The sequence below is a fragment of the Pleuronectes platessa genome, chromosome 7, assembly GCF_947347685.1.
Source record: "Pleuronectes platessa chromosome 7, fPlePla1.1, whole genome shotgun sequence".
Lineage (NCBI taxonomy): Eukaryota > Metazoa > Chordata > Actinopteri > Pleuronectiformes > Pleuronectidae > Pleuronectes > Pleuronectes platessa.
In genome coordinates, this window is record NC_070632.1 from 27,031,858 (window position 1) to 27,151,362 (window position 119,505).

A 119,505-nucleotide genomic window follows, 5' to 3' on the forward strand; every position below is an offset into this window, starting at 1 on the left:
GTTTAGTATTTGCTCTTATTCATATGCAAATGCTTACTTATCATGTACAGCTTCCTCCTCGTGTTCAGCCTCCACTTACCTGGGTGCTCCTGCTCTCTGTATATGTGAGTGCTCGAGGCAGAAAGAAAAACATCATCACATCCCAGGTCAATTATGTTGAGTGGTCTCTCCACATTGATTAGCAGATAAGAGGCTGAGCACAATGCTTTGTTCTAATGCTTTGTTGTGGGCAGATGAGTTGGTGTGTGTCTGTGAAAAGGCTTTGAGGGACTCTCAATGTTTGTACAGGACAGAACTCTGTGAACAGTTTGTCCTGAGGGCACAGGTCCTCTGTGTTTGGCTGTTTTTGTAAATGTGGACAAATACTCAAATCAATAAAAAACAATCATTATGACCTTCTGTCCAGCACCACATTATCTGCAGCCTCTTGTTTCTGTTGGAGATATGTCCAGTGTCTGTTAAAAGGATCAAACATCACTGGACAGTCAGACTCCATTTGAGATTAAATTACCTTTGTTTATCTAAAGTACAAAATGGAAATTGATCAACAAGGTTCTTGCTTAAACCAATGTTGGATTTCCTCTCCTGTTCTTAAGTTGAATGAAGGAAAAGCCAATTTTCAGACGTTACTTTGTTTTCTTCACACCAGACTCCTCTACAGGCACATGCACATATAGACCCCTAGTGGTGCTCAAGTAAGTGGGCTGAGTAAGTATGTCTCTGAATTCAGATCCATTAGCACCGGTTCCCCTCAAGGCTGTGTTCTTTCACCTCTTCTCTTCTCCCTGTATACCAACAGCTGCACCTCCAGTCACCAGTCCGTCAAACTCCTTAAGTTCGCGGATGACACCACCCTCATTGGGCTCATCTCTTGTGGGATGAGTCTGCCTACAGGTTGGAGATTGACCATCTGCTGACCTAGTGTGATCAGAACAACCTGGAGCTCAATGCTCTGAAATCAGTGGAGATGGTTGTGGACTTCAGAAGGAACCCAGCCCCACCCACCCCCATCACCCTGAGAGACGCCCCAGTCGTCACTGCGAAGTCGTTCCGCTTCCTGTGCACCATCATCTCCCAGGACCTCAAATGGGAGCTGAACATCAGCTCCATCACCAAAAGAGGTCAGCAGAGGATGTACTTCCTGCGGCAGATGAATAAATTCAACCTGCCAAAGACAATGATGGTGCACTTCTACATCTGCATCATCGAGTCCATCCTCACCTCCTCCATCACCATCTGGTTCGCTGCTGCCACCGCAAACGACAAAAGGAGAATCATCCGTTCTGCTGAGAAGGTGATTGGCTGCAATCTGACATCTCTACAGGACCTGTTTGCCTCTAGGACCCGGAGGCGTGCAAGTAAGATTGTGGCTGATCCTTCCCACCTGGGTCAAAAACTCTTTGAGGTTCTTCCCTCGGGCAGGAGGCTGCGGGCCATCACGACCAAAACCGCCCGCCACAAGACCAACGTCTTCCCGGCTGCAGTTGACCTTATCAACAAGGCCCGGGACCCCCACCTGACTCTGACTTTTATTCCGCCCCCACACCTTGAGGATGTGTTAAATTAACACATTACATTATATCATATTATATTACACTGCATTACATTGCATATTGCAATCGGACACTGTTTACTGTTTTGTATTTTGCATATCACTTTTTACATCTTTTATCTTTTATATATTTTTATTCAAAAAATTTTATGTCAAAATAAATGTTACTTTGTATAGATATTGGAAAAAAGTGAGTAAATAAGAAGTAAACAGTGAGTAAATATATACTGGTTTTCTATTTTTTATTGCTTTTCCTATGTATGTTGTATTTATTGCATTTTTATGTTATTGCGTTTTTATGTTTCTATGTTAATTGTAAGCACCAATTACCAGAGCAAATTCCTAGTAGATGTAAACCTACTTGGCAATAAAATACTTCTGATTCTGATTCTGATTCTAGTGGTGCTCAAGCACTGGCCCTTTTGCCCTGGATGAGGAAAGTGCCCCTTCTGCTGGAGCCCAATTTTTTCTTCATTCATCAATATTTAAGAATAGCAATGACTCTCTCTGTCATCAATTCCCCCCAAATGTGTTTTGATATCTGACAGGGCATTTATTTGAGTTCTTGTGAGAATTCGCGCCTACATGCTCCGCGGTGCTCACAAGCCCCCCCCCCCCCCAAGCCTGCGTCCGTGCAACACGAGTATAAAGGCCGAATTATACTCGTGTTGCACGGACGCACGCATGCACGCAAGACACGCAACACGCCCCTTTCGTGCCCTCTGAGGGCTTGCGTGCGTCCGCCAATTTTTCTAACTACACGACAAAACGACGCGAGCCTCACGCAGCCCGCAAGGCTTGTGATTGGTCTGCTTACTACATCCCGTCCGGAGTCTAGTTTCCGGTTTCATGCCCCACAATACGCGGAAATCACGGAAGATTTAGAAGAACGAATATGGAACAAATAGAAGAGCACTTGGCAGAAGAGATCCGAAAGTATGACCACTTGTATAACCCGTCACTGACTGGCCGATTTGTCCGCCAGAAATAGGCTATTAGGAGCCGGAGTGGCGATGTAAATAAAGATTCGACGAAGAAGAAGACGTCTCTTCTTTGTGTGTTTTGTTTTCGAAACAAAACGTTACTCCGCCTAGTGTTCTGGCGGTGAATTGCGTTGCAACATGCGCAACACGTGAGTGAAGCATAAACCAAAACGAGTCCGTCGATGCAGCTGCGTGGCCTTCCACGGTTGCAGTCGCAGGAGTATAATTAGGCCTTAATTCGGCCTTTAGGTGTGGTGTTTACAGTAGATGGCGTTGTATGAGTTCATGTGGTCAGAGCAGAGGTTGAAAGGGTTCAGCTGTTAGATTCAGGTATGGGGTTAGTGCTTGCTTTATCTTCATTTATTTTGTTCATTTCAGTGGAATTAAATGCAAGTTACCAAAAAAGGATAAAAAACACTTATACTTACATAGATTCAATAAACAGAATAGAAGCAGACAGACAAATCTGCCAGCAGAGGGCCCTGAGAGTGAGAAGTCGAAAATCTAAATAAATACAGCGTCATTACGAACAGGCTAGTTGTTATTAATTGTTAATGGAACCTAAATCAGCAGCTGCCTTGGACGCTGGACATGTCAGGTTTACTGTCACTACTCTGGACTTCACACATCACAGGTGCAGGTCAAATGACACTCTAACTTTAGGAACATGATAAAATAAATTACTTTTACAAATAACTTTAGTTTGTATAGTTATTATTATGTATAAGCACCCAGCTTTTGGTGGGGAGGAGCTGGAGCCCAGGACTGCTTACTTGCTACCGAATATCCAAGGTCACGTAGGCGGAGAGTGAAGGCCTGTACGCAGCTAACATGTAGACTGTGTATAGGGGATCCATAACCTGGACAGGATCCACAACCTGGACAACTGACCAGTTCATCACAGGCCTACAGTAAGTACAGTATTATAACAGCGCAGTATTCTTTAAGTTAATGATCTGATCAAATTAATTTGTCTAATTCATCTCTATTATTATCATTTTATCCATCAAACATTATGAAGATGTTTGTTATAAAGCATTTGACAGAAGAATAAAACACATTAAAGCAGAAATATTTCCAGTCCGGTGTCTGCACTGAAGCGCTAACTAACACCATTAATAGCTTTTCATCTACTTTACAGGAGCAGTATTAAAGTATATGGTTGAAGAAGAGTCACAAGTGCTAGTAAACAGCTTCTACTGATGGTTGTGAAACTACATTTATTATTTATTTGATTAAAGTGAAAGATCTGTGTCCCTTTTCCACCACCGCACACAGGTACGTCTTACTGTGGAGCCACAGTGTTAAGAACAAGACTGTTATTCCAGTGCAATAATGAATTGAGACTTGAAGGGCAATATTTTAAATTATGCATTTGAATCTGTTGTTTGTAGTTTGTTTTGATTTTGTGTTTGGTTTTCCTATTGGATTATACTGAGTCTATCCTCATTAGTTTGAATTTAGTCATTAGCTAACAAACATTAATTAGGGCAGTGAAATTACCCTTTTCATTATCACTATTATCACTTTGGGTGCCCTGGCGGTCACATCTTCCCAGCTCATATCCGGCTTGGGACATTTAGTTTGCTGAATGTTTTGGTTGTCTTGTTTTCTGTCGAATCTCAACTGTTGACAATGCTCATCCCCAAACAACAATTACCAAACTCTGAAAAACAATTTGCATGCATGACTAGTAAATCTTGATCCGGATGTTTGAGAGGCAAAGTAATGCATCAAAATCCCTGCATTACAATTATTTGAGGATCCGATCAAAAATTGTCGTAGATCAATTCATAGATTAATCTCTCTTCTGCATATCAAGAGGACCTCAGGGTCCTTACCCTGAAGGTAAGAGACTGGTGTGGTGTTGGCTAAAACTGTTAAGTATCTGTTTTCAGTGAGGTGTTAGATTCATCACTGAATAATTTATTTCATTTCAGAAAATGTGACTCCGGGATTGAGCAGAGAGGGATTTCTGTCCGGTACTTCAGGTGCAGAGGAGAGTGTCACGTCACGCCCATGCTGCCACCTTTCATCTGGTTTCACCGGGTTAAAATGTGAGTAGCAGTTCACTGAATATTTAGTCACACTGTGAACTCTTGCAGTCCCTCAAATTATAGGTCATGAAATATTCAGACCTCCCGTCTGTGGGGATGGAGCAGAAGCGAGGCATCTGACAGGTGATAGGATGACAGAATTTCCCTTCAGCATTGCATTCTGCATTCACCTTTTATACTGGCGAGGCTGACATTAATGGCCACCCTTCACGCCTTTCAAGCATGTAATTATGGTGCAGGCAGATAGAAAAATGGTAATTGGCAGTTTGGAGAGTGGAACAATGTAAATTAATGAACTGATATTCATCATCTGTGATAAAAATACCAGTGAAATAAGTGGGACCGTGAAAGTATAAGTCTCTATTTGACCTTTTAATCAAATTGGAGTTATCTGATGCTTCCGTCCATGCTTATCTGGTGTTACGAGTTATATATATTTGTATATAAAAGCAACTGTCAAGTACACAAAATAGCAGCTCTGCCAGCTGGCGAGTAAATCTTGGGCGATCAAAATCTCATAGCTGCATCCAATGCATAAAAATATCATTACACCGAACCTGCTGCTGAGGCAATAAAAGCTTTACTGATGTATAGCATCTCCGCCAAGGAGGATACGTTTTCAACTTTATTTGTTTCTTATATAAACTTATTGCCAAAAACTTGGTCAGTGATGGATGGTTGGCTTTGTTAATGGTAGCTTGTGGTTTGGGTAAGGGAAGAACCCATTAAATGTTGGTCCGGATCGGGAGTAGGGGTGGGGGTGGGGGGGTCCAGGAAATTATTTTTCACTTTATTTAACATTGTTAGGATGTTTGGCAACAATATAGTTGATCTTTCAGAAAACAATGTCGATGAATAAACCAGGTACATTAAGGAAACTGATATCTATGAGCATGTGCAATTTAGTGCAGCTTGATTGAATTTGAGGGGACTGTTGGGACTTGGCAGAGGTATTCGCGCTGAGCTGAGTGCTATTCTAGTTTGTTGGTTGGTTTGTATGATTGTTTACAATCATACAAACCAACTGATTTCCATACATTTTGTGGATAGGTGGGGTAAGACACAAAGTAGAACCCATTCATTTTAGGTGCAGATCCAGGAATCACTTTCTTTAACATGGCGAGGCATTTTTCAATATTTTTTATGATTTCTCTGAGAATAAATCATACATCTTAATGATACCTATAAGTGTGTGAAATTATTTAGCTTGATTGAATTTAAGCAGACTGTTGGGCCTTTGCGTAGGTATGAGCTCTACTATTTAAACCTGAAAATCGCAGTTTAAACAAAATCAAATGTGTAAATACTAAATAAGGTATTTTTTTCTAATATCAACACGTAGAAATATTCAAAAACCTTCAAACAGGTTTTATATTCTCACATCCATCCAGACGTACAAATCCCTGTGTTTGTAACCCACTGTCCCACTGTTCTATATTTAACTTACAATGATGATAGAAATTAGGCCTGTTAAATGTCTTCTTAGTCCCACATGTCAACAGTGGGTGGTTAATGGCAGCATCAAATCTGTTGTGTGTATTTTAGAGTGGGAAACATGCCCGCTAAAAATAGAGGATTTTACTGGCCTGTTCTCACAACCTTTTATGACTAATTTTGACTTACCTCCCAAAAGTTAGCTTCATCTGAATTTTTCAGACTCCCAACAGTGTTTGAGGGAATTTTTTTTATTCTGTGACTGCAGAGATTTTTTTTAAGTGGATCTAAAAATGTAGCCTTTGTAACAGTTATCAAGATTTCAGGCTGTCAATACAGCCTTTGCACTTGCATTGGAAAGAGAAGGCAAATGTTGAAGCGTCAGCAATTAAATTAACCTCCCTGTATGGTTCCTGGATTCCAAAGCACCTCTTAGATGATTCACATATTCTTTATTGCATTAATTTACCCATCCATTCATTCAGTCAGAGACTCTAGGTTAGTCTGTTAGGATGCAGATAAGTTAGGGTACCTGCAGTGGCATTGTCTGTGGAGTGAACATTCCCTCTTCCTCCTTTTCTGTCGTGCTGCTGTCAGTGTCGGCCGCTTCACCTTCATTACACCCCTTATTACATGTTTATAAAAAGCACATGTTGCCTTTGAAAACTGTTTGCTGGTACTGCTACAAAGACAAATAACAAAAAATCAAATAACTTCTAGTACATGGGGAAGTTTGCGACGAGATGAAAACCAGACACAGTGCACCACTGACGTAAATGCATTTTAAATGGGTGACTATGCTCCAGCTGTTCTAGACAAATCTGTATCCATTGTTTCAAGAGCAATTCATACCTTCATCTCAATTTAAAATTCTGCACCCCAAAAACATCTTAACACTCAAGACAAAGGACCAACAAGATTGTCAGAACAATAAATAATAAAGACAGATGAATAATTTCTGCTAGGTGAATCAATTCCAATTCAAAGTTTCTGACAAGCTAATGGATCGAGCTGAGGTCGTGGTGTTGATGTAAAGCGCTGCCAGCCTGGCAGAGGTGAGGAGAAAAATCTCAGCGCTGCTGCTATGATCCACTATGTTCTCTCTGTGATTGGAAATCTTTTGATGTATGGAGGAGATGAGGTGAAGTATTGACTTTTTTACCTCGCACAATCAGCGCTCTTATTGCAGTACCAATATTAATCATTCATTGCTTTCGGGTTTTGAATTAATTATTATTAATTAATTTTAGGTAGATAAAATAATCAGATCCTTAACTCCAAACCAATATTGCACTGTAAAAATCCTCAATTGCAAATCAAAATCCTGGAATCAATGGGGGTCCTCTCTATGGAGCTTGCCATGTTTGTTGTAGTAGCCAGACTGGACAAACAAAACACCCTTTAAGTTTTTATGAAAACTGAGGGTTACCAAAGGTTCTCTTTCTTGTTTGGAAAGGAGAGGAGGATGTGTTCAGCTGCCACATGAAACTTCACCACTTTATGTCACTAAAGTCTCCACACTGAACCTTTAAGGGAGGGGGGGGGGATAGAGCAAGCCTGTGGTTTGCAGTTGTGGTACCACCAATAACAAAGCACCTGGTTAAATAGTCTGGTAATAATCATCAACAGCGTCAGGGGAGAGCTACAACTATAAATAGTGTCCCTGTACTAGTGATTGGCTGATAAAGCCGAGTAATCAACAGCACAAAACACTATGTTGCCACACATAAAATGGAAAAACTCAACTTAAAAAAGGCAAACAGATTGCATTCCTGCACCAAGGCCCAACAGTCCCCTTCTCAAATCACATTTAAATTCACTAGATCCAGATTTGTATCAGTGCCCTTAACATGGCTGTTTTCATCAAGCTCCATGAATTATACTCTGAGAAATCAACGGAAAAAATTGAACAAACCCTATCTAGCAATGTTAAAGACATGAAAAGACAATATGTGGATCCACCCGCTGATCTGGATCGACACCAACATTTGATGTGTTCCTCCTTGCATCTCGCCTAGCCAATATTATGGAAAGTAGGTCAGTTGTTTTTGCACAATCCTGCCAAATAATAAACTAACATCCAAAGCAACAAACTAGAATGACACGCTACAAAAAGTGTCCTGGTTCTGCACCCACATTTAATGGGTTCTTCTCTGAACCATATCACATCCTTTCTACTAAAAATGCATCTAATCTTTCACTTGCTTTTGTGTAATCTCGATCACAAACAAACACTTGGGGTGAAAATAGAACCTCCTTGGCCGAGGTTCTTAAGAGCACTTCAGAAATGTTCTGCAGTACAGAACTTAAATGATTGTGCTTAGTTCCTTGTCTTTACTGATTATATATGAAAGAAAGAGCCCACAGTGCGAACACAGTGCAACAGAAAAGAGGTTTAAAACTTTACATTAGACTTCTTTTTTTTTTTTTAACTGTGGCTGTTACTATTTCTCTGGCTGCAAAGCTAACCATGCACCAAGTTGTCATCAGAGTTCTAACTTCGTTTGGCAGCTTAATATAATAAGATCTTCTTTCTAATATTAGAGGAAATGGCAATTTGCAGCAGCAAACTGCTTGAGAGAATTCCGTCTTTCCTTTTTTTCACCCTCCTGTACCTGCACTATTCTTAAGTGTCATCTGTCACCACCCCCAAAACGCTAACAGTGCTACTTTTAACTTTTGAAAGAATCAATTAAAACTAATTCTGACACATTCAGAGCTGCTTTTTCAGGAAGGAAAATCCATATTCATATTTCAGAGAGAAGAGGTCATGCAGCACAATGCCAGGAGACCACTCAGCCGTGAATGTCTTTCAGCGGGACTTTACTGTCTCATACATTTTTAATTGATTTATTCATCCATTCATAAGTTAGCTTTACGTGTCTCCAAAGCACACATGAATATCTAAAGTACACACCACGCCCCTGATGTATAATACATTCCCTTGTTGTATCAGTAGTCAGCTGACTATTGCTCATCATTATGGCTGCCAGAGGTTTCAGGTTGCTTCTCAGAGAAGCCGACAGGGAACTTTGGCTTTAATGAAGTCACTCCGGCTTGTTAACATTTGCTAATCGAGAGACATTTCTGTAGCATTGGTAAAAATGTAATTTTCATTTCTTAAAACCGGTCCCTTTGAAGCCTCTTTGGAATATCAGACCACAATGAAACACTTTTTGTATCACATTTGAGCCCATTAACTACAGACTGTATTCTCTTTACAGTCCACTTGATCATTTCTTCAAACCATACCTGCTCACTGATCATTAACTACATTCAGGTAGACACTGGTTTCAGCTCTTTTCACACTAGGAAAATCATCAATTTTTCATCAATCTTAAAACTGAGATGAAATATTTTAAATAGAACACACGGGCAACAGAGAACAGCTAATCCTGAAGTGTATTGATCAAAATCGTATGGTTTTATAAGTAGAACATTAACATTAACGGTACAGAGCTCAGATCTAGTTGTGGATCGGAGCAAAGGAAATCTGACCAAAATATTGCATCCAAGTTAAGTTGTTTAATGCTGAGGCCAATGAACAGACAGCAGACATAGTGTAACACCTAACAAGACAATAAGATGACTCTTGGTTAGAGCAGACTCACTAGTTCCCAGTAGGATAGAATTTCCACTACTCCTCTTTAATTTCCGCTTCATATCGAAGCTGCTGCACTTGAATTGGGCTAATGCTTCCAGGAGTATTGTAGCAGCAGGGACTCGGTGTAGGCTTGTGGTGTTACATGGTGTGATCTGAATGATTTAGGACTCTTACATTTTAAAACAGCTGCAGCACAGTTTCAGATACCCAAACACGACAACACCGAGAGCACTTCACGCCTTCAGCACGAGCGTCTCTGGTTCTGCCATTAATCTGTTTTTTCATGCCAAATTAGACCGAATCTCGCATGAGGACTTGGAAGCATGGAGAATATATGTAATCTACATTTTAAGGAGCCTGAAGGCTAATTATAATTGCAAATTTGAAGCTTGACTCCTGGCCCTCTTTCGGCACAGACCTAGTTTGAACTGATCATTAAAGGCTGCATCCAGTCAAAATTCACAATCCTCAGATCTTCTTAGTGAGAGCAGCTTGGTGTTGTGTTGCTATTTGGATTTCTGCATCTTACGTAGTGCAGTATACTTTTACATTTGCTGTCTTCATAGAATTTTTTTTTACTGATAGTGAGGAGAAGAAGTAAATATGAATTAGCCCCACTGAATGATAGGACTCCAACTGGTTATGAATTTAGGTTTTGTGGGGGGGCTTTGCATGTATGTTGAATGCTCCATCGAATAAAGTCTCAAGACTTTTGGATACATGTATAATATGAGATATATGTATAATTAAACACAAATATCAGCAGCCGATAGCTTGCCCCTCCAAGTGAAGCCAAAGCATCTCGATCACCACCTGGTGGCTGGCATTAGTATAGGTTATCAACCCCGCCTCCTCCATGTTTATGGATGGGACATGGAAACTGAAAAGTTAAAGTACACATTCAATTTTCTGTAATAATGGCTTCTGTCATTTTTAGTAGTTCTTAATACACTGATGTATGTTTGAGTGCTAATTTTCCCAATTAGTAAAATTTGTATTGGTTATTTGATCCTATAGAAATGTGGAGAATATAATATTGTCGGTACATTGCAAGCGTGAAGACTCCAAATGCGCAAGATGGCAGCGCTCGTATATGAGATATTTTGGCTTCATTTCTGGATAGTGGGAAGAAGTGGAGAACTGCGTCCATCTAGTCTATTATCAGTGCCAAATCTATAAAATACTATTTTCAAAAGTGGTTATACTTGAAAAAAAGCCTTCCATCAATAACTGTTCTGTCACACTTTTGGACAAACTGTCGTCAAATGCATTCATGTTTTAACTGTAGACATGAAATGTCATTTTCTGAAACTGTTTCTTACCATTGAATTAAAAAAATGATTGAAACAATGATTACTCTGCATGTGCTGCTAAATTCTTCCATTCTCATGCACTGGTCACATTATGACATGGAATTAGTTTAGTGAAACTTAAAATAATCACGAAGAAATTCCCAGCTCTGATTCAGGGGTCTGACAAAAGAGATACAAAATACAAATGAGGACATCTTAACTCTGAATTCAGCTTTTTATCAAGTCCAGTATAAGCGATGAAGACGAGTTGGGGGGGGGGGCAGAACGCTGGTTAATCAGCTGAGACTCAACGAAATAACTATTGCTGTGTGTGTCCCTCTTTTATCCAGATGTTGGCTGTGATCTTTATGTGTCAACTTAGATTGGAGGAGGAAGAAAAGATTTGTTTTCCCACTGTGGACTGAGATCCTTAAGAAAAAAGGACCTTGAAAATGCTTGAAGACACTGTTGGGTTGTGCTTCACAGATAAGCACCTTTAAATTCAGCCTGCTGCTGTGTCGTGCATCTGCCTCTTTAAGGCAGACAATTCAAATTAAGAGGCAGTGGGTGCAGACATGCTGTTTGTGACACCTTGTGGTGGAGAATGAGGGGGGTAGCGGAGATGGAGAGGGAGAGAGAGAGAGAGAGAGAGAGAGAGAGAGAGAGAGAGAGAGAGAGAGAGAGAGAGAGAGAGAGAGAGAGAGAGATCAAAGCAGAGGAAGAGACAGAGGAGGAGAAAGGAGGATGAGAGATAGCGGCTCTGCAGCGAGAGCAAGCTCCCTGCCTCCCTTTGCAGCGACTATTTACTCCACTTTCTCTGAGAGCCGGTTTTCTTCCCTCTGCGTGAGTCATGGAAGTGATTTAGGTGAGTGGAGCAGTGCGGAGCAGCAGGAGGAAGCAACAGATCTGCCTGAGTGTCCGCGCTGTGGCCAGGTAAGCTCACTCTGCATCTCTCTGGGTGTCGTTTTCACTGACCCGCTTGTCTCCTCTGAAGAGGAGCAAACAACTTCTTCAGAGTTTGGCTCTTGCTCCCTTCACCTCTTGTCCTTCTCACCATACGAACACCCCTCTAGTAGACTTCATCCTCCTCATTTGTGCGATCGGTGGATGGTTGGTTTGCTCAGGCGGGCTGTACAGTAGGACTGTGCAAAGTGTGGAAGCCGTGCTGGCAGTCTGAGCAGCGTTTACTGTCTCTGTATTGACAGGCGGCTCAGAGTGGCTGTGGGTTGGAAGAGGATGAGAGGGAGATGAGGCAAATCTCTGCTTGAGGGACCAGGAGGGTACCAGCGTCAGCGATAATGATCCCGATCTGCATGAGAAAAGATAATCATGCACAAGTAAGCCCTGGCTGCTTGTTGGATTTAATACTGCATATTTGTTGTTTGTTTGTTTCATTTTTTTGGGGGGGGGGGGGTGGGGGGGGGGGGGTTACCCTGTGTATCAGGATGAACAGGGAGCTGGATCTTACCCTGGCCATCCCTCCGTGCCCATGCTGACTGATGCGTGCAGGTCCGGGATTTACAGAAGTGTAAGAAGGCAGGTGATGAGAGAATTGTGGCTCAGCCCTCTCTGAGTGACAGCTGAGCTCTATCACAGCTTTTATCATGACTCAGCTGGTGACACATATCCCCGTCCCCTCAGCGATGTGGGAATAACCTGCCTGGATTAGAGTGATTTACTGTTGCTCCCCAGCAGCCTCAATGTGTTTGTGTAGGATTTGACCTATAATGGCACTTAATGGCATCATATGTTATTTTCCAAGAGGACACTGTCAAACGGGACACTGTCAGCTGACACATCCACTAGTAATATGGCAGTTGTTAATAATGTTAGCTCTCCTCATGACCCCCTCAAAACTACTACTGGCAGGGGTTGTGGACAAGAATTAATGGACCCTTTAAAATTAGAAATTACATTTATTGCCAACTGGATTTACCATCAGCAAGGACCTCTATCACTCTCTATAAAGGACAACTGCTGAGATTTGTTCATCTTTGTTGGACCACGATATTACCCTCAACAAAGCCCTTGATTGAACGTACAAAACATTAGGGCCATCTGCTTGGTATTGATCTCCAGCCCCTTTCTCCACATCTGTTGTCTCACAGCTTAGAAATCCTTCTCATTGATTTGTCTGCTTCTCTTTACCTGCATCTTCTCTGTTGTGATTGGTATAGATTTAACGAGGGGGAGTCGGTAAAGGATAATGGCTTTTACCTGGATTGACCTTAACCATGTTCCTCTTGGAGAGAGATAGTGCCGTGTTTTTAGCTTCAACATAACGATGTTCTCTTTCCCTGTGTGACTCTTCACATCTCTGAACCAACTTTTTTTAAGAGCTCATATTAAAGTTTCAGTGTTGCAGCTGGGCGAAACAGCTCACTGATCAATAAACAAGCAGCAACAATTCAGGGGGGGGAAGCAGTGCAGCCAGTTAACAAATGTAAAAGCTTCAGTTGAGTCAGGTTCACTTGAAAATCATTGTCTTTTTGTCAATGTCAAAACCATTGCATGAACACAGGGCTAAATTGGGGGTCAGTGACTTTAGACTTTCTCAAGGTGAAACAAATTTTGACCAAATAGTCCAAATTTCACGTGCACCTGGAGCACTTTAAGATCTGCTCATGCTCTTTCCAGATCACACAGATATGATGATTGCAAGAAAAAGACGCCACACCACCAACTTTAAATCTCTCCGGGTGAAAAGTCTGCATTGTGAATTCTGGCTTCACATGTTTGTTCTGTGCTTCTAAAATCTATCACTTTTTTTTTTTTGACATCTTGAAATCCTGCACATTTCTGATTTGCTCATCGTTATTAGCACCAATACTGATCTTGTTAAATGGGATCAGGAATCAGCCGAAATGTGACCACTGGACATTAAATATATTTTTTTGTCATTGTTACAAAGTAAGTCATTGTGTCCGTTTTCAGTCCAATCACGGTTGGTCACCAACTTGTTTTTAGCTTCACAGATCGATCGAAATTCTAATTAATAAAATTACCTATGCATTAAGATTTACAGATTTATTGAGCAAAAAGACAGCACTGGTTTTAGATCGATCATCATTGGAAGCAAATAACTGAAGTTGAGATATTAAAATCTGTATCAGGCCAGAAATAGTTGGAGCTTCACAGATGCGTATGAGTGATTGGTTGTGGTTAGAAGTTTGCACACTTTTAACAACACTCAACAGTGATATCACAGTATATTGACATACACTCAAAGGCACCTCTACATCCCTGCAGCAAGACAAGAGGTGACCTTGCACACAAAAACGTTGCCAGTGATCACAGACCACACACACACATCACATTTCCTTCCAAACATATTCAAAACGAAATACACATTCATAATGAGACAGGGAGGGAGGTTGAATTATAATCAAATTTGCTGTTAGTCAGCTTTAGGCAAAACAATGTTTATAGGGTTTCTCAAGTTAAAAGGTGCAGGACTGAGTAATTTAATATCAGCAAATCTACAACTATTATTTTCCTCCTGTTTATTTAAAAAAGAATAGAAAAAATTGTCGTAAAGAACCCATTGACATCAACACCATAACAATGGATTGTTTTATTTTTTTATTCTCTAGCCTTCAGATGTCTCGTCTGTCACCTTTTCAGTTTTCCTTACGACAAAGTAAAGTGATTAAGTGCGAAAAATATGGAAGGTGGGTGGACTGCCTACTTTTAAACAAGCAAAAAAAGTCTGCATGGCCATCTGCTCACAGAAGATTTTTATTTTAATCAGGGCTGTAGCCTCCCTCCTGCAATTTAGCATCTTGTGTTAAGAGCGAGCAGAACGCTCAGCACAACATGTTAATAACAGCAGATCCAAGCTGAAATCCGAGTGTGGCTTTGGGGCCATAAACAGATGCTGCATTCTACAAACTCGTCTGAGGATTGTTGCCGGTTAATCTGATTCACACTTGTTACACAAAGATTTTTTTCTTATTCTCTTTCATAGCTGTATGAATGACAGTGTGTTGTGCAACTTTTTCCAGTGAATAACAATAGAGTATACATATATTGGTTGTAAGTAACTCTATAGCATATGGTACTTAATTGAAAATGTACAAATATGCTGTAAGAAATCTGCCTACATATGGACTTCAGAGATCAGTGTCGATAATGAGCCGTTTTTTTCTGTGTAATCTCAGATGTAGGGAAAGAACATTTTCACTGGAGGGGGACCTGTTTGTGGGAATCTGAAGCTGGAGTCTGCTGAACATGCAGTCCTCCGTACTCTCTAATGGCCGTGCAGTTCATTAGGAGATGTGTGGGTGAAAATGCATTACAGTCTTTTGAGTTCTAAAAACTAAATGCATCATTTCCTCAGGCTTTCTCACTTCACGATTAGGAGTCCATGCCAATCTCCAGAGCCAACACAAGAATCCCCACCCACAACATTCAAACTGATCGCGTCAGCAGGTAAGAGTTTTAGATTGATAAGAAGAAATTATCAATTGTCAGATTATGAGGCATTTTCTCACATTTGGGTCAAATTTATTGCGATTTCACATTTTAATTATTGCCACCAGCAGCAACATGTCTCATCTCATAAATATATGCAAACTCCATAAACACACTTTGTGCTAAAACAATGATTTATGCGTCACAATGATTATAGAGGAAGAGAATCGTCATCAGGTGTTTCGGCTTTATAATCGCAAAAACACTAAAAGCCGAGCCTGAGGGTAAGCTGAGACTGAAGGTAAATCTGAGTGGATACTGTATTGTATGGCAGTACTATGAAAGACATGTAGATCAAACATCATTACCTCTATGCCTTTTTAAACTAAACCAAATACCTACTTTCATAGGCAGCAGAGTCAAAAGCTGTCAAATTGACGAAACATAAAATGTGGTTGCAATAAAAGTACGATAAAAAAGAATAAAAGAGTGAAAAAAACACTGAAGTACCAGAGTTACAAATCGCATGTTAAAAATGCTTTCCTATAAAATAGGTTATGAGTAGTGATTTAAAGACAGACATTTTGAACAACCTGCAAACGAGTTACTAAGGTTTAACTAAGGTATGTATAAAGTGCAATGCAATAGTCCAGATGTGAAAAGACAAAGGCAAGTATTAGCTTTTCTAAGTCTGGGCGAAAAAGAAATTATTAAATTTTTTGAAATATTTCGTATAAGGATATCATCAATCAATCAATCAAATTTTATTTGTATAGCCCGTATTCACAAATTACAATTCATCTCATAGGGCTTTAACAGGGTGTGGCATCCTCTGTCCTTAACCCTCAGCAAGAGTAAGGAAAAACTACTAAAAACCCTTTTAACAGGGTAAAAATACGTAGAAACCTCAGAGAGAGCCACATGTGAGGGATCCCTCTCCCAGGACGGACAGAAGTGCAATAGATGCCACGTGCAGGAAAACATCATCAAGATTAAAGTCTTCAAGATTAAAGATTAAAGTCTCTAGCAGCATTTGATGAGGGTAGACATCCCGAAGGACAACCCCAACATGACATGCCAAGCAGTCCCACTGCAATCACAGTCCATGGTCAGCAACCAGCAGGACCACGATCCACCATCCAGACCAGAATTGACATGTCTTTTGAAGTTCAGTTGAGAATCAAATTTGCCATCAGATTTTTTTAGCTGTTGTTTTAATATTGGTGTCCAGGGGACCGAGAAATGGTAGGAGTTTGTCTTCTAGCTGATCGGAATTGAAGATTATTATTTCTGTTTTATTTTAACTGAAGCAAGTTAAGTGACATCCACTCCTTAATGGCAGTGAGGCACTCTATTAGAACACTTGCACGGCTGACGTTGTCTGGCTTAAAATACAGGTAGATTTGGGTTTCATCGGCATAGGAATGATAGTATATCCCATTAAAATGGCTGATGATCTCTCCTCATGGGAGCTTGTACAGCGAAAATAGGATGGGACTAAGAATAGAGTCTTGTGGCACCACGGACATCAGTGGAGCCGAGGATGAGATGTTATTTCCAATGGAAATATTTACACTGTTACAGTGTGTGATGTTTTAGTTCTCCCCCTATTTTCATTCCTACCTACTTTAACCTACCTCCCTTCCTCTACTTCTTCTCTGGTAGCAACAGCGAGCAAACATGTGGCAGGTTTTCAAGTTAAAAGTCAAGATGTGAGTAAATGGAGAGCACTATAGCTTGGTTGTACGCATGACATAAGGCAATAGGTGTTGTTAGTGTCACAAGGGTAAACTCAATTTGTATCAAACACAACAAAATATGTGGTCACCCTGATGAAGATCATTGTTATAAGCACTGCAACATCACAAGAAATAACAGCAGCTTTTTGACCAGGAAAACCGGTCCTGTAGTTATTGAGTTCAGGTCCAAAGTAAGACACTAATACCTGTGCTCAAATGGATAACAGTAGCAGAGAATAAAACAAACGTATTTCCTGGTTGTGCTATTTATTACCAAAACATTTATCAGTTAAACACTTAAAATGAGGAAAAATATGAATGTGTTGTGATGTATGTCGTTTTAAGTGCACCAAAAGATTTTCTGCTGGTGCTCCTAATATTTTCAGTAAGGAGCACCACTGCTGGGGAAAAAGTTGGTCTGGAGCCCTGGAAAGATATCAGGGGTTCAGTGCATGACTGACAGCTGCTCAAAAGTCCAATGATATCAAACTATGAACAAAGTCTGAACTTGTATTTTGAAGTTCAGGATGAGGGTTAAAGGAAGACAAGATGTTTGTGGTCTCTTGTTGATCAGCTTTTTAATTTCCGATGTGTTTCAAAACTTTGTTCTGAACTTTGTTTGATCAGCCTCCCTCTAACGTTTGAAGAGGAAGGCATGCAGCAGTCCCACAAGGCTCAATTATCCCTCAGACTGATAACAACCTGGTAAGATTGGAGGCCGGGAAGGGAACAGGAACTAAAAGGGAGACTGAAATGGTAGGATTATCGTAGATTGCTTAATATTACCTGGCCTCTGATCAAAATACTGTGTTGGCAGGCGGAGCACATGATCCTCTTGATTTCTCTTGTTGATGCCAAAAACTGCTGGTTCTGTCTAGATGGCTGGGCGTGGAGAGACTGCTCCCAATGGAAACACTCGTACTACTGTAAATAGAAATGTGACCGCATGAATCACATTACAAGTAAAAGGGTCTTACAGTTTGTTATTTATATATTCATTGTATATATTGACTCCAGATCTCAGAGCTTTGTATTTCATTTCAATAACCAAATCCATCCTTACATTTTTGTCAATTGTCAAATGGTGGATATTCTCTTCTATAGAGACATATTCTGGACAAATGTTCTTCTTTCATCTTTTTCTCTTCTGAATGCAGGGGTCTGCAATGAACCTGCTCATAGTTCTCAGGAATGTAATTCGAATTTTAGATAAGACATTTTAACAAATTATGTCAACGTAAAAGACAAATTGGAAAGAAGTGCTTAAAAGAAATTTTGATAATTTAGTTATATTAAGATTTGTACTAAATTATTGAGTCACAAATGTGCTACATTTAGGTATCAATGTTTTCTGATCGATTTAAACTGTATATGTTTTTTTTGTTTGCAATTTTTTTAAACATATTTTTATCATTTTTAGATTTGTGTTTGTTACCGGAAAAGATTAATAGAACAGTAACAGTGGGTACTTGAATCTGAAAATAGCAGATGCATGTCTGCACCGTGGAGCATACACATGATGATCAGTGTTGCCATTTTATGTTTAGAGGACACTCAAACCTTGTTGAGGCAAGAGACAAATAATCACTCTGCTGTAGCTTCTCTTTCAGATAAAAGCAGTCTGTTGGGCCAGTCAAACAGCCTTGAGAACACACAATAAATATATTCTGTCTCCAAAATCAGGAGCTCACTCTCTTTATGTCCCCCACTTAAAATCGCCATCAGCTCATATTGAATGCTTTTTTGCTGCTGGATGTATCCAATAGTATGACAGTCACTAAAACCTGACAGAAGATATTGTTTGCAACCCTCTCAGCTGCCTGGGTTTTAAAACACTGCATAAACAACACCGACATTTGACTGTTTTGACAACAGTCTAAAACAGGTACGAACTAGAAGTGTGGTCGTTGAGCACATACGTCTGCCAAGGCGGAACAACATATTACATATATTTAGGAAGTGGAAAAGGAAATGCTGTATCTGCTCATTCATCTGTATCTGCTGCAAAATGCAGTTGGCTCTTCCTTGGGTCATGTTCTACCCCTCTACAAAATTCACAATAAAAAAACATAACATTCCTGGGAGGTGGCTTTACTTTCACAAGTTAATTGACGAGTTCAGATATTTCAGAAATTCCATGCACCTAACTTATTTCTTTCTGGCCCAGTCTACTGACATTTTATATCCCATTCAGCACCTCCACCTACCACACACAATAATTGTCTGTAAATGGATATTAACATTTTTATTATACACAAACAGGGACTTGGGTTTGCCACTAATGGCAATAATTGTGTCCCAAAACAAATCTACTTATACTTCTGTGATATAATCAAAACTATATATCGCATTCAGTTATTTTATCAGTGTTTATCATACCACAGGAAATTGTGGCTGCTGCACTTAGATGCTTCTCCTGACTGAGGGTGAACTTTTAGAGAGATATCAAATGGTGATATATGATGAGATCAGATATGGGTTGAGGTGAACCGAGTGTCTTTGTCTAATGACTCAAATATCCGCTTTCACCTCTGTTGGCAGAAGTAATTATGACTAAGTCACATGAGGCGATAAGAGGGCGAGTGAAGGAAACATCAGAGAAACACACTGAGGAGGAGATAAAAAAATGCTGCTCAAACTCAAGTCATTGTTGTGTTTTAAATTAAACAATTGTTATGCCTCCGCACTTGTGCCAGCAACTAATGACCTGCTTAAATGTTGGTGGTTAAAGATCAATGTCCTCGTGACCTCACTAATTGTTTATGTTCCGTGATTTCTTAAGATCAGTCTTCAAATTTCGTAGAAAAGCTGAAGTGGACATAAATATGAACTAATTATATTTTGGTGGTCAATGGTCAGCGTGATTTTACATAAATGTGGGAAAATTATGTATGTAAATAGAAACTGCAATGGTTGGCAGAGGCATACAGCAGCGCCGCGGTATTTCTAGTTTATGTTTAAATTTAGAACAAAATTAGGTATCAGAGCATCCAGCCTACTGACAGTGATACTGTTGAAACTGGATGTTGGGGAAGGGCAATGCACAGGGAGCAGCCACTCTACAGCGTAAGCTAATGGGACATTGTTTAGATTTGGAAAACCTTTTTTCCAATGGACGAGTAGAGACTATTGTTTTGTAACATGTAATCTATTTATCATAACTGTCAGTTTATGATCTTTACTGTCCAAGCAGTAGCAGTCCTAGCAGTCGCCTTAAATTTTATTAAATTTCTCACAATCTAAAATATCATTCCAAGAAATATCAGCAAAAATTATTCTGTCTTCTGGTGGATATGGGTTGCACTTTACTCATTATGTAATAAACAGAAACTAACTAAGTAATTACTGCCAGAAAGATAGATGTAATGTAACTATGACAGTTTACCAACATAAATACATATAAATAAATGATAAGCAGTAATAATACTTTTCAAAATGAGCAATAACCAAATTGGTTACTTAAAAAGTGGATGTGTGGACTTGTCACAGGAGGGACAATCAGATGGGAGCTTATCAAACCATCGTTTGATGAGTGAACCGTGAAGAGCACACCCGTCAAGATGCTGATTCAGATCAGGGATTATTTGACTAATTTGCAGGGATATTCTCCTCTTTTTGACACTAACCGAAGCCCCTCAGTGATTGAATCAGATAGGCGTTTGACATTCAGGGCTTGGTTGCACCCCTCCTTTTCGTATATCCCTGAGAGGATTTCATCACAGTGCCTGCAACTCAGCTCTCACATTCTGATTTCTTCCTTTTCCATTTCTACCCTGCAGTTGTACCCTGCTGTAGCAGCCCTACTCTGGCCCAACTATTGTTATGCTACAGTGTCGTCATCCTTTTGTCTTCAGTTGGTCTACTGAGCAGTATCACATGGGCGTGATTTCCATGCATGTTTCATTTGGGATGCAGGTGGAGTGCAGCAGATGCTGGTAGCGGAGTGATACGTTTCCAGCAGTGGGGAATGTTTCAGAGAGGCAGGCAGAGCAAATTACTTCATGCTGCCTGTCTCTCCTGTGCTGAAAGTCTCTTCCTGCTTCTTGCTGCTCTCTGTCAGGACGTCTCCACCTCTCTGCACTCCTCCATGATTTAAGAAGTATTCGGATTATTCCTTTAAACTGACAGTAAATATACAATACTTCTATATTTATCTATGTTTGATATTGCGCAGTGTCATAATCTAACAAACCACTATGTCTGCTCGACCGTCTTTATTATATTTTGAAGGTGGAAAAATTGGAGTTAATCCAGCTCTACTTTGTAATTCACACTAAAGGGAGAGCTGGGGATTGAGGATTTTTTCTGCATTTTGTCCTGTGTAGTTCTAATCTGGTGAAGACGTTCATGCCAGCAGCGTTTAAATTTGGCCTAAATTTGCTGACATCTCCTACCATTGAAACATAAAGAACAACTTCAAAAATACTTATTACAGCAGCAGACAGGTTTCCTCTGTCAGCTTCAGCAGACATGCATAATATGAAGCATATTCTACTGAAACTGACAGTGACTGGTTTGTTAGCTTCATTCAATCTTTTTGGGATTTATCTTGTGTAAAATGAAAGTTTGAGCCTTCTCAATTTCAAAATATCCCAGCAGACAGCTACATTGTACACAGCTCCCCAAGTCTTAATAAACTAAGCCAGTCTGCTCTGAAGGTGACAGGATTGTGAGACGCGCCCCCCCCCCCCCCCCCCCCCACACCTTCTGGCGGATCCTGTTTTACAGTTTCCTGACAGAGCCCTTTGATAGCAGTGGATGTTAGAACTTCAAAATGCGAAAAAAGTATCCAAGAGCTTTTTCCTGAATAAGGACAGTTTCTGGCTGTTTCTTGGAAATGTTTGAATGTGGAGGTAAAGAAACAGCCGAGAGATTGTAAAAAAACAAACATATTTGGAATTGTTCTAAAATGATTGTTCTTGCGCCAGTTGTGTTGTTAGGCATCCAGTAATATTAGAGCAGTTCTCAGCAAAACAAAGATGAGTGAGGAAAAGTTGACATATTACTACATAAACAATATTTTAAGATGAGAAAAATATCAATATAAATATGATCAGTGTTTAGTACAGTTGCCTCAAAGCAAGAAGGTTGTTGGTTTGAACCTGCCGGCCAGTCAGAGCCTTTCTGTGTAAGGTGTGTCTACATTTGTGCTCTCCAGGTACTCCAGCCTCCTCCCACAGTCAAGACGTGAGGGTAGGTTAACTGGGGACTCTAAACTGACCGTAGGTGTGAATGTGGGTGTGAATGGATGTTTTGTCTCTGTATGTTGGCCCTGTGGTACACTGCCGACCTGTCCAGGGTCTACCCCGCCTCTCGTCCAATGTCAACTGGGATTGATCTTTGCCCCCCCGCAGCCCTTAAAAGTTAGACAGTATAAATAAGGAGTGATTGAATGTTTTGCTTTGACTAACCGAACCAAATACAGATCTCCATGTTATGACAAAGTCTGGGTGCAGTGTGACTCAGGGGCTGGTCGTGGAGGTGAGTAGGTGGTCCTGAGTAGACAGAACAAAAGGCTAAAGGTACAAACACACAGACACACAAACACAAAAAAACAAAACGTAAAAATTCACAAGCAAAGATAGAGCAGAGATGGTGGGTGAAGGATAAAGCAAAAAGGACTAAACAGATTTTCATGGAAAAATGGGGTTGGGCGTTTCCCACAGAAAAATCCTTTGGATAAGGGGATGGATCCAGGATCCAAGATAAAGCATTTTGCCATGTTTTGGTGAGAAAACGTAATGGGTTTTGATGAAAAAAATCTGGCATATTAAGATGACTGATATCTATGAGTGTTGTCTAATTTGGTGCAGAACAAAATATAAATCCATCTCAAGTGAATTTTTTTTTAATGTGGTTTCATAAGGAGAGTATTGGAAGTCTCATTTTAGTTGCTGTCATTGCCTTCAGTTAAACAATATATAGGTCATTTCTGCTCGTGGCTCAGCATTGTGTTTTAAATGTTTCCCCCAGTTAAAGATTACTACTCCTGTCTTATTCAGTGACTCTTCAAAATTCAATGTTATTTTATTCTGACAATGTACACATGCTCCTGTGGATGTTTGCAATGGGTGGAGAGGTCAGCTCAAAACAAATTTTTTTTTTTAAATGTTGTTGAGCAGCACAGACACAAAATAATGATCCACGAAGCTGATGTCCAGGGTTCACTGTCTGGCATGGCCACCTGGGCGGGTTTCTGTGTGGGAAGCCAGTGAGGAATTGTTCCATTGTTGCTGTGTAAGCTTCTTCCACAGGTCTGTTGGGTGTCTGCGTTGAGGTGGAAGTTGTCTTGGGAGGAATCTCTCTGATACCACGCGTCTCATTGTACACTATGTCCTTTCAGTGAAGATATGGTTTCACAGGTCCTCTCCGACATCCAACCTGGGTCCAGTGTTTGGCTTTTGCAAATTATTTAGTCAAAGAAGGGTCTGTTCGTTCATGATCTTTTTTAAATATGTCTGATATCCAGGTGTCTTTTAGTTAGCAAGATTATGCAAAAAGTGCTTGGTGGATCTCAAGGAAACATGGTGGAAGGATGTGGTTATCAGTCAGGAAAGAGACCATAAACTTGGGGTATGGATCCAGCTCAGGGATGGGGATTTTTTTTTTATCACTTTCTTTAACATTACATGATAGGGCTTTTTGCAACATTTCTGTTGATTTCTCAGAGAATAATTAATTGATCTTGAACCAAAAATTCTGACATGTTCAGGAGACTGATATTCATGTGGTCTCATGAGAGGACTGTTGGACCTTGGCGGAGGTATGCCCTCTCTGAATGATTTAGATTAAACATGTGTGTTGGTTCTGTTCAGTTCGACCACATTTTGTGATGAAGACTCATTGGGTTGGGGTAGATTTCAAAGCTGTTTCAGATCAGGCCTGTATTTTTTGCTAATCAGTGGAATCACATGTCTCCTGCTTTCCCAGACCCAAAGTTGGGGCTTAGCCTTAAAAGCAGCACAGGCAGAAGCGTCTGTGAAACAAGACAGATGTCGGTTCAAATTGTAGAATCAAAGTGAAACACATCATACGTTAAGATTTCAGTAAGAAAATTAGATTTGATCACCTTCTACATAGAGGCAAAAGTCTGATAAACATGGTAGGTGAATAAAAAGAGCGACATGAGAGTGGTATTGACTTCAGGAACAAATTAGAATTGATCTGTTCAGCAGTGGGAAGATGGTTTACACTTCCTGCAGTGAATTGTTATGCTGGTAGACAGAGTGAACCTCTGGCAGAGTCAGCCTCTCATTATTCGTGCAGGCATGCAGTCCTCAGATTGGAAATGAGCATGACTTCAGATGGCCCAAAGAAATCTCAATTGATGAGGATGAGGTTGGCGTGGACGTCCTTCTCCAGTGTCACACTTCTCATCAAAACAGCTCCTCAGTAAAGAAAAACAGTCACAGAGCGAGCTGCTGCTAGTGCTGCCGCCGCAGCTCTTAGCAATGAAAGACATTCACCAAAAAAAATGAAGAATGTTATTTTTCTCCAGCACATCCATATCTCTACTTTAAAGGCTGATAAATAAAAGTGTTAGTCTGAGCACTGTCCTTGGCTCCTCATTTTAAGAACAAACCTGCCTAAGAAATTCTTCAACAGCATAACTTTTGTTTTCTCGAGCAGAGCGGCTTGCAGGAGCTAATAATGTTCTCGCTGACAGATAATGTAATAAGTTGCACAAATTAAAATGTTCCACTAAATTGGCTGGTGCCATGGCACTGTGCAGTAATATATTCCAGATAATTAAATACCACTTCTACAGTGCTGCCTTATCAATTAATTGCTCATGTTTTACATTATCTTCAATTGATTTTAAATATTGAGCTAAGTTTTGAATATTGGAACAATTTATCCAGTGCTCTAGTTTATCTCGTGCTCCTTTCACTGTCTGTGTATTTTGTGAAGCATGGCCTGTTGTTTTTATCTTTGGAGATCATTGTGCAAAGGATGAAAGTTTATAATTTTTACTTCTTGAATAAATTAAGACTTTCCCTTTTTGTCCCTAAGTCTTATTTTTCTTTGTTGAATCCCATTAAATCTGATTTGTCTCGTCCAAAACAATTTAATAACATCCACATCAATTCAATCTCATCTTATCCAATCCATTTCAATTTACCCAATTTCTATCAAAACAGATAAGTCTTAATGTGACATTTTCTCAATGTAAATGTGCATTTTCTGAAAGTGAGGGTTATAATAATTTAGACAATGAAACTCTCTTTTGGATCAACTCTGACATGTTTTTCAAGTCAAGATCTTGATAATGGAAAATTGTACCTTAAAGTCTAGTCTAAAGGCTGAGCTTTTCTTTGCATCCCACTGACTAAGTGCCCCTGAGCAACGCACCTTACTCCCTCTAACATCTGCTCCCCAGGCACTCTCCAATAGCTGCCCACTGCTCCGTGTGGCCACTACCCTGGTGTGGGTTGTGTGCCATGTTCTGTGTTCACATACAGATGGGTTAAAAGCAGAGGGTGAATTCTACATTGCATGTAGCATGATTGTGTGTGCATGATTGATGCAGGACCTATAAAGGAATCTTAATCTCAATCTTTTGTCCATCTGCTGAGGAAGACATTTGATATGTCTCTCTTCAGAAAACTTCAGAAAAAGCTGTCCCTGGGTTGATGTAAGGTCGTATAGATGCCTGTAGTTTCTTACCAACTCGCAAAGTCTGTTCTCGTGGCTGAAATAGTCTGAACCAGTGGCTGCACTGCCCCCCAAGATTTCTAGCAGTACTGCTCTTTTTTGTCCATATATGCAAGCTTTCACAGGAGAAGTAAGAGTATGGACAGAGGGCTGTGTCCATCGCCGTATTCGCAAATGAGCTTAAATATGTCAAACAAGAGTTGAATGTCCTTATGCACCTGAAAGCCCTTTTCTAGGCCTTCCCGCTTGTAACAGTATGAGCTTTAAAAGTGAATATATCACCATACATTCTTATAAAATCCTCATAAGTATAAAATATTAAAATATAATATTCTATATGTTAAAGTGGTCTATTGAAGATGAATGAGGATAACACAGTACAAACTTCAAGCACAACAAGACATAACCAGACATTGACCAGAAGGTTAGAATCTTCCCCATTCCTAATGCAGAAGTGTCCTTGGGCAAGATACTGAACCCTTTATAGAGAAAGGTGCTATGAAAAGATGCACTCTATGCATGTGTGGGTGACTTGGTGAATGTAGAACTGTACTGTAAAGAGCTTATAGAGGTCATCAAGACTATACAGACCATTTACCATTTACAGGAGAAAACAGGACAGTCTGAACAGACCATAGCAAGTCAGAGGCTAGAAGTGCTGCCAGCTTGTGTAACAGTGAAGTGGTAAAAGATTGTAGCATTACTCATCAAGTGACGGTTATTTACATCATAGTGAGATATTACAGAAAAACACAAGTGTGGGTTGTACTCCATACAAAGCGAAGCGGTGCAGAAACAGGACGCCATCCAAGAGCAACTCAGCCTCTTGCGTTCCTGATTGATGAGCTTTCTGGGAAGCATCATTTAATGTCCCGGTGATCTCCAGAGGATTTATTAGCATCCTATTATGTTCATCTTATAGTAGCAGCTTCACTTGTACACTGTTGGCAGGCAGCGGAGGAATTTTGGTTTAGCTACCCTGCACTGTCGGGCTACATTCACAACATGGGCTTTCAGGCTTGGTTCCAAATTACCTGATTTTTTTTCCCCTCTGGAGCACTGATCAAGTCTCTGCTTGGGTGTTATAATTATCTGCTAGTGTAGAGGGTAAGAAAAGCCGCCATGCTTTAACTGCTGACAAATTTACACCCAAGTTGGTGATAACCAAAGTTATGACCACATCTCATTTGCAAGATGTATGAGGAACCATGAAATGCGGACATACACATATGCATACATATCGTGCACAAATTGTATGAAAACTATGAAAGATGTAATCATGAATTGGACAACGTTTAGCACTGCCTTCAAAATGTGAGAAGCTGCATTGGTGTGGGTATGTTGACCCCAGAAGATGAAAGACAAAGCAGGACTGTTACGCTTATAAATTGTATCAGATGTTTGAAAACTGCACAACAGAGAAGGATATAGAAACACGGGAAAGTGAACACAGCATAATATCTGCCCCATTTATAGCATTTGTGAAAGTAAATGATAGAATTAAAGCATTCAAGTTATAAAGTTATCCACCACCAATGTGTGTTTACTTGTATTTGTCCAATACGGGATGTTACCCTATTAAGTCTGTTTGCTTTTGTTCTATCTGCTGGGCCAATGCTATGGTCTTAATGACGTAAAGGGACGGCATTTTTCTTCACCACACCATTTTCACTATTCTGTGTTTATTTTGCTAACAGTTTCTCTGATTTTGTCAGGGTTTGGTAAATCAAGTGGACCCAGGATGCAGAGTTTTAAACTAAATGTGTCCTTTTAATAGGAAAATCTCCAACAGAAAAAAACAACTAACAGAGGAATCTCAAAAAAGTCTAAACTGAAAAACAACTCAGAGCACGCCGGGGAAAACACTAGGAACTTACTACAAGGTAGAGGACGGGAGCACAGGAGACAAGGGATTGATGACCAGTGTTGCCATAGTTACTTTGAAAAAGTAACTTAGTTACTTTACAAGTTACTTGATTTTAAAAGTAACTAAATTAGATTACAAGTTACTTGATTTTAAAAGTAACTAAGTTAGATTACAAGTTACTTTATTAGTTACATTCAGCAGCTGCCGACAACACCCCCGCCGCCTCAACATAAAAATGACAACCGGTTTGGCCAACACTAACTTTATTAGACACCGCCGGAGGCCCCCCCCCCCCGCGCGAACGGAGGGTTCCCCCAACGGGCGCTGTAGCTGAGGTGATCTGACGGGACCGACACGCGTCCAGAGTCGCTGCCGCCGACCGTCGTACCCGGTCCCCTCCAACCGGTCCCCGCCTTCCGCAGCGCCGACGGACACCGCCCCGCGGTATACTATAAGGAAAGCCCCCGCACCGCGGACGAGCACCTCCCCCCCTAAAAAAACGTCGAGGCGTGCCGCACACCGAGCCTCCGGCGGCGTGGTGAGGAGGGCGACGGGGCGACTGCTCCCCCAGCCGCAGGACGTGCCCAGCGGGTTAACCACAAATACCGAAATAGTAACGCAAGGTGACTTGGACAAGTAACTTTAATCTGATTACTGGTTTGGAAATAGTAACGCGTTAGATTACTCGTTACTGAAAAAAGCGGTCAGATTAGAGTAACGCGTTACTAAGTAGCGCGTTACCGGCATCACTGTTGATGACAGGCATTACGACAACGAACCGACAAGGACAAAGGGAAGCACAGAGACTTATATACACACACAGGGAGGGCAGGGTGCAATTGAACACAGGTGGAACACATGAGGACAGGTGCAGATAATCACAAAGACAGGAAGTGAATAAAGAAAACACGCTAGGAGCAGAAACTAACAGAACACAGGGAGTGGGAAGACATGAGACATAGAAACAACTCATATACTAACATAAACACAGGGATAACCATGAAACACAAGGAGGAAATAATTAAACTGAAAACACTCTTCATAAAGAGGCGGAAAACACACTTAGAAGACAAAACCATGACAGATTTCTATGTATACAGTCTGCCCCCACATATGCTGCTCATGGGTATAGTAACTTAACTCAACCTGCATGTGCATCACATTTTTTCACAGTTTTGAACATGACAAGGATGAGGCTTTGACAGGAAGACACTTACATCAAACATTAACCGTGACCATTTCAACATGCAATATTGATGACTAAAGTGTAGTTTAAGGATAATGATAATACTTAGATAATTGAAATCCAGTAAGTTTGGACGATTGTTCCAGGTGAGATCTGTGTTGGGTGCACAACTGAGGGCAGTGACTCTTTCGTTTTGACATAACAGAATTCTGAGAGTCCTGCACTTATTTCATTAGAATCAAAGCAGACATGGAAATGTCACTCTTCAGTCATGACCATGATCTTTCTTCATCTTTAACCAGTGCTTTTTGTGCTCATGCCCACTTGTGCCGCTCCAACTAAAAGTGGCCATTTGCGTTCAAAGTCCTTTTTCCTTTAAATGTAGCGTTTGTCAAAAGTATTTCTTACATTGGCGGCTGTGGATGAGGGGTAGAGTGGTCGTCCTCCATCCTGAAGGTCGTCAGTTCGATCCCCAGTATTCCCTACCTGCATGCCGATGTGTCCTTGGGCAAGATGCTGAACCCTGAATTGCCCCTCATACAACATCAAAGTGCTGCTAATAGATTCACTGTGTGAATGGGTGAATGTAAAACTGTACTGTAAAGAGCTTAGAGTGGTCATCAAGAGCTTGGTGGAGCTTGGTTTCCCTCAATTATGGTATCTCTGAATCATCATTTCTTGGAAAAAAAGGATGTAAGTGACGGAGTTAGCTTCAGAGCAGAGCTTTGTGCGCTCTGACACCTCTCCCACCTCCTCTTCTCTGTGGAGCTGTGGGATGATTTTACAGCGAGCTCTGTCGTTTCAGAGTGACAGAGATAGAGGCCATCTGAGCGTCACTATGCTTCTGAGTTTGCGCTGATGCTTCCACGACACACGTCGCCATGGAGACCAACATCTTCTCCCCCATATTCCCCTGGCTCTCTAAATCTTCTTATTTCCCATATATGTAAATTTTAAACTAGGGGCAATGAGACTGTGCCCTTCTTACTGCTGCCTGCCTCCGTGTGGATTTCCCCTTTTCCTGCAGAGCTCTGAGAAAGTGATGGGCTTCGAGAATGCTTTCCCGTATTTCTCTCACAGGCAGTTTCATTTCACATGTGAAATCATAGCTTCCCCTGCGCATATTTTGCATTGATGCAACACATGCTTTCATGCATCCAAAGTGACAAGTAGATGGGGCCTCACCTTGGGGCATTGTTAACTTCTCACAGGAGCGTTGTTTTGTTATTGGAAATGTGTTTCAGACTAGCCTGACACTTCCCAGTACCCCTGTGGTGCTTCTGGCTGATATGAATTTATTATTGGCAATTCCTGGGTGATATCATATCCCTTCACCCTATTGCCCCACAGCAAGTGAAACGTAATAACAGGAGAATTGATTATATTTGGACAGAGCAGCAGAGCAGCACTCAGAGAATGTGTTTACTGTAGTCTTCCTCTCGTCTAAATGCCAAGAATCAGCTCTCAGCAGGCGCTCCTCTGCCCGATGAATGATTAATGAGTGAGAGTGCTTCCATAACTGGCCACACAAACAAATTTCCACCCAGGTCAGTCCTTTTCAAAAGGAAAATCCAGGACTTATTTTGTAAAGGCAGAGGTTAAGTTTAAATCCCTGGTATAACTATTGAACATATGTACTAGGAATACACTCAGTTGCCAGTTTATTTATTAGTCTAACAGTGATGTCACAATTCCCAAATGTTGTAATCAATACTGATTGAATTTCCATGTTGTCAGTATTGAAAACTATTAACAGAACAGTCGCATTTAGTAAAATATTGAGATTTCAGTTATCAGTTAATAGCTCAATGACTGTCAGGAACTGAGATGCAGAGATCGGCTCTATGAATCAGCAGGTATGCTAGACTTATCCAACGGAAATAATTATTTTCTCAAATTTAGAGACCCACACCAGCATCAACATTCCACTCCAGCTCTACTCATTGCCGGCACGACCGTATAAGTGAAGTAGGCAGTTCTTTTGCATCTTTTGCAATGGCGGCGAAATGTGATTTGCTGAGAAACGTGTCAATCACACTGCACCTGCAGCCGCCTCTTTCACCGCCCCCAGCTCTCAAAAGCCTGTGGTCGATTCAGCTTAACTTTAGAGCATACTGCAGCATGTCTAAACGACCAAAATGATCAGGTTGCGAATCTTGAAGTTCGTTGTTAAAATATATTGCAGTGTTGTGCATGTTCCTAATTTTTGTAAACGCTAAACTGAACAAATCAGTTAACAAATGATGAACATGAGTGCCGTTCACTCGCTGCTCACGTTTTTTAAGTCATCATCATAAAGGCAACAATGTGAAATACCACAACCCAGTCTCATCAGAAAACGTTCAGTGGCAACGTTGGTCCACTTGGAACGACGTTACCATCTCACAATCTGGCCTCTCAGATTGTGAGATGGTAACATTTTGTCAGCCCATTGTTTTGCATTGGCGTGTTCTCACGTCACGTGACTCTCAAGCTCCCGTCTGCGGAGAGGAAAACATGGCGGATATTCCTTGTTTTTTCAGATAAAAATATAATTTTGTAACTTAGTTTGGGCATAAAAATACATTCTGACACCATTTCTAGCGAGAAATGTGCTCTTTGCTTCCACAGTCTTCAGCCAGTTCGTGCTTATGATCAATATTTTAATAGTTATCACAAATGTTTTTATCGTTGCTATGAGGGTTGCTATGACGCTGCCATGCGGAAGACCAGGCCACAGCGTGCTGTTAAAATCACCGTCCCCGCGTGGCGTCGTTCAGTGATCGTGAATGTTATTCACGGTATATAATATTAATATTTGAGGCTAGATTACACCTCTATTGCTAAGGACCCATCGAGACCGGTCATCCCGAAGGGCGACCGACTGCGCCACGGACGGACTGGGCGAGCGGAACTGACGTGTGGCTTTTAGTAAACATCCGGTCCTTTAACTCGGGGCTGCGTAATAACCACCGAGCGCTTGGAAGACAAACGATGTCATCTTCCTTCTGTCAGGTGAGTAGTTTGTTGTTTTTAAAGATCGTTACGATCTAGGTTTACAGTCCGAGTGCTGAGACAGCGGATGCGAAGTCCGTTGATACACACAATGGCCTGTGCCATTGTGTGTAACCCCTGCCTCATTCATTGTAGTATTAATGTGTTTGTAGTATTAATGTGTTTGAATAAGTCAGGCTGCTGATTACCAGCTAGTGATTTGAGTCAAACATCTATTGCTATCCTCTGTGTTCATTTCTTTAATGTTAAGAATGTTTCTCATAAGACCTTATCAGATGCATTGTGAAACATCTGGGTCACCTAAATTTAGTGTAAACAAGAGAGTGAACTCTTGACTAATGACGGTATGTATTTTGCACTGATACACAAACTTGATGTTACACATCTTAAACAATATGATATGGGTGTCCCTAGACAACCAGACCTGTGTGCTTTGCTGTGACTATAAATGACTGGAACCTCAGATAAAGAAAGTTATTTTCTGACTTCCATAACTGAGGCATTCTCTACAGAATGTAATGTGCCCATTCTACTTCAGATCCATTGGATCATTGTTTGTTTATGTTGCTTAAAGCAGAGCATTCACTGCTTTAATGTAATCAGCATCTTATCTGACAATATCATGGTGTAGAAGTGCAAGGAAATACCATTATGTTATGATCAATGTAATTTATTGTGCACAAACATTACATTAAGGCATCTGCTGGAAATGATATGATCAACAATTCTCATGCAAAAAATACTTTAAAAACACCACAAATAGTGTTTTGGAGAGGGGGGTTTCAGAGGGAGGGGGCAGCTCTGGAGAAAGGTCTGTCAATCCAGGTCTGCTGCTTGGTGTGATGGAGACATGAGGTTAGCATCAGGAGCGGAGGCTGCAGGAGGGACCGTGGAGCTGAGGCACACCTGTACTGCTTCTCTTGAGAAGAACTGAAGGACACACAAACAAACCATAGTGTTAAATTATGAAGATGGTTCCCTCTGATTTTTTTGTTTTAAACATAAACGTCAGACAGGCCGCTAAAAACTAAAAATGCTGAAGCTAACAGCTACCCAACAGCAAGCTAATGCCTTCCTAAGGCTGCCAGGGAGTAGCATGAGTAGCCTTGTAGCAAGAGAGTGTAGCTAATCACAGCCCTCACAGTTCTTCATCAGTGGAGAAGTACCTCGCCATGTTTTCATCTTCAGAGGAGTCATCCAAAGACTGTGCTGCTGTTCCAGAATATGTCAGGCCCGCTGCAGCCTGCTGGGCTTGAACTCTGAGCACGCAGAGTAGGCCCTCACGTCCCGTCTCAGTAAATGCATCAGTACTGCCTGAGAATATATGATAAAAAACAAAACGTCTCAATAGTGCGTTTGTACGTGTGTATGTATACATACGTACACACGTACAGGGCTTTCTTTTCTACAGAAATATTTTTCCTGAGTTGATGTCTCTGCTTATGCCATCTAGAATGTGAAACCAAATATATTTTGGCATAACTGTATGTTTTCGGATTGTCTAACTGTGTATTTGTGTTAAAGTCAAAAGGTCAAGGCCACACTGACCTCATCTTATGGTTTCAGTTGTCAAGAGGCACAGTGTCATTTATACGAGAGAAAATATGTAGAAATATGTAGACGGACACTGCACTGGTTAGCGGAGTCATACAACGCAGTGCGGTAATTCTAGTGTAGTTTTTTTTTAATAAATGGGTTATCTTTTTTTACAATCTACAAAAAGTTATCTATACATTTGGTCACAGAATGTTACACAAATAAATTGGCATTAAAGTTGGCATCTTGCTGTCTGGCCAGTCTGACAATGCTCCTGAAGCGTCCATCAAGGGCTTTCTGCAGGTAATTTGGATTGTTTGTTTCTTTTGAAGAGGAGAATAACATGAATTCATACCAATATCAGTTTACAATCAAACCTTTTTGTGTTAACCTTGTGTAAACAGAGTCAAAGGACATTGTACAACAATGACACACATTTTTCCACAGTACCTGTCGTTCACTACTGAACTTCTGACACCCATTACTGGACTGTGTCTTCCTGTAGAGTGGTGATGTTCTCAACGTTCTTTTCGCAGTCTGTCAAAACAAAATTAGAGTTACAAATGTTAATGCCCCACAACCCATTGCCGATACGGTTTTATTTGCACACCACATCGGATCAAAACAAAACTGCAGTCTGTGAAACAAGCAGTTTTGGTAGATATAAGGGAAATGCTAATATTTCTACATGAAACATATTCAGTCCCTTAAGCAAAATAACAATGATGGCAGGCCGCAACCTCGATGCCTTCGTCTGCTTTGCTTACAGACTAGTTTGCGGAGTCTCGTGCAGCCGCCCACTGACCGATACATCATCGCTCTTTTCTGAAACTAATGAATGCAAATTCACACATGTAGACAGAAATAATCAGTATAAATTAAAAGGTGTAAAGATTGCTAACATTATGTTTGATGGGGGTCATCATTATACATAACAGAGGAAAACTTTGCAAATGCCTTCCTGTGGAAAAAGTTGTTTTCCCAGTTAAACAATCACAGCAGGGAAGCATGATTGATAAAAATTCTTTCAGTGTGATATTAACTTGTATGTCAGCAAGCGTACTTTGGGGATTTAATAAAAATGTATATTTGGCACATTATATAAAATGGTGTTTCTGGTATGTAACTTAAAAGTACCTCTTTAATGGTAGGATCATTTCTCTCCCTCATCTTCCTCGTGGTACGTGGATGATGGTAGTGGGCTCAACCCGGCTTCTCTTTCTCTCCAGTCTGCCCTTCCTGCTCTTCATCAAGCAAAACAAACTGTTCGGTCCAAGTTGGTGACGTTAATGAAACTCCTGTAGCTTCACTGGGATCCTCCTTGATTAAAAAACAGAACATAGCAATTGTTTTATAAAATGAATCGCAACTCCATAACATGAAAACATTATTGTCATAGTGCATACTATACATTAAACCAAATTGACCTGATATTGTGGAGTAATGGTAGAGAAATACACTCCTTATTAATCTAAAGCATTCATAAATCAAATTCATGTTTATATTTATATTGTAGCGTCCCTCAATGATGAGCTAAGCATCTTGAACTGGTTTCAACAACCATGTATTCACCTCCCAGGTAGCACAGGCTAATGTGGGCTGTAGCATGTGGCTATCAATGGCGTATTAGCTGAAGAACAGCATCCATTGTGTGTATCAACGGACTTCGCATCCGCTGTCTCAGCACTCGGACTGTAAACCTAGATTGTAACGATCTTTAAAAACAATAAACTACTCACCTGACAGAAGGAAGATGACATCGTTTGTCTTCCAAGCGCTCGGTGGTTATTACGCAGCCCCGAGTTAAAGGCGCAGTCGGTCCCCCTTCGGGATGACCGGTCTCGATGGGTCCTTAGCATTAGAGGTGTAATCTAGCCTCAAATATTAATATTATATACCGTGAATAACATTCACGATCACTGAACGACGCCACGCAGGGACGGTGATTTTAACAGCACGCTGTGGCCTGGTCTTCCGCATGGCAGCGTCATAGCAACCCTCATAGCAACGATAAAAACATTCGTGATAATTATTAAAATATTGATCATAAGCACGAACTGGCTGAAGACTGTGGAAGCAAAGAGCACATTTCTCGCTAGAAATGGTGTCAGAATGTATTTTTATGCCCAAACTAAGTTACAAAATTATATTTTTATCTGAAAAAACAAGGAATATCCGCCATGTTTTCCTCTCCGCAGACGGGAGCTTGAGAGTCACGTGACGTGAGAACACGCCAATGCAAAACAATGGGAGGACTAAATGTTACCATCTCACAATCTGAGAGGCCAGATTGTGAGATGGTAACGTCGTTCCAAGTGGACCAACGTTGCCACTGAACGTTTTCTGATGAGACTGGGTTGAATACCAGGACCAAGAGAACATGTGTGTGTGTGTTGTTGTGATTATTATACCTTGAGCATGACGTGAGAGATGTGTCCTTTGGGCAGTTAAACAGCAAGGTGTGAAGTTGAAGCACCCTGGGAGACTGAGTTCTGGAGGCTTTCCTTAGTCTCCAGAAAAAAGAAACATGTGGTTGCAGGCTTTGGCTACACATGTAGGCCCAACTATTGTTCACAAATTCTGAGTCCCAACAGTGTCCTCGACATACACACGCCCAGAGCTGTGCCAGGTCACACTTAAAATAAAGTAGTTCTAAGTTCAGTTCATGCAGATGAAAATGAAATAGTTCGTGTTCATAGAAAATTTGTAAAAATCTCAAACTAAAAAAAAAGTTTTAGGTGACAAACTTACAATCATGTGTTTAGTTATTAATCGATGGTGTCGGATCACATCTGCCTGATAATCTCTGGAGTGATTGCATGTATTGATCAGGTCCTGATGACTGGTGATGAGTGCTTTTTGTAAGGGAAGATTTCAACCACTACTCCTTGTGACTCCGTTTCAAGAGGCAAGATAACCCTCGAAAACGAGGGGTAGGGGTAAAGGGTCGGGTTAGGGAGAAGGGGTGAAATGTGGTTTTCTTGGCAGCAAAGTTTCCTGATTTACTCCCTGAATGGACTTGTTTCCAGAAGTGGACAGGTCAGCATCTCTGCTATGACAACACCCGGGCCAACTGTTTCATCGCCACTGATTAAATTCACAGATTTGAATCCTCTTGTTTTTATGCTTACAGAACCTGTCGTATATTGTTATGTTCCCTGGAAGATCCGGTTCTTTTGAAAACAACTTTGGTCGAAACAAAGGGAACTACTCATCACTGCCTACCCTAAATCATGTCCCTTACATGCAGGGTCAGAAGGAGAAAGAAAGTTCATTACTGATAGTCACAGTACTGGGTGTTCTTCAAAACTGAGAGTCTTGAGACATCATGCTATTTTTAATAATAGTCTCCACAGAATTGTCGAGTGGCACAACTTACACCTGCTACTCTTTTTAAATTAAGAAAATCCTGCTGTCACTATATTTTTCTTGCTGCAAGTTGTTTAAGATTTAAGAGGGTCACGTAGCCAGTCTTTACATTGCAACGCTCTGACTACATATTTGTGTCATAATTACAAGCATGACAAGCATACTTGTGACACTAGATGGTGAGGTACTGTACATAAAGGAGTAGTAATCTCTTACATGGTTTGCAGTTTTCGCTTCTATGGAATTGTATATATCAGTGTTTTATATCATGACAAAGGTAATATTGCATAACCACTAAATTTATTTTTGATATCTGTAATATTATATGATCACTATTTTTATGTATATTAACTTTTGATATCTATAATGTAACATATATTTATAATGTAACATATGTTTTAAATGTTTGATTTTGGTATTTAATGTTTGTTTTAAAATGTTTGATATCTGTATGTATGTCTTAAATGTGGACCCCACTAAAAGTAGCTCTGTCTTAGGGTAGATCTAATGGGGATCCTTCTAAATAAACAAAATAAACAAATGAGTATTTAAAGACGAAAAATGTGTTGCTTTTCCTCCCAATGCAAAAAAATTAAGCCAAAATATCCCTGATTTTGGTGCAGCCCTGCTGTGTGTTTGATAAATCACTTGGAGGGAGCCTGTCAAGTCATGGAGTGGAGCCGTGAAATCGAGATCCTGCAAATAAACCCACTTGATCAATTGTGAGTCAGCCTCAGCAGTCAATCACGACGTTTCACTCTAATTAGAACTAGTTAAAACCGAAGTTATCAAAAGCATGAACAATTAGACATACATCAGTGTGATAAGAACTAAACCTATACATTATTTAACATGTATTTTTACTTTTAAGTTTGGTCCATATCAAATCCATTGATATGGAGGAGCCGGGGTTTACAAACTAAACTGCAGCCAACCACCAGGGGTGGATCATGATGATTTTGCTTCACATTTGTGTAATTGTCATGTTATCCATCTTTGTGTGTAAAGCGGGTAAAAATAAGTATTGAACATGTCATCATTTTTCTCAGTAAATATATTTCTAAAAGGTGCTATTAACATGACATTTTCACCAGATGTCGGTAACAACCCAAGTAATCCATACATACAAAGAAAAACAAACAAATAAGTTCAGAAATTAAGTTATGTGTAATAAAATGGAATCACACAGGGGGAAAGTATTGAACACGCTTACTGAAATTTATTTAATACTTCGTACAAAAGCCTTTGTTGGTAATGACAGCTCCAAGACGCCTCCTGTGTGGAGAAACCAGTCGCATGTATTGCTCAGGTGTGATTTTGGCCCATTCGTTCACACAAACAGTTTTCAAATCCTGAAGGTTTTCGTGGGCCTCTTCTATGAAATCTGATCTTTAGTTCTTTCCATAGATTTTCTATTGGATTCAAGTCAGGTGATTGGCTGGGCCATTCTAACAGCTTTATTTTCTTTCTCTGAAACCAATTGAGAGTTTCCTTGGCTGTGTGTTTGGGATCATTGTCTGGCTGGAATGTCCACCCTCGTTTCATCGTCATCATCCTGGTAGATGGCAGCAGATTTTTCCATTCATCCTTCCTTCAATTAAATGAAGTTTGCCAGTGCCGTATGCTGCAAAACAGCCCCACACCATGATGTTCCCACCTTCACTGTTGCTATGGTGTTTTTGGGGTGATTGGGGCCATTTGACCTCCAAACATGGTGTGTATTATGGCATCCAAAGAGTTCAATTTTGGTCTCATCTGACCAGACTATATTCTCCCAGTGTTTCACAGGCTTGTCTAAATGTTGTGCAGCAAACTTTAAACGAGCTTCAACATGCTTTTTCTTCAGCAATGGAGTCTTGCGTGGTGAGCGTGCATACAGGCCACGGCGGTTGAAAGCATTACTTATTGTTTTCTTTGAAACAAGTGTACCTGCTAATTTCTGAAGTTCTCAAAATTGCTCCTTGGCTCTTGGACAACTCTTTTGATAATTATTTTTGCTCCTTTGTCCGAACTCTTGCGAGGAGCCCCTGGTCGTGGCCAGTTTATGGTGAAATGATGTTTTTTCCACTTCCGGATTATGGCCCCAACAGTGCTCACTGGAACATTCAGAAGTTTAGAAATCCTTCCAATGCCATCAGTATGTTTTGCAACAATAAGGTTGAGGCGATCTTGAGAGAGCTCTTTGCTGTGACCCATCATGAGACGTTTCTTGTGTGCCACCTTGGGAATGAGACACCTTTTTAGAGGCCATCAGTTGGGACTAAACCAGTTGATATTCATTTACACTGACAAGGGGCAGGATTGCTTTCTAATTATTGATAGATTCCAGCTGGTGTCTTGGCTGCGCTTGCCTTTTTGCCCCTCCCTTTCTTCATGTGGTCAATACTTTCCCCCTGTGTCATTCCATGTTATTACACATAACTTAATATCAGAACTTATTTGTTTGGTTTTCTCTGTATTTCTGGATTACTTGGGTTGTTACCGACATCTGGTGAGAATGTCATGTCAGTAGCACATTTACAAATATATTTACTGAGAAAAATGGTGACGTGTTCAATACTTATTTTACCCGCTGTATTTGTCTGTGTCAACAAATATCAGTATTGGCAACAATCTTTCCACTCCACAAGTTCACAAGACTTTTTCACGATTTTTATTTGAACCTCATAAAACAACATCATGGTAATAGTTAAGCTTGGTCGTGGTTTATTAACATGTTGATATTGTTCTAAATCTTCCAGTTAACTACTTCATTAGACCACAGTAACTGGTAAATGTTTTTAGATCAAAACATAAACAAATAACTAGCTAAATTTCATTATCAATTACTGGCCTTAACCCGGAAATGTTTTAAAATGTTATATAGATCTATTAAATCTGCAGCAGACATGATCTCAGGGTTCCATCTGTGGACTGAGGGTGAAATGTGTTCCATGTCATCGCTGTGGTGTGAACTCCAGTCACAAGCATAATGAATTTGTGACCTCACCAACAGCTGTTGGGGACATGGTAAACCATTTTTCTCTGCCAGAATAACCGTCCTTAGTCCTCAGATTTACACGTAAGTCGATCTCATGGAGAATATAAAAAAATCTGTGACGGGGCTGACTCAAGGTTCATCATGTTTCTTCCCTGCTCACTTTACCTGAAAAATACAAACTCTGTGTTTTAGGAAGCCAACCTGATAAACCCTTCAGCTTCAGTGATTAATGCTAAAGTGCCCTAGAACCTGGCACCTGCCCAGCTAAGCTCATTGAAATTGAACATGAAACTGTGAAATATTATTTAAGCTCCAGCACTCTGAAGCTCCAGTTCTCAAATACTGTTCCTCAGTGCAGTTCTGAAGGACTTAGACTTTCACTTTGTATCGTTTTAAAAAATACAGAGCTTTTTTTGCTCTTCCTTTTTTAATCAAAATTTTGAGTTACGAATTTTTTTTAAGATTAAGTCAAAAGGTTTATTGTAAGGAATAATTTTTACTTAATTATGTTTCGCCCTCCTTCTTTTCACACTTTCTTCCTTCCTTTCCTTCCCTCATTAATTTCTTCCATTCTTCCTTCCTTTTGTCGTTCCTTCCCTTCTTCCTTCCCTGCTTCCGTTCTTCTTCTTAAACATTTCTGAAAAAATTTTAACCATAAGAACTTAATTTACAACATTTATCATCCGCTTGCCTCCAATATATATCATATCGTATTCATTGCAGTTAATGTAACAATATTGTTACGAGTTTTACACTGGAATTTATTGTAGCACATGTATCTCACTAGATATCACTAGGTATCTCACTATTGTATCACACTAGAACGGGAAAAGAAAAACTTTAAGGCCTTTAATATTGGAAATGACTAAGGTACCCGTTCCCTGACGGACACTGCCGAACACTCACATGCCTGTGTCTCAAACATATAAACAACCTTTCACTCTCTGTCACAGCACGTTGAGTGAAAGCAGCAACAGTAAAACTAAATGGAGCTAGAATCATTACAATAGACAGCGGAATGAATCTGGACTGAATAGAACATAAAAGTGCTAATTTCTGATGTTCTTATGTGCCTCTGAGCAAGGATTACTCTAGTCACTGGTCAACCTTGGCCACTCCCACAATATGTCTGCAGTCAGCTGTTGTGTACGCGGCGCGTCAGCCAACTTTTCATTGATAGATCAGAAGAAAATAATGTGTTATCAAAGGCTATTAATGTTTCCAAGGCGAACACTTTTCTCAAAATGACCCCACTCACCATTACACCACCCACCTCCTGTCCTCAGCCTCTCACCCATTCCAGTCATTTTCAACCACTCAGCCCATGATGTCACACAGGCCTGGTAAAAATAAGACTGAGTCACCATGCAACACCACTGATGATGAACGCTACATAATTATCTGACAAGCTGTTTGAATCATAAATTAATACTGAGACAATCACACTATGTAATGAATCACTCAAAATATAAAGTTTTTCCTACTCTTCCATAACAGAGCAGTTAAAGACTATTGTATAAAATATATTATATAAAAAACATTTTACATTGCAACTGACATATTTCTACTGAAACTTTAACGGTAGGGAACATTTCCTTCACTCACCTCTCTCAATCTGCATCCCTCAGATTTAAAACACTTTCAGCGGCTCTATGCTCACTGACAAGCAATCAAAGCAAATATATCATAAAGCGCCTGTGAGACACCAACAACAACAATGTTGCAATCAGTGTAATGTTTTGCAGGAGATTGATTTATATTGAAATGCTGCTCGAAAATCCGCTTGTTTCCCTGTTTAGCTGCAAGCTTAGAGACAGCTGTTTGCAGTTTGATAGGAATGAATAAAACAAGTCAAAGATTTATTTTAGAGAATTGTACTGAAACGCTAAATGCTGGTGGCAGTGGCTCTGGAGGTAGAATGGGTCGTCAACTTAAAGAGGGTCGGCCATATCGTCTCCCCAAATCTGGGTGCTGAGTTGTCCTTGGACAAGACACTGAACCCAAAACTGTAGAAGTGTTGTGTGACAAAGAGCTACACATGGATGCAATGTATGAATGGCGAAACTGTAGTGTAAAGAGCCAGTAAGTTCACATCACTGCTGCAAACGTTCTCCAGACAAATAGAATACCTTTATACTTAATTTTATACTTAAGCCTCACTTGTTAATGCAACTTTACACAGTCTGATTTTGTGCGCTCTGAGGCATACTACGTGAAATGATGCACAACTTACTGGGTAACAGCATTAGGGGATGTAACAAAGTACATTAAATTCGTTACTGTACATTTTTAATGTATGTTTACTTTACTTAAGTAACTTTGTTTTCACTAAATGTAATAAGCAAATAACTGTACTTTCTGCTGCATAATGCGAGTGTGCGCTAGCCTCATGCAGCAAAGCCCTGCAAGAATCGCCGCTCAAACCAAGTGAGAGATGCCAGCTGAAATTGTACCGGTTTTATATTGTTCTTTGAATTTCCATGTTGCTAAAACCCCTGGTTTCTTTCTGTTGTGACTTTGAATCCAATTGCTTATGTCTGTGCAAATATTCATGCGAACATTTTATTAAAAAAAAGAGCTACACTTTTTGTAGTAAATTGGCTTAAGTGTGCATATCTACACTGCATCACAGACTTGGATCTGCTGGCTGCTAAGATAGTCACGTCAGCTCTTCATTCTGACAACCTTACATGCGTGAATGTGTGGTGCAGGTCGTGCGGCCGTGCCTGTTCTCATGAATTTTTAATCTGGTCTGCCCCCGTTGTCCAACAGCAGGAGGAGGGTAACTGCCGGAGCCTGGAGTCTGTGCAAACTCACTGGCCCCCTCCACCTTGATGAATAAGTAAACACATTGAACCAAGCAGAGATGCAGTCGGTGAAACTCTCAGCTGGAAGCAAGAAGATTTGCTTTCTTCCGAAATGAATGCTGTTTACTTGCTGATGATTCCTCAGCTCGCTCCCTCTGAACTCTATTAACATTTCCCTTTGGACTCTGGATTCATGCGTCAACTCTAATTCTGACCAGGAGATTGCATTTCTGTGCCTCAATCAAACTCGCAGCAACTCTTGTTTAAAAAGCCTTGCCTCAGGTGTAACTCAAGAAATTATTTTGTTTGTTAGTTTTGTAAAGATGGTGAGCCGTTTTTTGTCTGCATTTGTGGTTTTACATGGCACTTTGTTGGTGGCTGTGCTGGAAAAAGGTGACATGAGGTGTTTCCGTGCACCAGTCAGAAGGAGACAAGGTGTGTTAACTCAGAACAGGGAGAGAATTTTAGATGCAGCCCGATTGCAAAGTCAGTAGAAAGATGTGTTCACGAATATGCTTCGGGCAAAGTGAACAAATGCAAATGTCTGACCAAACAAGACGAATATGTAAGGGGAAATGGCTTACCTGGTTCGGTCCAAAAATAAATTCACCATAAGCTCTAACCCTCTCTCATTAACACGATATGTATTGTTTGTTTAGTCTGTAAAGTTGATGGTTATAAAAGGGGTTATAAACTGTAACTTTATATATATTATGCTTATGTACTCTTGGCATTAGTTCACTACTTAAAACGTAAATATTGTATAAATGCTTTCAGATTTGCACTAAACTCCGTATTATCTCCTAACATAATGAAATATCTCAGGATGAAAAAAATTGTGTCAGACACGCTGCAGACGCTGACAAAGATGTCAAAATAGAAGTGACAACCAGATTTGAGAGTTTTTGGCGATTTGGAGATATCCACGGTTGAATTTATGTCACATCCTGCCTCCTGCCTGCTGCGCTACCCCTCACCTGAACGATCTGTGTTGTTGTGTGATGCATCTGAGCAAGAGAATTACCTGTTGCTTTCTTCATGTGTGAAAGGCAAACTCAAATGTTAGCCTTATTCCAAGTTATAGACTACATTAGTATTAGATAGGAGATTGACTTTAAAAAACATCCATCCTTCAATTATCTATACTGCCAATGCTTTCAGGGTCACAGACAGAGTTCACACCCACATTCAAAATCTCCAATTAACTGTTTTTTACAGTTACACAATGAAGAACACATGTAGCTAATCCAGATATAGAAACGAAACCAATAAAATAAGAGTGAAAGGGGTGGAGGGTATAAAATGTACAGTTATACACAAATATTCATGTTTAGTTCATTATTCAAATTATAAATAGATGCAACTTCCTAATATTTCACTGGGTAATTACAAGTGCTTACAAGAGATGTCCATTAATTTTTATATTCTATTAACGTGACTGCAGTGGAGAGGAAACAAACAGCCAGTGCACGTCTAAATGTTTATTTACCTGGTTGGAAGAGAGACGTGTCTCTTAATGAACACAGCTGAGCAGGGCCTGGCTGCAGTTCATACAACCACCCTTCAACACTTTTCACTACTTCTTTCCAAAAAAGGAGGAAGAACAACAACAAATATCCCTGATTAAACCAAGAAAGGCCTGCTTCCTTTCAACCCTCTGATAGTAACTGTCATCCTGTCATTCTCTAGTGTTGCTAACCACCTAGCACCAGCCTCTATCTTTCTCCATGTACTATACTATGATCGATTGAAGATCTTTTCCAGACTTTAAACACCTAAATGTTATCACATTTAGCATTAGGACTGTTTGCCATAATGTTAATTTAAATAACAGTGAGGGACTGATTATGTGCACTCTTCAAATTAAAACAGAATAATAGTTTGTTCTCCTTTTCATCTCCTTGTCTCCTGCCTCACATACGCAGATACACACCAGCTCAGCCTGGTCTCTGTTGGCTCATAAACTGCCTGGATGTCAACAGACAAATGAACAATAGTGTTTACCAGATGGCTTTGTTGTTCTACACAGAGGACTATTAAAGGGGCATCTCATTAAAGGCACTCAGTAGCCATTTTATGAAATTAATAGCATTTTTTAAAAGCACTTTCTGTTCATTATTATTCTGCATTGCATATGGATTCGCTGTGACCGCAAGAGCCCCACATATTCATATTACAGGACGCTCAGAGACAGTTGGGAAATGAGCCAGTGTGGGAGCAGTGTTACTGTACACAATGTCAAATTCTGTTTTCTGCTAAGTAATGTCCATGAGAGTATCTTCCTCTTCTACCTCCGCCTGTCCTTTTGTACAGTAACACTGTGTGAATATGCTGAGGGTCAAAGTTCACTCTTCACTTTGCAAACTATCTCAACCACATGGTCTTTTCAATCACATCACATAATCCTCATCAGCTGTTGAAATAGGTTCACTTTTATTCTGATTATTTAAATGACCAAACAGCTGTTGCCAAGGGGGGATCCGGAGGCATTCCCAGGCCAGGTGGCGTATGTAGTCCCTCCAGCTGGTTCTGGGTATACCCAAAGTTTTCCTCCCGGTTGGGCGTGCCCAGTACCAGCTCAACAGTCCCCTTTCTACGTAAAGGAGCTGTGCTTCTACCATACAAGCTCTGTCTGGATGTCTGGATTCCTCAACACTAAGGCCGAGCCCATCCACCCGACGGAGAAAACTCTTTTCGATCACTTGCATTTACGACCTTGTTCTTTCATTCCCGACCCGACGCTTGTTAACATAGTTAAATCAGAAGCTTTGCTTTGCGACTTAGCTCTTTCTTCAGCACAACTTTCCACTACAACATCTGCAATTTTGAACAAGACCCTTCACTTGGGGCGGTGAATCATCCCCAACCCTCATATCACATGAGCTTTAGATAAAGGTAACAAAGAAATAAGAACGACAGCAGTTTGGAAAGGTTGTAGGAATTCATCAAACACCTTGCTACAAATCAAAGTAATCAGCAAATAAAACATATTATATAAGTACAATATATATTATATTTCAAATCTGTGGCTGTGTGAAGCACTTATTTTTCTTTTAGTCATTGGTTGATACTAAGAGGCCACTATTGGGTTATTTTTACTGATACTTCGTTGCCATAAATGTATAACAAAAACATGCATCTTGACAAGGATTCCTTATATGCAATCTTCGTGCTTAGATGTCTTTTGGAGCCAGGGTAAATATAATTCAAACAAATACTTTAACAAACATCAGTGCGATAAGAACTATCTAAGATCGCAAAAACCTTATTTAGAAAAAAATCATGTTTCATTGGCTAACACAGTTAGTTTATGACCAATACTGCAGCCAATCAACAGGGAGCGATCAAGATCTTTTTGGCTTTAATTACAGGAGCTGTAATTGTATCCATCATGTCGTCCATCTTACAGTAATATACAGTAAGGGATTTAAAGGGATGGTCACAGTAAACTAATTTCGGTGTTTTTTTGTTGCCCGCTATTTTTTTTATTTTATTTATTTATTTTTTAAAGTATCCCTACTTCACTTTTACTTTTCGGTACTGAATTTGACCATTCCTGTACTTTCCAGAACTATCCTGTGACAAGTTAAAAAGTAGTCAGGTAATAACGGCCTACATTTTATAGATTATCATGGTTTAAAGTAATCATCTCTCTGTGATCAGTGATCATGATCATGTAATTAATGATAAGTATAGCTGCACAGTCCTCATGATTAAAGCAGGCTTTAGCTCACAGTATGCAAACATAATACTATACTTCTAAAGATTGTACAGCAGGCCTGCAGTGCATGTAAATTATAGCTGGAGTGTATTTACCTTTCAGGTCAAAAAGGAACATGAAAGTCTTCTTGGGTCCCAGTGGTGGCGATTGTAATGAGGATAGACTCTCGACGGCAGTCAGTGCTTTGACCCACATTAGTGCTTTGCCAGAAGCAGGATGGAGATAGAGAATAATAACTGGATATAGTGTCTGAGACGCGCATCGTATATTAAATTACATTCACAGAGTTCCACAAGACTGTGTGAAGTTTATAATGTAGAGAGGATTAAAAGAAAGCTATAAACAGCCCTTGGCTCAGATTCCTGTTTTGATCTCTTGATTTAAAAGGATCTTAAACAATCTGATTACAGACAAACTCACCATTACTGTTCTTGTTGCAGTGGAGAGATGTTCCTTCAAGTTTCTTGAAAGTTAAGTATTTTTTTTTGTTTGTTCTTCAAAGTGACACATCTGGAGAAGACCATTACTTTAAGGCTGTTTAAAATATATATCTGAAAGATCTGCCAAAAAACTGCAGCAACTTTACTTTTGAGGATCAGATTTACAGAGATGGTGAAAACAGACAAAGCACCAGCTGGCTGTGATCTGTATTTTACTTGTTGTCACCAAATTCCAGGAAAAAACAAAACCAACAGTGATCTACTGTCTGTATATCCTCATCATAATGCACAGTATTCACTATAGTCAGCGTAGAGCTCTACTGCGTCTCATTGTCTCACAAAAACTCAGCAGTGAGTCACATTGTTCCTTTACAACCATGAACATACACTGTAGTTCATTTTAAACCAGTCATACGTACATCGGCCTGCTGCTGTCAATACTTACTGGAGCAGTGAAATATATATTATTCCTCAGCTGATGAGAATTAAGTCATAAACTTATGAGAATGAAGACATGATATTAATATCAGTGTAAAGTTGAAATATTACATCAATACCATTTTAATTATACAAATATTACAAGACAGGTCTATAAGATATTCAGGTCTTCTGTCCAGTCCATTCTTGTGACTGCGATATCTCCAGAAAGCCTTGAGGGTATTCTTCCAGATATGGCACAAACAATCACTTGAACTCAAGGATTAACTGATTTGCTTTTGGTTACCAAATGTCATGCTCTTTAAATCTCCAGATTTGTTTTTCTATCATATATGCCTTAATACTCTGTACTTGTAACTTATAAATGATTGTGGTGAGGTATAGAGATTCTTACTTGAATTACTTCTCATGAATTTGCAGAATTGTATTAATTTATCAACCTTCTCAACACTATTGCATCATCTACAGGCTAATGCTTATTTGTATTACACTCTCCAAATTAACAGCTGCTTGACACCATACTCCTGCACATGATTCTTGTATTTTTACAGAAAGACTCTTGATTGAATGTCTTTTCTGGAATCATGTGGGATATGGAGACTGGACTATTGTAATTCATTATTATCTGGCTCCAGCAGTAAGTCGTTAAAGACTCTACAGCTTGTCCAAAATGCCGCAGCACGTGTCCTGACGAGAACAAAGAGAAGAGAGCACATTTCTCCAGTATTAGCGTCGCTACACTGGCTTCCAGTTAAATCTAGAATAGAATTTAAAATTCTCCTCCTCACCTTCAAGGCCCTTAATAATATAGCGCCTTTTTACCTTAAAGAGCTGTTAGTACCTTATAAACCCACTAGAGCACTCCGCTCCCAGAATTCAAGCCTACTTGTCGTCCCTAAATTCTCTAAAAGTAGAGTAGGAGCCAGAGCTTTTAGCCATCAAGCTCCTCTGCTGTGGAATAAACTACCACTTTCAGTTCGGGAGGCAGATACCATCTTTTCGTTTAAAAGTAGGCTCAAAACCTTCCTTTTTGATAAAGCTTATAGTTAGAGCTAATTAGTGCGCCAGTACGTAACTTGTTCTATTTTATGACACATGACACACGGAGCTTCTCTTTCCAGCTTCTCCTTCCTCTTCTCCATCCCTATCCCCCTTCCCCGGAATCCCTTTGCTTTATCACCCGCAGATCCAGGGCCTCTGTGGCCGCACCATGGATTGCGGTTTGTGGATCGTGCCCCGGGGGTCGCGGTGTTGGATCCAGTGTGGCGGATTCTGAGTCATGTGGGCTGATCGTGGTGCTGGTGGCGGACCCTGTGTCGCGTTGGCATTGGGCACGGGCGGTGGACCAGGACCGCGGTGGTGGCTTGTGATGGGTCCTGGTGGGCGGCGGTGGACGGTGACTGAGGACTGGAGTGGCGTCTGGTCTGGATGGTGGATCGTGGTCTGGATGGTGGATCGTGGTCTAGATGGTTGCTGAGCATGGACTGTGCTTGCAGCGGGACTGCTTGGCATGTCATGTTGGGGTTGTCCTTCGGGATGTCTACCCTCATCAAATGCTGCTAGAGACTTTGATTATTGATGATGTTTTCCTGCACGTGGCATCTATTGCACTTCTGTCCGTCCTGGGAGAGGGATCCCTCACATGTGGCTCTCTCTGAGGTTTCTACGTATTTTTACCCTGTTAAAAGGGTTTTTAGTAGTTTTTCCTTACTCTTGCTGAGGGTTAAGGACAGAGGATGCCACACCCTGTTAAAGCCCTATGAGATGAATTGTAATCTGTGAATATGGGCTATACAAATAAAATTTGATTTGATTGATTGATATGAAGGCATCAGATTCAGTCAGTCAGAACCAAAATGTGGATTCTTGGCCATAGCTAAGTCATGAAATCCTTCCTCAATGAGGAGTGTCTCTCTTGCTGAGCTGTTGACAGGGCTGTCAGTTCACAGCCTGTCACAGCACTGCTCTTGCACTGCTTTGTGTAAAAAAGTGTTGTGAGTCACCTCAAAAGTTGACTTATCGAGACCTATATCGTCCAATTTCTCTCAAATCTGTCCCTCGTACAGACTAAATTATACAAACACAGACTATAACATTTATTGTTGACAGTGTCATCGTTAACCAATGACCTAAACTAGATCTAGAATTTAAAATGCATCCCAAATGTTTCTCTGTTCATCCCTTGTTCTCCAATTTATCTACGACTTGAATTAGCTTTTTAGCCTTTTGAGTATGAGGTGAAACTGCACAACGAGAACAAACAATAAGAGAGCTTCAGAGTTGAAAAGACCACACTTAAACACAGTGATGTGTTTTATTCTACTCTGCACTTGAATATACAAAAAAGATCAGTGAAAGATATCTCCATGACCAATTCCTAAGATGGCATGATGAGGAAGTGCATCCCCACCTCCATTCAAATTTCAAACTGTTTGATTAGAGCAGTGATTTTCAACCTTTTTTGAGCCCCGGCACATTTTTTACATTTACAAAATCCTGGGGCACACCACCAACCAAAATGACACAAAATGACACTCTATGGCCTAACAAAGTACATATAATACATATAGTTAGTTATATAGTTTCTAAATGTATTACAAAGCACTATTTTAAATTATTTCAGCCCTTTATTACTCTAATCTTTTAATGAGCACAAATTGAATCAGATTTATGAAACAATCTTTGATTTAACTAAACTTTATTTAACGGAGACATATTATACCCATTTTATCACAGTTTATATGGTTCCTTGGGGTCTTAATGAAATGTCTGGACCTTTTAACCCTGTCTAAAACAGATTGACCTGTTTTGAGTGCCAATAGTTACTCCTGCAGTTTACCCGCGCTTCATTGAATTTCTTACTTTGACATTCAGAGCACTGGGCAGAAATCACATCGCGTAAACACCCACAGTGGGCCTTCGCGATGCTTTGTTTTTAATTTAAACAGTCGGATTCCTCTGGTTCACACCAGTTCTAACGCCGGGTTCACACCGGACGCGAATGAAGGGTTCCCCCAGCGGGCGCCGTAGCTGAGGTGATTCGCGAGAAGGGACCGACACGCGTCCAGAGTCGCTGCCGACGACCGCCGTACCCGGTCCCCTCCAACCGGTCCCCGCCTTCCGCACCGCCGACGGACACCGCCCCGCGGTCCAAGAGAAAGAAAACCCCCCGCACCACTGTCACCGTGGCGCCGCAGAAGAGGACCTCCCCCCCAAAAAAAACGTTGAAGCCTGAAACATGCTTCTGCGTTTTCACGGGCCCGTAAGCGCAAGAGCCCTTCCGGGTCCCTTACGTGCTTATGTATCCCTCCTTACGTGCTGACGGGTGTCGACCCCCTTTTCTAAAATTTACGGCAAAGCTCCGCAAGCTCACTCAGCCCGCAAGGCTGTGATTGGTCTGCTCTACATCCCTTCTGGAGCTGCATTTCCGGTTTCATGCCCCATAATACAGGCAGAAACAACGGGAGATTTAGAAGAATGAATATGGACCAAATAGAAGAGCGTTTGGCAGAAGAGATCCGAAAGTATGTCCACTTGTATAACCCGTCACTGACTGGCGTATTTATCTGCCTGAAAAAGGCTACAAGGAGCCGCAGTAGCTATGTAAATAAACAATCGATGAAGAAGAAAGAAGGCGTCTCTCAGGTCGTCTTCGACAAAAAGCGTTACTCCGCCTAGTGTTCTGGCGCGGAATTGCTTTGTAAGACGCGCAACGGTTGGGGAAGCATGAATGACAATGAGTCTTGCGCCACAGCGGCGTGAAACCCTCCCCCAGCCGCGGCACGTGACCAGCGGTTTAACCACAAATACCAATGATATCGGTGAAAGTCAAGTTTATTACCGATGTGCAGATGTCGGTAAACGAGGCGAATATGTTCGGCCGATACTTCGGTGCAGCACTAGATATTAGATAATTTCCCACGGCACACCTGACGATCTCTCACGGCACACTAGTGTGCCGCGGCACACTGGTTGAAAATCACTGGATTAGAGAACCTAAGATTCAAACAAAATAGAAAGTGTCAACTGTGTGATCTTCGAGAGTTCTGAAAATGAAATACACTTTTTGTTTTATAGTCCCTTATATTATTGTCTTATTCATAGTCTTTTGTGTAAACGTGTCTGCAGAAGGTCTAGTGCTCTATGTGTAAATGTTGGCTTCAGCTCTTGTTTATGAACAGTGTTTGAAGTAGCTAATTTTGTGTTCAATACTTACCTACAGCTTGAAGTGTTTACGTTTCATGCGTTTTGGGCACAGTCATTCATTTACTTATGTTTCATATGTTTAATGTCCAGGGAGAAGGATTGTGTTTTAATGTGGTGCTTGTGACAGTCTGTCACACATGAAGGTGTATCTGTTCTTCAGCTGTGATTCTGCTACTGCACTTGTTCTTTATCTGTTTTTCGAGTCTTGTACGTCCATGCGGGTCGGGAACATTTTGGTGCATGACGCATGAAAAATTAAGTACCAGTACAGCTTCATGTTTTTATCCCGGACTAAAATGTGCTTAGGGAAAGTGAAAATATGGCTAAATGTCTTGTGTGATGGATTTTCCTTTCAGAGCTCACAGCAGCGGCCACATGAAGAAAACATCACACGGTCAACACAAAGTAAATCCATTCACAATTTCAAATCATCCGTGTTCATGGAGTCAATAATGTGAGCCAGCTGGTGTGTACATTCATCACAGTCGAGTCTCACAGCGCTTTCTCTATGCAGCAACAAGTATGCCATCCATCTTTCTCTGTCTTCATTTATTCAGGGATGGCTGCTTTGCTGAGGCAGCATTTTCTGCCTCAGCATTTCATACACACATTCCCACTTGCAAGCCTCCCAGTACAACCACAGTCTCTTTTTTTTCAAGCCGACTTTCCCATTGGTCCATTTATTGACTGCAGCCTCTTTTGCAGAATTTTCTAAATTATTGCTTCAATCATACTTTAAGGAGGCTTCATTTTATGACCTGTTACCGTCTCACAAGAATTTTGAAGGTGCAGACCAAGTCAGCAAGAGGTGTTTTTTATTATTATTCATCAGTGTTGTCCGGGTCATTATTTAAACCTTATTTTTCAGCGGTGGTTTCTCTGTTTGATGCACTAAGACAACATCTCAGATCTGAGGTTTATGTTATAATGGGCCGGACATGTTGATATTCGTGATCCTGGAAAAACTGTGGATTATGTCCACATGTCAAAGCTTTAAAGCGCAACTCCATCAATTTCAACTCTAAAAATCTGTTATTTCATCATTGGGAGTACTACACAATTTTTGAAAGAATTGACATCATAATAATATTTTGCTCCTGAGGTGCCTTTTAAGGTCCTAGAAAAGATTAAATTGGAGTGGTTTATAACAAACGGATATACTATAGAAAGCCTGTGTTCCAAACCGCAGCACAGTCTTTCTGTGAGACCATTGCCCCATTTACTTGAATGGGACGGATATATATATTTGCTTGTTTTTTAGCAGGATTATGCAAAACTACTGGAAAAATTAACACAAAACTTGGTGGAAGGATGCAGTTTGCGTCAGTGAAGAACCCATTACATTAAGCTGTGGATTCACGTTTTTCCCCCCCTTTCTTACTCTGACAGAGGGAATCTTTCTGAATTTTGATTGACTTCTCAGCAAATTATGTGTGAATCTTGTCATATTTATAGGGTTGTTATCGATGATTGTGTGCATTTTAGTCTAGTTGATTTTAATATGGTTTCATATAGGTGTAGGCTTTTTTTTATCTGCGATTTGGTAACAAATTGGGCTTGAAATTGAGGCCCTAGATATAAGACTTGATTTTATTTAAGGGGACGGTTGGGGGTTGGTGGAATTATATGCGATCTACTGAGTGTTGTATTTTACACAGTTATCTAAGTGAATTGACAGAGGCATTTGTGTCAGCTATTCCTCCATTTTTTCATCGCTCAACCACTTCTCAGTCTTTGAATTGTCATAGGTGATTGTTGAGATTCACTCCACAGTGAAAAGCAACTATGTGTAGCTGCACTGCTTTAATCTATATTGGATGTAAAAGTCAGTACTTGGACTAAACACGTTTTCTCATAACTGTTTTCAAGTCCCCCAACCTTTAAAGGGAAACTCATCAAACCACTTGGGGCTGCCTAAGGATGGGCCACAAGCTTGGAATCATTACAATCATGACCGGATTCAAATCCTAGACATTTGTTGTGTTCTTCAGCTGTTGCTGAGTGCCTGTTTTCCTGCTCATTTTAAACATATTAAAAAGTTAAATGTGTGAGATTGCAACTAACTGAGTGCTCCTTATTACACCCCTTCTTTCCTGAGGGAAAGGGGCGGTAAGGTGGCTTTCCTGCGTCAAAACGGCGGTGTTGTAACTGGCCGCCGAGAATTGCATGCACCTTGCGGGAGCACGGACAGCTACAGCGGAAAGACGCTACCAGTCGTAACTATTGGCAGCGTACTATTTTAAAACTACCTTCTTGCTTGTTGGTGTGAATTTATAATGATAAATGATCCAATGCCTATTGTTCATGAATGATTGGAGTCACCAATGATTTCATAAACTCAGTTGAAAAAGCTTTTTCACGCGATTGGTCAGATCAGTTAATATTTTTGGGGACAAGTTTGTTGAAGTTAAAATGTGAAAAACTCCCAACCGCCCAATTCAATTGAATAAAACCTGCGCTTTAAATTGTATGGCTAAAACCCTGTATCCTATCAGACTTTGATTTGAGTGTTTTTATTTAGTGTTGAAGTTCTGAATGCATGCCCAGCTATTTCAGCATTATTTACATATTTACCGTTGAGTCAAACGTCTAAAAAAAGCTATTTGCTTTATAGTTCTCTAAAAATCTGTTGCCAAGTCCTGTTTAATTTTCCCTCATCGTTCTTTGCTTCTTTGATGACGTCTGTGTCCCTTGCTTTTTCTGATGTTAATAAATAATTATCCTCCATTCAACGTCATAACTGTTCTTCAGTACGCAAACTTGAGACGCCAACTCTGACTGGCTCTTCTGCTCCGGGTGTAGCAATATGATGATCTAACATGGCGAAAGGGGAACGGTGGTCATGGACATATTTACATATATAAAGGGCTCATTCTATCGAAATTATAGCAACACATACGGTTTATTTTAGGCCCACCACTCAGTTAATATAACTTAACATACATCCCGTTTTTCAACCGACAGCCTAAAAAAAATTCACACTGCCACTTTAAATCCTGTAGATACACCCCTCCTCCTTTTTAATCTAATAATTGACCCATTTGAAAATCCTTTTTGCACAGTTTTTCCAGGGCTAAGGTTAGGGTAATGCCAAATAAGCTATTTTGATATGATTAGGGTTAGCCAACTAAAACACAATTCTAATCTGATTGTTCGGTTGCATTAGTGCATATCAGAAATGTGCCTGTGGAGCTTTTTGCTCTTAAGACAAACAGACAGACTGAGTGAGGAGAAAAAACACATTAAAGAGAGTGTTTGACTGCTGGTAGCCTTAATGTGCAATTTAAGAGAGTAATTCACTAACATTCGCTGCAGTAACATCCTCAGACAATTTACCTGTTATATAATGTGTCCACAAGCTATTGTTGAGTCTGATCAGATGTAGTTCCTGGAAATATTAATGGGAGGAGAAATTGCTTATTTAAATCATCCATTTTATCTTAATTTTACCTCCTTTTGCATTGATGCAGAAGATTTACCTGCAAACAAGGAGAGCCAGGTTTCTACTAATATTAAGTACTGTTGTAATTCTCGTCATCTGTGGAGTTAACATTTATAAAACAAAAGATTAGTGGACAGGATAAATCTCCCAGAGACTGTTTTAATGTTCCCCAGTAAAGATAAACTCTCCCATAGGACCTATAACAATGTTTAATCTTGAAACTCATTAGTATTCCTCTGTACCTGTTATTACTTTACAAGCTCTAATCTAAAATGACTTCAGTCATAGAAATGAGCTCGCCGCTCGTACACACTGATAATTTTCTGAGGGAAAATCAAAACAAAAACAACTTGGCAGCAGAGGAGCATTTTATACTAAAGCAAACAGGTCCAACAACTGGTGCTTATTTATTCATAGATGTAGCTTCATTTCCATATAAATGCGCGTGGGCTCTCCTTGCTTTGTTTGCTGTTTAGATTTACTCAGAGAAGGCAAACAAAAATCTAATTTCTTAGCAGTATTTCCTTTCCGGAGAAAGCATGTGGCCATTATGTCGCCTTGTTAGATATTCCTCCATCATCTCGATATCGGATTTTGCAGGCTGCCATCTCAAATAATGGCGTGTGTGTTTGTGGAGGTGCTTTTGTGAGGTGGGGGTTTCATAAAACTGACTCACAGCTGTCATTGTGTTTCCACTTATTCTTGCCGCTACGTCTCTCAGGTGCACTTTTGTGACAGAAACACAAAATGGCCTAGCTACTATCTTCTCTTGCAGATGGTTTTCCTTTTCTAAAATGGAACTTAAGCAGTGAATACCACAGTAAATAACAAGTTGTTTATTGAGTTATTGTGCCCAGCGGCAGGGGCGAGGGTCTGCGCTAAAATTGTCCCTGCCACTGGGGAGCTCATGGTTACTCACATAGTAGGCTTTGTCTTGTTGTTACCCAGCATCTGAATTAGGGAGGACGTCATGAGATCAGTTGGGTTTTCTCAGATGTGATGCCAAATAGGACAGATACTGAGCAGGATAATTCTTTTTAGTTAAATGACTGTCTACTCTGTGAGGAAAAATCACACTGAACAAGAGTGAGATTAGTTCTTTCCTAAATGTCACTGTTGTTTAGTCATTTCTGAAAATCCTATGACGGCTGCACACAGCCTGAGCCGATGACTGATGCCTCCCCTTATGAGCAGTTAAATTACCGACCAAAGTGACTCATTATTAGCAATAATTTTTGTTTATTCCAATGATAAACCTTGAAATCAGCCTTCTGTATCTCTGTGGAAGTGGTGTTGGTGCCTCATCATAACCCAATTAGGGATGAGTGTTCATCAAGCTTTAAGATTGATACTTCTTGAGACCATTGCTGTTATTTTCACTAAATCTGCAGCAATCAATATATTTTATATTGACAACAGATCAAAAGACCATTAGCAATTGGTCATTTTGATGACGAACACATAGATTTATCATTGGACTCTGCAGTTCCCCTCAGCTCCATCTCATGGGGCGACTGGTTCGGGACACTGAACTCTAAAAAAATTGCATCTGACTTCTGTGCCGGCAGTGTGTGTTGTGTGACAGAGACAGTGCTGCACATAGAAGCACTGTATGAATATGTTTGTTAATGAGTGAATGGCAAAGCTTTAACATAAAGCACTTTGAAAGGTCATCAAGACTAGAAAAGGTCTATATAAAAATATATACCATTTACCAAACATTTTAGCATCTTTCAGCTCATTGTTTTGGTCCAGTTCATCAACCCTGTGTTCATCAGATTATGCAGAAACTACTGAACGGATTACCATGAAACTTGGTGAAAGGATGTGGTAGGGGTCAGCGAAGAACCGGATCCTGGTGGATCCAGGAATTTCGTTTCAGATTCTTTCACATTGTGTGATAGAGCACTTTTGATTTTGACAGATTTCCCAAGGGATAATTCATTGATTTCATATAAAGCCCACTGATATTTATGAGTTTGTGAATTTGTGCGGCTTGATTGAATTTAAGGGGATTGTTGGGCCATAGCAGAAGTATACGCTCTGAGTGCTTTTCTTTTTACAGCTGTTTTAGCGGAAAAGCTTAAGAAACCCACTGTGCACTACCTGCTTAACACCAAACAGCAGAAAGACGCAGTTCGATACAATCTGGTGAATGTAAGCCTTCTTCACACATGATTTTAGTCTTTTTTTATACTCACTGACTCATATTCACATTCAAATGTGTGCATCACTTTAACTAAAATAGCCTGTGGAATATATATGTTAATCTATATAAACACCTCTTTAATTTATTTGTTATCTATGTTTTTTGAATAATCTGATTTCACAAAAACAAAGGTTACATCTGCAAAGTACAGATGAGTATAGAAAGTCAAGCAGTTCTGAATTTTAACCTGACGGCTGACTACTGGGGGTTCTCTCTGGGTAGGGGAGAGCGGGGTAATGTGAGACATTTTTTACATTTGCTCCCCTCTAGGCAAGCTAAAATGATATATCAGTAAAATGTACACATTTCCCATTAATCCAGGATGTTTCCTAGCAATGAAAATGATCAGAATGTCTTCAGGACAAAGGGCAGTGAAAATATGATTGTTTTTTAAAAAGTGGTCTTGTGTCTCACGTTACCCCATCTTAGGGGTAAAGTGAGACAGACCAGAGAAATCAAGGGGGTAAAGTGATCCACTAACCTTTTCCACTTTAAAACTACCATAACAACACATGTTGTAATAGTTAAAATCCTGTGAGCTAGATTGACAACCACACATTCCAAAACTAATATCGGACTAGTAACAGAATCATGGGGATTGGTCAATTAAGCACATTTATGATTATTATTATGAGTCATGTGATTTCTAGCTTACCTGCACATTATTTCTCTGTCCAATTGGCAGGGACAGGGATATTGTTTTTCTTTGCATATTCAAATGCCAGTTCACAGCACTTAACTGGAGCAAGGCCATGGAACTGGTCAGCTAGTTGTTTCAAGTGTTTGGCAAGCTCCTCCTCCATCTCATCTGTGAATATTCTCTTTACCTCAGCTACTGCACCCCAGGCTACTGATTTTACTTTGCCTTTCTCTTTTTTCTTTATGAATCTTTTGAGGGTTGTCTTATCAATATTTCTATCCCTTCCAGCTTTCTTAAGGACTTCTTTCCTTGCATGACCTCAGCGGCTGGACTCTCCATCTCTGCGAGGGGTGTTTGGCCACAGGTTGTCTTCCTGGTGTAGTTTCTTGGCATGATGGCTTTTCTACAATGTTTATGAATGTAATGTAATATTACATTAAACTATGTTTAAGACTAAACTTAACTTGTGGAAGTTCATCAACATGCATGATATACGTTTTTCTACCTGAATCTATTTGTTTTGACACAACAGTTGATTAAGTTCAAAGCAAAAAAAAAATACTTTTAGCTGCAAAAAACACATTTTTGTGAAAAAACATACTTTCCACAGCACCAGCACCAACTTCTCCTTCATGGCAAGGGGGGAATGGGAGGGGCTTGAAAACATAATGGTCACATGACCACAAATGTGTACCGTTGCCTAGATACAGGGGGTGTCTCACATTACCCAATGTCTCACATTACCCCGCTCTCCCCTACTCCAACTTCCTCACACAATCCAAAGTAAGGTAGCAATCGGTGGCTCTATCTCACCCTGTGATAGACGTGTGACCTGGTCAGGGTGTACCCTGACTCTCAAAGAAGTAGAGAGTCTTATTAATGATGGATGGATGTGTGGTTGGAGTTGAAGTACAATATTTGGTTCTTGAAGTAGTAGTGGAGTAGAAGTAAAGAGAAGCATAAAATGGAAATGCCCAAATAATAGTTAGACGTCAAAATTGTTAGTGAATAAGTAAATGTAATTTGTAACTCTCCATCAATAGTGGTCTCCTGGATGTGAAAATAAGCAGCAGGTTGCTGAAACGTTCATTCTCTAATTAAGAATATTTTTTTTTAATATGATAATGGTGATTTTTCAGATCCCAAGATGGAATTTGAAAATAGTTTTTTGGGGCTTGTTGTTTGATACAGGTCTTGCCATCCTTCTCTCCCCATGTTTCCTTTTCCATGTCCACTGCTTATGGTTTATAAACAACAATATATATATTATTGATACATATATAAAATATATACATTAACAAGAAGGTGCTTGTTTTTCCTGATCAATAGTCCAGAATCCAGAGACTTCAAGTTGCATGAATCAAATTAAAAAGAAAGGCTGCAATTTCTTACATTCAAGAAGCTGAAACCGGTGAATGTTGGACATTTTTGTTTGTTAAATTAGTTAAATAATTTGTTTTCTGTCCTGAAAATATTGCTGATTTGTTTTCTGATAATTTTCTTCAGTAACGGCTAAACTAATACATACTTTTAGATTGAAGCAGGTGATGAGGTCTTTATTCTTTTATTTACTGATCATAAGTTTTAATGTCATAACCCCAATGTCTTCAAGGATTAGAATCTATAAAAAGTAGCCATGGTTATAAGCCCTCATACATTTTACAATCTTTAACTGACTAGCATTCTGTTTGTCTCTGATTTCCTGCAGAGATCATGAGGCTGATATGGAAGTCTGTGGACAAGATGAGGTGTTTCAGGAAGAGGTCAATGTTCCCGTTTCTTGGCTTCCTCATCACCTTTCTGCTCTTTTTTAACCTTTACATGGACGGTGGATATGTGCTGGTAGGTTTCACCCATTATCAAATATGATGAAGCTCAAATGTGTCTGTCAGATGTTTTCTCTCATTTTGCTCTTGTGTAATTTTCCTGTAATCGTTGTCTTTATGATTCTAGGAGGCTGAAAAAAGACGGCTGGGGGAGACACTGATGCATCCTGCAAACTCTGAAAGATATGTCCACACATTCAGAGACTTATCCAACTTCTCTGGGACCATTAATGTGACTTATCGCTATCTTGCAGGGAATCCTCTGCCACGGAAAAGTAGGTGTCTCTACCAAACTTGTTTGAAGTTAGGTGCTGAGGTCTAAACATTTCATCTAAAGCAACAAGAAATATATAACTGACTTGAGTGTTTTCTGTCCACAGAGTATCTCACCATTGGTTTGTCATCTGTCAAGAGGAAAAAGGGCAATTATCTACTTGAGACCATCAAATCCATCTTTGATCAGTCCAGTTACGAGGAACTGAAAGAGATAGTGGTTGTGGTCCACCTGGCCGACTTTGACCTGGTCTGGTGTGAGAACCTGGTTCAGGAAATCACCAGGAAGTTTGCTCACCACATCATATCCGGACGCCTCCTGGTGATCCAGGCACAAGAGGAGTATTACCCGTCGCTGGATGGATTGAAAAGGAACTATAACGACCCGGAGGACCGTGTCCGTTTCCGCTCGAAGCAGAACGTCGACTACGCGTTCCTCCTCAACTTCTGCACAAACCTTTCTCACTTCTACATGATGTTAGAGGACGACGTGCGCTGCTCCAGGAACTTCCTTACAGCCCTGAAGAAGGTGATCACTTCCAGAGAAGGCTCCTACTGGGTGATGCTGGAGTTTTCAAAGCTGGGCTACATCGGGAAGCTGTACCACTCCAGAGACCTGCCACGTCTGGCTCATTTCCTGCTCATGTTCTACCAGGAGATGCCCTGTGACTGGCTCCTCATCCACTTCAGGGGTCTGCTGGCCCAGAAGGACGCGATCCGCTTCAAGCCCTCGCTTTTCCAGCACATGGGCTACTACTCATCTTACAAAGGAGCGGAGAACAAACTGAAGGACGACGACTTTGAGGAAGACTCCATAGATATTCCTGACAACCCCCCTGCCAGCCTTTACACAAACATCAACGTCTTTGAAAACTATGACACCCCCAAGGCTTACAGTAGTATAGTTGATGAGTATTTTTGGGGGAAACCTCCCTGCACTGGAGATTTCTTTCTCATAATCTTTAATAAATCAACTAAAATCAGCAGAATTAAGATAGTTACAGGTACAGAGGATCGGCAGAATGACATTCTTCATCATGGAGCTCTGGAAGTGGGACAAAAGTCTGTGGAAACTAAACAGGGAAGACAGTGTTCATCATACATCACATTAGGGGAGTTTAAAGGTGGAAACATTGAGGTTAACAATGTGTACCACAAGATTGGCTTTGACATTGAGTGTGTGCGAATAGTTATTACTGCCAATCAGAAAGAGTGGCTCATCATAAGGACTATCAGCTTATGGATGACGCAGCCTTTGAGTCAGTTAAAGAAGTAACAGAGGATGTTTTGAAATGATCAACATCAGTATGTATGTGTTAATGATGGATGCACTTCATTTTGGAACACTGCTGTTTACTGTTTACTGAACAATCCATATTTTTCTTGGGTTGTTCATTGATCCACTGTACTGTACTACTGTTTTTATTGGGATGTATCAGAATTACCAACATGTACAGTGTGGAGGCTTTACACTCATGTTAATTTTCAGAAAAATCTGTACATAAAATTGTTCACACCTGGCTGCTATCATTTGTCCTTCTTTCTAAGCATTTAAATTGGAATTCCTCAGAACCCGAGCTTAAAAAACAACAAGCTTCTACGTGATGTTTTTTTGGTTCAGTCCATACCAATGTCTGCAGCCAGACTCAATTAATGAATAGCTGCCTCCCATTTAAGATCCTAAGTTTGAAAATGAATGAGGATGGATTCAGTTTTGAAATAAATATCTGTTTGTACTAAAATTTACCAAACATATGAATATTTCTATATCCATATACTGTATTTTGTTAGAGTGGATTGTGAGAGCAAGCATCAACCTGATGATAATGAAAAACATGTCATATCTTATCCAAAAGTGTGATCATCTTACTGTATGCATAAAAGACAAATCTGCTGTGGAAGGTGACTCTTCTCCTACAGGTCAACAATGCAATTGGAGTATTCAGTAGGAACAGACAAGCTCAGCATCAGAAACAACGTATCACGATGATCTGATTCCTCTCACCAAACTGGAACATTTCTTTCATGATTAATGTCCTGGATTGTGTCAACATCCTTCACGGCTTATTTTGACATGTTGAGTGCATAGACTGTATATTAAGAGGTTAAGTGTTTTTTTCACTGGGTTTCTGCTTCGTATTCTTTGCTGCCATCTTTTGGTCAATTCATGGCTTGGCATGGAGAGAACTTTAGCAAAGATGAGTGAAACAATGAAAAAATGTAATAAAATGTCCTGATGACTGAAATTAATGAAACAATACCTCATATAAACAGCTTAAAAATTTTAAATTTTAACTAGGTAATTTAAATTACCTAGTTATGTCTTCTTATATACTATAACGAGCCAATGTGATACATTATTAATAAATGCAATAGTTGATTTGAATAGATTTCATTATTACATCATATATTAAAGTTAGGCTTCAGCTCTTTTAAATTTGTCATAACTTAACCCAGAAAATGTAAGTTATTTACCCAAGATGCTTGGCTCAACTTAATTCACTTTTACTCCAATCAAAAGTACTTAATTCAAATAAGAATTAAAATGATTATTGCCAAAATGTATGACACTTGACCTCAGTTCGGCAAATCGTTGCTGAAATTTAGGCAACTTCCAATAACATTGAAACTTGTTTCAGTTCTGTTCACACAGAGTAAACACTTGTTATTTACAATGTGGGATGAGCAGACATACAGATCGTGTGTAAGTGACTCCTTGTGTCAAGTCAAGTAAGTTTTATTTATTTTTGACCAAAGCCACACATAGCAAATTTTCTCAGTGCTGAATTTTTATCAAAATACTCAATATAATCTTTAAAATTGTGTAAAAAGCCAGCGAAGTTGGTGTGTATAAACTTTAATCAGGCAAGATCAACGAGTTATTGTTCAAATTAAAATATGTATTTAGAGTCTTGCAGTATTTTTCAATATTATTATTGCTAGTAAAATAAAATATGATCGAATGGAGTTTGTATATATGCAATGATAAAATATATGTGTAACAGATAAAGATTAAATGTTCCGAGAAACACAAGTTACATAAGCTTAAATATTGTGTAAAACTTTGTCAATGTAAGCAGCGTAATCTGCCACGTCATCAAACAGCGACTGAGTTTCGCCAACCCAAACAGAAGCTACAGCTGCAGCGCTGGTTGTGAACTTCTGCCTCTGGTGTTGACAGTTTGGTAAGAAAGCTGTTTCTCGTTGGTTTTCTGTCCCCACACGGTCACACCAGTGTTCCTCACCTTTACAGCTAATCTTCTCTTCCACCCCGAGGCTCGTCGAGTGCTGAGTTTGATGCTAGCTGACGCTTCTCCTGGTTAGCCAGCGGTTATTATCGCTGTTGTTATGATAGAAATGTCTGTTGTGACAGGAGCTTGAAAGAAGGATTATCCTTTACTTGCATGGTGTTTAAAAAAAGTCAGTAGATTCTCACGAAGCCACACATCTACTGCTGTTATTGGCTGAAGTGACGAGAAAGTTGTTCCACGTCCGCAGCATCAGCATCCTTGTTATACGATGCTAATAATTGGGCTAATTCAGGTCGCGTGCACTTCTGAATCAAATCAAATCAAAGTTTAATGTCACATGAAACAGTGACAGCGTCATCAGCTCAGTGCAATTCGTGTGACCTGGCAGGCAACATCTATGCAGTAGACATATAACTTAAATTGTTACAATGTTATATGTCATATGTTATATCTATATATAACATATGACATATAACATTGTAACAATTTCAATTTAAAAGAAGGGCTAGCAGCAGTTTACAGCGTGAAGGAGTGAGGAATATTAAATAAAAAATATGAATATATGTGTAGTAAGTATGAATGGGGGAGCAGAATGTACATGGTAACTGTTCAGTGGGTCAGTGTTGTTTGTTCAGAAGCCTAATGGCCTGGGGAAGAAGCTGTTTTTGAGTCTGGTAGTCCGTGCTCGGATGCTCCGGTAACGTCTGCCAGACGGCAGCAGTGTGAGAAGTCCACAGCCTGGGTGGCTGTGGTTCTTGATGATCTTCCGTGCTTTTCTCAGGCATCTTGTGTTATAGATGCCTTGCACGGAAGGGAGATGGCAGCCGATGATGCGCTCCGTTGTCTTCACCACCCTCTGCAGGGCCTTGTGATCAGCAGCGGAGCAGCTACCAAACCAGGCAGTAGTGCAGCCTGAGAGGATGCTCTCAATGGTGCACCTGTAAAAAGTTTGTTAACGTTTTTGCAGCCATGCCAAACTTTTGGAGTCTTGTCGGGCCAATTTCTACAATCCCACTACCAACGAGGAAACGAGTCTCAAAACTCTTACAGTATTGTCACCATCCTTTAATGCTTGAGCATGGTGCATACGACAGACTTTAGTTTGTAATATGCACCCAGATAGAAAACAGTTCTTTGTTTTTATACATTTGGCTAACCCCTCCCATTCTGGAGAGGGGTTTGTTAAACAGTCAAAGATTGAGAGCTTCTGATCACATGAATACAAACAATGCCTAGTTAAGGCAATCAGGCCAATTTCATTCAGTAGTACAGGTAACAGCATAATCAGGTTACTGTGTTTAGACTAATCAGGTTACAGTGTCTAGAGGAATCAGATTACTGTGTCTAGAATAATCAGATTACTGTGTCTAGAGTAATCAGGCCAAGATTCATTCAGTAGTACAGGAAACAGCATGATCAAGGTTACATTGTTAGAGATTCAATCATGATCAATCAAAGGGGAAATAAACATGATTATATTGTGGTCAACTGTTATATTTCCCTTACAGTCTCCTCAGGAAGTATAGGCGCTTTTGTGCAGTTTTGACCGCCGAGTCCGCTTGTTTGGACCAGGTAAGGTCATCTGTGATGAACACACCGAGGAATTTGAAGTTGGAGACTCTCTCCACTACAGTTCCGTCGATGTGTATGAGATCATGACCCCCCCCTCTGCAGCTTTCTGAAGTCCACGATCATCTCCTTGTTCTTGCAGACGTTAAGAGACAGGTTGTTCTCTTGGCACCATGTTGCCAAGCCCCTGACCTCATCACTATAGGCGGTCTCATCGTTGTTAGAGATGAGACCCAGGATGATAGTGTCGTCTGCAAATTTCAGGATGATGTTAGAACTGTGTCTTGGCATCCAGTCATGCGTGTACAGGGAGTACAGAAGGGGCCTGAGTACGCAGCCCTGAGGGGCCCAGGTACTCAGGGTCAGTGAGGAGGAGATGTAGTCGCCCATTCTCACCACCTGGAGTCTGCCCGTCAGGAAGTCCAAGATCCAGTTACACAGGGGCGGTTTTAACACCCAGGCTCCTGAGCTTGGGTACGAGCTGGGCAGGCACAATTGTGTTGAACGCTGAGCTGTAGTCCACAAACAGCATCCTCACATATGTGTTGGCCTTTTCCAGGTGGGAGAGGGTGGTGTGTGTTGTCAGGGCGATGGCATCATCCGTGAGTTTAAATGACTTTATGAAGCTACTAATGTTCCGATCTGTTGTTGTTCTCTTTGCCTGACATGGTTGCTATATATTTCTAAGTAAACAATAGTTAGTTAAAGCAAAATAATAGTTTTACTTTTCCAAAAAGTTATACACGCGTATACCAGTTTATTTTTCCACTTATTATTCTGTGGTGGCATGCAGTGCTAGGGCTGGAGGATATGGCCGAATATTTTTATCATAATAAAAAGGTTTATATCAGTGGATTGATAATCATAATAGATATAAATCTTTTATCTATTGTGTAATAAGTGTTGAGACGGATTTTTCTGAGTGCTGGTTTCTTTAATGAATGATAAACGGGTAAACATATTTTAACATATTTAAAATATGCTTGAGTATTTCAGAAGCTATCGATGTGGTATTTTCACACACAATACCACACCTATATGGGTATTGTTGATTACCATACACATCACGTTGTGGCTACAGTTTACTATCTTCTAAGGACTATTACCAGAATAATGCAGAAGTCATCTCAAACTGGTTTCATTAAGATGACAGGGAGTTAAGTAAACTTTTCCAGAGTCACCAAATCTGAAATCAATTGAGCACCTATGGGGCTTGGTCAGACAAGAGATAGGCAGCGTTGATGTGGAGCAGAAATCTCAATCGAAAGTTTACATCATCTACTGAATAAATAACACAAATAACTGAGGCTGAGTAGAGGGAGCATTGCCCAGTATAATTATAGTGTTCGTAATAAAGAGCTAGTGATAGTGAGTGAAAGTGTCCTTCGTAGCCTGCAGTAACGTTAAGGTGTAAACACGTTTTTGAGAACTCTATGTGGACAGGTGCCCCTCTCAACAAACTCATGTGCTTGTTTGGCTGGGTGATCTTCACACAGCAGCCCACGTTTCACTAACATGTGCTTCCAGCCTTGTTTGGCGAAGATCCTGTTCAGTTTCTTGCACAAACCTGGTGGTGTGGAAGAATTCTACCAGCCTGCACACTACCTTGACCTCAGCCACGTCCAGTGTAAAGTTTGGTTTATTTAATTTCCATCAGAAAATGTTTAAATAAATAATTGGTCAAGTTTAAACTGCCTCATCAAACTAGTGTGTCCAACCAAGGTAATTTCACTTGAACAGAAACAAAACAAATCCGGATCAAGCTATTAAGTCCCGGCTCTTCTCTCTGCTGGTATGGTTAGTTATAGCCATGTAATGGTGTCACGTGTCTTAAGATTAAGATGCATTTATTCGTCCCAAACACATGCACAGTCATGCAAAGGCACACTCATGCAGGTAGGGAAATTTAATCTCTGCTTTTGACCCATCTTGTGCAGTACACACAGAGCAGTGAGCAGCCGCGTACAGGCGCTCGGGGAGCAGATGTTGGGGGAGTAAGGTGCCTTGCTCAGGGGCACTAGACAGGGTAGGGAGACTCTTGGATTTTTGGACAGATCAATCCAGGTTCGTCTTTTGTTGTCTCTCCGTGGAGTCGAACCAGAGAGGAACCAGAGACCTTCTCTGCCCATAGTCCAAGTTTCTGCCACTAGACCACCGCCTCTCTTCGCCTCTCTTCGTCAGGCTTAGTCGTCAGGCTTAGTAAATTTATGAGAGCTTATCTTGGCTAAATACTACTATAGGAATCCTAATGGTAATGTTCACATATTCACTGTAATGTTAACAGTCAAATATATTTTGAACTTTTTTTAACCTCTACTGTTTTCTTAGTACAGCTATACATCTGGTTCACACTGAAGCGAAGTGGCCTCTCATAACATGAAGGTGATTCAACAAGACACAGCAGCTGAGCTCAGACACATTCAATACAACTTTGTAATTGCACAAAGCACAAGTGATAAGACAAAAAAGATACAATTAGACATCTAAGCAGATGTGCAAACTAAGGAATAAGCGCTCTGTTGTTAGCATGTATAAATACAGGTGATCACAAACAAACCGTCCAATCTGGATTGTGAAACTGACCCTAATTTCTTTATTTGCTTCTTGGCTCTGCAGAACTGAATGAGGTGCGTTCCTTTGCCTTTGCTGTTTTGTAAGTGCTGCTGCTGCCGGAATGGGCCAGCAGATCTCAGGTCAGTCGGTGATGACCCGTCTGCCTGAGAAGCTGGTGAAACACGTTGGCCTGGTGCGTGACAGTGGCTACCTCAACTACGAGGAGTTCTTGGGACGAGTAGCCGAGCTTAATGACGTGTAAGTCTGTAAAAGTGCGATGCTACCAGCAGCACACATGCAAAGTCGTAATAATCGCTGTCAATCATTCAACAATAAGTTGTACATTTTTATTGTAGTGGAGGTCAGTGGGATAAATGGCAATGCCTGACTGAGAGGAATGTAAAACCTATGTGACCTTAATTAAATCAAAAAGGATACCTGAACCCGGACGTTTTATAGGATTTGTCATTTGTACTTCAGGTTGTTCCAATTTGAGAGCAAAACCCCAGAGTTGCAGCACTATTCCATCAGTGGCCCATTTTATTCCCCTGGTCCATTAGGCCCAGCTTCTGCCAGTTTAATTTTAGTTTTCCTTGCCCTTAGAGAAAGTATTATTACTGCATGATAATGTGGTTAAAGGGAGCTAGTCTGTGTTGTTCCCAAAAATATTCCATTATATGAAATGATACATTCATTACTTAATCCCATATATATTTTAGGGTGAGGTTGGGGCTGGATACTTTCCCAGTGTTGGTCTGTTATAACCTGTAGTTAAGTGACTTCAGTATGTTTTTAGACACTTTATTGCGTTGTAATTTTAATTGTGCATTGATCAACATTTGTTTTGTATTTTACTTTATAATTATCGATTTTTCATCAGTTTAAAATTAAATATTCAACATAAATTATACTAAAAGTGAACAAGTCTGAAAATTCTCTGAAGCCACTTTATGTCCATAGCTGATATGCAAAGTCAGGATCTGTACAATTTCAAATCCTTTGCATTTGTTATGTGTCTGACAGTGCCAGCAGTAAAAACACAAGCAATCAACAATCTAAAATTCAGCATGTCCAAGAATGAAATCAAAATTTAGCACATACCTACTTTTGTCTGCTGGATCTCTCTCAGTACGGCCAAGCTGGCTGCCGGACAGCAGAAGCACCTGCTGTTTGAGGTGCAGCCAGGATCTGATGCAACAGCCTTGTGGAAGGTGGCCGTCAGGATCGTGTGTACCAAGGTGAGACCAAATGTCCTTCTGCACACACATCACAAGCCAACCCATGCACCAGTGTGCACCGTTTTGTGATGATCAAAAGAGACAGATGCCTTTTAAACCGTTCACCTGCGAACTGTGTGTGGTGAAAGTTTGCACAGGGATATTTCTAATGTTTGTGCCAGTTTAATGGAGTCAGACAGATTTGTCAGATTGGAAATATACAATTATCAGACAGATGTCCCTTTTATAAGTCAAAAGCTTCATTAGAAGGTCCAGTTTGTAAAGTCAAACTCAAACAAAAATAATATATAGTTACATTATACAATACACATGCTCAATGGAGTATTGAGTTTCTTTTTGTCTGATTTAATTTCAGTGACTTCACATTTGTTTCCTCTATTTTCTCTTTTCCATATAGCGCTGCTCACTCCAAGGTGGAGATCTATTCCCTTATAATGACAAGTGTATAAGTGAATATTTTTAACAAATTTAAGGCAATCCCTTCAAATCAAGGCATTCTTGAGATATCCTGTTTACATTCAGCAACTGTCTGTAGCCAGCGGGAAGGCATATAAAAATGTTTTGATTCACAATTAATCCGTGGCAGGACAAAATAGAATATGGCAGGCTGCCACAGTCTAGATCAGGGGTCTTGGACGTTATTCAGGCCAAGAACCCCCAAACTGATGGAAGTTGTAATCCACTCTGAAAACTTTTAAAAATAAAAAAATACCCTATGAGGAATGTGACTGCCTCTCCCTCCTCTCAGATCAACAAGGAGAATGGTTCGTTGGAAGCATCGCGGATCATGAACCTGTACCAGTTCATCCAGCTGTACCGTGACATCACCAGTCAGGCTGCTGAGGTGCTGTCTGCAGAGGGCGCCAGCCAAGACCCGTCTGGCCAGCTCCCTTCCACAGGCTCCTGCCAGGCCAGCATGTGGATGGGCAGGTCAGTGACTTGATCCTGGGCGGCTGTGGCTGAGGGGTAGAGTGGTCGTCCTCCAACCTGAAGGTCGGCAGTTCGACTCCCAGTCTGACCCATCTGCATGCCGAAGTATCCTTGGGCAAGATGCTGAACCCTGAATGGCCCCCATAGAATAACAAAGTGCTGCGAATAGATGCACTCTATGAATGTGTGTATGAATGGGTGAATGTAAAACTGTACTGTTAAGCGCTTTGAGTGGTCATCAAGACTAGAAAAGCTCTTTATAAATACAAAACCAAACCACCAAAACCATCCTTGTCAAAGTATTTTACCACAATGTAATATTTTGACATTAAACCGTTTGATTTGAACTCCTTGTTTCAAGTGATTCCTCAAATACTCTTTGTTGACAAATGCGACATAAGCTGTTGAATGCAGGCCCTACTTGACAACAAATGTTTTTTAAGGTTTTGAATCAGCTGTGTGTTGTTGTGCTTTTAGTCGGGTAGACTAATGACTAGTGTTGAATAAAGTAGGGATGTCCCGATACAACTTTTTCACTTCCGATACGATACCGATATTGTAGCCTTGAGTATTGGCCGATACCGATATCAATACGATACGATATAGGCACAAATCATACATATATTTATTCCTTATTTTGTTGTGTGGAATGTTAGAAAAGGCTTGATAAAGTGATGTTACTGTTACTGATGTTGTAGTGATATAACAGAAAACAATAGTCAGCAACAGTAGGTATAGGAAAAACTGACCCATGTATTATTAACCAATTGGTTACATAAATTTTAACCTTCAACATAAGAGTATTACCTCAACAAATCCAATGAAAACAAAATGTTATATTTAAAGTGCAAAATAACCACTGGTTACCAACATCATTATACAATTGAATAGAATAAATTAAATTTTAAAGTGCAAACAATTCAAGTTCACTTCAGTTATTTTTCTACTGTCAGCATATGTTGGAAACAACTGTGGGCAGGGACAAAAACAACAAAAACTATAGGAATAATGTAGCGAGGTTCGAGGTGCTCCATTAAGCGTTCAAACCCGACATTACTCACCACCGACAGGGGCTGGTCATCAAGCACAATAAACTGGGCTATCTTTTCTGTTATGGCCATTGCCTTTTTGCTGTCCCGTGGTAGTTTGTCATAGCCTGGATGCCAGACGAACTTAGCCCCACCCACAACAGATTTGGTCGGGCAGTTCGGTCTGGGGTCGCTCCATTGGGAAAAAATTATGGCCGGACTGGGCCAATCAGATTGTCAGGGCGGGCTTTATACGATGATTGACAGATGATCAACGGTGACGTAATCAACCACGTCACCAAAGTGCCCTTGGGTTGAATTCGTTTTCAACAAACATGCCTGCCGCTGGCGAGCTGAGATGTGTAGATGCTGCCATTGAGTCTGTTTTAGAAGACATCGACAGCGCATTCATTTTGAAAGAGGAACACAGAACGTGGAGGCGACGCCAAAGCACCGCGCTAATCCCTATCGCCCCGGCGCTTGGCTGTTCACAACGGACACTGAAGCGACGCTGAACCGCCAGGCAGCGCTAATAATATCACCCGTTGATCCAGTAGATCGCTGCACGGCTTTGTGCCGGTCACACCGGAGGCTGAAGCACCGCGCTGCGCCAAGGCTGCCTCGCGGTGCTTCAGCCTCCGGTGTGACCGGCACAAAGTTTTAACATGGGAGTGGATGGGAGCCAGCTGTTATTTAAGGCTTGGCGCTGCGCTGAAGCGTCCGGTGTGAACCCGGCGTTAGTAAATAACTCACAATGCGTTGCTTAGCATACGTCACATACTACGTTGCTCTGATTGGTTGTAGGTCTATCCAATTGAGCGAAATACTTCCACACAGCCGACATCACTACACCTTGCTGCAGGCACACACGTTGTCGTTGTTGTGATCACGTGGGCTGTGCATGCTGGATCAGAGACGCTCTTCTTCCGCGGCCGGCACCAACGTTAATTAAGGGGCATTACCACCTACTGTGTTTGAGTGTGATCAAACCAGAGTCACCTATTATAGAAGTCCTGTAGCGGTAAATGGACAGCTTATATCGGAGCGCTTATATCGGAGTTTTTAGATTCAGTCCGATAAAATCCGATATTCACTTTTTTGGCTGATATCGGACTGATTTCCGATATCAATATCGGATCGGGACATCCCTAGAATAAAGTATAACAATCCCCCATTTTAAAGTGTCAAAAACATAGATTTATATGACACTGAATTAGAACAGACTCCCTCTTCTATGTTCTCTCATTAATTTTGTTATTTAGGAATTTTTCATATTGAAGTCATTCAAAGTTTACACCTTTTTTTGTGTTTCTGTGCAGAGTGAAGCAGCTGACTGATGAGGAGGAGTGCTGTATCTGCATGGACGGGAAGGCCGACCTCATCCTGCCCTGTGCGCACAGCTTCTGTCAGAAGTGCATCGATAAATGGTAAGATGACAGAAAAAGCTTTAGTTTGGTTCAACAGTTAATCGTTTACTTTGTAAATCATTCTATTTTTATCACAGAAAGGTTTTCATCTCTCGTGATACACGCAACAAATGGTAATTATTTTCCTGCAGGAGTGGGCAGAGCCGAAACTGTCCGATATGCCGCCTGCAAGTGACTGCTGCCAACGAATCGTGGGTAATGTCTGATTTTCCCACAGAGGATGACATAGCTGGCTATATCCTCAACTTGGCTGATGAGGCAGGCCACCCACACAGGCCTTAACACACTGAGCCAATAAGATAAGGGACATTGACCCGTATCAAGGAGACTTCACTACACAAAATGTCACTTTTGAGAGGCAGAGATTTTTTTTCTCTTCAAAAGCTAGCAATGCAGAGGAAGCCCCTTTGGTTCCCTAATCTTCACGTTCTGACAGGTTTGGAACATGAAACCAGTAACCAATCATTTAACAGGTTCCCTCTTTCTAGCAGACTACCTTAAAATTAATCCGCAAAATGTCCTAAAACTTGCTCTTATCTAACTGCAAATCACCAGTATTTTTCTAAGAAATGTCGACACAATTTAATACTAATTAGGGGAAATGGAGATGGTCTTGCTGCAGTTGTTGAGCTTTTGCCTGTTCTATTTGTGAAGGAAAATAAGAAATAATGTGATAGGTATGAAAAAAAACACTTCTATGAACTGACTGAAATATAACTGTGTGAGGTCTCTGAAGTTTTATCGCATGTAGCATTTTATTTGTTTATCATCATTCCTATCGATTTGAGACACAAAGCTAAGGAATTTCCAACCCATATGGAAAGTACAGATTAGCCTGAATTAACCATATGTATATATATATATATATATATATATTAGGGCTGTCAAACGATTAAAATATTTAATCGCAATTAATCGCATTTATGTCATAGTTAACTCAAAATTAATCGCGATTAATCGCAAATTTGTATCTATTCTAAATGTCCCTTCATTTATTTTTTCTCCATAATTCTTTTTCCGTTTTAATGCTCTTATGAACATGGAAAAGTGGATTGGCTTGCTTTATGCAAATGTTTTATTTGATTGAAAAACAACATTGCCAAACAAGGCGGTACAAAACAAAATTATAAAGTGCACATTTCAGATAAACAAGGACTCAGCCTATAGTGCAGTTAAACCATGGCTTAATATTTTCTTTTTTTTCAATTTTGCTGTGAACATAGCAGTCAGGCCTCTCAAACAGAATACACAGGCAGGTGTCGGCCTACTTTGAAAAATTTATGAAATAATAAGTACCCTATTTTGAAATAAACTAAAACATATAGCTGCAGCCTAATAGCTTAAAATATATATTTTAGTTGGCGAAATATTAAAACAAAAAGCGAGAGCAGGTCAGAATGGAGGCGAACACAGATACTGAAGCTCGGTAGAAACCAACTGCAGCTTCTGCTCTGATCAAGAAGCTGCGGCGCTGATCTCTGATCAGCTGAGACCAGAGAAACTCTGTGTTTTCACTGTTTCCATAGTTAAGAAGCAGTCAGTCACTGAGCGGCTGCACCACGTGAACGAGCTCTGATCTGTGTCTCTCTCGCCACTCTGAGCGAGTGCGCTGGGTCGGGGGGCGGAGCCCACGGAGCGGTGCGCTATCTGGGAGCACACACACACACACAGACACACACACTCGCCCGCTCCTGCTACTTCATGACGGCCTGATACGATGATGTTTTAAAATATTATTGTGACTTAGTCAACCACAAACATGCAAAAGCGTGTGTCACACGGCGAAAGCGTGAGAGTTGGCAGCTCTGCGTTAATCTCGCGAGAAAAAAATTGACGGCGTTAAAATGGGTTTGCGTAAACGCCGTTAATAACGCGTTAAACTGACAGCACTAATAGATATATATATATATATTACCCAATGGATCTATGATTTATGGCCTTCGAAAGATTAAATCCCAATATGGATTTATCTGTTAGTCTTTCTAGATAACTGAGATAGAGGATTTTAGTTTTTTTTGCCTACAACCATTTTTTTTAAGCAGGACATTGTGATTTACAGCTAAATACCAGCTAAATTGAAGGGCATTTTGAGTAAAGTTTTCAGCAAATTAGCTGTAAAATATATGATCGGTAAAATAATGTGTTAACACTTGATTCACTTAAAATACAGGAACCTATTTGTAACCCATATATTGTAGATGTGGTGCTTTATGGGAGCTGTGTGTGATATATACTGAAAATTTCGTATTTCCAGTATATTATAATAATGATAATAATCTAATTTAACGCACAGAATAACCAGGAGCACAGCTCTTACTGTACAAAAACATTTAGGCTCAGACAAACTAGACACTTTAAAATATGAATGCTGATCTGAGGTGAAGTTTTTCATACTAATATCATACAAAATAGGTGAACTCATATCAGCTCTCATATCAACGGAGCTGACTCCGAGTAGAGATTTGATTGACATGTTTGATACCACTCTTATGTCTGTCTTTGGTTACCTGATATCATCTCAGAGCAGAGAAATAGTCTTGCCCACCACATGGAACAGCCAACTGACAAGGTTCTATTGTAATTTTCATATGGATGTGTTGATAAGTTAGCTTTAGAGGTGCAGGCTGGAGCTGTCTGTGTAATTTAAAGATTTGTGAGTGGGGTCGATCTTCTCACCCGACTCAGCTGATAACAAATAAACATGTTTCCTGAAATGTAGAACTTTGGCTTCATGTGCAAATCGAAGACACTGAGACGCAACTTTCTTCCTTCAGAGTATCTGGTCAAACAGTGAAGCCAAATGTATTTTCCACATGTAAAACTGATATGTAGTCTCTGTAATGTAACCCTGCATGTTTATACCCCAGATGACACGCGATATTAGCTGTCATGTGAACATGTTATAAGCTGATGCTCTGATCCAATAAGGACCCGACTCTGGGTGTACAAGACTAAATAGTTTTACATGATTTTAATAACTTGGCTGGCTGTGCTGTTTTTTTTTACTGTTGGAATTAACCACTATTTGAGATTTTTGTTGTTCTCATCTCTAAATGTTTTATAGATATATTTTTTCCATTAAATAATTACACAATATTAAGATTATTTTATTCAAAGTGCTGGAGTAGTACTGTTTTTCATATTTCCAAAGCTGTTTTTTGCTTTGATTTGTCATGCCATTAATTCAAGACTTATTGAGACGGGCAGCTTTTATAGACCCTGACCTCTTAAAGGATCACAGTAATACAGAAGATTTTCTTTTCTTGTTCCAAATGAGTGAAATCACAGGAAGCACCTTTAGTAAAGTGGTTGTGATTTATGTGAAAAGGATTCCATGCTGAAGTATTTGAAGAAATGTGAATATGTATCAACCCAATTTGAATTCCATTCATAAATTTATGTTTTAATAAAATCAAATGCTTTATTTAAAGATGAAGAATAATTAATTGCTAATAGTTTTATTTGATTGCATTACATTTAGAAAAAAAAATCCTGGCATGAGACAACAGCTTCAATATTATTGACATAAGAATTTGACACAGTAGTCATTTACTTTGTAGCATTTATTTTCTCTTCTGTTAGAAGACCAAAAACATGATTTCTTATTGCACAAGAAGTATTTTTGGTTGTTGATGCTGACAAATCGCACCTTAAAACCTGTAGCTCTCCGTCAGTGTATGTGCACTACAACAGCAGCTGATCTTATCTCTGTGGTGTAGAATAGAATATCTGATGACACTGTAATATAACTTCAGTCAAAATGATGTTGAGGCGTTTTTCACCAAATTAATCAAGTGTTTGACCAGAGGCCTTCTGCTCTGCAGGCCACATGACTGCGTGGTCTGAAGACAAATTTATAAAAAAAGATATATTTAAAGTATGAATGTTCAATTATGTTCCAGGGCCAGGTTTCATAATTCCAATATATGACTAATATTATTCATTTAATGCATCTGAGCCTACAAACGGTCCATTCTATGTAAATGTCTTTGAATATGCCCTAATCCCTCAACCTGTTGTGTAATGTAATGTTGAATCCAAAAGGTGGAAGCATCGTCTTTTAACTTTACTGATAGCTGTTCTGGAATCATTGGAGGCATTTCATTTACAAAACTGAATGGAAGGTGTGTGTAACTTGGTTTTGTTCTCACTGTATAATCCTTAATAAAGAGGTACCTGCTTGTTTGCACTTCCAAGAATTTGTGTTAGGATGGATTTAAAGGTTGACAACACCTCCTCTTGTGGACATGTTGTATAATTGACCATTTAAACATATTTATTAATCTCATTCAAGCATGCAAAGAGAATTGTCTGCGATTAAAAACCTTAATGATTCAATGTACCACTTATTAAGCATTCAAACTATGTGCTATATTTTTTTTTTATTATTATTGCCTTTATTTCTTACATATTACCCCAGTGTTGTACAATTATGTTTCACATAACAGCAGGATAATAATCCTCACAGTCCCTTTAATAAAATCCGGGGATCATAGTGTGTTTTAATCATGCAATGACTTTGACAGACTGATGTCCCCGTCTATGACTTTGACACTAGGACAATAACTTTACACTTTGCACAATCCCTTCCGCTTACTGTATATTCTTTAACCTGATTTAGAAATTATATGATTTATTGTATTCATCAAATATACACAGTGGTTGATAGGGACAGGAATCGGCAGGGACCTCCCGATATGATACGATCACGATACTTAGGTGGCAATACGAAATGTATTGTGATTCTGTAAGTATTGCGATTCAATATTACGTTTCTTGTGTTTTATTTTGGTTATTTTTTTTTAAAATACTGGACCATGGAAAACAGTTGAATCATACCTTCAAATACAACACAGTCAAATTCACTTAGAGCTTTACTAGTTTTATTTCAAATATTAACATTAATTTAATGACTGCCGGACAGCCAATAGAGAAAATAAATAAAAATGTGCCCTTTTATTGTATAGCCCCTGTCAACTGCACACAAACTGACAGATTAAGAAATTTATGCAACTTAGGCTACTTTTAAACAATAAGTAAAAGGTAAATTAAATAGAATGAATAAAAGTTTACTTAAAATATACATTTTGAATTAAACAAAAAGTAGGCTATGCTTATGCTTATGCACTGTTGTTTGCAACTAGGCTTTGCAAAGCTAGTGCTTGGGTATGTTTAGATTCTTGTGCAAAAACAAAAGCTGGTCAACAAACTATCCCCCTGCATCACACTGACTCTGCCCCCCCTCGCACATAATTTATCTCCATAACTTATTGTTTCTTACTGTATATATTGTTGTTTTGTTTTATGTACAGTGCACCAACCACACCATGGCATTTTCCAATATATGCAAATATATTTGGCAATACAAATAATTCTGATTCTGATTCTGAATAATGTACCATTTTAAATTCTTGATGAAACGTAAGTAAGTACTTGCTTTTGAATACATTTTGTATCAGTAACTGTGCCTACTGTATATTTTATTAAATACAAGAATAGTTCAGACTGTAGGAAAATGAATGCCGCAGATGATGCAACTGAAAACCCTGTCAAATTAATGGCCGAGTTTTGGCGCTGGTCTCCTACACCTTGTAGATGTTTCTTCACCAGTGATGCTGCTGCAAGAGGTGGGGTCTAATGTTACCTGAGCAGGTAAAGTTGTATTTTAGTCACGTTACACCCTAAAGACATGGACGTATCGTAATGGAAATGTACTTAATGACTTCTTTGTTTATGCTTACAGCAGACATTTCCATCTAGGGTGCAGCTCAACATAAACTTGATGATGCACTCACTGTCTAGCATGTGAGCCCATTGTCTGTTCATGTCCTGATCCTGAGATCACCTGAATTCTATAGTGACCTTTTGTCCTTGGTTTGAAGAACTCAGCTGACTGACAAAAACCCTAATCATACATGATACTTTTTCCTCTCAAACACATTTAGGGTGCAGCCTATAAGTCACACCTTTACGGACGATATGTTCCACACACAAAACAACCCAATCACCCCCCTGCCCTGCGAGTTTTGGGGTCAGGAGGTAACCCACACAGAGACACTTAAATATGAGCACAGACACTTCACTTTTCATCTCAATGTGATGAAAAGTTTCATCTCTCTTGAAACCTCCACCTTGCCTGTGTGATCCTTTCTGCAGAAAGGTTTTACAAAGACAATTTACAAAGACAACTTGTCTCAGAACCTCGTTTGTTGACCAATTTCCAGCACAGTATTCACACCTGGTGGTTTGCTCTGACGTTCACTTGCTCTCAAGTCAGTTTATATTTTAAATATTCTTTTATAAAGCTTTTGAGCAATGAATACATTATTATTTACTTACTCTGCATGCTAAAGTCAAGCTAACTATAAGCATCTGCTATTAATCAGGGTTTCCTGGGTCACTCACTTGCTACACTGTGCTACAGACCGTAGTGAGAGTACAAAAATTCTAACTTGTCAATAACTGAAAAATGGTTCTACTGTCAAACTTGTTGCAGATAAAAGTTGGATCCACTGATCATTCTTTTGTCTATTATCTCATTTTCTGACCAGAAGGATTTGATCCAGTCCAGTCTAGTCAGTCCTTAACTCCATTATGGACTGACGGGGGACCATTGGAAAGAGGTCCCCCTTCAGTCTGGAGACTACTGGTAAGTAAATTACAATTACAAGCAGAAATGTTTGAATGATATCTTGTACATGTTCCTTAGACTGAATAGTATGTTGAGGTAGCAACAAGTGTCAGGTCGGACATACACAAATTCAAAGGTATGCCAAAGCTATGTTATTATGTTCAGATCTTTATTTTACATATTAAAAACTAGGAGAAATTACAAACATAAAAAAATTTGTTTGAGTTACACACAAAGTTGATCAGACATTTTTGATTTGATTACACCTGCATTAGTCTGAGAGTATCTCCCTGGCCTCTTTTTCATCTGACAAAATCATGCAATTTATAAAATAATTGTGAAAAGGCAAATTGGACTGCTGCCTTTTTTTTTTTTTATTGCAAAATATAATGATTTTAAACAGGTGAAATTGACACAAAAAACTAAACAATCACCAAACTTGTAATTTTGGGAAACTCAGTGGAAATAATTTGATATGCTGCTTCTAAATGTGTCAATTCCGGAGGCACAGGCACACATACGTGAATGCAAAGCTAATATCACTGGTCAAGGTTGACCAAGTTGAACTCAATGCTATACCAGGCTGCGGATCTGCTTTTGCCCCGGAAGCAAAGGTTTTATTTTTATCTCCTTACACGCACAGATTGGAAGTGAACAGGAGGCAAAGGTTCATCCCTGCTACAGCCGCGTAAGTGTGACTGTGCCCTGCTTAGGTTTTCTCGTGTCTTAAATGTAAATACATATCACTCTCTTCAAAAGGAAATAAATTCTATCTTAGTAAAATGAGGCACTCAGGGATTGGCAAAGTTCATAGACACAACATTGAATACAATCTTAAGAGCAAGTTGTATCAAGCTATAATAGTATTCCTCCCAAATGCCTGCACAAAAGTCAACGTTAAATAACTAAAAAAAAATATTTTGTTTTTGTACCTTTTTTTTACTAATATGGGTCAAAAATATTTATGATGAGATGTATAAAAATAATGTGTAACCCATGCTTCGAACATATCCCGGTGCACTTTTTGCTGGTGTACTCAGTCACTCAGCTGAGCTATTGCCAACCTCGGTCTTCACTGCATCCACTAGAAAACTGAGCTCATTGCACAGAGTCTCATGGCGGTAGGCCATGCGGATTTGTGCCACATTTGTCCGCCGAATGTCGTTGCCCTCTGGTCCATCCTGTAAGTAGTTGGAACCAATGAAATGTTTCTTCTCCTGTGGGTGAAAAGGTAAATAATATAAAATGAGAAGTTTGCAAAATGTGTCTCGCTGTTTTTTCAGAGCAGGTAGAGCCAATACATTTTTTTATTTGTTTTGGGGTTCATATGTATACTGATGACTGGCATACTCTGAGAATACAGCATATACTCCAACTTTACAATGCTCGGAATAGGGAGGCTTGAGTACTCTCGCATTGGGTGCAGTTTTGGTTAATCACAATACTGCTATACTGGCCAGTATTGATTTATCACAGATATCACTGTTGATGAGAAGACACTGTACTAATGTCAGGATGTATTTGGGGTTCTTTAGAAGATGTTGCACGAGAGCACTGTCTCCTATGTATGTATTGTCATATCCATCAGCCCTAATCAATGCTCTTTAGGAGCACCATTGTTCCTAACCGGTCACTTGTTGCTGTTTCCACACATACAGTAAGACAGGTCACCACTGTAGTTTAGCCAACAGGTGAATAGTTTGGAGCCTGGGATGATGGAATCTCACTTGTTAGAAGTCCAGCTGCCTCACAAGGTTAGTTTTCAGTTGAAACCATAGACATATACAGTAGGGTTGAAAGATTGGACCTTTTTAATTTCAGCCTGCAAGTTAAAAAAAAAACTGTCTAACTTGATTGGAGCAGTGCAGCTCGAGTTGACTGCCTGAACTAGCTCGCACGGTTCGCTCCATTTATGTAAATGATGGAGCATATAGTTGAACTATACCTGGTGTGAGAGGCCGCTCTGCAGCACACTGTTCCTGGCTATCTCACACAGATCACAGGTGCTCAGCTTCCACAGCTGTCCTGCGATGGCATACTCCTCCATCAAAGCCTCCTATAAGGAATAAAAGCAACATTTGTAACAAGGTGCTCAGGTTTAGCAATACTTTTAGTATAATTCAGGGATCAGGTGAGAATTGTGTTTCATTCAAAGGATTTTCTTTAGCTTCTTTTTTTCAGATGTATATGGGATTGGTTCAAGCCCCCGCGACCCTCGCAGGATAATGAGTAATTTATGATTATCGTGGTTCTGACCTTGGTGTAGTGGAACTGCATGGGGTCGTCTGTGGACAGAGACACACAAAGGCCTTTTTGTAGAAACTCCCGCAAAGGGTTCTTGGAGTACTGCAGGAACAGGCTGTTGTTGCTCAGAGGGGACATGGCGATCGGAACCTGAGCCAGGTAGTACAGGTACTGCAACACTGGACTCTGGGGAGGAGGATGAAGTGTTGACACCACAGTAATTTGAAATCTCCTGCTATCTCTGTTATTGGTACCAAAATTGTATTTTTTACGGCCAAAATATTGGAACAAACTATCCAACATTTGTATTGGCACCTTTTAAGCTATCACAATTTACAGACTTCTGTATAAAACCCCAGTTAAGTATTGAGGAGTGCACCTTCTTGAGGTTGAGTCCATGGGAGATGTTGTCAGCTAAGAGAAAGGCAGAGACCAGGTGGGTGATGGAACCAGCCTCACCACAGTGGGGACGAAACTGGAAGGTGTTCAGTCCTCGCTCCCTGGGGCAGGAAAAATAATAATACAGCACGATACAGTTTGTAAAATAATATTTTTGAAACTTCACATTACCCAGTGGACCAGAAGGTCTGACTGCTCTGTAAATCGTGCATTTTTTATCAGTACTTTATTTCCAAGACAAAATTTGTGCAGATGAATCAATCCTTCGTGTACACACATCATTTAACAGTAGGTGGTGATATTACGCTGTTACTGTATCTGCACTGCTGGAGATCAACAGCATAGGGAGACGTCACCTCCTATTTATTAACATTATTTCCATCAGCCTTCATGGCTTTATCTTTAAATCAATACAAAGTTAGCCAACACTCAAGTGACTTACTGCCCGTGCATGTCACCCCCTCACCCATTTTTTCCTGGAAAACAGAAAATGGAAAGTCCTCTCATGTACATTGAGACTTTCCACCTACCCAACCTTAATTTCCTTCCAGATGAGAACACAAAAGTGACGATACAAGTGCTCAAACAAGCATGCTGGGCCAGTTGGTGGCGATAAAGACTCCAACAACGAGCCAGCAAATACTAGAAAATAATGTTGTGAGCTTATTTCCAGGTAAGGCCTAGGCAGACACCATGAGTGCAGGTAATGTAATGCTGTTTTGCGAAATATAGCTGCAAACTTGTAATTAGACCTAGCAGTGTTCACCAAACCTACAGAAACTTACCCATTGCCGCCATTGTCATTTTACTGGTGCAACAGTGGACATGTGCAAACTAAATTGTGATTTCCCAAACACCCTTTTTTACATGTAGCCTCAAACAGGAACCAGAGTTTTTTTTAAATCTGCACTTTTGAAGGCATTTGATAAAATCTGAATTTTAGAGACTTAGAGGCCAAAATACAGAGGAACAAGTTTAAAAGTGTTTTACCAAATATCTGCATTACTGTGGACAGGGTGTTCATGCCATTAAAATACTCTGGAATATTTTGCATGGTTGCTTCTTGCACAAACATGACTTACTTGCGCAGGTTGTTTAGCACCATGATGTTGGCATACATGTAGAACAGGTAGTAGGTGTAGGGAGGGTTGTCGTCTGTGGTCCACGCCTCAGGTGTTGGGCTTTTGTAAGAGAACATGTGGTCACTGTGTTTGGACTCATCATCCACACTGTCAAATCCTGTCACCTGCAAAACAGCGAAGATAATGTACCAAGATATTATCAATCAATCAATAACATTTTATTTGTATAGCCCATATTCACAAATCACAATTTGTCTCATAGTAATACTTACATATTTTAGGAAAACATGAATTTCTTTGTGCTTCTGCGGATTGACTGTTGCCTCAAAGAGGGGACGGAAAATGTTTTCCAGCATCTTAGCGAAGTGTGGTACTAATTTCTTTGACCTGAAAATGTCACTGCAAGATAAAAAGAATGAAATCAGCTTTCAAACAACAAATATTTTTTCTTTTGTTTGCTTATAGAGAACAGCTCAGTGAGTTATGTTATTTGAGTGTGAGTTATATGGCACTCTCCCTTTCTCTTGAATGTATAGCCAGAGTTGTCAAAACTGACAATAGAAATGAATCCACTCAAGATTTTGTGAACTAAGAAGAAAAAAAGACCAATACTGACTCAATATCACTCAATATTTAAAATAGGAAACTTGCCTAGAGCAGCTTTCCCACTTTCAAACAGTCCCACTCCCAAATATGTGTTAATCTTACCACATTTGTCTTACTGTGTAAGGGGCGTGTGTGCTGTGTCTTAGTCAGCCTCTGCTATCAAGGAACTTACTAGATCCTGGGAACTTGGATCATCCATCTCATGTTTGGTGAGTGAACCTTGTGTTGGATGAACCAGCTCGCCAGGCTCTCCCACTCACTGGGACAGCGTCCGTATATTGACAGACGAGGCTCAGCGTGCTGGTACTTGCTCTCCTCCAGCTCTTTAGCTACTTCCTGAAACACACACGGCAAACCACAGGATGTTTGTCATGTTTGTGATAAAGCTGAAGTGAATGTTAGTAATCACTCACTGGGTAGAAAACACATCATTCTGTCATATTTGTGATATTTCTACATGCTAACAAAGGAAGTACTATTTATACTCCAAAGAAACATTGTAGGAATAATAGGCACTTGTACTCAATTAACATTTCAGACTACCACGTTCTGCAAGCGATCTGCAACCTACCCCACAAAATACATTAAAGAAAAAGATGATACATGTTTCGGAGGAGAAAGAGATCTTTAAACTAAAAGTTAAATTTATTATGAAGACACAATACCAGGACCTTTCAAATGGAGCCGCTATCATATATCTAATTATTCAGACCAGTGTTTTTCTACTCTGATATAGCTGAGTATTTTTTATTCTACAATTTGTACGTCTTAAATAATATTGTGATGATGGAAATAAAATTATCATTATCATTACTACTTTGTTATTTTGTTGGTGATGGTTGTAATGGATTTACTACTAAAGGCTTTGCAAGACCAAAGTGAAGTACTTTATATATTTGATATTTAATCTCCAGTACTGGCAAAAAGGTAGTCAGCCAACCCACACTGTACCACTTTGACTGTACCGAATTGTCGGTACGTATGGGTTCCATTGTTGCAGCCGACAGGCAGAACACTAACATTCTTCCAAAGATGATTAGCCAAAGACTTTTCCCGTTTTTTTTTTGTTTGTCTGACAGTAAGAAGATTATACCAGTCATGTTTCATTTTGCAGTTAAGTGACAGGAACATGATTTGGCATACAGTGAACCAGAAGGTTATTTTAATAATCTTAGCTATCGCCCTGATTCTTATCATCCTTATGGGTTTATTGAGTTTTACATGTAATTTTATCCTGATCTTTAATCTGAGCAAAAAAAACTATTTAGAACAGATGAATGAAAATACCAGTGTGCAGAACCTTTATGTGATAAAAACTCATACTACACCTTGATGAGACGTGCAAAGTATTCTCCCTTGATGTAGTTGTCTGACTTCAAGTAGATCTCTCTGAGTTCGCTGGCTCCCACAGGGTTGTACTTTGAGTTGAACTTGTCAAACCGGTGAAATGTTTGTCTTCCCTGGGGGAGTAATTTTTTAGACAGGTTGAATCTTATTGATGATAACATTTTTGTTCCAGCAAATCGACTGTGCTAATCATTTTCAAATTACACCCTGAGGACATTGCATGGAACATAAAAAGATTGTGCAACGCTAATTGCATCCTTGTGTCAATAAGCACAGATTACTGAAATGACCTGCTGTTCTCTGAAAGCAAGAATTTAATTGTTGGCAGGCACGTAGTCATTATTCCTGATATACTTACTTTGTGGACCTGGTGTTTTAATGTAAACTATGCAAGGTAACCATGATAAAGGTTGTGTGGAAGCAATGCAACTGCAACTGACTTTTTCAAAGTATTCTTACAGCGTGCACGTCCAGCGAGTCGACGGTGAGGTCATATGGGTCCATGTTGAGCTTGTTGAAGACTTCCTTGAGTGTGATTTTCTGACTGCCTTTCTCCAAAACCACTCGATCTGCCTCTGCTTGGGATGTTTCCTTTATAAATTTCAGCAGGTGCTTCTGGTTCATGCAACCAGCAGCATGTATATGTGTGTCCACCTGAGTTTGGTATAAAGCAAACAGGGGTTTATTGTATATATATATATATATTGCTAATGTTTGTATACAGAGATAAAACTACCAACAAACCTTTCTAACATTGTAGAAGTCTCTGTGGGGAACACTTTTCAGCTCTTTTAGCTCTGCCATTTCATTCATCATTTCATGTAGGTAAAATTTAGAGGCCAAGAAGTTCAACCGTCTGTGGCAGTACGTTTTCCTTTGATGCAACACAAAAGAAAATCAGCAAAACAAAATAAAAAGTTCAAAGATTTATCATCTTCTGGAACTTCTTTTAAGGTCCACCCTGTTGACTTCCACTCAGACTAGGAAAGAAAGATTTATCACACTGTATCGTGAAATATTGGTGAAAATCCTACTTGATTTATTAAAGGTAAAAATATGTAGAACATATTTGTACTCACGTCGGACCATCAGCTATCATAGCGAGGACATGGCTCAGGTCTATGGCAAATGTCTCGAGGTCGGGGTAAGGGAGGCTGTGAAGTTGTTGTTGTTTTAGGGCCTCGGCATTGTCGTAAACATGAACTATGCCATCCTTCATCTGCAGCTCATAGTTCAAGTTCTCAGGAATACCCTCCATGGAATATGGGTCCTCCCCTTCATTTGGGATAGGCCAGATGTCTACAGGTGAAGATGAGAGAATGCTTTATGATTGAGTTACATGGGCAAAAGCAGCATCTCAACCTCATGAGAAACATTAAAAGACTCCATTAGATTATTCTGATTATATAAATGTCCACTATTATAACTGTTTATATTGTAATAACATTTTTGAAGACAGTTTAGCACAAATAAAAATGGAAAACCTTTTTATCTCAGTTGTCCGGCATTCCTCAAGGACATGAGTTTGTAACATTTGAGTTTTTCTATATGTTTGTTATCAAATTTTTTGAATTATCTATAATCCAATGGCATGGCAACGTAATGGCATGTGAGATATGTGCTTTTAACACCCCAGGGAGGAGTAGTAATAAGTAGTTCTTATGTTATAAAGAAATGAAGGGATATTGTTGATAGGGCGGAGACATTCTTTCTTAATCAAACATATTGTGTGTCTTTTTTATACTGATTGTTGTAATACAGTACATGTGATAGGTTACTGTATAAATGTTTTCATACTTTAAAAAAACATGACAGTCTTTATGGCTTTGTTTATGCTCAGTTGGAGCACAAACAGTGTGCGTGTAGGCAGGCAGGTTGGTTAGTGACAGACAGACATGCCAGCCAATCATATCTTTTCATTCAGACAGAATTTTCTGCGAGTGGCCTGGGCATGAGGCCCATGTCGCCAAAACCTGGTGGATAATGGGCTCTCGTCTCGTATTCAGCTTAAACCCAAAGTATTTTCACTTCAACTCCAGCTGCTTCACTGTGTGTGTCGCTCTGTGTGAGTAAGTATGGGGGGTTCATACAGGGTGTGTGTGTGTGTGTGTGTGTGTGTGTGTGTGTGTGTGTGTGTGTGTGTGTGTGTGTGTGTGTGTGTGTGTGTGTGTGTGTGTGTGTGTGTGTGTGTGTGTGTGTGTGTGTGTGTGTGTGTGTGTGTGCCTGTGTGTGTGTGTGTGTGTGTCATTGTAAACTGCCTCGCTTTTGTTTATTAACATGCATGTAAACCGATGTAAACACAATACACAATTTATTGAGGTCGGCAAACTTATCAAGTTCATGGTTATATATCGTAAGATAGGTCGATATAGTAATTATCACGACAGGCCTTATGAAAAAGAGTCATAATTCTGCAGCGGCGCACCTCTAAATGCATGTAGGGGAATCACTGCTGTGCTTTTCTCTGCTCTCAGTCTGAGCTGTTGTTAACCTGGGATATTAAAGTACCATCCACACATCCTTCAAACCTTTTTGCATCTTCTTCCATGTTTTTGTTCCTTGCCAAAAAGTGTAGTGATGGTCAGTTTAGCTGGAGAAACTGCTACTGATCAAACAGGAAATCTCATATTTTGGCTTGTAGGAACAAAGTGTATACAAAACACTTCAGTGTTAACTGTAGAGTTTGTACATACCTGGCAAGACTTCATCTTCCTCCTGCCACTTCTCGTTTTCAGCATTGCGCAGGATTCGGGCAGTGGTCCTGGGGAAACGGTGGTAGGCCAGCCTGGAGTACTTCTCTCTGATGAACAGTGCCCCGAGGAGACTCTTAGCCGCTTGCTCATAATCCTCAACTGTGATCTAGAAGTGTCATGTCAAAATGTTCACCTTTTGAAATGGTGTAAATTCAGGTGGTTCATTGCGTTTCTCGGCATTAATAGTTTTAGTTTTTTAAAGATTGGATGGAGATGAGAATCGACTACATGGCTTTTTTAGAACTACAACAGTACATTTAACGATGGATTGATTGATGCTCTTTCAGCTACTGCCTACCGGCACATACTTGAGGTCTTCAACAGATTGCATTTCAACAATCACCCAATTTCATGCTTCAGCAGTGTTGATTTTACCTCTATTTAGAGTTATATCATTTATGTTTTATATTTTGTCTACAGTCTGCACTGTTCTGAGAATAAACCCTTTGGGTAAGACACATGTTGGCCAAGAATCTAGAAATTGTTCTAGATTCTAGAAAGCAGCCCTCACATGTTTGTGGTAGGTGTAGTTGTGCATTAACAGGCTTACCCCTGCACAGTAATCTCCGCTGATGGTAACTCTCTGAAAGTCCTGGAAGCTCTCATGCTCAGCTGAGACTGGTGAGAGCGATGGGGAAGCCATAGCCAGGGACCAGTCACCACCGACTGGTATCTGTAAAGATACTGACTGCGAACGCTTCTTCATGAAACTTAATTTCCTAGTAACACAAAAAAAAAGTAATCTCCTCAATAACAATTTGGAGTATTTCTGTTATTTGGAATTGTGTTTGTATTCCCTACTTCTTAGCAGACTCTTCAGATTGTTGCTCAGCCAGCTCTTTCTGCAGTGCCCGTTCTCTGTTCTCATGCAGACCAATGGGACAGTCTTCTGGCACAGTGAACAGTGCCATAGCATCTTTGGTGTCTTCCTCCTTCAGGGCCGAGGCGTAAACCTTCTCTGCTATTAGGCGTACCCTCTCATCCACATCACTTATTGAAATTCTTGGGAAAAGGCGCGGCATTTCTAAAAGGGGCATGTGAAATGTCAGTTTTACTGAGTCCTTGTTTGTCTTGCAAGGAAGGCGTTCTTTAAAAAAGTTTATTAAAGAAAGTGCATGTTTAGATGTCTTAGTTTGCAATTTGATCAATGAATCTGGGCTCAAAGTTTTTGCATAATTTCCCAGTGAGTGCTGGGTTATGTCAAATTAAAGCTCCATTTGTTTTTCCACATCAATTTTTCTTGTTGGTCCATATAGTCATGTAAAAGGTGTATATTTCCATGGAAGGACTTAGGTTGGATTGAATAGGGCTGGTTATTCCAATTCGCCGGTGAGCTAAGTCTAAGTATATTCAGTCAATCGTCCTGGCACATACATGCAGCAAGCTCTAATATACACACCTAATGACAAGTACACAGATAGGGCTGGTGTTAAGCCAAGTTCGGCACGCGAGCTGAGAATTGCATGCCTTTAGTAGGAACACACATGCAACAAAAACTAGTGTAAACACATCTTCCAGTATGTGCATGGTCCACATGTCCATAATATGGTTTTGGAATCAGACAAACTAACAACGCATCATATTTCATCTCAACTTTCAATGTAATAAAATATGACAGCACTTAATTAAGAAATAACATCTTAGTGGTGAAAGTAAATACAAATACCAAGAAGATAAACATGAGACGTCGAAAAGAGTTTAAGGTGGGTGTGTGGGTGTGTGGGGGGGGAGGCAGGCAGGCAGGCAGGCAATGAACTTGGCACGTTTTGCAAAGGCTTCTTTTAACCTGTTCTGCGCATCAGTATCAGTAAACATGCTGTCTTATGTTTCAACACTGACTACATGTTCTGCCAGTGTGTCAGGCAAGTTACAGTAAACACAGTGAATCATTGCCCCAGGTGTCCTATACTGGCATTGTGACCTCCTGAAGCCTTTGGGGGGAGACCAAGGAGCACTGGTATGTAGCCCAGAGAGAACTGACAACATGAGGAGAATTTGCTTCCACAGTCTGTTTGTCTGTTGATACATATCTGTGGTTGGTTTGTATGAATGAATCAAACATAGGAATATTAGTCAATTTTCTTTGAATTCAACTGCGCAACATTATCCTGCAATATATGTTGTGGATGAAATTGTATTAATTTGTATCAGTGACTGATATTTAGGAGCCATGGTTTTAGATGCTGTGTCGACAGTTGATTGCAGATTAAGTTTCAAGGTTTAATGTTTTTCCTGCATTTTGCAATGGTATTCTTTTGAGCTGGTCAAAGTAGTTTTTTCCTCTGCAACTCAATTTCTAAGTTAGCATTTAGGAGAAACAACCACTTCAAGTTGAACTACAAACATATGAACATTGAAGTGAATAAACATTCACAAGGAATTTCATGCTGATTTACAGGATTCTAGCTTTTATTTTACATAGAAAAAGAATATCCTTTAGTGTTTTAATTGTATTAATAACATAATTGTTGGTTCTCAAGACCTTTTGCTGGGATCAAAGTGATGTTTATTTGTATTGACCTGGTTCTCTTACATACCCCTGGCATGAATTTGGGTCTTATTTTTAGACTTGACTCAGTGAATTCATTTGTTTATAAGAGCAGAGGAAGAACAGCAGAGTTGGGTTTTAAATAGCTCTGGCTGCTTGCAACATCCCCTTGGCAGAGATGTTTGCTTGTTCTAATCACCATGTCATCACTGTTACCGACAGTTCCAGCATCAATCTCTGGAGGTATTTGAATCAACAAGCACAGGACAAATGGCAAACTTCTGTGCTGAAGATTCGCCATCCTAAGTGGTTTAGTGCAACTGAAACCTTTTGAAAAGTGATAAATCTTGGCGCTTTCACAGATGACAATTGCAGCATTTGCACAAAAGTTGCAATGCAGTCTGTTCCATTGCTAGCACATTTCAGAAGCTGTCATTCCTTACAAGCCTCTTTGCAAGTGCACACTCTCTCTCTCTCCTGGAACAGCTGAGCAGACTCTACGATGACCTTGACCCAATACACCAGCTTTAAAAACCTGACCTTTACAAAGCAGTTGTTGTACGTTGGAAGAGTCTTTTAACATTTCAAACTTCCGTTATTCAGCTGATTTGTTTCTCCTGAAGAATAGACCTTTTGAAATGGCCTAACATTTAAAAAAAAGTTTAAGTGTTTCGCAATACAAATTTTTATAATATTTGTCTTTTTTCACTATCACTTTGGCTAAAAGCTAATGTACTTGTCATAGAACCAGAAATCGATCAACCATCAAATCTCCCCACTGCCTCAGACCATAGACATGAATTAACCAACTGTTAAATGTCATCACATTGCATCCCAGTGCACTATACAGTTTTATATTCACTAATGGAAGCTCTGTCCATCTCTTACCTTCCGTATTGATATTGGCCATGTTTGTCCTTCTCGGTCTCTGCCTGTTGAGTCAAGTATTTCAGCTTTTATGTGTTTGCTTCTGTCTCTTCCCTACTTCTTAGCTTTGACTCCACTATTTCATATGCCAGCCACTCTATGTCGGGTCTTACAGAAGACTTTGAAGTGTTGCTGGAACCTCTTGATGCTGTCAAGTCCTCGGGTCTGGTGTCTGTATCTGTCTTGTATCTACGGTGCGTCTCTGCTGTGTTTTCACTCCAACTGCTGGGTCAGGCTTCGCTCTGCTCTTTATGTGGTCTGGTGGTATAATGCAGCTGCTAGTTGTTGCTGTGTTGAGTGTCCCTCTCTCCCTATTTTAGGCCACCGAGAGTGTCATGGCAACAGGGGCTGCCTATCCAACCTGGTATGTCACAACTGGCTGCTAACATGTGAGGGGCTGTCTGTGAGATGGGGAAATGAGATGAGCATGAAATACTGTGGTTCTAGAAGAATTGTCAAAGTACAAAAAGCACAAATGAAAGACTCAAGCTTCACATGTGTTGTGTTTCGTGAGCTGCTGATTTAAAAACCTAAATAGACTAATAACTAAAGGTGAACAGTTTTTACAGAGTAAATAGTTCTGATGTACAATTTCGATCAATCCATTATTTACTAATAGAAAACTGTGTAAAATTACTATTGAATACATTAATCCATCGAATGTTTCATGGTTAAAATAGCATATCTTAGGTTTTTGTACAGTAAATACTTTACTTTGTTGCTTATGTGGTTAATTCATGTTTACATCTGCATGGCAAAGAAGAGTATGGATAGGTATTGTTTTACTCTGACCGAGATGCTGCTGTATTTCACAGTGAGAGAATGCAGCTCAGAAACTGTATTGCACTTGAACATAATTTCATATGCAAAATTATTTGAGCTTCCCAGTTGCACTGTCTGTGGTGACCAGTCCAGACAATGGAGTTTATTTTTTTCACAGAAGCCATTATGAGCCATCATTTACTCACCTTTCCCTAAGCATGGTGAAGACAGCTGCTTACAGAAGGGAGCGTCCCTTCTACTCATTTTGATCTGTTCGGAGAAACAAAGGCTCAATTAACTTTGGACTCATCCACACTACATGCAGTGGAGTTGTATTTAAAGGTGATTTCTGGGTGAGCTGAGTTTCAAGTCTGTATAAGTAAATTAAAATAGTACAGAGGTGACACAGCATCATGTTGACCTGGCATTTCAAGAATATGTACTAAGAGCCAAGTCCAGCACCTCTTTCAGGTTAACTTCTATTAAATCAGCTTGAGGGTTCTTTGTCTAAATCACATTGGGAGGGCCTCTACTAATAACTAATTCTGACTAGTAATAATTCAAGTATATATCTGAATCTGCATTGATGGTAATTAATCAACTAAATTCTGGATATCAATAATGAAAAGCCCCACACACCTGAATAGCAAAAGTAGTTTGAACCAAATAGTCAAAATATAATTACAGATGCTGGAATTTAGGGTTTGAGTAATAAAAACAGAATCAAAGATTGTTTTGACATGTCATTGATCAGTGGTTCCCCAATCGTGGATCAGTGAATCTTGAAGTGCCTGCCTTAATAGTTTTAAGAATGCACCAAGTTAGATGTTTCCTTGCACAGTTTACAGCTTGCGTTCTCTGAGAATTTTTTTTATATCCAGGCAAAATTGCTCTACACTGAAGTATCCTTAACTTAATCGATATACATACAAAGCTAATGGAATCGAACCCAGCCCAGTGAGAAATTAACAACGCATAGAGGAACTGTTAAGAAAAGTGACAGTTGGTGTATTAATACCAAAAGGTGCAGTGAAAATTTTGGGTGCACTTTTCCTTAACTTTTTACCAGCACATAAGTAATGCGGACCCCATATATGTCACTGCGCCTATTGCACCAGTGCAACCAATGTTAAGAGTTAGTATGGCGCAATGATACGAAAAAATTTAAAATCACTTTTTGATTTATCATATCCGATATTTTTAGGTTAATTCTTTACTCATTTACTTTAATTAGTGAAAATGACTGGTATCTGATAGCTTTACAAAGTATGCTGGAAACTAAAGGCTTTCATGTAAAGGGTTCCCTCATTTTTAACGACTTGTCTCATTAGCAGGTTTTATCTCCTCCATTTTTCCAATGTTTGGCATTGTTTTGTTTGCTGTTGGGCTTGAAATGGTGTGTTGATTTTGGAATTTCCTGTTTCTTTGTTTTATTGTTCCTGGTTTCAGTTGGCTAATGCGGTCACAGCCAGACAGTTGTTTTTTGTTTCATGATTAAAGGGACTGTATGGACGAAGTGTTTAGTGTTTGTGTATTGACATCAATAATTTTTTTTTGGAGTGAAACAAATTTTTCACTCAATATGATGCATCTAAAATTTCTTGGCTTTCAACGATGCCTTGAAATGCATGTAAAATTTCAAGTCATCAGTGGCAGCCTAGTTGGTCTGAGGGTCAAGAAGAGCTTGTATATTCTTGTAAGCACATAGAGTTTAAGATGTCCTCGCCTTGAAATGAGTCATTTCCATCCAGAGGAGGCCACAAGCATGGAACGTAAACATGAGTTGTATGAAGATGCAGGCAACAAAAACAATCTTTGTACTTTTTTAAACTGGTTTTCTAACAAATACATATACAAGACAATGAGCACAGTCGCATGTCACCACACACACTCAACTTCTTTGGAAATACCTGCTCAACAAGTTGTGGCCTGACAGTGGAATGCTCTTTTTTCTTGGTATGGAGCAATGATGTGAAAACTGCAGTATCATTATCTGAGTTGAGCTGGTAAAAAATATTAAAATTACATTCTTTGTAATAATAATCATTATCATTATGATATCTTTTAACTTTTGGATGTATTGCCCAGCTGTAGTTTTAGTTTGATATGAAATATGGTAAATTGTAAGTGGGCACTATAATGTAATGTCTCTCTATGTAAGTGTCAGTCAGTATATAGGCTGGTCTACAACTTTTGTCCAGACTGAAATATCTTAGCTTAAACAAACTTTAGTGTCATTAAATTACAATTAACTCCAATAGAATTCCACCCTGAACTCATTTGTTTACTGAAGTATGTGAACAGTTAAAACAGGACCCTGTAACAGCCACTGTATCTCTGGGCTTTCCAGGACCCAGCAAGAGTATTCCTCATCCAAGCCATGCTGTCTAGGTTCTTAAAGTAACCCGAGCCGTAGCAGACCTTTCTTTGGACTGTGAGGAAACAACAGAACAAAAATACACATGCTCAAAGAGAACAACAACATACCAGACAATGCTCAAAAGAATGAGAAATAAACACCCCCACCAATATTCTGCTGTAAGCCAACAGTGTAACAGTCACTTAACGACAACATGAAGTCCTCTTGTAATACTCTAGATGCACGATTATCTGGAAAACAAATTCAGCACTGAAAACATCGACAACTTTTCACAAATTATGTGCATCTTTTTCTGTCGTGTCACTGATCTCCAAGTCAAAATACATGAGACAATGTTGAAAGCACGGCAAAAGCAAGAGTGATGGGGAAAATAAAGGGTAAGAAGATAAGAGTTAAACACACAAAGCACGATTTTGACAGCAGTGGTACTCACTGTTTGTAGGGTGGTGGACAATGTTAGCACTTCCTTGTACTGTAGGGACTCTTTTAAGCGCCACTGGACAGAAGACAAGTCCTAACAGAGCAGCCTCCTCCAGCGTGCAGGCAATGTTCACAGTTCACTCTTTCAGTGCCAATGTGAACACGAGTAGAGAGTGCACAAGTGACAGTTCAAAATGAGTTCAGGAAGTGATTTGCATCAGTTCACTTGAGGAAATTGAAGAGGAAGTTTGAATTTGCCCCAGAGCTTCACACCACACTTTCAGTAGTATGGAAACGTGAGTCGCTGTTTGTATGCAGTATTCTTCATGATTACGCTCATCTGTTTGGATGATATGATTTCCCTAAAATATGCTGAGATGAGTGTTGATTATATTTACACAAATGGAAAGTTTTATTCGAATTTGAGAATAAGGCAGTATTTGTATTAATTCAGTTAATTACTTGCAGATGACCCTTTAATTCATCAATGCTTGTCTTGAATCAGTTCAGGGTCTGATTCATCTTTGTTATTATGCCGGGGCAAGAGTCTTATGTTTCATAAAAACACCCAACGACCCAAGCATACTTTTGACAAGGTTATACAAATCTGTCTGTGGATCATCTTTGCAGAGCGAGGCACAGAACATGTCTGAGTGGTGGAATACGACACCACCCTCTGGACAGTGAAGGAAAAGGATTTTGATTCTATAAACCTTATACCTTTAACTTTACTATAGTATACTATATTATTTTTTATTATTGAAGAACATTGGACAAGATGGAGAATATCCCTTGTGTGTATATATATATATGCTATATAATAATAATAATATAAACTTTATTTGTATAGCACCTTTAATACAAGAATTTCAGAAGTGCTTTACATAAAATATATACAAATAAGGACATGTTAAAATTTTATTCAAATAAGAGAACAGAATTTCAGAAACATATTTAATTTAAGAAACATGTAAAAATGACATGAAAAAGAAAAAGAAATTAACAAAGAAATTAATTAGGTTTTACAAATTTCATAAAAAAATATATATATATAAGAGTGCAGATGTGCAGACAAGTGCAAGTTCTAATTAAAGACTGAAGCAAAGAGAAATTAGTTTACTTTTCTTTTACATTACAGACATTTGTTGAACTATCTGTTCAGTCTGTTCCACAACTTTGGAGGTAGTTTACCAAAGCTGTATCTCCTTTCTTCTTTCGGCTGTTGTTGGGAACTTCTATTTGCTGCAGATGATCTCAGTGCTCTAGAGGGAACATAGTTGGCTCGAGAGTCAGCTATGTAACTCGGCCCCTACCCATTCAGAGCCTTGCATGTAAGGAGGAGAACCTTAAAGTCAATCCTGTGTGTTACAGGTGACCAGTGCAGAGCAGCTAGAACTGGACAAATGAGTTCTCTCCTCTTGGTTCTGGTTAATAGCCGAGCTGCACAGATCTGAACGAGCTGGAGTCTCTATTCCTTTTCCGCATCTGTCTGAGTTATAAATGTCCAAACCTTTTCTGAAGTGGAAGAATTAGGTTTTGGTCACCTTGTTAATTGGGCAGCTGTGGCTGAGGGGTAGAGCGGTCGTCCTCCAACCTGAAGGTCGGCCGTTCGATCCCCAGTCTTCCCCATCTGCATGCCAAAGTGTCCTTGGGCAAGATGCTAAACTCCGAATTGCCCCTCATAGATAAAACAAAGTGCTGCTAAAAGATGCAATATGAATGGGTGTGTGAATGGGTAAATGTAAAACTGTACTTTAAAGAGCTTTGAGTGGTCATCAAGACTAGAAAAGCGCTATATAAATAGAAAACCATTTAATGTGGGCCTTGAAACTCAGATCTGATTCTTAAATGACACCTAAACTTGTCACACCTGATTTTATCTAAGGTGTTCGCTTACCAAGATTATTTTGTAGCGTTTCTCATTTTTTGGGGGGACTTTCGAACTAAAAGGATATCTGTTTTTTGCTCATCCATGTATTTATTGCTAAAGGACATTTGTTGATGGAGTGCAGAACATTCTCATCATTTGGCTCAGCCGCGATGTTCAATTGTTTATTATCTCCGTAAATATGGAAACAAACATTGTGCGCTGAGATGATGTCACCCAGTGGCAGCATGTAAAGTGAGAGTAATAAAGGTCCAAGCCAGCCCCCCTGTGCCCTCACAGCACGAGTATATGCAGGGGTATTCTCCAGTATCGGCAAATGCAATAATGGAACAACTTTTCTTTCCTAATTACTAAGAATAAAGAGTGACCGAGCTTCATAGGACTGAAGACCCTGAAGTAAACCTTAAGTTATCCTGAAATTATCCCGATTACTGTATATCCTGCTTAGTAGGGCCCAGGCATTTGGTGATTATATACCCATATTCATATATTTCAGCTTAACCCACCTTCACATTTTTCATTTCTAGGGAGATTTACCACAGTGCTTTACCATCCTCATGTATACATAGTTTATATCAATATTTCCACTCTGAGATGACTTTGTAACCCAGCTTTGTGTGAATTATTAATTGATAGAATAAATTATTACAAATAAGCCAATATCAACCTGGTCACTCAAAAAATAAAACCTAGAATTGTGAATAGAGTTTCAGTCGTTTCTGAGGATAAAAGTATCTTTCATTCGGCACAGAAACATTTTAATGTTACAAAATATATGACATTTAAAGATATCTTTTGGCCTTAAGTGTATGATGACTTATTCAGATGACCCAAATATTTGAAAAGAGCTATGTGGTTTTAAGCACTGTGCTGTATGGGGAAAAGGGGCATTTTATGGATGTTAAAGAAAAAACAAATTTCGTTAGAAGGAACTATGGAAATGTTCTTGATTTTAAACAAACATTTTTTATCAACATTAGTTCAAACCATTAATTTTATGTTGCAATGTACTTATAAATCTGAAGGGAGGTTGGGATCTGTTAAAGAAAAAGAACAGATTTATGGTGAAATTGTATATTGTGTCAGGACAGTGTTACCAGTCTGCATACGATCAGTGGAGGTCAAATTCCATAGTTATTTATATCTTTATCTGGTTCTAATTTAAATGGTGCTCATGTGCAGTAATACGTCTCTTCTCTCCATTCTTCAAAAATTGGCTTGTCTTTGCCAAAACATAATTAATTTTGTTGAAATGTCATAATTACACAATTTTAAGAACATGTTGTCCTAAGATGGAATTGATGTTAGGACATGCTTTATCCATTTATCTGTTAGAATGGAATGTGCACCATTGCTTCATAGGTTTTGGACTTTTTCCTATTTAGTCAAGCAAAGTTGCATCTGTCTAGCGCCGTTTGTACACAGTGGCAGTTTGGTGTGCTTTAATCAACTTGATACAATCATTTTAAGAGAAGAGTTAAAAAAAAAAAAATTGACACCAAATAAGTTGAATTTTTCTTTTAAATGTGGAAATTGAATTTTTCCCGGTCATCTGGGAGTTTTCAGTAAACAGGTCCAAAGGGATTTAAAGTGTTGTACATTTAAAGGTTAAGAGTGTAGAATTTAGTGACATCTAGTGGTGAAATTACATTTTGAAGCTGAACACCCCTCACCTAATCCTCCCCTTCCAAACATGAGAGAGAACCTGTGGTAGCCTTCAGTTGTCATAAAAACTAAAAAGGCGTTTAGTCTGTCCAGTTTCAGCTGCTGTAAAAAACCTGGCAGCCTCCATAGAGGGGACCACATTCCTGTAAATATAAAGTATTTAAATATAGGGTAGAAAAAAACAAGAATTCACCCAATTTAGATTAATCACACTAGTGAAGACATCACTACGATTATTTTATATTCACTTTGTGCTAATAGATCCCCTTCACCTAAATCTTACACACTGGACCTTTAGTGATCTGTACTGACTGACAGGGTCAGTATTACACTGGAGAACCAGACCATTAAGCGTCTTATAAAATCCTGTGTTCTACCTGTTTTTTATGGATTTTCATTCCTCCTCTGTCTTTGATATCAAGGCCTCCTCAAGGTTATGGTAGGAGAAGCACTGTGTATGTAGTCCTTCAAAAATATCATTACATTATCCAATCTTCTACAGATGAATGCATGGATTAGTTTACATGATACTGCTATAGTTACTAGTTAGTGTGTTACCTGCATGACTTTGAAAGTTCAGCATCGACTCTGGATCTGCTGATTTAACTACAATACCAATTACAAATAACAATGACAATAAAAGATAGCATACTATTATATAATACAAATTACCATAGTATACCAAATATATCAGACTTCCTCTTTTCATTGTTGCCTTCATTCATTTATTTAAAAAAACAAGGACATCGCAGCCAGCTGAAAACGATTATAAGTTCTGTTGTTTGCCACAACAACGGCATATATCGCGTTCCCATACAACTCTTCAAGTTGACTCATGAGTACATTGTGATTCATTACATTCAAATAAGCAGATACATCAAAGCTGCAGCTTTTTGGATTAAACATTTAATATTAACATAAGCACTCTGTTGAAACAGCGCTGATTGTGAAACAGTTGACCTTGTATCAGTTACACAGTATGTAGCCTACTGTAAAGCTAGATGGCAGCACAACACAAATTAACATCAGTCCTTCGACATCATAGTAGAAAAAGCCTCTCAATAATTTTCCATTGCTTCTGACTGGCCCAAATCTAAATGAGTGCTTTGCTTTCCAGTTGCCAATTCTGATTTCTAACGTTCAAACAAATGTCTTAAAAATCTGTAATATGAGATATTTCCAGTAAATTATAGTCAACCCAATAATGTTTAGACAATTGGTATACACATAGCTGAGTGATGATATACTTCATTCACACACAGGACAAGATAACTATTTACACAGCTAAGAAGCATTAGATATACTTCACTGAAGTTAAAAATAAGAAACTTGTTTAATATGTATATTTGCTTTATAAAAATACAATTGTATTATATGCTTAAATGTAAGGTAGCTTCATATATCCTTTTACAGAAGCTGATAATTGCATTTTCTATGCATAAGCTTAGTACACATTGTATAGATTGCACATTCAGTTCACTTTGAGAGGATCCTAAATGTGGCAGTTTGGGGTCCTGTAACAGCTCTTTCTTGATAAACAAAATCCTCCCCCTGTTGTGGCCTCGGTTCCTCTTCGGGTCATGGGTATTTCTGAGATGATCTCAAGGAATTGTGCTCTATCACAGCTGCCAAGCTCACTTTGGAAACTGAAGAAGAGACAGACATTATTGTCAAGTCCCATCGGTCTGACTTGAAATTATCCATAAATCTCACAGTCTTACAGACATACTGAAACCTGCAGGTAAGCATGGGAACACAAGCTTCTCAGTATTTATTATTAGGGTCTCACTTTCATCCAGAGTATCCTGAGCTCTGATGGGCAATAAAGATGAAGCAGCCGTTCTTTCTGCATAGCTATTTGTAAATCTGTAGAATTAAAAACCTCATAGGAAACTTATCTTTGTCTGCTGTGAGCAAAAAGCCCCAACAAGGGTTCTCCTTTGCCTTTCCATGAATGTCCTAGGCCACTGTGCATACATTATTGTATCTGCAGACTTGCGGCTCAGCTTCAGAGGCCCGTCTCTGTCTTTCCACCAGGAGGGCAAGTTGAGTAACATACAGGAGTGAGCGGCGGCGGCGCCCATAGCCTTTTGAGCCAATCTTGTTCTCCGGGGCTTTGGTGTCTTTTTGGCTGTTTTTTAATTTATGTAGTCGGTGGAGCAGGTCGTGGTATACACATGTGACTAAGACGCAGCCGGATGGTTTGGATGATGTCGACCTCCTGGGTCTGCCATTTAACCCAAAGCTGGAAAAGAAAAAAAATAATTGTTGCTATTTTCAGTCCTATCAACACATAATAGGTTGATAGGGTTTAAATATAAATTGTCATCAAGATTCATTCACATAAACAGTTCAGTGGGCGATAAGTTATCCACTGTACTCACTTACATACCTTCTGGAAAATAACTTTTTTCACATGGTTGAAATTATTTGGAATTATTTGGAATAATAAGGTAGCATTTGCAGCACTCAAGAGTGCTTTAGGGTCTCCTGGTTCAGTTCCATCCTTTGATGCATTTCTTACCGTAAATGTCAGCTAACAAATAAGGGGATAAATATCCCCAAAATGCTGCTTTTTTTGTTACCTTAATTGAGTTGAGGCAGTTTTTGCACTCTCGCCCTGTTGTAGTCCAAAATGGATGTCCGAGTCCTGCTCATTGGCTGTGACTAAGCTGTTGCCCAGGTCTCTATTTGCACGGCTCCATACTTTAAACCTGCAACAGAAGAGATGGTGAAAGAAGGAACTGGCACTTATTCAAATACAAGTTGTAGAGTACAGACAAAATGTGATGATATAAGAGCAGGACCGAGTATTACAAATCCATTTGACCAACAATTTGTTATCACAGTTATATTAGTATCTGCATATATGCAGACCACTCAATCAATCAGTGCTGCTCCTTCACTGCATCATTTTACCCCTAATCTTTAATAACATTTAACTATCATAGTTGTTTAATGTGTCAAATTATGTGTGTTGAATGCTAAAAGATAGAACACAGCTTTTCTTTTGAGAGTGAACACAATGTTCTCACAGTGCTCTCCAGTCATGCAACTCACCTTTTTTTTAGACTGGAGTTGAGCTCCTCGGTGGCATCTCTTACCAGTGGCAGGACGGTGGTGAAAACACAGCAGCAGATGATGGTTTGCACGGCTAATCTCATCTTGGCTGAAAACTTCAAAAGTAAATATGTAAAAAAAAAATGGTATGTATGAGGTTTTGTCTGAAAACCTGCCACAAGGGATGATTGATTAGATGAAGAAATTATTTAATTGGCAATTTACTATTAAAGGGGGGCTGAGAAAATGGTTTCTTGTAAATTAAAAATATATTCAATATTAATGGATATGTAAGACAGGTTGTTGATGAAACATCAGTAGAGCCATCATCACTGAATTAATGTAAAATACGTTCTAGTCTTTCAGACATGATCCCAACTTTGACAAAGCATCACTCTATACTCCTAAATACCTAAATACATTTTAACCATTGTTCGAAAACATCTTAAACTCAAATTAAAATTGTTGAAAAAGTCACTTACCCCAGGCTCTAGCTTGTATCTTGATGTAGAAAAAATGATGGCATGCATTCAAGTGTTTTGTGTACTATTCAGGAGAGTAAGGTGTGTTTTTTTTTCAAAGCTGTAAAGAGATTACTATGAGTTGAAGTCTGAAGTTTACACAGCTAACATGAGAGGCTTTATAGAAGGAGGGAGGGAGCTGTACCTGAATGCCAGACCCAGTGGGAGGGGCTGTGGGACAGTTCATGTCAACCCTGACTACCCCACATGTAGACAGTCAAACCAGAAATATGCAGAGTAAGATTATAATCGAATTAGAAATCCCCAAAACAGTGTGACTATTGCATGTTACTTTGTGTAAATCTTAATTCTGATTTAGTGCAGCCATTCTTTCGGGTATGTTGACGCATGTTTGAAAAAATGTAATAACATTTTTGTTTCAACATTTTTCTGTTTAACTTGTTTTTGGGTTGATTGTAAGGGTAGGTCTATTGGCCATGCATTGTTTATAGCAGTTAAGTTACTTAGGAGATGTTATTAGATAGCTCTGTTTAAACCCAGGTTAGCCATCTGTGATTTCAAATTGCTACAGGGGGCTAAGAATATTTAAATTAGGACTGCGTTGTTATGGTAACTTCATGCACTGAGAAAATTAGGAGGAAACTCGTGCTTTATACTGCACTTGTGCAACGCCAGATGATGGGTGCTTTAACTCTGAGTGCTACTTATATCCACTGGTATAGGTCCTTCCAGGCAATCTAAACACAGGCAGTTCCCTGCATGTGTAAAGATTAACCACATATTTAGGTGTTCCACTTTAGTTGCAGCGACTTTGCTTTGAGTTGTAAGAACTTAGAGCATTAGAAGTGTAAAAATAGTGTTAAGGGATTTAGGGGATCACCTTAAAAAGTGTCCGCAGATTGTGTACTCCCAAACCTTTAAAATTGCATTAAAAAAATCAATGTGACTGATAATTTCAAATTTGTTCTTACTGTATCTTTGCTCAGGACCTGTCAGATGAACATGTCGTCAAGATATGTGCTTTTGAGAATAGGGAGATAAAAACTGAGAAACGCCACGAAATTTCTCCACGTCCAACCCAAAGTTATTTAATTTACATTAATATAAATCAGAGAACGCCAGCAAATCCTGATAGAGAGTGTTTGTTTTTTTGCTAGAAAAATTACCTAAATGACCATCAATTTTGAAAACTGTTTGCCGCAAATCAACATTTCTGTAAGTAGTAATACATTTTTTTAAACCTTTGATTTAATGTCTTTTGAACATATCTGACTTCATATTTTATATATCATAAGCTCAGGTGGCGTATGGTCAACACAGGAGTGTGAAAGGTCGTCACTGTGTTCTTAAAAATATTTTTTAACAAGATGACGACATATCTAATCTTATGAAGCATTTTCATCTTTTTTTATTTCAGACCTTCTACTGTCATACTTAGCCTAAAAAATACTATTTGATTTACCTGGAAGATAATATAAATTCTCTTTCTGTACTTTTTGGCAGGGTGTTGTTGATATTGGGTTGGGTTTGTATTTCTAAAAACAAAATATACAGACCTCACAGACCTTGTACAACTTACAACTGATGAAAGCTGTTAAAGGGGATATTTATGAAAATTGGAATTAGTCCTGAAAACCAATGAGTAATCATGTTCACACCTTCAGAAGCCTCGTGTTATTTCTGGCAAAGGTGAGCACGGATTTACAAGGCATGTCCTGACCTGAATTTTGGAGGTACTGGAAAGTACACAGTTTATTCATTTGTTTGGTTGATGCAGTCATTTTATCTTTCTTTTTCTTTTCCTGCCTCATGTGTGGGTCAAGATTCTTTATTACTCGACCCCAAGCCGAACCCATGGTGAAAGCTAGCTACTTTGAGTACTTAGAGGTGTGTGAAAGATATGTGTACATGTATATGTTTTTAAAATGCAGATTAGACAGCCAGGACCTGCACTAACCAGTTATTTTAAATGCTGGTGCAGTGCCCGCTCTAAACTTGCCTATTTCGATTTGGCTTTTTACTTGGTCTGTGCTATTTCTAGTTCTAGCTTTCTTGAGAGTTGCCATAAGAAGCGACTTCACATTTCTCTCTGAACGAGTACAGACAGCAGTGGGTACTGGGGCCTTTACTACGGGCCATCAGGCCATTGTTTAACCAAAGTGAGAATTGTGTTTGCATCCTCGGCACAAGTCATACACTGAGGAGATTGCCTGGTTCAGGACGAGCTGAGTGTTGCCCAGTACACACACTGTACAGAGTGTGCATTCACAACTGCCATTAAAATGTGGCTCCACATGAATCTCGTGATCAGATCTCCCCGCTCTATTGAAATAAACACGTACGTCATGTCTGTTCACAAAGACCAAGTTATGTTGTTTTTACGCAGTCTGAATAAACAAGTGTGTCCGGTGTATGTGTGTTTGTGTGTGTGTGTCGGCACGGGTCAGCGAAAGAGACGCTGTGAAGAAAGATTTTATCAATTTAAGGAAAGATCATAATGTGGTGATCAGTATTGATATTGTGGTGGTGGTCACAAACAAATCAGTGAGAAGAGAAAAAATACGCTCCATTCATGGTGAAACTGCAGTGGGTCAGAGGACCTCAGCCGAGTAGGAGGTCCTTCAAAGGTGGCCCAGGACAGATTTGCGTTCACACTGCTAAAAGAATGTGGACACGTGGCCCAGAACACCTCAGAATGTGTTCTGGCGTGATCGGATCTATATCCGATCTGAGTGCATTGACACAACTGTCCACTTGAGATCGTATCACAAAAACAAAATTTGAATACAAGGTGTATGAAACAGTTGAGATGATAATTAGCAACACCAAGTCCGAGGCCATGGTGTCTTTCCTGTCTGGGATACTGTGGATAGCTCTCTCCATGTTGGCGGTGAATTTATGGTCGTGTTTATATTGTTGAGGGTTAATGGCAGAGGTTGTCACGACTTGTAAAAGAGTTATGAGACAAATTGTGATTTGTGATTATGGGCTATACAAATAAAATTTGATTGATTGAGAGAAAGATGACACAGGAGATGAACAGGCAGATCAGTGCGGCATCAGTAGTAATACTCCTAAGTGGATCTACGTTCTGTGCATGTTCTTGTTAGAATCCTCTGCAGGTTCTAGTGATATTTTTTAAGGGTAGAAAGGGTACTTTCTCCCATTTCCTGTCTGATATGGTTCAATCAAACTGCTGCCTTTGCAGATAAAGTTCAATGTGTTTGGCTTGTTAATCCAAAAATCCGGCCGAGATTGCTTGAAAAGGAGAATCTCAGTCCACTTCCAGGCAGAGTTTGGTGCAGGATTCGGTGTGAAAGCACAATTTTTTTGACTGGAGATACAGTATGTAACCTACATGGTTCCAGGTATTACAGATGATATATGAGGATAGTCAACGAAAACGACCAATCAGTGAGTTACTTGTCAGTCTATATGACCTAATGTGAGCAGCTCTTGGTTCATTTTGAAAAAAGCCAGGGTCAAAAGGAATGGGAAAAGTTCTCAAGGCAAGGGCAATGCTTTTTAAATGTTTTCCCTCGGTTCAGACAAAATGAACTGATTTACAATGCTCAAAGTGATTTGCACAATAAAAGCTTGGTGATGAACTAAAAGATTGCAAATAAAAGTAATCAAGCTTCTTCCCAGTCTGCTAAAAACTTTTATTTTAGACATGTGTTGACCTGCCTGCAACTTATGGACTCCCACCACTCAATGTCGTCATCCTCACCACGTTTGTAAACTACATCTCCGCACCTGTGAAAGTGTCAGGCCTGTTATGATATGACTTTACAAAACCCAATTACACATAAAGGATTGATGCGTTCATAGAAAAAACCATAGTACCTTAACTAGATACACCCAGTGCTGTCATGGCAACAATACTGCACCTTTTACAAGCCAAAAGATGATTCAGGAATCTGTGTTTTAACACGATCCTGTCCTATACTTAAATCGGTTTCCCTTTAACTGTTTTACCTGCCAATGTCTTGTCTCATGCGGCACAATTTCACAACTCCCCCAAACATTGTGTAACTGTATAATGGTTGCAGTTGTAGCTTTTATTTTGCATACAAAAGAGATCATGACGGTATGGTTAGGGTACAGTTGAATTAAGCCAGTCAGGAGTCAGTAGAGCCAGTGTAAGCTCAACATAGGCTGTGTGATGTTATTAGACATTCAGAGATAAACAGGAAGGAAATATAAGGATCTTATTCATTCTTCTGCTCTTCAAGGTAGTCCCATCCAGTCTTTCTGGCAATCAACACATTAATATGCAACTTGTCTAAATGTGAAACGTAGGCATTCCTCTTAGTTCACCTCTGAACAATTTGTGTGTTGTTTTGTGTGGAAAAATACACTTCAGATTTTTCCCATTTACAGGTGTCTGTTTTCCTAAGGGAAAAACAGTGTTCCACAAATGACTGACGGATATGGTGAGAGAAATAACAGAATGATCTGAACAATCACGGTGTTTGAATGTTTATTAGGTGTTTGATAGTCTTTGGAATTTGTCCATATTTTGGTTTCAGTACAGGACCGTTGCTCAGCTGTTGCCATGTCAGAAAAACACAGATATCGTCAGTTAACTTATACCTAAAACACACAAATTTCTGGCTAATTAATTAAAATCAAACTACCAAGAATTGCTATCACCTACTAGAGTTGTGCAGATAGATGATAATGTCTGTGATCAATCATTTCACTTGCTATAGTCTCACCTATGCTTCTACCACGTATAACAAATACTTGTGACAATGACACAACGATTCACACAAACATCAGTGTGTACTGTAAGTGCCCCACTGAAACAGAAATGGAGTGGAGGAGATAATAAACAGACAGACAGTACATATCAGTCTGCTGACTTTTCATTTTTCATGGTTTTAATAAAACTTTTGGCACTAATTCCGAGCAAATGGACAGCAAGTGAGAGAGAGAGCACGTGCTGTGAGCCATAAACAGCTGTCTCTATAACGTGTCTCCCCTGCTCAGCACATACGGAAGAAATAATGATCATAAATAATATTTTTTATTTATTAGGTTGGAGTGTGAACCAGATAGTTACTGCATTACAACTGAAAGGAATCAAAAATGATTTAAGAGGAACTGGACTATAATACGCTTTTATCATATGTGTGTTATTAAATTGATACCAATAATTCATTTTTAATACAGTATATTGTGATAATTGACCAATGAACCAATCAGCCAATGTACCATCTTTCCGAACATTATCTGTAAGGTCACTAGCATCTAATGCACTAGCTATGTTCTATGCAATAATGTCACTTCACTTTGTGTCTGAACAGTATTTTTTGTCGTTTGCACCTACATTTAAATAGATGTGAACATTCATCATTCTCCAAGCAGGTAGAGAAGAGAACACAGAACTGATTATAACCCTTTTTAGACTTGACCTCCGGGGAGAATCTGGAGAATTGGCTACCCAGAGTCTGCCTTTCACACATGAACAACACAGCGCTTCTCTGCACAAACACGTTCACAACAGAATTAAATCCTCCACATTATTCAGGTGAGAGGTGGAGCAGACAGAGGCAGGAAGTGACGTATTAACTCTGCTGCGTAGATCACATGATTTTGTTTACAGCACCAGTGCATGTCTGAAAGCAGTTTGTGTGAACTGGTAGTCTATAACTTCCAAGAAAAACAATATATTTAGAAATTTGGTAAAGGTGACTAGGTGAGCATAAAAACAACATAAATAGCTTAAGCCTACTGTGAATGTCATCAGCTCAATTACATACTGACTGCATTAGGAGTCTCTTTCACTTGGGTTCAGAGTTGCCAGTATTCTCAAGGTCTGATCTCAATTTTGTTTCTCCTGCCCAGTGTGAATCTGGCTTTTGAATATCAGATTTGCACTATGTGGGACCTGTGAGTCCTGAGAAGTTTGCCATGGGAATTTCAGCACATAAACTCAAAGCAATGTCTCAACAGCTGCCCTGAGAGACTAGTTTATCAGATGAGGCGGTGCAGAAATATTGGTCAGAATATAAACACAATCTTGTGTTAAGTGATGGTTATGCAGTGTTGAGACTGAGGTCAAAGAGAGATTCCAATTTGGCATGAGGATCAAAGTCTGGATCATTCCATCAATGGCCTCGCTGAACATTGGGGTTATTGTTGAGTAGTGGATGGTGGAAATACCTTTATTTTTTGGGAGTCTTGCTATTTTTTATTCACTGCACCTAGTATAATTTATACAGGAATGGAATTACACTATGCTTTCCATAGTGGCAGGATGACCAAACTGGTACAAAGACAGTCTTGTGTGTCCTATCACAATATGGCCACATTATTAGTTGCTGTGACTGAGAGTGAAGCCCTTAATCAATCGTTAATGGATTTGAAGAAGTTGTTGTTTGAGTATTTCAGGGGCCCGTTCTCCTGTGAGTGTCAGATGGATTTTGATATTGGAATGTGTGTGTTATCAGTTGTAATGTAGATGTTGTGCCTGACTGATCTGAATAAGACCAGCTTTTGATTTGTCTTGTTATCTAGGACCTATCTACACAAATACAAAAAAAGAGTCTTGGAAGAGTTGTGTCCAACTCCCCCGTTCAGAGACTTGGATCCAAACTCAACAGAACCCAACAGGACTGGTTGGGACAGGCTGGGACACCAGGCTCCTTCACTACTCGATCAGGGTCGGGTCGGTTTGCTCATGTTGGCCGAACAATTACTCAACAGTAAACCTATTTTTTTTTAATATCAAGGTAATGGCACTACCACCTCCACAGTTTCAGGTTTTGATTCATCATTAGTTTAGTAGGGAATACCTATGCATACAATTAATCTGCTTTCAGACATGCACTGAACTCCGGAGTTTCTTCGAAGGAGGTGTATGTGTCAGAGAATGAGCCTCCAGAGTTTCTGTGAACTTTCTCCACTTGGCCCCCTACTGTAAAGTCCACAGAAAGTCTGGAGGAGCCAATGTGAGAACACAGCAGGGGATCCTTCTGGGTTCACCGCAAGCAAGTTGGGGGTACGGTTCATAACGCTTCTAAAAAGTGACAAACGCAAAAATTATAATAATGTCAAATGTCCTGCCTCTCCCTAGCCTGAATTATGCTGGGGATTTGTGGCTGTTGTGAATGTGTCTGAGCGGAAAATCTCCTGCTGCTTTGTACATGTGTGAAAGGCAAATAGTGGATAAGGTCCCGACACAAGTCATGTCTGAAGAATTGTAAGTCAGGGACAGGGGAGGACATATTCAGTGCATCTAGAAGTTAGAACAGAAACAATAGGCCTGTTGGGCTCGGTCACTTCTAGTCCGGGTTTCTCAGTCAGAAAAATATAAAATGGCTGTCTTGCTAGGACATGGGTATTAATAGATCGGGGTTGAGTCGGACAGAAAAATGCTACCGGCGTCATGCTCTATTGCACAAACAGGCGAGAAAATGTGTTTTCAGTTGTAGGATGTTGCAAAGGGTGAGGATCTTAGACGTCCCGTAGGAAGTTTGAGTACAACCACTGTTCCTTGGCATGAGAAGGTTCTTCAGGCATCTGGTCAGAGTACCAACTGGATGCCTCGATCTGGAGATGTGGGGCCTAAAGTTTAGGGAGATCCTCTCAACAGACCCAGACGACATTTAGAGGATTAATTTCCTACCTGGTGCATTGTCGCCCAGGAGTTGTTGATGGATCTGCCTGTTGTATGTGATTGAGTGGAAATTACATCAATTTAGTAATAGATGTAATATTGCTGTAACTTATGCATTTGGTTCAGGTGGAAGAGCTGATGGATTAATAAAAGCATTATGTGACTCTGCTATGGAAGCTATCTGGGGGTTTCGGAAACAAACTTGGTGAATAACTCATGATGTGCACAAAGTATTTGACTCAGTCACTAAAGATTCTATTTCACTGAAGAGAAGAAAAAAATGAAACAGGGAAAAATGTCACGAAAAGAAAGAAAACATTGAGAAATGCCATGTTTCCAACACACGTCTTCCACATTGTTTTTATTTGTTGAAGGGGTGACTCCAGGACTTGACGCTAACTTTTTCCCTAGGAAGAAAGGAGGAGGGAGGAGGACATGTACTCCTAAGTTGAAATATGTATTGAGACCTTGAAGAGTGTGATGAGAATTTATCAAATTATGTGAATTCCCTTAATAAAGGAATACAAGGAACCATTTGCAAGCAAAATTGTTTATTTGAATACAAGAAGTGCACAAGGTTTTTGAATTATTTTAGCTTCATACTGTATCAATTGAAAATCTCTGTAAAATAAATGATTAGGTCTTCATTTTTAAATGCTAAAAGTCTGCTCAGTCCTTTTCGAACTGCTGTGTATCACTGGTTCAGCAGCTTTAGTAAGCAGGCTGTTTGACTCACTCTGAGCTGGGATCAGATTGCTCTACTAAAGGCCCCTCCCAGTAGATAAGTCTTCAGCTGCAGCTCATTGTTAAATTCGTGATTAGGTTTTTGGCACAAAAACAACAACGTTTCACACTAGGCAGCTGAAGTGGGGAACACCAACAAGATCTGCACCAATGATGTGTCCTAATCAGAAATAATATGCAACTGCACAATGCTTATTGAGAATGTGTCTATTTCCGTGTATGTGTGTGTGGGCGGTTCCCTTTCACTATGGGTCAAAATGTTATTACCTTATTACCTCTCAGTGGTGGAGGAAGTGCTGGTATATCTGTTGGAGACAACAGTTAATTAGTTAATGTTATTTCATCATGCTCCACATCCATGTGCTCCATATGACAATTATTCATAGGTGTCATTTCCACTTCGCAACAGTGGAATATGTTATTTAAATTCCCGGTGGACAACATAGGTCCAGTGAGTACTTCATCGCCATTGTTGCTGTGTTATCAACCTTTTTGGTAAAACGGATGAGGATGAGATTGTCATGACTTTTATTATTCACGCAAATAGGTTTGAAGGGTTAGAATTTTGTGCTAAATTTAGATAGAAAGTACTTTTAAAATATATTGACACTCATTTCAATGACAACAATAAAAAAAAAAGAAGAGAAATACAGGATAATCCAGCGAGGAAGTTTAAATATAAACTGTTCACACCTGGCATTCAAATTTGTCTGTGTGTGTGTGTGTTGGCACGAGCAAGTCAAAGAGAGGAATGAATCTCGTGCAGAGCTGCGAGCTGTGAGCTGTGAAAAAAGACTTGACCAATTTAAGGTATTGGTAATCATTGTTGATATTGTGGCGGTGGGCACAAACACATCAGCAAGAAGACAAGAACCATGTTAGTAAACAGTAGTAAAACAGCAGTGGGTCAGAGGACGGCAGCTGAGTAGGAGATCCTTCACGTGGCCCAGGACAGAGTTGCGTTCACACTGTTAAAAGAATGTGGACACGTGGCCCAGATCACCTTCGTATATGCTCTGACGTGATCGGATCAATATCGGATCTCAGTGCGCTCACACCTGTACTTAGTGCTGTCAACTTGAGATTGGATCACAAAAAACACATTTTAATAGCAGGTGTGTACAGGGCCAAACATCCACTGTTATATTCTCCGTTTCATGAGAGCAATAATAATAATATGAATCGGATTGTGTGAAAGCAACTCTGGATTTTTATCTGAAGATATATCTGTCTTATTATCCTTCATCTCATGGGCTGTGATGTGGATGAGCGCCCAGATGCCAAACTTGAAACTTGAATCAGTCGCTGCACTATGCTGAACTCAAAGGTTTGATGTATTTTGCCTCACTTGACCCTGTCCTGTACCAAAGATGTCTTGTTAAATAGTTTTTTTAACGTTCAAGTTTAGATTTTGTACTATTCTCACTACCATTTCGACTCTTGCTGGTGGTACCTTAGACAGTCAAATATATTACATTGCCTCTCATAACTGAATATCCCCAAGATGACGTGCAATAGGCAGATGTTGACAATCAGGCAGAGAGAGCTGACAATATTTAACATTTTGAAAACTAAGATCATTCAAGGATGAAGTAGCTGTCTCACAGCACAGTTTTCCATTATTAGTCTGTTTAAAATGTGAGTGAATAGCGTGTTAGAATATCAGTGGGGGAGAATTTTTCCAAAACAAACCAGAAAGTGATGTTTGCGGCCAGAAATCTCAACAGTGTTAAACCACAGATGTAAGTGTATGTGATACCCTGACCATTTTATAATAAGTTTTGATATTTCCCACTTTAATGCTCTGTCAGTATTTCTCAATTGTGGCATTTCTGTGTCATTTCATGAAACGTCAATATCAAACAGCACAGACGTCAACACAGATGACGTAGTTATGATTCCAGAGGTTTATGCATTAGCTGCAATTTCATACCTTCAGACCAACCAGATGTTTTGCTTAATACATGTCACACATCAGGGAAAAACAATTGTTCTAAAACGAAGAAGAGTTTTATTATGGTGACTGAGTTTAATATGTTTTCTAGGAATGTTCTTCATTACACATTTCACAAATGTATTTGTGTTTGGGACAAATAAATGCATCTTAATCTTAATCTTAAAAAACACCAATTACAGCTGAGGCAGATGGGATATCAGTAGTCATTTAGTCAAATACCTAAGTATTAAGCAAATGTTGACCTGATAATGATGCTAGAGGAGAAATCTTTCTCCCAGAGGGGACACAGGACAGTTGGAGACAGGATTTAGAGGAAGACATGCAAGATAAGATACTTTGTGAGGTGAAAGATCCAGGGGCATATCATTGCTATAAATGTAACCAGGAGAATTGCACCAATGCCCATGGCCCACAACTCATGGAGGCAATATTATGTTCTTAATCATAGCAAGCTTATTCTCCTCCTAACTCCAGAACCTCCTTGGAAATAATCAGCTTTTCTCCAGTATCACAGTAATCCATGGGCTTATTTATTTTATTTATTCATTCGTCAAGTGACTGAGGGTTAAGGCAATTCATGGTTCAGCCCTTTTTAAGTTTTTGTTTTGTGTGTGTGTGTGTGTGTGTGTGTGTGTGTGTGTGTGTGTGTGTGTGTGTGTGTGTGTGTGTGTGTGTGTGTGTGTGTGTGTGTGTGTGTGTGTGTGTGTGTGTGTGTGTGTGTGTGTATCTGTAAGCAGTGATTAGGCAGAAGAAATATTTTCTCAGTTCCATCTAAGGCTTTAATAACTGATATTGTTCATGATTGGTAAATCTGCATATTATCGCCGTGATGAATCAATTATTGGTTTGTATGGAAGCGTTTTTTGTCACACCAGAAAAATGAGAAATCCGTACCACGTTACAAAATGAAAAGGTTCCTGGGATAATGTGGTATGATGAAATGTTGAAATGTGCGTGGCAAGTACAATAAAAGGGGGGAAATATTCACAGATTCAGACTTTTCAGATCAATTCACTAATAAATTAAATGTCCTCAAAACACAAGATAAATCTTGTTCCAATCAGAGTCATGTACACAACCAGTTTCAGTACTATGTTCATCAAAAAGAGCTCAAACCTGATCAGGAGGGAAACCATCGATCTCTGGGTATACAGCCTGCAGTTGAACTTATCCCATTGTAATCCTGAACAATATCACATTACAATGAGAAGCTTTTTACTTTCTAATGTGGTTTTTATCATGTTATAACAAGAAACATGCATGATCATGTTATAGTGAGAAATTGTTTATGTTTTACCGTGATACAGATTAATTTTTTTATTTTTATGGTGTGACAGCAATAAGCTTCCATTGGTTTGGTCTGTAATTTTAGAGAATAAAAAGATGCCCATAAAATGTAATATAGAATGACCTTGAACACGGTATTGAATCCTTTTATGGCTGTATCTGTCTAAGTGCTATTAGTATTACGTGTATGAGGGTTCAGCAAAGTGATGAATTTATATTGTTCATTAGAAACTGATTTATCAACTCAATGACACCATGAAGTCACATTTTTGAAATGTGGAGAATTTCATTTGCTTGAGTAGAGAAGGACAAGGGGGTTAAATATCAGCAATTTGCTTTTGACCTACACCTGTCACATATTTGCCTTTTTATAGCTGAAGTGTCTGCTGACATTGGTTCATCACTTGTCTTGCATCGTTGCAATGAAGTGCAACTACGTCAGGGATTGATTTGGAGAGTCCTGAAATTCCAACGGGTGGGGTGGTGAACGGAAAAAGTGTGTTTGAAAGCCAGAAATTGGCAGAGCAGTCATTGATACTGATCAACAACATTGTCAAGCACTTTCAGATATGTTTTTTCATTTTGTACTAATGGCTGATAGATATCGTACATTTTTGTCCTTTAAATATTTATAGAAGCCTCACTACAATCTGTTCTCACTGTGGGTGTAGTGCATTCACTTGGTTTCAAAACACTGATACATGAGTCATACACAAAAAACAATGACTTACAAAGAACGCTTACGTAACAAATTGGCTTTAAAATGGCAAATATGTGAAAATTGCCTGACAATTTATTCAAGAGAAATTCAGTGCATCCAGCAACACTCTGTGAATAGATGTGTAAATCTTAAAGTTACCGTTTATATTCTTTTATTTCTGTACTGAGACAACAAGCTGAGCAAACGTAGATCACATTTCCAAGATGCTTTGGGGCTTTATTTCACATTGTCTCCCTCAGTTCCAGCAGATTGAAGTCTCACTAGCGGCCCATAAATGTGTTTCGAAAATAGCATGTTTACTATATTAATCCCTGTGAAGTTAACAGCGTAATTGCAAGTGATGTTTCCTGCTCCATCACATTCTGCAGCTATGAGTCATCTGCTGTCACGGAGACATTGCGTCCTGAAAGGGTGCTGAGTTTTGTAATGTGAGTAATGAGGGTAGCATTGGCCTCATTACAAATCAGTTAAAAATCAGCCGACATGAGCCTTTCACAAATTGTATTACTGATTATGTCTGCCGGTATGAAAACTTCCCTTCTACAGAATTAACAATGCAATGGTAGTAATTAACAATGTATACATTTTACGCGAAATTTTATTTTCATTGAGTTTATAGTTAAACTGTGAGTTTAATTTATTTGTTATGAGGGTTTGAAAATATCAATTTTGAAATCAATGTCAAAGTTTTTTTTTTCATTGGCCAATATATCAGTATCTGAAATTTTGTATTGCTTATAGCAGTATCGTCATCAGCTGCCAAAAATCTAAATTGGTCAGGATCTCCCATTTCCCAATTATTTCCTTACTTAAACATCCTAAAACGTCATGATACTATCACAATGTTTTATCCATAAGACCAAGAAAAGCAATGAATCCTCACATTTGATAACCTTGAATTTTCGTTGTTATATATATCTGCTTGAAAAGATGAGGAATTAATTTGCAGATACATTTTCTGTCAATCAACTGATTTATATATCAAAGTAATTGAGCAGTTCCAGTCCAAAATAACAAGAGTACCAACTGTCATAATTGTGAGAACTGTAATTTCATTTCAAAACAATCTCATACTGGACATTAATTAATTTATCGAGTTGTTATGGATATAAATCCCAGATATAGATAGAGTGTGGCGTTGTTTCCTTTTTCTGTTTTTGTAAATATTTTTTTTCCAGACTTCCCACTTGAGAAAAAAAACACTTCTCATCGTGTCGTTGATTATTAGATAGATACAATTTTCTTTGTAAAAGATGACACAAATGAACATGTATAACAGTGCTGTTCAAGATTTAGCTTTGAATATTCTTTGTCCATATTCAGGTTTTATATGAATTTGATGACATACAGTTCAGACCTCACCTGTTGCCGGTTTAGTGTGAATGCTGTTATGACTGGAATGTGCAGTGAATTGGACGCTCAGAGGACCGTGTCTGATAATAGTTTTACATTTTCTGTGGGTGTGTCCCATTACGAAATGTTCTGAAACAAGACATCACCATTCTGATTCTTGGAAGTCACATCACTCAATAGGGATGTGGAACATCTACTGTGTTCAGTCTGGGAGGTGGTGTGGAGGTAGAGGATTGGCAAATCTCCAGGTTGGTGTCTTCACTGCTGAAGGATCAACACAGTTTAGATCAGGTGTCAGTCCCTCCCCTGGATTAATAGTTTTTTTATTGTTTTTGACAAGACAATAGGGCCGTTTGTTTAGCTATGTGGTCATGAATAACAGTTGCCATTTTACCTTGATGATAGCCTGATCCGCAGGAATAGCAGGGTGTGTGTTTAGTGAAGGGATGATGATACAGGAGTGTGTAGCTAATTCTACCCTTGGCATCGCCTCATCAAGGACTTGGCCTTGCACCCGGTAAAGAAGAGCTCTTCTGACTCGCCGACTGGCTTCCTTTAAGCCTTGGGTATTTTTAGCACTATTTCATATACTCCATATAAAACTGCGATTGAGTAGGATGCTGGTAAACAATGCTCTGGTAGGGAGCCAGCTCTAAACTTGGCTCAGCCATTACTCAGGCGGTTTCACTGAGAAATGAATAGCTGTATTTGCTGGCAGGAGTGCAGCACAGTCCATGGGGGTTGCAGTTTTTTTTTTTTTTTTCAAAGAAACACTTGTGTTTTATATTTGCGCCTTGCCACATATTCTTTTGTGTTCATGGGGGAGGAAGAGGATGAGAAGCTGACTTTTGAAGTCTTTCTGTCTTGTCACGTTAAGCATTCCTTTCAGATAGAGTAGATGATTAGTCACTCACTGATTCCTCATTACAGTTCATATCAAGTTGGATTTTTTTAATAATCTCTGTGTACGTGTGTGTGTGTGTTGTTATGCACCTGTGTTTGCACAGGTATGTATTGTGCTTCACAGGAATTATGTATAGTTTGTATGTGTACATACAGTACTCATACATTAGAGCGTGAGCATTCAGAGGTGTAGTGACTGTTGATGCATGCATTTTAAATGTGTGTGTGCACCAAGGTGTACTTCTACATGCTTCCACAGTAACCCCTAACTTATGAGGGTAAAAATAGTGATGGGAGGTCAGAGTGGCACACGGCTCACCTTTAGCTTAGCTGTTTATGTTGTCAAAAGATATTTATATCTGGAATGAACAATTGAGAAAGATGGGTTTGATTTCCCTGCTGTGGCCTCGGGCTCGGCCTTCCTGTGGGTGCAGAGTCAACCTCAGTCAGATGCACTGATTAGAGCCAGATCCTTTGTCCCAAATTCCGCCTTGCACCCTTGAACCTCACGAAATTTCTAAACTAAAACCTTCAGTTATTGGTGTAAATCCCACATTACACAAATCCAACTCTAATGAGATGTTGTGAAATGTCAAGAAGCCGATGTGGAGAAACATGTGCTGGTGGACGAGAGATGACATTCAGGTGAAATACGGTTGAAGGTGAAATTCCGCCGGTGAGGCAGAGCCGCTCTTAACAGCAATAGTCACCGTAGTTGGTGTGAACTGGAATGCTGCTGTTAATTCCTCACTCTCTGGACCCACTTTTGGTGTTTTTCCTTTTTATGAGGTGGAGGAGGACATCTGTTTGTGCCGTTGACCCTTACTGGAATTCTCTGGGGACCTTTAAATCTTCTGTAGAGATCTATAATATGAAGATGCAGTGAAGTGCTATTTTTGTCTACTCTCTCGCCAGATGCTTCCCTGAACTCTTAATGCGGCTCTATCATACCCCTGGGGTCGATGAATTGTCATGTGCGATACTGTGAAAGAAGGTAAATGATCTGCAGGCATTTTATTCTACTGTCCCAAGAGTCCCCCTCTGCTCCGTAAACCTCCACAAACCCCTGGGCTCTTGAAAACCCTGTTCGCTACAAATACCCAAGATTCCTGAAACTTTCTAACCCTATATATTGTGAATTCCTCCGATGCCTTTAGACATTGTGTATCTCAGATGCTGTGGTACTCAAGGGGGCAGTGAGACCCCTTAACCCCACCTTATCCTCATTTTCCAACCCTCCCACCCCCACATACACACACACTCACTTGCAAAATTACTGCTGCTCACAAACACACACACACACACCCCCTGCGATGGATTCCAGATCGGGAATTTAATGCATTTCTGTTTCGCATCACGTCCCAGGAATGCGCCACGCGTGCCACAAGCCTCATAACCTCAGGCTGATGAGTGTGAGGATGTTTAAAAGAGAGGAGGATGATGGGATACAGACGCTGCTGGGGGTTACGGGGGGGGCTGTGGGGGGAACTGGGAGGGAATGGGAGGCAGGGGGGTTGACGGAGCGCATCCGGCGCGGCACTCTGCATTAATGACAGGCCATCTTGTTGCATAAAGCCATGTTAGTGCAGCTGTGGTATGTGCAGAGCGCATCTGGACCACAGATTTTTGGGAACATATTTTGTGTGTGTTTGTTTGGTCTGTCCCGTCTCCCTCAAATTAACGACTGTTGCACGATACGGAGGGAGGATGGAGTGAATTAACTTAGTTGGGGATCTTTAGAGGGGGAGCTGATCTAAAAGTGGAGATTTTAAAAGCTGGTCTGTTCTAGATAATGTTCATGTACTGTTTTTCTTTTCTCGCGTAGACGCGTATCAAATCTTGTCAGCGTTAAGTGCTCGTTGTCAAGTTGTTTGATGTGGAAGGAAAGTTCCTGAGCCTGCAGATTTACCACTATCTCTTCTCCAGTTCATTTACTGCCCGAGTTCTTCTGCTTGGAGCAGCTCTATCACAGGGACATTTCTGAAGAGCAGCTTTATTTGTTTCCTGCGATCTGCAATCTGAAGATGCTTTATGCAACAACCCCACTCTTATATTCAGAGCAGGAAACAAACCAGCCTTGATCAACATCATAATATAAATGTGGACAACATTTGAAAATGAAGAAACTCAATAGGATCATGTGTCCGCAGGGCTCTGTGTTTAACCGCAATGTTTTGCTACTGATCAAGATGTGTCAGAACAGTCTGACCATTAACAATAATTTACACAATCAGTGTCATACAACTGTGAAACGAGGTCATCACAAGTTTTCAGAGTTCAATTTTTTTTTTTAAGTGAAATGATATATAACAAGAGACAGCAGCAAAGTCCACACATTTGAGAAGCTGGACACAGCAAATAGTAAAACAGGACTTGGACCGCTTTATTTCCTGCTCTGAAAATAAGAGTGGGGCATAAATCATCGTCTGGCTGTAAATCACAGGAATGAAAGACTATTTTATTTAGAAAAATTCCTGTTGTACATTCCTTGTCTGTGTTGAGAGAAAACATTTTTCGCTGGGTAATGTTTCTAAATTTTATTGTTTCAGTATCATCAACAAATCTTTAGTATTGTGTCAGCACACACTTTAAAACAATACCCAGCCAACATCTTAAATCTTTTCACACTTTAACATAAGGGGACGAACACTGGATACTATTACCAGTGCGACAGCCACAGGTGAAAAAATTATGGAAGGAAAGCAAAGGCATTATATTTGTGTGAGTAAGAATGTGTGTGTGAGTGTGCGCTCAGATGGAGAGCTAAAAGAAACTTAAACGTTTTGAAGCTTAATCTTTATCCTCCACATTTAGTATGTTTCAACTTAAGTTCACTGACTTTTTTACAAGGGCTTACAACATTTATATGATCTTATATATCCAAACAATTTGATCTGTAATGTGAAATAATAACAACCCTGAACATAAACCGCACAAATAACAAATAAAATAAAACAACATGGGCTATATATTAGTTCCCCTTACATAAACATACATATCCACTGCAATATACATAGTGCCCTTATTACTTAGTCTTTCCCAGAATGATTAACATCCCATCAAGACACCCAAAATATATACTGAGATTTAAAAAAATTCCCTCCTCTTTCCTGTCAGATAACTACAATTCCTGATGATACAAACAGAGGATGGCAATATCTCTCAATACATCCTCTGTTTGTATCATCAGGAATAATATTGCCAGTAACATTATTCAACATTACAATTACACGAAAGTTCATGATGTCTGTTTCTTACAGAGGACATTGATGGTCTATATTTTGGAAAACTGCAATTCTCGACAGTGAAGTCTTGGAATTGAAGTAACTATTACGCTCATCTCTCCACCGATGATCCACAGTTGCATGGTAAGACTGACTCCCTGTGCGCCTGGTGCTATAATACAATGAAGCTCTGTACGTCTCGCTGAGGGATGCGGCGTTTGTGGAGCTGTAGCATCCTCTAGTGGACACAAACTGTCATCAAGGCAAAAAAATATGTACCTGTATATAACACAGACCATTTTCAACGAATTCAAGCAACAAAGTTATAGTTGAGCTTTTAACCAGTTTGCCATCATGCAGCTGTAGCTGAGGTTGTGTAGCGCTGTAGTTCAGGGCTGATTATTAACTCTGTCACTGTGGTTATGTATTTATCTGGATTTTTTTGATTGTCTGTTAGTCTGTTAACAAACTACTGGACAGATGAACATCAAACGTGGAAGGTTACTTTATGAGTTATTAATATCAGTGGTCCAGAATCCAGGAGTTTCTTTTTGTGTCAAATGTTGTTGATGTCTTGATATTTATGAGTTTGGTGCAGATCCAAATACAAATCTAGATCAAGTGAATATGAACTTGGTATCAGACTGTCATTTCCCATTAGAAACACTTAAGATTCATTAATTATCAATAAATTATTAAATTACTCTTGAGTAATTGTTAGAGATATGATTGATTGAGTCTATCGTATTTTAGACTCAGTAGAGAATACAATCAGTCAGTTATTCAAAATGTTGTGTTATATTGTTCAGTCTTCAGCTTTTTACATATTTTATAAATACATAAAATAGAAACCAGTGTTCACTCGTAACAGTATCAAAGACACTGGTGGTTAGAGA

At 39.6% G+C, this 119,505-nt stretch overlaps 4 protein-coding genes and 1 long non-coding RNA gene across 8 annotated transcripts; 2 read left to right on the plus strand and 3 right to left on the minus strand.

Moving 5' to 3' along the window:
- Positions 1 to 3,391: 3,391 nt before the first annotated feature.
- On the plus strand, positions 3,392 to 61,217 carry LOC128443840 (alpha-1,3-mannosyl-glycoprotein 4-beta-N-acetylglucosaminyltransferase C). The gene is made up of 6 exons (XM_053426015.1): positions 3,392 to 3,446; positions 4,476 to 4,592; positions 15,262 to 15,353; positions 59,273 to 59,406; positions 59,518 to 59,665; positions 59,771 to 61,217. Exons 2-6 carry the CDS (start codon positions 4,555 to 4,557, stop codon positions 60,937 to 60,939), a joined length of 1,581 nt encoding a protein of 526 aa, XP_053281990.1. The 5' UTR covers positions 3,392 to 3,446; positions 4,476 to 4,554; the 3' UTR covers positions 60,940 to 61,217.
- On the minus strand, positions 32,493 to 34,086 carry LOC128443841 (uncharacterized). The gene is made up of 3 exons (XR_008339065.1): positions 33,763 to 34,086; positions 32,943 to 33,090; positions 32,493 to 32,706 (listed from the first exon to the last, which is right to left on the minus strand). It is a non-coding gene; the product is annotated as an uncharacterized LOC128443841 (long non-coding RNA).
- Positions 61,218 to 62,758: 1,541 nt separating the features above from the next.
- Positions 62,759 to 75,858, plus strand: rnf141 (ring finger protein 141). Of its 3 annotated transcripts, none has more exons than XM_053427874.1 (7): positions 62,759 to 62,848; positions 66,817 to 66,865; positions 67,100 to 67,294; positions 68,166 to 68,274; positions 69,023 to 69,204; positions 71,552 to 71,659; positions 71,791 to 75,858. In XM_053427874.1, exons 3-7 carry the CDS (start codon positions 67,158 to 67,160, stop codon positions 71,939 to 71,941), a joined length of 687 nt encoding a protein of 228 aa, XP_053283849.1. In that variant the 5' UTR covers positions 62,759 to 62,848; positions 66,817 to 66,865; positions 67,100 to 67,157; the 3' UTR covers positions 71,942 to 75,858. The 3 variants fall into 3 exon arrangements, with proteins under 3 accessions (XP_053283849.1, XP_053283848.1, XP_053283850.1); XM_053427875.1 differs by having other exon boundaries at positions 62,772 to 62,848; positions 66,812 to 66,865; XM_053427873.1 differs by lacking the exon at positions 66,817 to 66,865 and having other exon boundaries at positions 62,762 to 62,848.
- Positions 75,859 to 78,438: 2,580 nt separating this feature from the next.
- LOC128445102 (AMP deaminase 3) lies at positions 78,439 to 93,909 on the minus strand. Of its 2 annotated transcripts, XM_053427872.1 has the most exons (18): positions 93,712 to 93,909; positions 91,105 to 91,168; positions 90,250 to 90,537; positions 90,098 to 90,141; positions 87,523 to 87,745; positions 87,272 to 87,440; positions 86,662 to 86,827; positions 85,048 to 85,267; positions 84,713 to 84,842; positions 84,428 to 84,622; positions 83,950 to 84,081; positions 82,794 to 82,957; positions 82,288 to 82,414; positions 82,016 to 82,179; positions 80,914 to 81,034; positions 80,547 to 80,720; positions 80,236 to 80,346; positions 78,439 to 79,507 (listed from the first exon to the last, which is right to left on the minus strand). In XM_053427872.1, the coding sequence occupies exons 4-18, from the start codon at positions 90,117 to 90,119 to the stop codon at positions 79,331 to 79,333; spliced, it is 2,295 nt and encodes a 764-aa protein (XP_053283847.1). In that variant the 5' UTR covers positions 90,120 to 90,141; positions 90,250 to 90,537; positions 91,105 to 91,168; positions 93,712 to 93,909; the 3' UTR covers positions 78,439 to 79,330. The 2 variants fall into 2 exon arrangements, with proteins under 2 accessions (XP_053283847.1, XP_053283846.1); XM_053427871.1 differs by lacking the exons at positions 90,098 to 90,141; positions 90,250 to 90,537 and having other exon boundaries at positions 93,712 to 93,908.
- A 4,044-nt stretch (positions 93,910 to 97,953) lies between these two features.
- LOC128444412 (pro-adrenomedullin) lies at positions 97,954 to 100,951 on the minus strand. The gene is made up of 4 exons (XM_053426891.1): positions 100,794 to 100,951; positions 100,312 to 100,427; positions 99,837 to 99,965; positions 97,954 to 99,496 (listed from the first exon to the last, which is right to left on the minus strand). The coding sequence occupies exons 1-4, from the start codon at positions 100,839 to 100,841 to the stop codon at positions 99,211 to 99,213; spliced, it is 579 nt and encodes a 192-aa protein (XP_053282866.1). The 5' UTR covers positions 100,842 to 100,951; the 3' UTR covers positions 97,954 to 99,210.
- Positions 100,952 to 119,505: the final 18,554 nt, after the last annotated feature.

Coding starts and splice junctions, on each gene's coding strand:
- LOC128443840 (XM_053426015.1), top strand. CDS start 4,555: ATGCTGCCACCTTTCATCTGGTTTCACCGGGTTAAAAT. Junction 15,354..59,272: donor CAAACTGATCGCGTCAGCAG/GTAAGAGTTTTA, acceptor GATTTCCTGCAG/AGATCATGAGGCTGATATGG. Junction 59,407..59,517: donor TGGACGGTGGATATGTGCTG/GTAGGTTTCACC, acceptor TTATGATTCTAG/GAGGCTGAAAAAAGACGGCT.
- rnf141 (XM_053427874.1), top strand. CDS start 67,158: ATGGGCCAGCAGATCTCAGGTCAGTCGGTGATGACCCGTCTGCCTGAG. Junction 68,275..69,022: donor TCAGGATCGTGTGTACCAAG/GTGAGACCAAAT, acceptor CCCTCCTCTCAG/ATCAACAAGGAGAATGGTTC. Junction 71,660..71,790: donor CAGAAGTGCATCGATAAATG/GTAAGATGACAG, acceptor ATTTTCCTGCAG/GAGTGGGCAGAGCCGAAACT.
- LOC128445102 (XM_053427871.1), bottom strand. CDS start 91,162: ATGAGTAGAAGGGACGCTCCCTTCTGTAAGCAGCTGTCTTCACCATGC. Junction 82,958..83,949: donor ACTTTGCACGTCTCATCAAG/GTGTAGTATGAG, acceptor TGTGTGTTTCAG/GAAGTAGCTAAAGAGCTGGA. Junction 79,508..80,235: donor AGAGCGGCCTCTCACACCAG/GTATAGTTCAAC, acceptor TTTCACCCACAG/GAGAAGAAACATTTCATTGG.
- LOC128444412 (XM_053426891.1), bottom strand. CDS start 100,841: ATGCATGCCATCATTTTTTCTACATCAAGATACAAGCTAGAGCCTGGG. Junction 100,428..100,793: donor GATACAAGCTAGAGCCTGGG/GTAAGTGACTTT, acceptor TTACTTTTGAAG/TTTTCAGCCAAGATGAGATT. Junction 99,497..99,836: donor ACTGCCTCAACTCAATTAAG/GTAACAAAAAAA, acceptor TTTCTTTTCCAG/CTTTGGGTTAAATGGCAGAC.